The sequence below is a fragment of the Dermacentor andersoni genome, chromosome 2, assembly GCF_023375885.2.
Source record: "Dermacentor andersoni chromosome 2, qqDerAnde1_hic_scaffold, whole genome shotgun sequence".
NCBI classification, from domain to species: Eukaryota; Metazoa; Arthropoda; class Arachnida; order Ixodida; family Ixodidae; genus Dermacentor; species Dermacentor andersoni.
Window position 1 is genome coordinate 92,735,211 of NC_092815.1, and position 144,179 is coordinate 92,879,389.

At 46.8% G+C, this 144,179-nt stretch overlaps 1 protein-coding gene across 1 annotated transcript; it reads right to left on the bottom strand.

Moving 5' to 3' along the window:
- Positions 1-234: 234 nt before the first annotated feature.
- LOC126542042 (protein Wnt-4-like) lies at positions 235-66,341 on the bottom strand. Its single transcript, XM_050189014.3, has 4 exons — positions 65,403-66,341; positions 20,851-21,107; positions 9,020-9,575; positions 235-5,095 (listed from the first exon to the last, which is right to left on the bottom strand). Exons 1-4 carry the CDS (start codon positions 65,483-65,485, stop codon positions 4,894-4,896), a joined length of 1,098 nt encoding a protein of 365 aa, XP_050044971.1. The 5' UTR covers positions 65,486-66,341; the 3' UTR covers positions 235-4,893.
- Positions 66,342-144,179: the final 77,838 nt, after the last annotated feature.

The following is a 144,179-nucleotide window of genomic DNA, read 5'->3' on the forward strand; positions in this document are numbered from 1 at the left end:
TGTGCACTCTAGCATGGCACTACATTCACCTAGGTTCCCTTGAGCATTCTTGCTTTTCTCATCAAAAATAAAAACGAAGTTGTTTGGCAAGGAACTGCCGACTCATCTATGTATTCAAGTTCGTCCTGTTATTGTACTGCTTCGTTCACTTTGCAAGATGCACCAGCCAGTCTAATTAGTAAATACGTTTCCACTGAGAAACGGTTCTTGCAAGGAAAGCACAACACATAGGAATGAATAGTTTATGATCTGCGATTTTATTGGTCTTCCCTCTACAGTCACTAGAAATAAGTGGAGTGATTCGTTTGATTAGGTCGAAAAATGTAAAATGTGCAGTTGGAGGGATGGTGTCGACGCCATTTATGAGAGTTTGCTGTTACCTCGAGTCTCTTAAATTAAAACGATGTCACTGGGAACAATGGGGAGTGGACGTACATAAAGATAAAAAAGATGGCGGGCAAGAAGCCGTCCGGACACTTTTTGGCTCTTTCGTTACGAAATGAAAGATGCACGATTTGTTGACGATGTACTGAAAGCTCCTATCGCATCTACAGTTACAAGGAGAACACTTTCAGCATTAGTAAATATTCTGGGCAGCGAAAGTCGGCCAAAGTTGGTTTCGTCTCGACAGCCCTGCTGGTCGCTGGAAACGCACGGAGCTTTTCTTTCTATAGCGGTTAACGCTTGTTTTGAGTCGTAGCGCGATGACAACAAACGGTGGCTGCAGTGGACATCAATGCAAGTCATATGCTAAAGGACGTCACTGGTGAAATGTACTATTTAGCACGTGTACCTACGTTAACCATTGCTCTGTTTTGAACACATACAGGGTGTTTCAGCGAACACTTTCAAATTTTGTGACAACCTGTGATAGATAGCACAATTCTAGCTCATGAGCTGATCTACTCAAGGAGGCATACATTACTTGCAACAAAAAAAAATTGAAATGCAGAATCGACTAATTAACAAAAAATCACTAATTAAGTTTTTAACTACTTACCTTATGACACATATTGCAATTTAGAAATTCTAGCCGGGGAGTTCGCAAGGCGGATCCACTTGAAAAGAATTGTGTGGATGACGCCATTGACGAGATATGTGCTGCCAAACTGGCGGTAAAGATGCAATGTCGTTTCGCTTACTTTCTTAACAAAACATCACTTTATGCATTGAATCACAAAAGTAATTGGAACGCTAATGCATTTCTCCGCAAAGTTCGGGAATTAATGTATCAAAATTGGTGCCATCCTGAGAATCTGTTCCAAGTGGATCCGCCTTGCGAACACCACGGCTAGAATTTCTAAATTGCAATATGTACCATAAGGTAATTAGTTAAAACTTAATTAGCGAATTTTTGTTAATTCATCGATTATGCATTTCAATTTTTTGTGCAAGAAATGTCCGCCTCTTCGAGTAGACCAGCTCATGGACTAGAGTTGTGCTATCTCCCTCAGACAATTTTTTTTAAAGTTTGAAAGTGTTCGCTGAAACAGCCGATACACTTATGAATCGTCATACGTGGGTTTATCGATTCTCGTTGCCGTCATGTGACGATTTGTACGCAACTTTTTGCTTTTATCATTTTTCCTTGTAGCACACCATTTACACTTGAGTGGTAGAATGCAGTAGCAGAACGCAGTAGAATGAGTCCTGGGCCGCATTATGTAAGAATTCTATTAATTATCCATTATTTTTTAATTTCATCATTGGCTATTATGGCTCCAAGCCTTCGCTATCACTAGTATTGGCCACTTGCTGTTACGGATGTTAAGAGAAGAACATAATCGAAGGAAAAGAACTCACACATAATACAGCCCATGACTTCTTTTTCGACACGTTCTTTGGGAACATTCACAGATCGAGGTCAGTAAATGCTTACTGAACAAGGGCAGTATACATAACGCAAGCGACGCACTAGTGCTAAAAATGCTCCGAACAGATTTTTCTTGCACCAGGCAAAATGGAATAAAAAAAAAAGAAAAAAAAATAAACTCATTGTTCCTGTCCTGCAACACCGAGTATACTGTTTGCCATGGCAGCTGTCAATGGCCGAACGATCTCCAGGTGAAAGTTGCTGGGAGACGGGTTCGTGCAACAAAACAACCGCGCAACAGGCCGCGTCTTGACTAATGCATTATTTATGCGCGCGTCCATGCACGATGCACTGTCACACACGCGAGATGAAAGAGGGAGTGAAGAAATGGCTATGGCGGTGTCCAAGGCGCCCACGGCGACTTCACCGCTTCGGTGTGTATTTGTGTGGAGGGTTCCTTCTTGGCAGCACACTGGGCGAAGCTGCTTTTCTCGCAGGTGACGACTCGCGTACCGCTAGGGTCGATTGGCCAGGAGCTGGGTGGCGTCTTTCCATCTTCTACATCTGTTCACTTCAGCTTCCTCATTGGGAATGGCACGATTGGCGCCACCGTCAATTCTACAAGCCATAGTCCGGATCTCGCAGGAAATTATGTACATAAAGCATGATTTCTCGCTGGGCTTCTGCAAAGAAAACACTTTAAAAAGATAGCCTGGACACGATTACTTGTGCATAAGCGTTTGCAACAACACCTTTCCCGCGCGCGCGCCTTGCCAGAGTTGTCGCGGTGTATCCTGCAGAAAGCAAACTAACCTACCAAAGACAGTGAGCAACAGCCTGACGTAACAGATTTTCGCTTAGACGGTGTGAGCGCCTGAAGCCGCGAGCGAGAGCTTGGAAGGAATTTTACGAGTATTAGGTGGAACATTAAAAGGGGGATAAAGGTAAATTGCTAAATTGTTCCTCTTGAGTACCGAATAGACAACTTTTACAGAGAACAGAGACTTCGCATTTCCGAAAACTATACAAAACAAAATACAGGTGGTAATGCCACCTTGTAATTCTCGCGCCAGCTCCTGTGACGTCATATCTTGTGGCTACGTCTGGCCGAGGATATAGAGTTTGTTTATTTACAGAGCTGACTGAATTCCTTAAGGGATACATTGCACAAAAGATGAAAGGAAACACAACCTTGCAATGTTTGAGGCTGTTTCTGCGCCAAAATTACTCAAATACGCGAAAGTACCGCGATATTTGTGACTTCAGGCTGAAGCCGTATAGGCGATATGGTTTGTTGGCGAAATTCAAAGAAGAGATTGCGTTGCGGTGAGGTACAAACGAGGAGCTGGACACACTGGACTAGATCAACTGTTTGTAGTTCCTTCTTTGTCCTCGTTTTCAGAGCGCTACGTTTGCTGCCGTTACAAGTCACCAACAAGCCCAACTTGCATCAATGAAGGAAGTTTCAGCCTTCGCTTTATCGGCCTATAAGCTGGATTTCTTTACCCGACGAAAGGGTGAACATAGCGTTACGAAAAGGTAACATACCGTTCTGGTCTGCCCTTAAACACTGATAGACTATCATTCCGAGAGTGTCGCTGCATTTTCTGTCAGCTAAATGACGACGTAGTCGATAAGAAACCCGCAACTTAGCACAGTGGATCGTCAGTGAAGGCCGATAAAGGTACGTCGTTCGAATGTCGGCGCAACGCAGACTTTCTTCTGTGGGGAAGATAAATAAAATTGTTCAAACTGCATTTTCTTATATGTTCTAACACAATCATTGAAAGGACGCACAATGCCATCGCGATGTGGTCCGGCATTTTGACAGCGGTGGTGCCGATCTTGCCCGACGTTTACGCAGCTCCCTCGATTATACGAATGCTCTGTTCTCGGTAAAAGATACACCTTGGGCATTATTAGCAACCATATATGACTTCAGATTGATCTAAACGCTGTCTTTCGGTGCTCCTTTAAGTTGCGCTCTTTCATACAGAGTTGACTCGGTTCTAAAGACAACGTTTACAGCTACACCACTCAGCATTTGAAGCGAGCCTCCTCTGCTCCCAGCCACAGAGGGAAGAATGATGTCCTCTGGATAACGCCTCCGTTAACGCTGTACAGGCGCTACGGTAAGCGTGACTGCAGCTATACGCCACTAGGCCGTGTGGTTTGGCTTCTGTTGCAGTGCAATGTAATTCTATCGGAGGGAGAAAAAAAAAAAGCTATTCACCCCACCCTATAGCGCAGGAGGATGACCACAGGGAACCGACAACATCGCCCAATGACAGCCCTGATCTTAAGCGCGGTGCTCTTTACTTTTTGACGAAGACTGTTCCCTGTAATACCGGAGGACATCCAGGAGGCAAAGCCATGGTAGCCTCGTAAGCCGTAATTTTGCCGCTTTGCCGTACTTCGTGCTGGTTCCCTTGCTTTCTGTTACCTACGAATGAACAATTTGCGTGTACATACGTCCACACTAATGTCTGGAGCGGTCAAGCGACGCTAAGTTTGGGATACAGGGATAAAAACTATATAGCTTCCGTGCTGTTGCGACTACCACAGCGCGCAGTGTCCGCCTAAGCCTAGTAATTAAACTAAATCGTCGCTTTCCCTGCTTCAAAACAAACTGATCGGACGCTTCAGACAGGAAGTGTGTACGCCTGTATAGTACATCGCGCATGCTGTGCCAGTGCCTGACAAACTACACAGCGTTAACAACCTAGCCTAACCATCATACGTTCACTCCTGCTGCCCGCCCGTCTGCGGATCACTTGATATCTTCAGCGTCAGGCCAGGCCACATTCCAACGCGTGAAGATAGTCTAGATTGGTCGCTCCAGCAGTCGACTTGGAACCGTTCGCTTCTTTCGCGGATGCGCTTCCGCGTAGTACGCTGGCTTTATCGAGTGCGACGCATGCGACAAGGCGCTCTCCCCCTTCTTCTGTTCCCGCGCGTCCGTGTGGCTGGCTTTTGTTGCCTCGCTCGTCTACGGCGCGGTTGGCGGCGGTGGCGGCGGGTGCGTGCCAGGGACTAGAGCCGCCCCGCAGAGGCTGAGGAGGAAGAGACGCGCGCAGTTTTCACTTGCAGAAGTGTTCCTCTTTGGTGACCCTGCACGTCTGGCACTGCACCTTGCAGCACCAGACGAACTTGCAGTGGCACTTCTCGTCCACCTCGCGCACCACCGTCTGGTAGCCGCGGCCGCAGCACAGCAGCCGGCAGCCGTCCATTCCGTAGCTGGTGTTGTTGCACGAGCGGCCGGTGGTGCCCAGCACGGCTAGCCTGCGACACGCAAGACACATGGTAAGACACGACTCCGGCAGCAACGAGTCATCGCTACTGTAATGGTCGTCGTGACTCGACGTGAGCTCATCCCAGCACTTTCTTTGCTTCTCTAGATGGGCGCCCACTGCATCAGTGGTTCCAGATTTTGCACGCGTCTTGTCTCTGCTGCCCTGCAGCCTTAGATTCGCAAACTTTCTATTACGAAAAGTCAGCGCCAAGCCATAACTAAAAGCCATCGAACTGTTGCATTGGTGCCTTTCAGTTAAGCAACTGTTGCATCCAGAAACCAAAGTCAATCATTCAATGAACGCTTAGAGCATGGCACCTACCACCGGCTGGCGTTCTTGTATTCTTTCGAGCTCACCCATTCATAAAACAGCTTTCAGATTTCTATGAACATAGCGTTAGAGCGTAGTAATTCTCTGGTGCAGGCTGAGAACGACATATTACTGAAATGGTAGAGTGACAGTACGCAAGGTTGCCCACTTGAAAAAGCACACCGTCGAATTGTTACTCTCGCCCGTTTTTTTATATTTTGGGCGCGTCTTGCTCTTACAAGGTGCACGCAATTAAATCACTGCTACCAAAACTAGCAGCCATGACTCGAACTCGGGCGTTATGCCTTGGCAGTAAAGCCACGCCTCTGAGCTTTTGAAACGTTTCTGAGGCCACAGCACGCACGCGCATAGCTATTTTCTTTCCTTTTTTTTGTTTCATCTTTCTTGAAACGGGTTCAATGAAGGACATCAAGGTCTTTCTCCAGTCGTCTGATCTTCTGGCCGCTCCTACCTCCCATTTCAACTTCGCTGGCAACTAAAAAAAAAAAAAAAAAGAACGCCATGCCATAAATATCGGCCTGTCAAAACAAGAGAGGAATTCGACCGCCAACAGCAATGATCGACGAATCTTTTCTGCTTATTGCCCAGGAAGGATTAGTGTCAACGGGCCATTGCGTTGCGTCTGATGAAAACCGATGATAGCTCTGGAATCCTCGTTTGCTTCTCTTTCCTTTTCTTTCGTCGCTGCGGAATGCGCGGTGCCTATTTTTTTTATAATTTTTTGCTGTCGCGCTAAGGTGCTCTCAATAGGCCCCTCTTAAGAAAAACTCGTCTCTTAGTAAGGTATGGGGCCACACGCGCGTCTGTCTGCAGTGTGAGAGCTGCGAGCTCTTTTGGAAGTTTCCTTGTCGCTGTGTGCCATGTCCGTTCATTAGCACCCTAACTGAATACTCAGCTACAAAAGACTATTAAGGTTGTGCGTCATTCATGACTACGCAGTAGCTTTCTGTGCTGATGCTTGCACAATTTATTCAAACTGGGGTATGTAATTGACGTGAGCTCTTAGCATATTACAGTGTTGGACGTATATAGCAGAGACACCCCTCTCCCCTCAACACTTGTCTGGTCGCGTTACCCGGTCGCATCTCGTAAGGTTATATGCAATTAACATTCTTCCTTTAGAAACGCTACAATATATCAGGACAAACCTTTGTCATGGGCTGGAAGAAGTTGCTGTACGTGACTACCGAAACTATTAGGCAACGAGATGAGCAGGTCGAAGTTACACGTAGCAGCAAGACTTGTGCAAAAGGTTTTCTTAATACAACTTCACCAGGTGTCGTCATGATATCTGTGGCTTCGCGACGAGTATCGTCCTGACGGTAACAAAAAAAAAAAGAAGGTTATGCGTGTATTACTTCAAGGCAAAAAAAGTGTCCTCTATTAAAGCGTCTGCGCATCTGTATTACTGGTTGAAGATTGGCTGTGCGTCGGACCCAATACAACGAGGAGCGCGTACACAACCAGTAAAACAGCGGCACACAACAGTTCTTGTTTTATGGAGTTCTATCCTTACGGCAACAACTACAATTCACAGCATTTGAACATCACTTCCGCAGATCCCACACCTCAGTCCATGCAGTGAAGCTTTCCTCTCTCGTAAACCCATGCGAATGCACCGCTCATCCGATACGGCTACGACAACGACAGGCAGCGCGGACAGCGACACCTTGTAGCGAAATGGGCAACCAAAACGCGCTGAAACGTCCTTGAGTTGTGCGACACTTCTGGCGGGGAGAAATCTGCGACATTGCAGGAAATGTTAATCACACCGGCTGAAGAGAAAACATAGTCGCAGAGTATGCCGCAAGACGTCGCCGTAAGAGTTTCTGTGCACGGCTCAGCCTTGGCCATTTGGTGAAGCGGTGGCGCCAATACCAGGTGAAACGTAGCTGACCAGCAAAATCAACTTGCACAGCTGGTTTTATCGTTGATTTCTGATGTCTCTAAATATTGAAAATCGGAACTGCACAATAATACAATTGAACCAATAGAAAATTGTTACCTGGGATACGTGCACGTTGAAGTTAAAACTGTTATTCGCGTGGCTAGATCTCATCGGTGTGTCCCATATATACTGTGGAGATGCGGGACTCTCACGCGTCCGCTGATATGTTGCTTTCTCGCATAGCTCCCGTCTCCTGTAATCCGGCTTCGCCGCGTGGCTTTACTGCGGCGGCGGTATGCTTGCAGCGTAGTACGAGGGATGGCGCGAGTGTTGCTCTGCTAACGCCACCTAACGGCGGGGTTACATGGGCTCAAAAAGGAGAAGGCTCTTCCTCACGGCTAGGGTTCGGCTAGCGACGCGAACGTTCTGCGCGTGCGCCGATCCATGCTTCTGCGAGACCGTCTCGCGAGGCCCACCCCGGAATGGACGAACACTATCGTTCGAACGCGCCACCGTTCGCGTGAGCGTACACGCGAACGACCAGGCGTTGGTCTCCAGCATGGGGCTCGCTCGTTATCCGGTCGCGGTAAGTCGGACTTCCGCGATTTGTCGCGCGCCCATCAGCATGTTTTGTGGATAGCAACTCGGCTAGCAGACATTATTCTAGGAAAGGTGCAATAAATGCTCTTGTGATTGCTTGCACTACTGTATTGTCGTTCCTTTGTCCCAAGAGCACGGGTGAGAACCCCACGATACCAATACTGAGGTCTGGTATAAGGCCACAAACATAACACAAGGCTCACTGTGGGCCACACCCCGATGTTTCGGATCAGGAAGGAGAGCGTCGATAAAGACTGGCAACTTGTGAGGGTGGCCGGGGATCAATGAAATACCAAACTCCAGAAGCAAACAACTCAACGAGCCACATTTTATTCGATGATACCGTCCCATGGAAACGAAGCAAATCTTGTAGCAAGGTCGACAGTTGGGCAGTTTGTTGACATTGCTTTCGAAATAAGACGGACGAAGGTACGCGAGACATTAGAAACCTGCCCAGTGTGCTACCTCGAGCGCTTTCGTGCTTTCTGCGCTTAATTAAATGGGCCCTGCGGTATTTTTATTTGAAGAATGATAACGTAAGGAGTGAGTAGGGTGCCTTTCGCAAAATTTATTCCCGCAGTAATTTTAGACAGGAGCCTACAAATAAGGAAGTTATGAAAAACGCAATGTTCACCTTGTCCATTCCTCCTCAACACAACGTTTTTCTCAGCTCGAGCTGCGCCGCATATAGCAATGCCCTGCCTATAGCTCTCTTCTGACCTTTTTTTTGTGGCGCACTTATGGTAACCCTGAGGTTGGCGTCTGACAAAGCTGCCAGCTGGAGAGTCACAATGTACCGGTGGCAGGGCAGGTGGCACACGTTAGCAACCGCCGCTGCTCCTTTTGACACAAGATTGCAAGGGTGTGCAATAGAAGTGTCGTTGAACGCCTCAGATAAGAGTGAGCGGTCTTTTACGCGAGATTATTGGCTGCTTGCTGCATACAGCGAAATCACTCTTGCCTCGTAAGTCTACGGTAGCTTTGTGCACGTATCGCGAACGTTTTCGCTTATCGCGTTCGAGAAGCGTCGCAGGGCCCCTCTAAAGCTAAATAAAACAAGTTGGGCAAGAAGGCAGCGCCCGTGCGCACACTCACGTCTCGTTGCGCGTGCAGTAGTCGGGCGACTCCTCGAGGTAGACGAGGTCCTTCTTGCCGGGCTTCTTGACGTCCCTGAGCACGGGCCGGAGCCGGGGCCGGCGCTTGCGGCCGCCCGCCCTGGTTCCGGCGCGCGTCATGTGCACGTGCGTGGCGCCGTCGAACTTGACCGACAGCGCGTCGCCCACGGCGCGGAACGGCTTCAGCCGGCGCCAGCACACGCGCACCGAGCACGAGCCGGACACGCCGTGGCACTTGCACACGGTCTCCATGCTGCGGCGCAGCGTGCGCCGGCCGGCCTCGTTGTTGTGCAGGTTCATGAGTCCCGACGCCGTGGCCGGGTCCTCGCCGGCGTCCACGAACTTGCGGCTGAACTGGGCGCCGAAGCCGATGTCGTCCGAGCAGCCGCCCCACTCCCAGGAGCCGCGCGGCTTGCGCTGCCGGATGGCGCTGTCGCAGCCGCACTCGTTCAGCTCGCCCTTGCTGCAGGCCCGCGTGATGCTGTACGCCACGCCGGCAGCCGACACGCCGTACACGTACGCCTTTTCGCGGCTCACTGCGACGGGAGAGAAGGACGGGTGCTCATAGGTGTCATCGCTGTACATATGCGTTCGCTGCTCTGCGATCAGCATTAAGAGATTACGCATAGAGGGTGCCTCAGGGACCGAATTCCCAAGAACCGTCTGGCCCGGTCTAGCGATAGTAAGACATAATCATTAAGGATGTGGCATCATGCAGGCACGAACTACGTCCTCAACCCTGCGAACTCTTTATGGGAGATCGTGCGAGAGTCCAGCTTGACCGGCAGGTTATGAACGCCTTCTTTCTCTTATACTTATTTGTTTCTTTGTTCACTTTATGATCCCCACCACTGAATCTCACTCCTACCTTAGGCCACTGATCCATCCTTGTTTATTCCCTCTTTCGGTCGTAAGAACTATCACTGACTGGACAGCCGGCTTCCATTATACCCAAAGCACCGTCCAAATAGACGCCAGCAACCAGCAGCGCGCGCAGAGCCGAGCCGCGCGTTGGCGATGCGGCTGAACAGCGAGACGCATCTTCACATGCTATACGGGTTGTCCCAACTATCATGCACCAAGATTTAAAAATATGCAAATGCCACGTCGCTGGACAGAACCAAGGTAATGTTGTTTGCCGTCGCTTGGAGATTCTCAGATTATTTTGTGCATTCCGCCTAATTACATATGTACTCTTAATTAATTAATCAACTTCTCAAATATTATATTTACATGAAAAGTATCAGTGAGAAAATTGTAGAGCAACATGAAAAACTCCCGATACAGCTTTCTGTTCCTCAATACGTGCTGCATAAAGGTGTTTTTCCGGGTCTTAGAGAAGACCGCGAATACACGCAGGATTGCCGCGTGACTGGCCGCTCGAGTCACTTTGCGTGTATTCGCGGGCTTCTTTCACGCTCGGAAAAGCTCTTTTATGTAGCCCGTATTGAGCAACAGAAAGCTGTATCGGCAGTTTTTCATGCTGCTGTGCAATCTACATACATACAAATCCGTACGTATGTCTGACATCACGGATTTCAAGGTATCCTCTTGCGTTCTGGTTGGCTCGCCGCAGCAAGAGTTCTCGAAACTTGCTAAGTTCAGTTTTGGGCTCATTTATGTAATGTTATGTAGGCCAAGTGTGCCGATAGGAAGTTAACTACACGCAGCTATATATGACGAGCAGAAGCCGTCAAAATTTATGACGTCACGGTGATCTTGTGCGGGAACTTCAAGGCGGCGTCGCCACCCTTATTTTGTGTTTACATTGTTTTTCTGGCTTCCGAAGCCAGGGGGAATTTTCTAATACTGCTCAACGTACTTTACAGCATGTTTTCTAGTGCTTCGCGCGGATACTTGGCGAAACGCACACAATCGTCATCTATCCGTATCGTCAAAAGCTTTCGTGCTAAGCACTTGAAAGGATGTCTTACCAACAAGACCAGAACTCCGCCCGTAGAATGTTATTTTACAGCGATAGCTGTTATGGGTTCACTCCCCTAGCGTTTTGATCGTCTGCAAAACGGGCATGAAGTGTCATGCTCTGTTGGGAACATCTTGTGCAAGAGCACGGGATGCGCTAGCGACCCCGCTTGCGTGCGTCGCACGATCGTTTGCTGCATTCGGCTGAGTTGCGGATGCGGACGGGGAAGCCTACATCTGCCGCTTCTGTACATTTGCGCGATCAAAAGGCACTCTAGCACACATCCTTGCAGAGTGCACTAAGCTCAAGAACGCCCCCCCTCCACCCCCCCCCCCCCCCCCCCCAGAGCGATGGGAGACCTTGTTGTCCAGCCCCAACCTACCGACCCAGCTCGCGCTGGCGGCTAGGGGCCAGGAACTGCTGGACGCGTATGGGACCTGAGAAGAAGGTTCCACCCCATCTGGTGCCAGCGCGCACCAACCTTTACTAAGGGCTCAGTATAAAAGTTGATTCTCTCTCTCTCTCTCTCCTAGTCGTTTTGATGTCCGCCATGGGTGCCCGTGTCTGTCGCAGGATTCTTAGTGATTTGCAAAAAGTATTTAAATAAACGAATTCAAGAAAATTATCAGTGCGGCAAGTGTACTCCAACTCCGGTCCCACAAAGTGTAGTATTCGGAGGTTTTACATGAAAGTGATCCCATTGAAGCTACAGTACTCAGAGAAAAACACTGCACCAGGAGAGCGTAATCACTCCGCTAGCTGCTATATATATGATCCACTTCACACGCCACGTTCTGCATCTTACCTTTAGGTCAGCACCTTAAGTGAAAGAAGCTAAATGAAGCCAGTGGTAACATGTCAAAGGGTAGACAGAAATGGGGAAGAAGAAATCTAGTCGTGCCTCTACACTTTATGATGATAATTATGATTATGACCTTAAAGGCAGTGGCACCTAACCACGCTGAGAGATTGGCCTCCGGGGAATGTTACCTTCACAATGAAGTTTTCTTATTCTCCACAGGAGAGCGCTCCACGAGCACCTAGGAATTGCACCTATATACTTAGTTTCTGCCAATGCTGCAGCAGAAGAGAATAGTGCCCTTGAAGAGTTATGATTAGCTGACGCCACGTTCTGCAGCGATCTATAAATCCGCACCGAGGTTTAGCTGAAAGAATTTAAAGGATTGGAAAGAGGAAGAAGACGCCATGTCTCTCCCCATGGCGTCTTCCAGGGCAAGCGGCTATTGCGCTCGCCATGGTTGACAGGCGGAGGCCTTTTGTATATAGCGATTCAAAGTCGGCTGTTAGGGCCTTTGAGAAGGGCTCGGTGGCTAAGGTTGATTTTAAAATTAAATGATTTTAAATTATATTAAATGAGATCTCTCAACACTACTTACGTTGGTTCCCTGCTCACCTTGGTATGATCGAGGGAGCCCCTGCGAATCTCAATGAGTCCGCTCATGAGGCAGCGCGAGATCTTACCCTCCGCTCTAACCCGCGCAACGGCGTGGCGGTACTCCCCGAGAACAGAGACTTCCCTTCCACATACAATGAAATCACGAAGTATTACCTTCTTAATCGCAGGGTTTACAGTTTGCCGCATCCTAAACTAAACAGGGCTTAGGCACTTACATTACGCTTACTACAGACTGGTACTTATCCTTGCCCACGGAGACTGAACATGTTTTATCCGGATACGTATACAGAGCCTTATTGCCAAGATTGTAATGCTTTAGCCATGCTCGAACACATGCTCTGGTCTTGCGAAAGAATTGAAGACTCGGCGATCAAAGATGCGTCCAGGCGGGAGGCTGCACTTCGCAGCCCGGACCTGGATGAACAATTTTGGGCTGTCCAGCAGGGTCACGACGTGGCCGTGAGGCTTGGCCTTCCGGTCCCGACGTGGGAGCGGCCCGCTTAGTGGTTAATTATCACTACTTGCAGGACCAAATAAGGTTTTCCTTTCTTCCTTGCTTCCCCATGTCTGTGATATCACCGAAAAGCGCCATGTCCACTAACAAAGAGGATGTGGTCTAGAGTCGACACTCGGTAAGAAGATTTTCTTCTTCTCGAAAGCAGGTTGCTCGCGCACATTTTCGAGTGTTTACTCCAACCGATGCTAGACGAAACAGTGCAAGGCTTACTGCGTACAATATTGCGCCAGCTATCCCTTCACTGCTTCGCGCTAAGGACGAAACTGCAATATTTTGAAATGTCAAATTCAAAGGCGTGCTCATAGATACTTTCTGAAAAACAAACAAAGAAACTGAGCGAACTCGAATTGCGCGACTATATAGCAGCGCCCAGCGCCAATGTAAAAGCCATTACGGCCCACGGAAATGAAATGGCAGGTGACGAAGAGCACGACAGTAAACTGTGGAAAGGATCGCTGCTCGTTTCGGCTGTTCGAAAAAAGAAAAAAAGGAATGAAATCACGTGACTAGAACACAGAGCTTGTTGAGAGACAAGAAAAAAAAAATGAAAACAGCACGAAAGCAATAGGGAGTAAACCGCGTGCCCACCGGGCATCGCTGGCGAAGCCATAAAGTCGAGACCCCGTCCAGACACGCGGAAAGATCCCTGCCGTTAACGACAACCGTATAACACACGGTAATATAGCACCTTTCAGCGCGCCGTGTCGGTGAGCGAAACCAATTTCTCCGGCGACTTGGCGCCCGAGCCGCCACCCCTGCTAAGCCTGCACCGCACGCCCAAGCGCCGAACGGCGTCGACGCCCGTCGAGTCGGGAGGCGCACGGGGATCGAAACCGCGCGCCACCTATACACGTATGTACCGGAGGGACTCATTGCGAAAGACGAAGGGGGCCCCCGTTTTACGAGCTTCATCCCCAAAGAGGAGGCCAACGCCGGTTCCCCGGCGCCGTTTCCACGTTATTCGCGCGGGGATGCATCGGAATACGCCAGCCGCGGTTTGCTTCATCTCTGCCCCAAATAGAGGCGACGGCTCAAAAACAAGAAGGGGGACGAGTAAACGCCCAGGGCGTCAGTCCGAGGCGACGGGACAAGGTTGTTAAACGAGCAGCGGATGCTTCGCAGGCGGCCACGGTCCGCGGCGGCTTTTAATCTGGAGCAGGAGTCGAAACCCGCAAAGGGGCGGTAGTGCTGGCTTTGTAGCGTGGCTCGCCGACCCTACGCTCCCCGCCCATCTGTGGCGTGCAGGGTTTGGACCGCGTTGCCAAGTGCCGTATGACCAGGCAAAGCTCTCGCCTCCGTTAGGGGGATTTGGGAGGTGGGGTAGATCGCGTGAGTAGAGGGGATTCTAAGAGGACGGGAGGGTGAGAGTGACGTTTCCATACGACTTTTCATTTATGGCCGGTGAGCTGTGCCCTGTCGATGACTGTGCGCAGAAGAGATGTACGGGGGTCTTTTGGGGGACGCTCTTGTCGGATTTCACCGAGTGGGAAGATGAAACCTTGATGAGAAAGCTGTATCTCGATGAGAGAAGTCAGGTGTTCTCGCTGGCTAAATTCGCCTTTATATGGCACGCTGAAGTGACGAGTATGGAGCGCGAAAGACTTAGTAAGAGCGGCACTGCCACGACCAGTGACGTCAGCTTGCTCGATGGATCTGCTCACAAAGCTACCAAATGAGGACAGGCGAAAGGAGAGGATGGTTACGCTTCGAGTGCAACAGCATGCCGACGACAACTTCTGCTGTGGTTACCGCCCGTTGTTAGCGTTTATGCTGAGTCAACTTTTTTCCCTTTATTTCGAAGGCCTTGCCATCGGCGACGTCATGCTAAAATGTATGCGGTGATTTCTGCAATACCACCGAATGCAAACGGTACTCGGCTAGGTCAGTCCTTGACGAGACTTTCTTTTTCCCTATATCTAATTTTTACCGAAACGCACACGCAAAAGCAACCCGTCAGATGGACGAACCCCCCTTTCTGTCTCCAAATCAGGCAATGCGCCCAAAGCATCTGCGGCATTGACTCTGCGCTTCCCATTGACGTCGTTCGGCGGCTCGACTGTGGGCAGGGTCTCCGTAGCGAGCGGGGTGGGGGGGGGGGGGGGGCGGCCATAATAAACCGACGGCAGCGAGGAATGAATATCTTTCACAGGCCGTCAGGGCTTCCCACGTGGAGCAACAAATAAACCGCAGATAGGTCGACCTCGGTCGCGCTGCCGCCGTCGCTCGGTTGAAATCTCGCCGACGGCTCGACGTATGCGCAGGCAAGACCGTGCATTTGGCCCGCGACTGTTTCCTCTTTTGGTCATCGTCGGCGCTGCGACGCAACGTTCTCCGATATCTTCTATACCGGCCGCTCTTTTCTTTCGCACTTCACGAGTGCTTTCTTGTGTGCGGGTTTTTTCCCATTTGTATATGTGCGTGTGAACGTCGAGCGTGCTTGCGCTTGCATCCGTTCGTCTGTGCGTTCGTGAGTGCGTGTGGTTGTGGCTGAACGTCAACGAAAACCTTTGACAGAAATGTCAAGCTGTATTATCCTCTATGTTAGTAGTTTTCGTACTCCTGTACCTTCACAGATTAAAAAAAATTGCAGTAAACATCTTAGAGAGATTAAAGCACGCCTTCGTTATAAATTATTTCGCAGTGCTGCGGAAAAAAAAAAAAGTTCACTTTGCCGCCTCTGCTAGTATACAAGTCGGTGGTTGTGTGGCACCGAGCTTTAACACTGAAAGAATAAGAGACCACGATAAGGAAGGACAAATAATCTGCTGTCGTCTTTGGTAATTTCAGTGCGAAAACTCAGCGCAACAGAATCATGAACGCGCACTAACTAGTTCCATTCATCGCTTTGCTAGAGTGCATACAAGTAGTCCTGCCAAAATGCCGGCGATACTAATCAAGCAAAAGAAGTTGGTTCTACGCAAAAGGCAACAACTAAATGTTTATGGATGGTATTTATGCTAGTGACGAGTCTTTTTTTTTATTCTTCATACCATGTAATCATTCATTACAATTTGTTTGGAAACGATTCATTGACCGTTTTATCAGTCGATGTGTCAGTGAAAAAATTGTTGTCGACGTGATAGGCGAACGGCATACAGCAACTTCACCAACAACCTATAGGTTTTCTGTCGTTCATTACCTTCTTAATGCCCCATTCTGTCGCAGCCAATCAACGACAACAATGACGCAACAGTGCACCGTGTCTGGTAATCGTGATTGGTTAAGCGGGTATGCATCTTTGGTGCCAGGTGCCTTCGGAAACGTGCTCGCAGCGCGCTCGATCCTGCTGTGTAGCCAACGAAGGCGCAGCCACTCGGTCAGCCTACTCAAGGCGTGATGCAGGGCACTTCGCCTCCCCACAGCCTCTGGAAAGCTACGTAGCCAAGCACGTACAGGAGAGGGCAGGCTCCGCATTGCGCGGAGAAGACAAAGACCCGGACGAAATCGGGGTCTTTCAGACTAAACACGCGGCAGCGGGCCAATTGCGTCCCGCTGGTCAAACGGGCAACTTGGTTGCACTGGGGTAGATTTATGAGCCTGCGAAGCGTAAACAGGTGCCAACCAGTATCGTTAACTGCGTCAGCTGCTACGCGTGAGCGGAAGGGCGAGAAGTTATGGCATTCGCTCTTTGCTCGCGTGGCCAATGTTTATATTTCGGATGAGAGGTTCTGCTCCGTATTTCGACCCGTTACGTATTATCACGTAATCGCGAGAAAAATCTTGCGGTGCGTGCTTGCAGGGCGCTCTTGAGGAAACAGGTTGAAAATACTGTGCGCAGAATAGCTTCTCATAAAGGGGGATGGCCAGATCAAGAGGAAAGCGGAAAGTGCTCAGTCAAACTTTTGTGGTAGCCGGTCAGGCGGCTCCTTGCCGAGCACCGTGAGAGCTACAGCAATTGAATATCGCACTGTGAATGAAAGTATTCGCAAAAGGGACATTTGAGTGGTACAGCCGCTTCTTCCCTGACATTCCGAACTTTACAGGGAAACCTTGTCTTTTCATAACTGTTTGTATTTTTGACTAACAGCAGGAACTCTGCACGAAGTCAGATCCCAGGAATTCAGCGATTGGCTCATATCGGCCCAATAACGTTGAGTAGGTTATCAGAACGTAATCATTCCGGCTGTTTCTTTTATTCGATTGCGAATTGGAACGTAAGCTTTTTTCTCGTTCTTTTTTTGCTTCGACAGCATGCTATACGCCTTAAGAGTGGCTTTGGGAATACAATGGCAACGTCATCATCGGTCCCTTGGCACTACGTTTCCTTCATTACTATTTTTCTTTTACCTGGCGCGCGTGAAGCCACCACCCTTGGCAAATATTATTCATTCGCTTCTCCAGGAATCATCATCATCATCATCATCATCAGCAGCAGCATCATCATCATATTCTTTTATGTCCACTGTAGGACGAAGGCCTCTCCCTGCGATCTCCAATTACCCCTGTCTTGCGCCAACTGATTCCAACTAGCGCCCGCGAATTTCCAAATTTCATCGCCCCACCTAGTCTTCTGCCGTCCTCGACTGCGCTTCCCTTCTCTTGGCACCCATTCTGTAACCCTAATGGTCCAACGGTTATCTAACCTGCGCATTACATGACCTGCCCAGCTCCATTTTTTTCTCTTAATGTCAATTAGAATATCGGCTATACCCGTCTGCTCTATGATCCAAACCGTCCTCTTTCTGTCTCTTAAAGTTATGCCTAGCATTCTTCGTTCCATCGCTCTTTGCGCGGTCCTTAACTTGTTCTCATGCTTCTTTGTCAGTCTTCAAGTCTTTGCCCCATAATGTCAGCACCGATAAAATACACTCATTGTACACCTTCCTTTTAAATGATAATGGTAAGCTTCCAGTCAGGAGCTGACAATGCCTGCCATATGCGATCCAACCCATTTTTATTCTATGAATTTCCTTCTCGTGATCACGGTTCCCTGTGATTAATTGACCTATAGGTAAACGTACTCCTTCACAGATTCTAGAGGCTGACTGGCGATCCTAAACTCTTGTTCCCATGCCCGACTATTCATCATTACATTTGTCTTTTGCATATTAATCTTCAAACCCACTCTCACATTCTCTCTGTTAAGGTCCTCAATCATTTGTTGTAATTCGTCTGGAGTGTTGCTGAATAGGACAATGCCATCTGCAAACCGAAGGTTGATGAGGTATTCGCCGTCGATCCTTACTCCTAAGCCTTCCCAGTTTAATACCTTGAATACTTCTTCCAAGCACGCAGTGAATAACATTAGAGAGATTGTGTCTCCTTGTCTGACCTCTTTCCTTATAGGTATCTTCCTACTTGTGTAGAATTAAGGTAGCTGTGGAATCTCTGCAGATATTTTCCAAGATAATTACGTAAGCGGTCTGTACTCCTTGATTACGTAATGCCTATATGACTGCTGGTATCTCTAATGAATCAAATGCATTTTCGCAGTCTATGAAAGCCATATAGAGAGGCTGATTGTACTCTGCGGATTTCTCGATTACCTGATTAATGACATGGATGTGATCCATCGTAGAGTATATCTTCGTGAAGCCAGTCTGTACCCTTGGTTGGCTAAACTTCCAGTGTTGCTCTTATTATATTGCAAATTATCTTGGTGAATACTTTATGTAATACTGGGGGTAAGCTAATGGGCCTATAATTTTTCAATTCTTTAACATCTCCCTTTTTGTAGATTAGTATAATGTTTGCATTCTTCCAGTTTTCTGGTGCCTTTGAAGTCAGTAGACACTTCCTATAGAGAGCCGCCAGTTTTTGAAGCATTATTTCTCCTTCCTTTGATTAAATCGACTGTTATTCTATCTTATCCTGCCGCTTTTCCCCGCTTCATGTGTTGCAAGGGCCTTCTGACCTCATCGCTGGTTATAGGTGGAGGTTCTGCAACCTGTTCATTACTGCTTCAAATGGAAGCAGTAATGAACAGGTTCAAGATTGCTGATCATATTACTCTGCTTATCTTTCAGTGCATACATCTTGTTTTGTCCTATGCCAAGTTTCCTTCTCATTGATCTGGCTGCATCCATTCTTTACGGCATGTTGAGTCTTTCTCACGTTATAATTTCGAATATCCCTTATTTTCGCCTTGTTGAACAGTTTTGACCGTTCCGCGAATTCTATCTTATGTCTTGAGTTGGACACTTTGATTCTTTGTCGTCTCTTTGTTAGGCCCTTTGTTATACTTGGGATAGCTTGCCTACTGGTTGCCTTGGCGCCTTGCCTCCAACTTCATTTGGTGCCTCTGAAGCCAGCCTAGTTACGGTTTCATTCATTACCTCCATGTCATCTTCATCTTTCTGTTCTAAGGCTGCATATTTGTTTGCAAGCACCAGCCTGAATTGGTCTGCTTTTACCCTTACTGCCTCTAGGTTGGCCTGTTTCTTCTAGGAGTGTATGCTACTAACTTAACTTCAGAGTGATAACTGCAGATTATTTCACGCTTGCACGGAGCGTCGAACTTGCGCGCTCGTATTCTACGCCCCAAACAAGTTTTGCACCTCGTTTGCCTATAATCATTCATGCTGCATGCAACATGCACACCTCAGTAACGTCAGAAGGCCTTCCCATAGACGCACCAAGATCACGTCTCCGGGGGTTCTTAATTAAAACGTTGAACAAGCGAGGGGAGCCCACTGTGTCGGCGGGATTCACAGCATTCCGAGTCGCCGCGTGCAGTGCAAGCGACGCACGGGTAGTGACAACGTCGAGTGGCTTCCACATCGGTGCAAGCAGCGGCGGCGCCTAGTTTTGTTTCTTCGCGGCGCGGAAGAGACGCGTCCCGCGAGCGCGCGGCATTCCCGGCGGTCGTAAAGCCACCCGCCGCCTGCAAGCGGCGCGTCAGCGCTAGCAGCCGCGCCGTCCGTCGCCAACAGTCCGGCTGGTCGTACTTTTCCCGCCCTCTTCTCCTGCAGTGCGGGCGCGGCCCCGCCGATAATCGGCCGCCGATGGTTGCATCACTGCTGCAGTGGAAGGAGCCGTGGGCGTCGGACAAGCTTCGGCCCCTGGTCGTAAAGATAGCGGACCCTAAAGTGGCCCCGTGTCTCTGCCGCCCAAAAAAACGTGGCGGGCATGCAAAAGAGCGCCCTCTGCGCTGGTATGCCGGTGGCGGCAGCTCGCCGCTGTGGTACCGCGCGAAGGAATGTCCGGGCACGCCGTCGTGGTCTCCTTCGGCGGGGCCGTCAGCTACGGTCGTGCCGCGACGGCGCATACCGTGCCACGCTAAGCGAGATAGGAAGTTCCTGGGACGGCCAGAGGGGACGTGAGGGCTCACTTTTGGCTGGGAGCTCCGGGCCTGCGGGACAGGCGCGTTTCTAGGGTGAGAAAACACGGATAAAGGAGTCCGTACGAACGTAAACGAGGCGCTGGTCGTGGGACCTATACGGAAAGAATGTCGGTTATATATACATTCGCTCAGGTGGTCAAGCAAGGGCGGAATGTAAAGTGAAGCAAGGTGCACTTGACATATAAATTGTCGAATATGTGCACAGAAAGCCCGCATTTACGTCCTTTTCACGCTTTGCAGCGGTCGGCGGAGATTTCGTGGCCATAGTGTCTTATTAAAATACGCGATTTCTTTAACCGCTACGAGTCATTCGGAAAACCACACATAAACTTCCGTCGTGACATTGCGATACGCTCGCAGCGACGCTGGAGGGCGGAGTGGTTTCGCCCTTCAACCAAAGACGGCCCCGCCATTCCTTCCGCTGGGAAAATCTACGTTTTGCGACTGGCATGCCCGCAGGCGTCGCGTACTTCTTTCTTACTCTAAACGAAACAAGTAACTACTGCATCCAAACGGAGTGCCGTACGTAATGCACTGAAAAATGTCACCTCAGGAAAAAAAAACAAAAAAACATACAACTCGAACGAGCCAGTGGTTCAACTGCAAGAACTATGTATTCGTGGCTTCCTTATCGACAATGAGATGTGTTTGTAATGCCAGTATATACTCACTGACGTTGAGCACTCCTCCGAAGACGGATGGTATGTTGTGGAAGGTGGTGCAGTTCCACCGGCTGTCCCTGAACTGGAACTGGCACTCGTCGATGCCCAGCTTGGCGCCGCGGCTCACCGTTTGCAGCGCCCGGTGGCTGAGCACGCACAGGTCCCGGTTCTCCTTCACCTGGTAGCGGAGCTTGTGGCAGTTCTCCGAGTGAGCCGACGCCTTCAGCGTCAGCATATTCTGGTACGTGCTCGGCATGCCCAGCAGCCTGTGAAGAGGGCGCGAGAACCGCATGCTCAACCCACGGACGCTTCTACACACAGCACAAGGGGTGTCATGACCTATCAGCAATGGTCCGTGGCCGTTAGTCGAGGGGCACTAGAATAAATTGCGCACTTTGAAGTACTAAGAGAGAGAGAGAGAGAGAGAGAAAGCAAGAAATCCAGGTAGGTCAACCAGGCGATCGAGTGCCCGCTTTGCTACCCTATTCTGGTGGTAAGGGAAAACGGGAATAGAAAGAGGAAAAAAAGGAAGGGAGTGAGCCCTGAGTGCCCACGGGAGGATGCATAGGAGCACTATGCACAGGGTCCTATGAGAAACGACGTAGTGGAGAGCTTAGGATTAATTTTCACCACCTGGACTTCTTTAACGTGCACCCAATGCACGGCACACAAGCGGTCTTGCGTTGCGCCTCCACCGGAATGCAGCCGCCACGGCCAGGAAGCGAACCCGCGACGTCGTGCTCAGCAGCAAAACCCCATAGCCACCATGCAGTGCCGTGGTTAGCTGCCGAGAGTCATTCCTAAGTGAGTGACTTCGATGTGAAAAGAAACAAAGAAAGAGAACTTCGCGACGGACACAAAGTTCCGCATTCATGCATATGATTTGTTACCTTCTTCTATGTCAGCCTAAGCTTGCTGGAATTTAGGGCCCGTATTCATGAAAAGCTCTTATGGTAGAATTGTTCATAAGGGTAAATTTCAGCCAGTCCTGATGCTGGACATAACATTAGCGAAGATTGTCGGCCCATGGCAGAGAACACTTACGAACAAAAGCTTTGCGTATGAGGCCCCAGATCTCTGTGTTCTGGCGTAGTCAGTCTAGCCTTGCCTTTCAACAACACCTGCCTTGATTCCGAGTCACATGTGAACTAGCTTAAGAGGAAGCTTTAGCTCAGATGCTCCCATCTAAATACACGCAAAAGGAGAATTCGTTTTTCTCGACAACCACTACACTAAATGTGACGAGGGCTATTGCTCTTAACAGGAAAACTTAAAATCTAGTGACTGCTGGTTCCGAAATTTTTGTTTAAGTCGTCAATTTTTCGTTAGAAATTGGCAAAAATTGAAAATTTTCAGAGAACGAAACTATCAAGTTTACAACTCTGTAACTCAGCAAGAAAAAATGATAGCAAAATTCTGTGAATTGCATCTGATAGTACATTTAAAGCGGATAAAATTGATATGTTACACACGAATCTGGAAAATCTCACTAATGTGGAAATACAGCTTTTGCAGAACCCTTGTGCATAACGTAATAAGTTCACGTAAGATACAAACTGACATATCAAATTTGCCCGCTTTGAATGATCTGATGGGTGCCGTTTATAGGACCGCGATGTGTGTTCTTGATGCGGAGTTATTAACTTGTAAACTTCGTGCTTCTATTTTTTTCAGACTTTCGAATGTTTGAAAATCCTTTTAACAAAATTCAGCCTCTAAATCGAAATTCCGCTCCCAACAGTAACTAGAATTTAACTTTCTCTTTAAAATGCTACAAATTTAGTTAAGATCGGTCCAGGGGTTATTTCAGAAAAAGGTTTTTGCGTTTTACATGTATTTGAATGGGTCGCATCGGAGTAGGGCCCGAGATAAAGCTTCCTCTTCAGTGGATAACGAGAAATCTGGCCTGTTTAGCTTAAACCAATTGATGTTTCCAAAGGCAAACCAAACAGTGGCGCGCTACAGATGCGGCGTTTTAGTAAACCATACCGTTCACTCCAACTGTGTTTCCTTAGACAATACCCTGCGACTTTTGGTCTTCAGAACAGGTCATTCATTCAGTTCGCCATATATTCGCCGGTGCTCAGAAACACTAAAACAAGAGCAAGAAACGCTGTCCTGCCGCAGCCGTCTTCGAGCTACGAGACCAAGCTATATAACACGCCGCGACATCGAGGGTCTGGGCTAAAATGCCCTCTACGTCGTTACCCTGTCAGCGCGTTTCAGTGTCCCATGCACCCGAGCGACAAGTTTGCGCAGTATGTATACCACGGCCATTGAAACAGCTGTAGCTCTTTGTCGTCACCAGCTGGCATTATATGGCGCATCTTCGCTTTTCTTTCTCCTTTAACGAGGGGTGCGCTCGTCACACATTCTTCTGACCTCGGAAGAATTTTTTTTCCTATTCTTGCCTTTAGCACGGGCGTAACGTCCCCGCTCGACTTATGGTCTGCTTGGTCCCCAGCCGGAGAATAAATACGCTCGCATTACCGCCCGTTCTCTCTGTGCCGCGCGCGCACTCCTAAAAGGGAAGCGCACCAAGGCACACCAGCCATGTTGGGGGGAGCGGAACGAATTCACAAATCGCCGAACATAAATCTCTGCGTGTTTTTCTCCTCCCGGAGACAAAAAAGCTTGCGCGCGCGCTCCCTTTGTTTTCTGCTGGTCGACGAAGGGAAAAGAAAGAAATTAAAGAAAATATGGGTCCCCGTGGGCTCCTCGCGCGGTCCGCACTTTGATAAGGCCGCGTAGGAAAGTCGAGGTTAAAAATACAACTGGCTCGGGAGTGCTCCTGTGTTCCCGAAGCTTCGCGAAAATATCGCGGCGCGAGCGAGGGCTCGCAGAAAGAAGCACGCGTGTGTCGAACATCCGGTTCCTTGTCTCTGAAGAAGTGGTTTGATGTCTTGACGTATCCTTCTGGACGTTGTTCTATGTCGCTGCCTCAAGTTATGTTTCCTGTCCAAGCAGACATTATTAGGAACAGCGCGATTACGGGGAGTCCACCGACCACACCGAATGCTTCTCTGAAATTTTGTGGCAGTGTGTTTTTCACAGCTCGAAAAGAGCTTCTGAAAGAAGAACCCAAACTTCACGTTAAATGCCGTCAGCTGGCATGACGGCGATAACGACGTGGATAGCGGTAACGACGACGTTGGCACGATGGCGACTACCGCACGATGGCGAGTATTGCACAGCTCCGCAACGACGACTGCGTGACGACGACGCCAAGATGACGGCCACCGAGAGAGGACATAAATTCTGACAAGGCACAATGACAACAGCGACACGACGAGGAGACGATAACACCACAACAGTCCACTCGTCATGCGCCCGAGATCAAATCCTAGGTGGGGAGAAATGGACCTTTCATTTCTGATCACTCCTCCCGCAGAGGTAACGTGACAACAAACATGGTTATGATACCTGCGACAGACGGCCACGAAAGTTAGCTACTGGAGTACTGCCGCTGTAAAATAAAGAAAAAGAAACAGTCACTTAAAAAAGAAGCAAGACACTTAATTTCCGAGAAGCTTCGGCATACAGCGACCGGTATAATTGAGTTTAAAAGTCAAAACGGTCGCACGCTCTGATTCGCTCGGAGAAGACGACGCGGTTCAGGAGACGTCTGCTCGAGGCCATGGAAGCTTCTTTGGTGAAACCGTTACACTACCGACCCCCGAAGCCGATATCTCCTCGCGCGATGCACAAGCTGCCCTTTGTCCTCGTTATGCCCTCTTACGGTGCAAAATTGTCCCCGTCCTCAGCTTTTATGTTCGCTACCTCCCCTTTATCTCCCCACACTTTAAGTTGTTCTTTAACTTTTTTTTGTCATCTGTCCCTCCGCTCCCGTTTACACCATGATGGCCTCCATCCTTTCTCCCATGCGTTAATCCAATTGGCCGTGATCGCATTTCCCGCTCCATGTAGTAACGTGGTTAGAAAAAAAAAAAAAGTCTAGCGAGACGCAGTGACCCCTGGCGTTGCGTTCACTGACGCTGGGGCAGGAAGAACAGAAAATGAAATAAATATAAATATAAACAATATAACAGGAGGTAGGGAGGAGGGGAAATGGGAGCACGGGCAGGAATCACTGAAGATCACATACTCTCAGCCGCTCCAGTCCTCCCCCCCTCCCTCTATTTTCGAACAGCGAGGCGACTCTACATTGGGTGCAATGTGAAAAGTCAAGCGGTTCGCGAGACAAAAAGTTCGTGGTTCTCGCCGCACACCGCGAGCACGGCCAGTATGAGGCTCTCTCATCCGTCCTACGCGCAGCGGTTTGAGTGGCTTGCCGAAGTGGCCTTCGCCGCGCTGCAATGAAGCGTTGCGGCTCAGCGGGCTCTGGAAAATTCGATCAGCAGCGGCTCTCGGTTCGACGTCGACAGGATTTGAGGATTTCTTTGTGACTGCTTAAGTTGTGGCATCGTATCACCTCCATCGCACGCTATTATAAAACACTTCCTTTAACTTCTTGTTTGCAGTTACATTTTTCTTTTCCTGCTATTCCATCATTACGGCGTTAACAAGCGCGTATCTGTAGGGCGCACAATCGCGGTTCCTTCGAGTTTCATGAAAAGAGCCTGTTCGTGAAGAGCATAACGAGAGAATGACGTATCTGTGATGCTAAGTTCCCTGGCAGAGTTTCTTTGTTTTGTTTTATTCAACTATATGGACACCCCAGGCGCATTTTTGCCATCGCCGTCGCCGTGATGTTCCGTATAAAGTACAAGGGCAATAACACCGTCCCCGCGCCCCGCATGCTGTATGCATGAGCGAAAACACGTTATGCACTATCGTGGCCCAATATAGCGCTCGTAAGGGAGGAAAGCGGAGAGGAAACGCGCCGTCATCTGCCGCGCGAAAGGTCCTGGGGGTGGGGAGAGAAGGGGGCGGCGTTCTACTCCGCCAGTAATTGCGTATTTCGCGAACGCGCAAGGGTTACCGACGATTGTGGCTCAATCTAGCGCGCGCGCAAGGGAGGAAAGCGATGAAGCAGCCGGGGAGGGAAAGAGGGAGCTGCGTTCTACTTCACCAGCGACTACGTACATTGCGCCACCGCGAGCGGTCGCGCGCGCCCTATCTTGAAAGCGATCCGCAGGCGGCTCGTACCTTTGTGCGTGTTGTCAGACGCGGAGGCGAAGGTGATTTCGAAAACGCCCGTCAGCTCGCGTTTTCGACAGGCATTAAAAATGCGGTTTATAGGTGACTGTACATGTATGCTCACATTCTGCTGGATCCTTCGAGTGAGCTCGCGTTTGTGAGATTTATGACGTTCTACTCGAACAGCTCCTTTTGCAGACGTCGAGAAGGCTTCGAAAGATTGCTGCGTCTGCCACTCGTTAAATACCTTGTTCTTGCTTTTTTTCTTTTTCAAAGTTATTAGCTACCGCAACTATTGAAAAGCCTACACGCTAACAAAACAATCAAGAGGACTGGATTAAATTCGTTCGTCAAACGTCTGAAGCAAAGATGAAAGTTATTCCTGCGTTAAGTCCGCTGAGTGCGACATGTTAAGCAATATGTCAAAGGATGCATGGCAGCGGATGTATGTATGTAGTAGCCTACAGTATGAACTATAGTGCCTTTATACATTTTACCTCGGTATTTTATTACACGACATGCAACTCTGTTTCGAATTCTATCCAATGCCCTGTCACTGCATTCACGATTTTCACGTTTAGAGAGACGTGGGCCTGGACGCGACTGAAATTTAGCTTTTTTTCTCGCTTACAGCTTACGCCGCTCTTTTATGTCGAGCGCACTCGCGTCATTAGCTATTCGTTCAATGCGTTAAATATTCGCGCCAAGTTAACTATTTGTTAGCTTTTCGCGATATCTTGGATGCAGGAATTCTGCGGTGTTCGTAGGCTCAGCATGAGATGGTGGATTCAATTCCTGCAAGTCGGAATGCAAGAACGCCTATCTGGTTAGTTTTATGTATACGTTAAAGAACCACACAAGAGCCAAAATTAGTACGGCGTCTTTCATAGCCCAGCTGTAGCATATAATTTTATTTATTTCTACACGTACACAAGTTACTCCATTTACATACACTTTTGAAGATGAGCATAATGGAGCTGCACGCTTCAAGTATTCCCGACGACCTCACGGGGGGACCAATTATACCGCTCACCCAGGGGATATCAGAGTAAGAACTCGATTAATAAATTTAATAAATTCTGAGATTTTCTGAGTAAAACCACTATCTGATTATTAGGCACGCCGTATCGAATAACGGTACACGAGCTTTCTTGCATATCGTCCCTATTGCAGAATAAGAAATACTTTAGTCATGTCAGTAGTCAATTAGGAGTTACAAGATATGTGCATATACAGAAGGAGTTCCCGTAGTAAAAACACTGAATTGGGACCCCTTATGCACTGTGAGAATCAAGAATAATTTAACTAAAACAATGGCATCACAGGAACCCGGCAACTCGAAAATTATAATCAATATTATAATACACAAAAGATGAAAAATACAACGTGGGACTGTGAATAAATTGTTGGCCAATAAAAAAATAAACATCAGAGGTACAATGTTATTTCAGTAACAGAAAGAACATCAACACGAATATGCAGGAAAGGAAAGAAAAGTGCTTGGGTAGCTTTTGTCTCATTGATCAATAAATCAGGCCAGTGTCTCGCAAAAAAATTGATCGAAGCCTTCGTTGAATACGACACAGAGGGAGCGTTTTCCCACAATTCAGCTGAACGCTCCGCCGCTCATTCGCGGCTGCATAGCAGTCGACGACGCAATGAGAATTCCCTTCTAAACAGGCGATGAACCTTAATTCAGAGAAACAAGATATCTGTGGAGTTTATGGAGTGATATACTAGAATTCGCTGATTGACCCTTCAAGGATTAAATGCCGTGTTTTAACTCTCCCACTAGAGTTCAAAGCAGCAGCAGCGCACGATAACTTTGCTCGCGCACGAAATAAAAAATAAATAAAAATAACAGCATAACTTTCTCCGACAAAAGAACGATAACAAGAAGAAGAAAGAGGAGGATGAGGATGACGGAGATGTGAAGAGCAATAACCGGAACAGAGCGGCGGTATAGAATTGCCCGAAATTACGCAGTTAGCGGTACACTGGGCAGACCACGTATCGGATAGCTCGATCTCAGACAGAGCTTGGTAAGGAGGAGGAGGGAAAGGTCGACCAACTTCTATGCAGTCGCGCTATGGTGAGCGCGTTCCACAAAACGAGATCGCACGGTGTCCGCCTCGGCTTCGGAAGGTGCTCACGTCTGCTGCCGGACTACAAGAGGAGGAAAAAGATAAAAAGAAAAAGAAACGCGGACGCACAACTCGGAACTCGGCTAAGCAACAGAAGGCTCAATGAAAGAAAAGTCCCAAGTGGAAGGTGGCAGGGACCCTCAAATCGCCGCGGGAAGAAGTATCACAGTACGCATCCCGCCGAGAGTCCGGGAAAGAGGACGCTCGGACTTCTTCGGATGCCGGCCGGTCGGCGTAATCCTTTTTTTGCGCACACGCGAGGACCGGCCGCGGCTGCGGAGTCAGCGCGTATTCCCGCGGACGGAGGAGAGCTCTTAATGACCCGGCAGTGATGCGATCATCGGGAAAAGAGATCTGGGACCGCCATCTCCGTGCTCGCGCGCGCGGCTAAGCCAATCTGGCCCCGCTTCCCACGCGCGACGGCACAAGGACCCAGCCTTGTGGTGCGCGCCGCCGCCGCCACTTCACCGGTCCCCGACCGCCGCTACTGCTGCTGCTGCTGTCACAAACCGTCGCGCGTACTGGTGCGCTGCTGCGGGTCGAGCTTGCGGCGGCGGAACAACCCCCGCCGGTCGCTCCCACCCCGCAACCGCGCCACGCGGGCGCTGGTAAAAATGGCGGTCCGCTTTCGCTTCCACGTGACTGGCTCTTTGCTCGGTGCGCAGAGCGCGGCATTCGGGTGCGTGCGACCCGAACGCGGCGCGGCGGCCCGCGAGTTTGCATTCGGGAAACCCGATAGCTAAACTGTGAGAGCGGGGCGATGTGGACCAAGCTTAGAGGGCCGCTGTTTCTTCGGTTGCGGCCGCTTAAACGAAACGAGGGAAACAAATAGCCTCGTGTTTTCACTTTGACAGTATGCAGGCACGAGGTAATTGGCGAATTTGATTTCGCTCGTCTCGTAGTAGCGCGAAGAAACGTAAGCAGAAAAGAAGGGATGAATGGGCAATATATCGTGATTGTTATCACAATATATTTCTCAGTGCTAGTGAGTTCAGTGACCCGGTATTGCGTGATCATGGTCACTCTCAAATTTCCGCATACCGTGTGTGAGCGTCTATGCCTTTGCTTAATTACGACTATGTCGATGCCGCGTATACTGATCGTCCTCTGCGCCGGGCGCATCTTGTCTGAATGAACCTTCATTTCGAAACGACACTCAGTGAACATTCCGAAACAATAGGTGGGAATGAGAGGGGGTTGGCGTGGGGTTCGCCGCTACTGTTTTCTGACCGCGCTGCCTAACACAGAGCAACGTAATCCGCTTTCTGAATGTGAAGTTCCTTTACTCGCCGTTTTTGCTCTGTTCGCCATAAGGGAAACTTCTGGCTGGCTTCGTATCGAGCCGGCCAGTTTGAGATGTCTGCGATGAGCGTTTGGCCTTTTCGCACTAACGGGGGATTCGGTCCAAGACGCAGCGTAGTCAACTGCCAGTGTGAACGAGCCCCGCTGGTGAAGTTAGTCTAAGGAGAACGAGCATGACTGCAGGCGACGGGCGCCGGTTACCGACACGGCGGGCGTGCCACGGCACACGTACAGTTAAAGCATGGACAGACTGGGCCTTCCGCCCGCGAAACGGCCCGCGAGGAAGACACCTCTCTTCGAAACGACTCGCACGCCAGGCCGACGCGGTTCGCGCGCGGCAGACGGGAGCGGCGGCGGCATTCGCTCCTGTGTGCGCGAGCGGGCGGGGCGCGGTTTCAGTTTCCGGTGCTTCTTCCTGATTTAGGAGAAAAAAAAGGCGAGACGCTGACCCAAGTCGGGCCCAACGTGCCGGTATGCCCGGCGTGGTTCGAGCGCACAGCTGGTCGAGCCTCGGCCGCCGCCGCCGCGGCACGGCGTGCAGGCAGCCGGCCACAATAAGGCCTGGCCGTGCGCGTCTTCTTTTGTCTTATATCTGGCTGACCTGGCTATGAACGCGGGCTTTTATTTCGTTTTTCCGAATGCGCAGTCGCTGGGTTCTCTTTCGTTCTCGTTTCTTTTCTTATTGGAACCGCAGAGTGAATTGTTTGCACCCGCAGACGTATATGAAACCAGCGTCTTTTCTGGTTTTGTTCTAGTTGGATTGAGTTCCAGCTCGAAGGGATGGTCACTTCAAAAAATTTGCCGTGCTGTATACAAACTGCGTTTCGTCGACAATTTCTTGGCAATTAGCCGTTACGTAAATTATGTATTTTGCACGACACTTCGCATTAGAGCTTTCATTAAAGATTGTCATTGTTCCTTTAGCAAAACGTGCGCTACTGTTGATTTGTAGATCCTCTGGTACCCAATTTTTTTTTTAGATTACGGAGCGACATTTATGTTTAAACGAATGCCCCACCAGACTTTATGACATGACGCAGACTTAAAGCACGCTTGCTCGCTCGCTCACTCACTCACTCACTCACTCACTCACTCACTCACTCACTCACTCACTCACTCACTCACTCACTCACTCACTCACTCACTCACTCACTCACTCACTCACTCACTCACTCACTCACTCACTCACTCACTCACTCACTCACTCACTCACTCACTCACTCACTCACTCACTCACTCACTCACTCACTCACTCACTCACTCACTCACTCACTCACTCACTCACTCACTCACTCACTCACTCACTCACTCAAAAGAGCATGGTGTTAAAAATTTCCCACTTAATAAACACACTATCCGAAAGAAAGTTGTTGGGTTTATCATTTTAACAAAATATTTAACATAACGAAACATTCTGGAGGCCTGCTACACTTCTTACGATTGAATATCAATTGCCTTGGAGCTTGTTTTCGCACTTGCACGCGATTTCTGTAGCCTTTCAGTTTAGCGGGGCTGCCCGTACATGCTGCCATTTTCGGCATGTCCCAACGCTGTAGACGCGTGTGCTGCCGCGCACAACGTGAATCGTATACGCATATTTAAAAATAAATGCAGTCATCACACTATAGCACAGGAAAGAACAGGCCGACACACGTGTTCAGAGCGTTTTGAAGAGACGGACGACTTTGTAATGACTTCCCGACCTTGAGCGCCGAGCACCAATTTAGAAACTCGAAATGTCAGCTGCAGAGCGACGGCGCGCCACGATTGAAGGGGCGGGGCTGTGCAGCGACACAAAACGCGCAATATTTAACGTAGTGACGTCCACAGGCGAGAGACATGAAATGCGCATCATTGATGAAAAAAAAAAAAAAAAACAAGACGTAGGAGCGGCATTGCCGGTGGTGTGTACGACGTGAAAAGAGAAGCTGTTTCGAGGAGGCACAGCATAGTGTCTCGGCACAGGGGCCCCGGCGCAGCATGTTGCGATGCGTGACTGAGCGATCAGCGCTTCCTGCTGCTGGCCGATGCGAGTCGGCGGCGGACGGGCTGAACCTGTAATTACGGCTCGGGAAAATTCACACCTCGCGCGCACGGCCATGGGCCGGCTTCGGCGCGGCCCTGCCCGCCGCTTTGTCCAAGGGAGGGGGCGGATTTCCCGAGAACGACCTAAAACACGGCGCATGCCTCGCAGGTGGTCCTCTGCCCCGCCGCGGTGAGATGAACGCTGCTCGTGCAAGACGCTGCCCCCTCCTCTGGGTCTGCGTGCCGCGCGCGTGCAAACCACGAGGGAGGCCCGGAGAAGGCGCCAGGCCCGAAGGGCTCCCCCTGTCTCGACTTGAGAACTTATCTGGAGCGTGAAGATGCGAGTGAAATCACGAGATACGTTTTATTGCGTTCAGGTTGAACGTCCCGGTTAGGAACCTGTCTGGCGAATGGCTGCCGATCGGCCTGCATGACGAGGTGCGCTAGATCGGTGCGTACGCCGATAGCAGTTTCTGGCAGTTTATGGCATAGAATGGATATCTCTTGAGTGGCAGTTATGTGGGAAACACGTGTGCGTGTCAAAACCATCGGATCTGTCGGATGCCTCGTGGGTGACATGACTTCTCCGGCATATTGTGACTTGCTGAAATGTGTCGATAATTTCAGTGCGTTTATTGGTATACCGGCGTTGGATTAGATGGCTTTTAAGTTATCATGTTATGAAATGACCGCTTCATCATGGTTAAGTATGGAGACGACGACGATGACGACGACAACAACAACGACGACGACGACGACAACTTTCCTATGGAAGTTCGGAGGTCTGATAAATCTCTTATAATGTTTACACTGCTCTGAAGATAATTAGCCAACTCCGGTACGATTTCTGTCTCTTAGGTTTCATGAGGACACCATACAACGTATTTCGTGCGTAGTCTTGGAGCGGCGGAGCTGTCGCATATGCTAGGCGTCGCACGATGCCCGCACTGTAATCACTGCTAAATTGAGTTACAAGCGATTGTCGCCTAGAGCGAAGACTACAGTTGGCTTATTTAATCCGGGAAGGCATGACCAGGCATCTCACGATGTCAAATACCGGATGACATGATATTTTTTTTTTTGTCTGTCCCACGACATATGGTCCGTGGTGGCTCAGTGGCTGTGGCGTTATGCTGCTAAGCACGAGGTTGCGGGATCCAATTGCGGCCACTGCGGCCGAGTTTCGATGGCGACGAAATCCAAAAACACCCGTGTACCGCGCATTGGCTGCGCATTAAAGAACCTTAGGTGGTCAAAATTAATCTAGAGTCCTCCCACTACGGCGTGCCTAATATTCATATCGTGGTTCTGGTAGGTAAAACTCCAGAATATAATTAATTTCAATCACCCTACGGTTCGTTCTTGGACGATGTCATATCCATGCAATGCATTCCCACTCTTGTGCGTATCGACTCTGCCCAACGTGCGGGAACGTTGTACTCGGACTCGCTGCAATGCGATAGTGCGCCTCCAACAGTGCAATGTCGATCAGGGAGCTTTCCTTGATGCTTCTTGAGAAAATGCATATCATCCTAAATTGTGCGGCGCATTATGCACCAGCTGATCTCGGAGGACATGGACAGTGTGAATGAGGAGTGTCCAGCGGAGCCTCAAAGAGCCCGCGGAGTGTAAGCATTGAACAGAAGTCAACCGCCGCTGTATAGGTCAGTGGATATATGGCATTCTGCTGCTGAGCATGAAGGTCACAGATTCAATTCCCACTACAATTCGCACTATACCCGTATATATATATAGTGCGGGCGAGCCTAGATTTTGACCACCAGGGGATCTTTAACGTGCCCCCGCTGCACGGGACGTAGGCGTTTTTGCATTTCGCCCGCATCGGAATTCGGCCGCCGCTGCCAGGATTTGATCCTGCGACCTCCGTGCTTATATATGTATATTCTCTGTAGCTAGTCACAATTAAACAAATCAATGCCATCGCGAGTTATATGCAAAAAGCTATACATATTTTCCCTTGAGGCATGTGGCACGTTACCTTTATTCGAAAACGTAATAAGAAATGTCCCGTACATTGAACCAACTTAAAAACAGACATCTTTTTTTTCTCGCATAGAAGAGTGATAGACTGCGCCCCAAGAAACTTCTGACGGCGTGTCCTGACTACTGACACGGCGTTCGCTATACATCGCCATTGCAAGGAAGCCGGTGGAAGTGACGAACGGCAGCAGCACGACTTGTGTGGCAACAGTTCCCGGTAAAGTGGGTGTATTTTTGGCGGCCGATAGGTGCGACCTAGACAAAAAGAAAGAAGAAAAAAAAAAGACGTTTCTGGAGGGTTAGCAAAAACACGAGTGAAATAAACCAAATGTACATGTTTCCCCTCTACGAAGTGTTTCTTTGAAGTTTGCCTCACTTTACAGAGTCCTTGCAAGCGCGTTTCCGCCTCGAATATTTTTTCTTGTGGGAAGGGGGGCGGGGCCGGAAGGGGAAAGTGGGAATTGGTGAACAACGCGAAAGAAAGTTTTCTGCGATATGGCTTTCAAGCTGCAGTGGCGTATGTGTATTTATCGCAGTCACTTTTAATGAAGAAAAAGAAAATGTAGCGCTGATAAATTTGCATTTGATTTTTATTTGACACATAGAAAAAAAGATATCCCGCTTGTTGCGTAAAAGCAGTTAAGTTGTTTTTCCTTCGTATTTCGCTGTACTCGTTTTTCATACCATGTCGGTAGCTTCCCAACGAACGCGACGAAATAGCTTAGGGTATCTAGATTGCTTTGCCCTATTCAGCGGCATGCCAGAAGTTTTGACCGTGTTTGAACGCTGGAAACATTTATAAAATACATCATCACTGTGTTAACTTCTCGTTTAGCAATGTATTTCTTATAGCAAGCAACGGCGTGGGTTCCTTGTGGGTTCCCATACTTTCCATGACAAGCAAGTTATGGTTAATCCTCATTTGAGGGGGACTGTCCATAGCGCGTCAGGAGTGTTATGTTTAGAAAAGCTTCGCCAGAGATGACGCAGATACGTTGCTTAATAGATTTGATAATATTTGAATAGTTGGCATATTTTGCCGCAGGCTCTACCTCAATACCTCAACGTTCGATTGTTGTCGTATTAACTGACAGCAATGACATGCATAGCAACGCATTAATTTTACTTACATAACAGTACCAAGTTCAACGCACACCGCTCAAAGAAAATTTTACCTATACAGCAAACTGGTTGTGCAAGATTGCACTCACCCTTCTAACTCAACAGTTACAGCGTTTACGTTTCAAAAATACTGCGCGAGTTTTGACGAGACATTCATTCAGCAATTGTGACAAACCTAGAATATCTGTAGCGTGACGAAAGGCGTTGTTCGTCGACATATGCCTTCAAACTTATGTTCGTCGATGACGCTCAACAAGAGTTACAAGATATGTTCTTGACCCCGTAATCTTAAATGATGACAGGCTTTTTTTTTTTTTTTTTTTAATTCGACGAAGCGTTTACGTGACACATATGGGCTTGACAAATATTGTCACCAAAGTTTATAACGTTAATTGTAAAGCCTTCGTGCATCAAGGAGCCAAACACGAGCCAATAACGCCTCCGTGGTACTGTAAAACTCGTGAATCGCACACTTTTCCGTGACAGAGAGAGAGAGAGAGAGAAAGAGAGAGAGAGCGAATAGCTAGATAGATTAAAAAAAGTAGGTGGGGTACTCGAGGAAATTCCATCACATTTAAGATCGCACTTGAGATATCTTTCCTAATGAGGAAGAACATGAAGTTTTATGCGAAGCATATTACTAGAGCTCAACCCAGCTCCTCAGGCGCGGCGGTGTCGCCTTCAATACCACGTGACACCGTGACGTCACGACAGAGGAGAAACGGGGCTCCAACTCGCGCCGTCGCTCGCGGCGGTATATAAGCAGCTGCGCTTGTTTCTAGGTGGCTTTGGCTCAACTCTTGCAAGATGGGCTGGGTGGGAATCGAACCAGGGTCTCCGGAGTGTGAGACGGAGACGCTACCACTGAGCCACGAGTACGATGCTTCAAAGCGGTACAAAAGCGCCTCTAGTGAATGCGGTGTTGCTTTAAGTATAAACCCCATGCAAGCGATCTTACACGCGACAGCGACAAGCGACGCGATGGAGATGGCTGTCGCGTTCGCTCGTCGCCTACAAGTTGCACCCCATGCGAGCGATGACTTCGAGCGACGTCTCCCCAGTGTTGCCGGTATGAGGGCAGCAATATAGACGCCGAAACTAGCGTGACGCGTGCTTTATTAACTTAAGTTGATGTATTTTACTGTAAAAAGCAGCATAACTATTCCTGAAAGTCTTGCAGTAGGTTCTTATCCTCGCACGTATAAAAATTCAATCGTTTGCTCGTTCCGTGCGACAATCGGAAGTACTGGAGTTATGTACATCCAGTTCCGGCTTTGCGCTATTGGCTAGTCGCTCATAGCACTTCCGGGCGACGAGCGACGAATTCTAGATTTGCAAAACCGAGCGATCGCGCGACAAGACCGAGCGATCTGTTCAAGCGACGGCCCGATCCGTCGCGCGAACCCGTCGCTCGTCGCTGTCGCGCACAAAATCGCGCTAATGGGGTTTAGCCTTTAGAAACGAGCTGTTTCTAAGGCTCAGGCGTGCGTCGCTTGCTCAGGCGCACATTTCGTTGCCGCGCCGAACGCTGCGTTGCTCGACGCTCACCGCGTCCAATGCGGGGCGCGTAGTCGCTGCGCCGTAGCCCATTGTCTTACACCCCTTGGCGGGTCGACGGGAACGCTGTCGCGTTCCACTCTTGAAGGCGAAGCAGAGTAACGCATGAGTTGTTTCTTCGTCTAGCCGAACCAAATATAGCCAAGCAACAGCAGTTCACCAGGCTAAACAGTGGTTCAACAACTAAAATAAAGGCTAGTATGCTTCGCATCCTGGGCTTAACCTTAGCTAAGCCACAGCCATTTTTTTAACGAAAAGAAAGGAAGATATGTCGACCGGAGGAGATAAGCTCTTTCGGCCGACCAAAAGAACGTATTACGACACGGTGACAACGTTTGGTAAATATTTTACTTTTTGAGAATGAGGCAACGCAACCTACCGCGCACTTTACACGAGTAAGCGAAGTCGTGCAATTCCGCGTTTGCAATTGCAGGCGTTTTGGGCGCGTTTACGAGTGTCCAGGCTGCTTGCCTCAGGCGTTCCGCATGGAATTTAGTAGGCACAAATACTGAGACATTTCTTGACTCAGGAAACCTTCATTACGGTTGCTGCCTCACATCAATTCTGAAAGCTCTGAAATAGTCCTGAAATAGTTTGAAATAGTCTTGAAGCTAACGCTGAAGCTTGCTTTCTCCGCTCCAGGCTCTATACGAACACTTAACCTCACTGCATAGTCCCGAACGAGCGCTTCACCTCTACTTGCCAGTATAATGCTCGTATGCTCGCAACGCTATTAGATTGACCTGTAGCTTGTTGTAACTGTGTAACTGTTGTAAATGTTGTAATCGTGGCCTTCGAGATTACGTGGCGCGCGGTGTCTGCAGCTGCAGCCTGATTTGGAAGGCCATGTCCCAACCGTAGAGTTTCCTGCAAAAAACTACTGCAGGGAAATCCGGCGCCGCGATCGTTTAGCCGCCATAGGAATAATTTCTATTGTACAGATTTGTCGCGTCTTAATGCACGAAGGGTCCGACGTTGCGCTCGTTGTTTAGTCTTATAAGGCGTAGAAACAGCGCTAAATACGTGGATGGAGACAAGAAAGGTACCAGGCGAGCGCTGTGCTGTTTTTCTTGTCTCTGCCCGCGTTTTATTGCGCTGTTCCCACGCCTGCCAATTTCCGTGCTCGCAAGCGCGACTTCGGGCGTGTTCTTGTGGTGCTATTCTTTATTTCAATATTGCCACGATATCATAGTTATTCAAATACGTCCATGCCCAGGCGAATTGTTGCATTTATAATGCAGCATTTTTTTCTGTAAATGATCAATTTACAAAGTCGCAGAACCGCTTGAAGCTAGAAGGATGAAGTCAAGTTAGTCAAGTCATCGGGTTCTTGGTCAATTCCTGTTGTTGGCTACGCGACATAAATGCGCACCACCACCACCACCACCACCGTCGTCGTCGTCGTCGTCGTCGTCGTCGTCGTTATTGCTTGACCGCCATACACTCAGCACATTCAAACATTTTAGGGTCAAAGTATCTCTAGTAAACCTTTATAGGAAACCTTGGGCTTGGAACCATAGAGTTAGGCTCCAACTCCGCCGTGCTGGTGTTACCAAACCACTTCGCGTTTTGAGAGAGAGAGAAAAGAAAGAGAAAAAAAGCAGAATAAAATTATTGTTAAACAGCAAATTCGAAACTTATGTTTTCCAGTTCGACCTCGGGTGTATACTTTCGAAGTATGCTTATTGGTCGTAGTTGGCACGACTCACAAGGGAAGGACAAACTTGAAAGGCCCCACATTGGGCTGCTGTTCTGGACAATGCCAAATTTCGCCATATTGTCAAATTCCGCCATGTTGTCGTTTTAACCTTTAAGACAATCAGAGAGGCCGTGGTAGCCCTATTGGCCAATCGGGGCTCGCAAGATGGCGAATTTTACCACATGGCGGAATTTGACAATGTCCAAATCAGCGCCCTTGGTTTCGAGAGGCAAATGTGATAGATCGCAACGCCCGCCTATCGGATGTTGACGGCGAGTTTCGTGGCCGCGATTTTGCTGCGTTCGGGGCGAGTTACGACCTGTGAGTGAGCGGGCACATCGCACGTGGAGGCGGCCACCGCGGTGACGTCATCTATGGTGACGTGTTCTGTTTGAGAGCGCTATGCTCGGCCGTGTTTGAAGACACGGGGCGCTGCTAAAAGTGGAATCCAATGCAGCGACTCGAGTGGACGCACTCGGGGGGGCGCGATATCGCCAACGCGATAGGGCAATTTACGACAAAGTGGCGTGCGCGGTTCGTGCGTGCGTGCGAAAGTGGTCGCGCCTGTACTTACACGCTGGCTACGCCGAGAGCGCCACTATCTTTGCCCACGCGCGTGTAGGTACATACACACACGGAGACTGTCTGGCCCGCGGCTTGTCGTAATTTATGGCAAATTGGAAAGCCGATAAGCGACGACATGTCCCGCCAACGACACCAACGAGAAAGAGACAACGTCGCTCACTATCAGGAACGGTCTCGCAAGAGTGCGCTGGCGCTGTGGCAACGATTGTCCTGTGGTGACGCCGCTTCTACGTGGGCCGTAATTTCGGCGCAGGCGACACTGTCATCAGCCAGCTCACTTAAAGGAGACGAGCGACATACGTATACAAAATACATCGAAAGGTAGGCAAAGGAATAGAAAATAACGACGAAGGTAACCTTGCATGTGATTAAAAAAAAATCTACTATCTTAAAGCACTGAATTCAATGGTAGGAGAAGCACAATTAACTAACTGAACGCTGACCAAAATAGTGTTGTCGGCTTCCACACGGAAGCCTTGTTCACTGGAAGCCGAAACGTCTAACCCCTTCAACACCGTTTTGGTTGGTGTTCTGTTAATTTAGTTCGTAATACGAATATCTTAAAACACTATTGGTAAATATACGCTTAGCCGTGTTGGAAAAGAATAGCGGAACACGCTATAGAGGTGTTACACTCAAGCCGAGAGACCCAGAGAAAATGTGAATGGTTTTATATTTCAACAGGTAAAGACATCTTTCATTCAAGCTCATTGTTCGCGGTTTGCATACAATACAGCCGTTTCCTCTTATTAAACTCACTTCACTCATTCACTGCGAAAATGTTTTCTTGCTATCACTGTCCTAACCCTATTGTACCTTGCACTCAGGTAAAAAAGCCGGGCGCATGGCCTCGCCGATAATGAACCCAGAAAGCTAGGTGTGCTCCAATGGCTAGCTTAATATCAATTTACCTCAGAAGACCCTTATATAGACTCACTGTGTCTGCCGCTGTGTACGCGAGCTCTCTTTTTGCCTTTGCCTTCTTCCTTTTGATCCCTAATCCCCCGTCCCTCATGCAGGGTTGCCAACCGAACGTCCGTCTGGTTAATCTCTCTGCCTTCCCTTGTTCACCCTCTATACGTGAGGTTCACCTTCATTGAGAGAGAGAGAGAAGTTGTAAGGAAAAGGCAGGCAGGCTAACGAGGCTCAGCCCGATAGGCTACCCTGCACGAGGGACGGTGCAAAGGGGAGGGAGACATTAAGGGAAGAAGTAAAAGTCCAGTGTCGACGACGCCGACATCGCAAAACTTCTCCGCTCTTTGTCAGACGGTTGCTTAGTCCGGTTCTGAGTGCTTCATTCAGCGTACGAGAGAAAGGCGCGGAGTGCCCCCATTGGACTCTCCCTCTCCCTATGGCGTTTTGCTGCTGTACACGAGGTCGCGGGTCGCGGGTTACGATTGTCGACCATGGCGGCCCCACTAAAGAGAGGGGGCCAAATGCAAAGACTGTCGTGCACTTCGGTTTAGGTGCACGTTAAATAACCTAATTTGATTGGTTTATCCCAATAGATGTAATGGGAGGTGAAGGGAAAAGACATTCAAGGATGGCTTGAGGGAGTCCTTCTCACACATACTAGCAAAGACAGCAGCTGAAGCGCAGTAGTTTTGTTTAGATTCTCGTACACTTTGACAAAACCATCAAATTAAACACGACATTGTCATACACTTTAACGAAACCATCAACTTAAGCACGTCACTAGTTACTGCCATACACAGAGTCATGCACTAGCATGCATCACTTCACATCAGCACAACTCTTCGTTACAACGCACGCATTGTAATAGCGGCATTTAAGAATATGATTAAATACAAATCAAAGACCGCTCTAGAGGTCAATGTTAGACTAGAAAGAGCGCGTATAATTCAGGTAGTTTTACTTCACGAATAGGTGGAAGCATCGGCTCCGTTTTTTTTTTCCATGCTCCGCTCGCCACTTTTGAGAGTACAACGAAAAGAAGCATACCACTGGATCCACGAAGCGACGGCGAATCGACTGACACCATGATTCGAGGTGGGGCTCGTATTTTCACAATTTTATGGAACCTTTTCTGCTCCTAGACGCCGACTTGAGCTTAGCGGAGCTAAGCTTAGTGAGGAGTAGGGCCTTTGTTGGGCCTAGTAAGTCCACCTGCCCGCAGGCATGGTGGATACAAGCATGGAAGATGAAGATTTTGCTGGAGATGAAGGAAACAACGCTCAGGACGACTTCGGCTGGCAAGTAGTGGCTGGCCGAAGATCACGAGCTAGCACAAAGGCTGTGGATAAGGAGAGCACATTGCCACGCAATCAGGGAGACCATGGCGTCAAGAAAACTGCCGTCGGTGGAGTGGTTAGGAATCGGATTATCAAAGCTTCGAGGATGCCTCAACTACCTCAGGAGCACAGAAAGATCATTATACGGCCTCGAGGAGGGCTCAATTTGAACAAGGTGAGCACCACCACCATTGGTTCTGCAGTCATCGAGGCGTTCGGCCTAACGGAAGAAGAGGTCCGTGGAAATGTCTGCCCAAACTTCACTCAAAATATCATCGTAGGCAGCACACCTAAGCCCGAACATGCTGCGAAGTACGTTAGAATCAAGTCTTTCAAGATTATGGAAGCGGAATACGAGGTAAATGCACACAAAGCGGCACCACATGCCACATGCAAAGGCGTCATCCGAAGAGTGGACATCAGACTCCCAAGCTATGATAACAAGAAATATCGTGCATGACTTGAACCCGCTTTCGCTGGCTGCTAAGCGCATCAAGACGTCGGGATCGGTCATTGTACTTTTCGATGGACTCAAAGTACCCAATTTTGTCAGGTATGGATCCACACCAGTGAGATGCTGCCTTTACAGGAAGCAATTCGACGTCTGCTTCACCTGCGGAAGGGTCGGGCACCGCTTTGATGTGTGTCCAACACCTGACTTTGTTCAGTGCAGGGGATGTGGAACTTGCAACCCAGGAGGTGAACATGTGTGTGTACCTAGGTGCAAATTTTGTGAAGGTGATCACCCTACCGGCGACAAGTATTGTAAGCAGAGATTTCAAGTCCCTTACGTCGTACGACTCCGTCGAAGAGAGCGCAACAGGTGTCGGTCGTCAACAAGAGTTCAGTCGGAGGCGAAACAGCTGGCGCCCAACCATCGCCCCGAGGACGGCGAGCATTCATGCTCAAGGAGTCGCACCAGATCCAGGTATCGTTCACTATGCAGGGAGAGAAGGCGCTCCAAGTCAAGGGAAGCGCAGGTGCGCTTCGTGCAAAGGGACTCAATACCTGGCGAGAAGACGACGACAGGAACCACCTGGGCTGACAAAGTCAAAGGTATGGCGAGGGTTGCTGGGGGTGCCTCGGCGGCTGTGGGCGATGAAAATGATGCCAGAATAGAGCAATTAATTAAAGAAGTAACTTCTTTAAGAAAAGCTAATGAAGAAATGACCAGGCAGGTAGTAGAGCTTCGTAAAAAAAGAGCAGTCAAGCCCTGCTAGAGGAGATATAGATAGACCTGTAAGCAAAAGCAACGATCCAGGGCAATCCAACTCCCCTGCCCCTAAAAAGAGAGCGGTGAGTTCCGAGGATGATTCAGTCTTCTCAGCCCTCAGTGAAATAAAAGACGCAATTAAAGCGATAAGAGAGACAGTGGAAATGACCAACTTTAAGGTGGACAAATTGTGGAAATGGAGGCTAACGGTGGAGAAAAGACTTAGGAAAATGGAGGCGCGAGGGGATGACGACGATTAGTATCTGCCATCGGAGGCGGACAGTATAAAGTCCATTCCTGGATTGTAGGGGGCCATCACAAAGAGGGAAGTAGAAGGTAAGGTAATAGACAGGCAGCCTCCCCTAATAACAATGGACAGTAATCATGGATTTAACATGTGACAATGGAATTGTCGTGCATTACAACACAAAAAAAAGCAGCACTGAAACAGATGATCAGGTCATCTGAGTGCAGGCCAAAGGTAATTATGTTGCAGGAAACCTTAGCGGACGAAATTAGGCTCACTGGGTACAAAGTTATATGTAGAGACAAAAAAATGGGGAGGGGGTTGGCGACCCTCATTGACAAAAAATTGCCATACATTGAGCATGATATTCGCCTTAGACATTCCAGGTTCGAATTTATTCTAGTTGAGATAATACTTAAAAGGAACAGAGGTAAGACGCAAAGCATTTTCTGCTTGAATATTTACAGCAGTCCTAACGGCATGAGACAGAGGTTTAGAGCACTCTTCAACAAGGTGCTTTCGGTTGCCAAAAACTCCCCGCTCATTATTGGAGGGGACTTTAATGCTCCCTATCACACATGGGGATACACTTGGAACACAAAGAAGGGAGAGGAGCTATGGAGTCTTGCCATGTATCTGGGGTTATGCTTGACTACTAATCCGGCGTATCCCACCCGTTGTGGCACGTCCACAAGCAGGGACTCCACACCAGATCTTACTCTTGTAAACAATTCAAGAGGAGCCAATTGGGAAAATTCAAACTTGGATCTCGGAAGCGATCATTACATCATACACATAACCACACGCATACCAAGACAGGAAACTAGAATCTTCAAATTCACTGATTGGGATCAGTTCAGAAAAATCAGGGCGAACAGAAGGAAAGTGGGGCCTCTAGATGCCGAGCAGGAGCCCCTTCAGACATGGGTCATCCAGCTCAGAGAGGACGTCAAGGAGGCCACTAAAGAAATCAGGACAGAGGAAAATATTGAAGCTATGGACAGCAGGCTGGCGCATCTGATTGAGGCCAAACAGGCTATATTACAGAGATGGAAAACACAGAGACTTAACAGAAGGCTAAGGAAAAAAATAGCGCAATTAAACAGAGAAATTGATGATCATTCGAAGACCCTCGTGAAGCAACAGTGGGATGAGATCTGTAATTCGGCTGATGGTACACTCAAACATGGAGGTAGCTGGAACCTCTTCAAGCACTTGCTCAACGAGAATGAAGCAAGGACAAGCAAGAGAACAGCTACAGCTAAGTTGGTTCATCAGGAAAGCCAAGATAAAACAGGGAGGGATATCATGGATAGTCTCGCAGTCCAATATCTCCCACTTAAACAACCAAACGAAGGAGACGAGAGCCCCGAATATACGGGAGGCATATGTGAAGAACTTGACCGGGACTTCACTGAGAGTGAAGTGAGGGCGGCTCTTCACAGTCTTAATGGTACATCGGCGGCTGGACCTGACGGAATAACTAACAAGATATTAAGAAATCTAGATGACGAATCAATGTCTTATCTCACTGAACACTTCAATGAATGTTGCAGAAAAGGGGTATACTCAGAGGAATGGAGGGTGGCCAATACTATCCTCATACCAAAGCCAGGCAAACAACTCACTCTAGACAACGTCCGTCCTATTTCCTTAACGTCATGTCTAGGCAAAGCTATAGAACATGTCGTCCTAAATCGACTCACGAAATACGTTGAGCAGAACAACATCCTCCCATACAACTTGATCGGCTTTCGTCGCAGGCTGTCAACTCAGGATGCTATGCTGCTAATCAAACATCAACTTATACAGCCCAGCCCAGCGCATACGAAAGCTCTTTTGGGATTGGATGTGGAAAAAGCTTTTTATCGTATAAAGCATAAGGCAATACTTGACGTTCTGTCGGAGATGGGTTTAGGTAAGAGACTTTTTAATATGATTAAGGACTTTCTTAGAAATAGAACTGCACAACTCATGCTGGGTGAGCTTAAACCAGGAGCTAAGAATTTGGGAAATAGGGGCACTCCACAAGGGGCTGTGCTCTCACCCATGCTATTCAATTTAGCAATGTCCAAGGTTGCAAAAAATCTGGAGAAAATTGAGGGTATACATTACGCGATATATGCCGACGACATAACCATATGGAGTACCAAGGGCAATGTAGGACAGACAGAGACCAGATTACAAGAAAGTTTATATGTTGTAGAGAACACACTGAAAGACGTGGGGTTGAAATGCTCAGCAGCCAAATCAGAACTCTTAGTCATTAAACATTGCAGAAAAGGTCGTAAACTAAGAGGTTACATTCCGGAAGATGAGCCAAAAGTGTGCTTATACATTCATGAAGGATCCGCAATCAGGTTAGTTGAAAAAATCAAGGTTCTTGGGTGTCACATAGACGGAAACAATACTAACTATAGAACAATACAACATATCTCGAATAAAACAGATCAAGTCATAGGTTACTAAGGAGAATTACCAATAGACAAAGAGGCTTAGGAGAAGACAGCGCTTTGAGGCTAATACACGCCATTGCTCTTTGTCACTTCACTTGTGTGGCTGGATTATTCAAATGGAAGCAGGCAGAACTTAGCAAACTTAATGTGATGCTCAGGAAGCTCGTTAAAGTAGCCCTAGGGATACCAAGTAACGCTGCAACCGACAAACTCATGAGTCTAGGGGGGCACAACACAATGGAAGAAATCGCGGAGGCCCAACAGCTAGCGCAACACGAAAGATTGACAGTCACGAGCTGGCAGGAACATATTACAGGCAACAGGTGCAGAACTGAATTCATCAAGGAGCCCAATAGAGGCTGAAGTAGAATTAAGGACTGAAGTTAGGAACAAGATCAGAACCAACCCTCTCCCCAGAAAAATGCATCTAGAATATAATGTCGAAAGGAGAATTTCCTGCAAGAGCTAAAGCACTCTTGCAGGAAATAGAGCAGCAGAACCAATTGGCAGCTATAGTTGATGCTGCCTGGGTGAAAGGTAAAGAAGCATATACGGCCATTGTATCAAATTATCAAGGGAAGGTGCAAGACGCTCTCACTATTTTTACCAAGGACCCCATGGTGGCGGAACAAGCGGCAATTGCTCTAGCCATCAGGAGTAATAAGTGGGCCTGCATTCACAGTGATTCGAAATCCGCTGTAAAGTGTTTTGATAAAGGCTACGTAGGTGGAGTTGCAGCTAAGCTTTTTGAAAACATTGGGATTATTAGAACTGAAATCCCATGGTTTCCTGCGCATATATGGAAAGTGGACGAGACTCGGGTAAACCTGAATGAGGTTGCTCATGACTTGGCACGAGGACTTGCTAACCGTGACAGTCACAACCGAGCCGTTCACCATCAAGCCAGGGTATCTAGAGATCATTTAATAACATACAATGACGTTACCAAACATTACCATTTAGGACGTAACTGCCACATTTAGGACGTAATTGCCATATTCAAAACTGAACAGGGATCAGGCAGTCTCACTGCGCTTATTGCAAGCGGGTACATATCCCACACCGTACACCATTAATAAAATATATCCAGAGAGGGAGATTAAGATGGACTGCAACGATTGTAATGGCATCATTGGAATCAGAGATATGTTGGCGGGGTGTCCCGCGACTCTCCCCAACCTCGCTGAAGAATGGACACAGTGGGAAAAAAGGATTCAAAGCCCATTGTTTCAGGACCAACTAAGGGCAGTCCAGAGCGCCCATGATGTCGCTGAAAGGCTTGGCCTGAAAGTGCCAACGTGGGAGCGGCCCGCCTTGGCTTAAGAAGTCGAGCCTCCGGACCTCATTACAATAAAAGTTTTCACACACACACACACACTTCACGAATATTTATTTGTTCTTTTTTTATTACAGTAATTTAGTAAACGCGCGAGTTTGTTGCGAAGCATTTGCTGACCACGACCAGTGCGACAATACGGAACATTCCATATTTCTGTTGTTCTTGTGTTATATGATACTTCTTCCGGATGCCGATTTGCTCACCCCATGAAGAGATAACTATGACGGTCATAATTGAGGCGATATTCAAGCAACAACTTGTATTCTCATGCATCTTGTGCTTTAATTATTCTATATTTTAGAGACCTGGGAAGTGGGATGCAGAATTGTCACGTTCTCAATTATTCTCAAAAATCTTTTTTGCATTACTAATAGTTGCGAGAGATTCGATTTTGTAGCTGTCCTCCAGGCCAAATGACAGTAGTTTAGATACAAAGCAAACAAGGCATTATAGATCAACAATTTTTCTAACTTCGGAATTAAGTAGCGATTTCGATATAGAATTCCCGTTATCGCACCTAACTTTTGTAATATCGCATTTACGTGGTCATCCCACTGTAGTGATTCCGAAAAATCCACACCAAGCACCGTAATAGAGTTAACTATCTCCATCTCTGAGCAGAGAAAAACAAGGTTACCTTTTACAGAAACATGCCTACCTATAGAATGAAAAATCACAGCCTTTGTTTTTTTCGTATTTATCGTTAATTGGTTATTAGCTGCCCACGTACCTAATTCGTCTAAAACAGCATTAGCTTTATGAAAAATATCGGTGTCTGATGAAGACGAAACAAATGTGCTGGTGTCGTCAGCACAAATCATCAGTTTAACTTCTGAAGAAATATGGACTATGCCATTTATGCATAAATTAATGATCAAAGGCCCGAGAATGCTATCCTGTGGTACTCTTGAGTTTATTTGCTTTCTGTCTGATACTATATCATTCATTGATTCGAACTGACGTCTTTCTGAAAGATAACTTTTGAATAGCATCAGGAGAAGCCCACGGATGCCATAGTGACTTAATTTATGAAATAAAATTTTAAGGCTTGCTTAAAATCAACAAAAATTCCAAGAATAAATTGTTTTTCTTCAAACTTCTGCAATGTATATTCTTTCTGGTTGAGAGCAAGTTCTGTTGATCGATTTTTTAGAAAGCCGTACTGACATTTCGTTATCGCGTACTTATTACAGAAAGGATGTAGTCGATGACAGATTATTTTCTCGAAACCTTGCTCGAAAAGAAGGGCTCGAAATCGGTCCGGAGTCGCCCAGTACGGGGCGTCATAAGCAATGCTTTGCTACTTTACGTTAATCACAATGAAGAAAGAAAGAAAGAGAAAGAAAGAAGGAGAAATAAAAAAAAAATTAATGAATGAATGAATGAGACCCCTATTTTACTCGTCCTAACAGTCTTCACAAATATCACCAAATATTAGTTTCACTTGGCCAGGCAACAGCCGCTCCACTTTACTTGCTGGAAACCAACAACGCTTATAAAATAATTTTAGATGCACTAACAGCGGATGAAAATTTCTTTCGTCATTAACAAGGAACGACAAGTGTTGTATATATTTAGATATTTGGAACATAATAAACTCTCGACGATACGGCATTATCTAGGCATCGCCCTTGGTCAATGCTTTAACCTGCTAGCAATGCCACAGATCTGCCTTCATAGAGACTGCACGCCTACCGAAACACGCACACACGCACAGACATAAATAATCAAATAAGAAACAAAAATTGATCGGAATGACTGGAGGTGATAGGAACAAGACACGTCTGAGCACGCGCCCGCTCTCCTTTGGTAATTCCCACTGCTGCCATTCTTATTTGTCTTAATAATTGAGACGATCGTAACATACGATTTGCAGTGAAACCGCTTCCTCCTTAAAAGGAGCGCGAGAGAAAGAGAATGCATTGATCAGAAAACGACAGCGACTAGTTTTGCTTGGTGATCGAAGGGAGACGGATGTTAGGTATAAGTCCCATTTATATACGTTTCTTCGTGAGAAAATATATCAATTAAAAGAGCGTAAGGGCATCAAACACGGTACACCATTTCATCACGCAGGAAACTGCTTTGTATAACCCAGCGCTTCGCGACGCTATCTGGCAAACTTCAATTTAACAGAGCTATAAGGGGAAGAAAAAAGAAGAGGAGAGAAAACAGCAAAACTTACAAAAAAGAAAAGTCGTTCAACGTGCTTTCACAGAATAAGTCGAACCTGTACAGGAATACCTGTATGTTTGGGACGCTTTCGCGGAAGAAGGCGAAGACGAAGAAGAAGGAGAGGAAGAAGTAGAGAAGGAACAACAACAGCAACAACAAAAACGACGACTACGACGACGACAACAACACGATGCATGAAAGAAATGGGTGAGAAATAAGTGCCGAGGGAAGGAAGAAACGGACCCAGCAGCGCGGCATTAAAGCCGGCTCCCAGCGCGCGCAAAAATAGACCTCGAAATACGTCACCCCGCTCCCTCTCCACCCGCCGCGGAGCCGTCTTGTAAACCCATACCGCGCGCTCCGGTCCGAGCAGATGATCTGCTTGTCCGATACGCGCGGCAACATGTGTACGGCACGCATGCACATGCGCCGCACGCTGCCTTTGCGGACCCGCTGCTCGTCGGAGTCGCGCCTTATCGCCCACCGGCGCGGCTTCCCTCGCGTCTCGCGTTCCCTTCTGTGCCTAAACTCATCTAACTGGTTTTCCGCGGGCCCCGTGCGCCACTCGGCACCTTGTCTGTGGTTCGTCCGTGTGTGCGTGTGGGGCGTTTAAAATGCGGAGGCGTGCCTTGCATGCATCCCCTGCGACTGGTGTTCTCTTCCAACGCTGAATTCGAGCTGCGTCTGCTGGAATGCAATCGTAAGCGATTAAAATAAACGAAAGCGCCGAAAGAGAGTGAGAGGGAGAGACGGAGATATATATATATATATATATCTATCCGTCTTTGGAATTTCCTCAAACGCGTAATAAATAAAGGGAAATTTTGTTACGTACACTCCAAGAGAAGGCGTCCACTCATGCGGGTGTGGCTACTTTTTTCAGATGCGTACCGTAATCTTTTTTAGTGCTCTCTCGTACCCCATAGGAGAGCGTTTATTTTTGCGATAGAGAACGTTCGGGCCTCCGTCATGTGACGAAAGCAGAGCGAACGTACTCAATGGCGTAACATACGACAGCTTTCGAGAGTGGAGTTAATGGTTGGACAGGTTGTCATGCTGTTCGTACCGACATGTCCTGCTTGTTCCGTTGCCTGCGCTGCTTGCCAGGTTCAAGTATTTGTTTCCTCGCGAAAATGACCTTTAAGCGTCCCCTTTCTTCTGAGTGAGTATTCATGACAACTAGCTGACAGAAGAGTTAATCCGTCGTACTGTGGCCCATATAGTTAAAAAAAACGCAACTCTTTTTTTCTCTCTCACAAGCATTGAATTGCGGCCTTGTTGGTACATCTCAGTGTTTAGCGCAGAAATTTCAAGAAGCAACGGACAGCAGAGGAGGCGAGACGTACACAAGCGCTTGCATATGTCTCCTATGCTGTCCGCTGTTTCTTTGAAATTTGTGGGCTAATCACTGAAAGTGTAACTTTTTTCATTTTTTAATCCTCTCTCTTCTTTTTTTTTTACTATTCGCCAACTCGTCCACCATCGTATTATGTTAAGGAAGAACAGTTCCTTTGATGAAATGCCATTCCTTGCATCTTGCGTATTTTTGGCAGGAGTCATTTGTGGTGTTATAGCGCTGTGAATGCTCAGGACCTTCTTGTACAAGGAATGTATTAAGAGCGTGCAGAAAGGCCTTGAGAACCGCCTTGATGATTCACCGCTATTGTAATGTACAATACAGACTAGGATGTAACAGGAACGACGTAGATGCTCTTATGGCTGAAAGCTGGGCGAGTTGGTGACTGACATTGTGAAATATGTTAGCAGCGATAAGGAAGACGAATCAGGAAACATGGAGCTCGCAACACAGCCAGCGCACTTTCTGTACTCTTCGTGTCTCGTCTTCTTTAGCGCTGTTAATATGCTCCGTAATGCGACTCAGAGGCTGAATGTGCGAGACAGAATGTCCAACGGGTCACATGACCGGCGAGACGAAATGTCCAACGAGACGAAATAATTTCCAACCGAGATGGGGAATATCCAACCGGGACAGTATGTCTAACCGAGGCGGAATGCCGAACCGAGATGGAATGTCCAACGAGCCTTAATGTACAACGAATCTGAATGTCCACTGATGGAAGTGGCGCAAATAACTTTTTTTACATTTCCGCAACTAGGCGCAGTCGCGGAAACAGTTTCCACGAATGGACGTTCCGCCTCGTTGGACGTTGAGACCGCAAGTGTTTGTAATACTAGATGTTCATTTCTGTAGCTCGACTCTCTCACAATACAGGGCCTCTTCCCAGCAGACCGGCAACGATATCTCAATCGGCGATATTTTTTAGGGCCATCGATAATACGGTGGCGGTGCTGTTGCAACTGGCGGAGTTATCCTGTCGCGCTTGGCTGGCAACTGTTCCACCTGAGCATCTCTTTTGCTATTAGCAAGCGCGTTTCACTAAATGTTCAACTTCGTGTATTGGGCACGCCGTTTACTCGCTTCTACGTGTACCTTAAGTGACCGGCCTCTCTCTCTCTCTCTCTCTCTCTCCATCTGCAAACGCGTCTATTCTCATTGTCGAGCATTAAGAACCAACAAAAACTGTCTCAGCCGCAGACGGGCAACGTGTTTTCTCGCAAAATACGGGAACACGTGACGGGGGCCCGCATTGTCGTACATTCACACGTGGATAATAAGATTTTGTCAAGTGACTAAGAAAGCCTCTCAGGCAGTCGCACCATCGACCGTGCTGTGCTGAATACGTCACTTTTCGTTAGATCACTGGAGTGAACAAGAGTTGGGCCCGCACATTGGATAGAAAGTGGAACACCTTGCAACGCCGAACCTTGGTTACTCCTGTCTTGCTGTGCAATAGTACCAGGTCTCCGCCCACTTTGAGAGAGTCAGTTACAGCGTCCGCGGCACGAGACAGTTCATCCTCTAACTATACTCCCAAAAAGAGTGGTCAGTCTTCAACTGCGCCAGTTGTTCCGTTCGAGAGTGACAGAGACAAAATTGGTAATCGGTTCTCTGCTGTTAAAAGACTGCCACTTTCATTGAATACCTAAACACGTTACTCCAGCGCGTCCTCCTTTCACCGTCATTCCACTCGAGTGGAATGACGCACAGCTTAACGCCATATTAAGCTCTGTACCAACGTTCACAAAAAGATTTTTCTGTGAACTTTGGTATAGAGCATGACATGACGTGGCGAGGTAAGTACTGCACTAACCGTGAAAAAGAGTCGGAACGCCTACCGAGTTATGTTAACACACACTGTAATAGAAGCCACTGTCGTCCGCGTATCACGCTTATGTGCCCGTCTCCCTTCGACGACGGGATCGAGTTTCAGCAACCAGTGTCGGCTCTCGCGTCCGCTTCGCTTTCACGGACCCGGCGGCCGCACGTCGATCACGGCACGTAGTATTTTTGGAAGCCATTGTATCCGCCCTTTCTGTACGCATGGGGCTCCCGTAGGTGACTTTGCGGAGCGTGCGCCAGTTTAACAAACGTCTTCGCGATTTCAGCTCAGTGAATCACCGCGTCGTACTATTTGGTTTACGAATACTTCGAGAGTGTTGTGATTAAATGTCGCACGAAACAAAACACCATGAAATAAAAACCGAAAGCACACACCAGACACAGTGTCAGCGTCTTTAGTCTTTCCACGCTGTCACGCTTTATCGTTCATACTCTGTTGCGTTGTGTAACATTTTGGACGAACGTTCTAAAATGCCGGTTTCAGAGGTCATACGGGTGTAGTTTTTATGTCTGTTTGGCTCGTGATTGTCGTATGTCTTGTAAGCCACTCACTCACTCACTCACTCACTCACTCACTCACTCACTCACTCACTCACTCACTCACTCACTCACTCACTCACTCACTCACTCACTCACTCACTCACTCACTCACTCACTCAATCAATCAATCAATCAATCAATCAATCAATCAATCAATCAATCAATCAATCAATCAATCAATCAATCAATCAATCAATCAATCAATCAATCAATCAATCAATCAATCAATCTCAGTGGCAAATGAGGAACATGTTTGTATTTAAATGTGGAGACCTCTGACATACTCGGAAACCAGATTTCTCGTAGTGCAGTTTCTTACCGATGGCGTCGAGATTAGTACTTCATAGAAAGTTCAGATGGCCCCTTATAATTCAACATGCAGAAAAGTGTCTGGAGGCTTTCAGTCAGCGTGCCATACTGTGTACTACGATATTATTGCACTTATTTATTTCTAAGGAGCGTATTTCGTGCCATACTGTGTACTACGATATCATTGCACTTATTTGTTTCTAAGGAGCGTATTTCGGAATTATAGCGAAAGAGAGATACGCATTATGGAGAAACGGACTTCTGAGTCAGCTTTCTTGATGGGCATGTTTGCTGGTAGCTGTCGTAGGCTTCTGTCGACTTGTAGCTTAAATTGCCGAGCTGCTACATCTCTATAGTGCTCTTGTTTGCGTCTACCTTTCATCTGTTTTTTCCCTCTTCGCTTTCTTTGTGATTTTTCCGTTTTCCTTTTGTGTGCCCTTCTTTGCCATTTGGGGCGCTCAGGCGCTGTGCCAATTTTGGAGGCACTTGCTAACTTGCCTCGATTCTCTTATTTGTTTTTCTCATTTAGAGAAGTAATGCAAGCGAATTCCTCTGCACAAGACTTATACCGAGCTTACGTAGAGTACGAACCCGGAGGAAGCACATGCACACTCACTTGATCTGGGGTAAAACAGAGCTGCACGTGGATTCGCCGTTTTCGACTTTTTCTTACGGGGCCGAATTTACAAAGCTTGATGTTCTTAAAAGTACTTCGCCATTGGCAGGCCGCCTTCATTAATGTTGCGTCCTACATCACGATCGATTAAAATCTTCTTTTAGGAACAATTCTAGCGATTTTTGTGAATACGGGCCCTAAGTTTTAATTTTGTTTACCTTCTGTATCGCTAAGCAAAAAGGAGCAGACGTCACAACTCTTGTGTGATAAAAACCTGTTAGTGTGTTCATTTTCATAATGATGAAAAAGAAAATGTTAACCTCCATGGTCGAAGCGAGGTTACTTAGTTGACGCACCGACACGTTCTATCTCAACGAAAGTTAACACACGCAGAGGTACACGCACAAACGCACGCCCGCCGTGGTGGCACGTGTATACACGGTATATGACGTTCTGTTGCTCAGCACGAGGTCGCGGATTCGGTTACCAGCTGATCAGTGCAGAATACAAAAACGTTCTTGTACTTAGATGTAGTTTCGCAATATGTCCTGCCGAAATTTGCGATGAGATTAATTGGAGTTTGTGTTAATAATACAAGAAAAAAATCTCTATCGCGAAGTTCGGGACAAAAATAAATGTAATACGCTTGTATTTTGTGACTGAGGTTTAGGAAGAATGTCGCGCAAATCTCAAGATTCTTGCTGAATGCACATGTCTTCAGCAATGAAGAGCTTCAACGCTGTCAGGGAACTTCGTCTGCTTACATGCAAATAAGTCACGAGCCTTCTGGAGCTCGAGTGCTGTCAATTGCCGATTGCATAAGCTGGATGCCTTGCTACGGCTACAACTGCCATCCAGCCTTTCTCGCGGCGAAACAACCTTTCTGCGCCGCTTGTGGCTGGGAGTGGAGTTCACGATCGCTTACTCCTATCGTATGGGAATGCCCGACAGCCCAATGTGCGACTATGTAGGTGCGAGGAAACCATCGAGCACCTATTGTGCCTACGACGTGCAACGCCTCTCTCTCAGAGCATCTTTAAACCCACTGGACTCGAGACCGTTCTCCGAGTCGAAGATACTCAGACCGTGACCACACTCTTCACTGACACAAAAAGCGATTCGTGCACTAGTACAATACTTGAAGCGCACCGGTTTAAAAGACCCCTTATAATGTCCCTGCGCATCATCCCACATGCTCTTAGTGCTCACTCTCTCCGTCTTTTCCTCTTTCTATTGCCCGTTTCCTCAACCCCTGTGTAGAGTAGCAAACCGGACGCTCGTCTGCTTGACCTCCCTGCCTTTCCTCTCCTTGCTTTCTCCCTCTCTCCACCCTGTCATTGGAATCTGTGCTTTAAAGTAGACAATTAAATGTCTAATCAGCTACTCGTCATCAAATGGTCCCTTATTTGTTGACTATCAAGCATTTATCGAGGCCCGTCCCCGCTTGTATTCCGACGCCACAAGAAAGACATTATTTCCGTTGGACTGTCTTAAACATTTTCGGATCTCCTCATTTGAAGCATCCGGTGTGATCATATTGTAACATACATGTTTGTGCAATACACAGGATCCTATGTGATCACATAGGCCGTATAGAATGAAACATATTGAATTTTTAAGCAAGACGCAGGTAACAGCACGACTACGGAAAGACGAATAAGCCGGGCCTATCATCGCATTGGTATTGTTCAGGCCTGGAAAGCAAGCCGGGATGCAAATTATATACAGACTAATAAGTCCGCGCGGTGATTCCTTTTTGCCAATTTTGTATTACGACCTGGTCATCGTGTGGCCAATTTATCACCTGCCGTTAACATCTCAACCGTCTATTCGAATGTCGATCGGCGCAAGTACTCGCTTTGAAAGACTTTAAATGATGTTCTTGTATTATACCGGCACTAAGCTCTGTAATTGCCGTTAATTAGCACAGTTTTTTACCTTTCTTTAATTTGTCGAACTAAAAGCTTGAACCTTTACTGCGTTGTGTTCACATTTGTGGCCGTCAGGATAGTGCATCAAAAGGAAACGCACTGACGGAAATAATGATATTGAAAATATGTCGCATACATTTTGAGACACTTCTTATTGGCCTTGTGCTGCAAGTTTGGAAAATATTTCTAAAGTGTTTTAGTAAAACGAGTGGGAAGGTAGACCAGAAAATGGCTGTGTCTTTGCTCTCTGGTTCAGTATGTTCTCATGTAACAGGTTTACTTCTTTATTTTTCGCATTGTTTTACATCAGAGGCATATTTTTCCAGTGAGCAGACAGGTGCTCTGCAAGCATGCTAGACCTGGAATAGTTGATGTTGTCATATATCTCACATTCCCGTAGAAAGTTATCACATGGAGTCCACAATCTATAAAAAATTGCCAAAACTCGCAAAAGAATCGAAAGTTATCAGTCTGTTCTGCAGCTGCATATGCTTTTCGCGAGTTTCAATATAAAACGCCTATTTCAGTAATAAACGAACAGCTGCAGTTCAGTGCTGCGTGTATGTCCTCATTTTTGTTTCTTTTTTAGTGTGTGCATGTTTTTTTCTCAAATGCTCAGCTTAACAATATCATTGAACTACTAGACCGTCAGTACGTGTTAAGCGCTTTTCACGCTTCTGAAGATGCAAAAAATTTGGTCGAGCTAAAATTCTCGCGCGCTTCTCAGGATCTTAAACATTTACAACGAAGCTGTATATGGCTAGCCGATTCGTCCGTCCGTACGTCTGTCGCCTGTACGCCGAAAACTCCGGCGCAACCTCATGCGCATGCGCGAAAAAATAAAAAGAGGAAGGGATGCGCGCAATTGGCTGCGCCAGTAGCGACGTCGTTGCCCTCCGTCGCAGCCGAGCGCACGCGCAGCAGTTTCTCTCCGGCTCCGAAATGGTTAGGCCACGCGTCGTACGTACTCCCCAGGAGTAGGCAGCTTTCGATCGGCAACGCCGCGAGCAGAACCGCGAACGAGCTCGTCTACGCCGTGCCGATGCTGCAGCCCGGCCACAAGAACAGGCTCGAGCAGCTGACCACAAGCAGCAACTGCGTACCGAGGAACCGGCAGCCTACCAAGCCGTCGTTTAATGAACCGTCAGAATGAACCTAGTGATAAACACCGGGGCCGCACGTTTCAGCTTCGCTGGTTGACAACATATATGGAGTGCTTGGGCGGTGATTTTTTTTCTTTATACAACACTAATCCGTTCGAAACTGGAATATGCCGCCTCTGTCTGGGACTCTTTTACATGACAGTCGAATTCATTCACTCGAAATGGTCGAGGATAACCCGACGCGTTTCATCATGTCTAACTATATGCTCGAACTGCAAGTGTCACTGATATAAAATCTAGCCTTCAACTGCCGTCACTCGCCCTCTCGTTCTTGCTTTTTTTCATCTCACATTCTCAGATTTTACCATCATTCACTACGAAAGGAATTGATTTCTGCTCTCCAGTATGTCCCATCCTGCATTGACCACGGATATGACGTGGCGATCGCTTTCTGTAGGACTTCCATTTTACGCAACTGATTCTTTCCAAGGACTTCTGAACTGTATAACCACCTTCCTTGCGTTCATTGCTGATATATCAGGCCAGCAAGTTTTCAAGAACACTTTAACTAAGACTAACTAATAGTTAAAATTTTCCTTTATCCGTTCTTTGTTGTTCCATCTTGTTTTTGTTTTTACCAGGGGTATGCACTTTACCGGATTTACATTATTTGTTTCAGTGTTTGTGTTTTGTTATAATTTAATGTATTTTAGTGTGGTGTCCTTTTTGTTTATATATGTATCTTTTTTTGATGTGTTCCTTGTGACCACTCCCATCTGTAATGCTTCGGCCCTGAGGGTGCAATAAATGAAGTTATCATTATTTGGTTATCGACTTGCCATGCGTACTCGTAGACGCGAAAGATGATGTTACCGAAATTTGTGTAAGCAGTGTTTCTTGATATCAGCGTTTATTGACATCAGATGTTACGAGCGTGTTCTGCCTTGAATTATTAGGTGTGCTATCCTGCTCAATACGAGTTGCAACACGGGACGAGCCCGTGAGCCAAGGAACTCTAAGACGGCACGGCAGCGCCGACATGACGTACAAAAAATCCGTAAATTAAACGCCGTTCCTAACACGCCGCACCCCTACTTATGTAGCAAGTGTGTACATCTTCCATTTTATTTAAGCGTAATAAATAGTGTCCAAAGCGTTTCAACTTGTATTGAGAGCGATAGTAGGAGACGTTTTACTTAACTTTATAGCATCAGAAAGCCCCTGGCGGAACGCTATGCAGTATTCTAGGAATATTCTCGGCGTTGCTTCTCGAAGGTTTCAGTACGCGGTTTCGAGTATCGTTGACACACTCGCTAAATTTGCGATCCTAAACGATTTGGAACACCTTTAGCAATTTTGCCAGCCTGACCACTTTTCATTGTAGAAGTAAACGCGAAGGTATACAGATTTCTATGCTTAGAAATTGTTTATCGAAGGAGCCGTTAGGGAAAAAAAAATATGCACCTCACTGCATGCGAGGGTTGCATGTGTATACGGCTGGGAGAACGCCAATGGTGCACCGTGCTTCTTGAAATAAGTATCGGCAAGTGACTGCCAAAGAAAACCGAAGAAAATAAACTGAAGGAGTGCTTTTGAACAACCAAATGGCAATAGTATAACAAAGAAGGATAACCAGCGAAGCTTTACGGGGATTGCTATATTGACAACTACATTGATATATATGGTTATCGCTAGATTGATTGAATAAAGACACATACACCTAACCTCGTGGTTTTTATCGTCTTTATTTTGTTTCATTTGTTACCACAGTGACCAATAGCTTTGTGGTCGCTGTGGTACACCGCGATCGGTTGTACTGCTACGCTAGACACATTCTTGCCAAAGGCTAAATCTGTAGACGACGGGTGATGCGTGGTCAGCACATTGACGTCCGTGGAACATTCAATTCCAAACCGTTCCAACAGTAAGGATATACAATCCACTTACCGTCGAGGCGCGCTAGGTCAACGTTAAGAGGAAGCTTTAGCTCGGGCCCAACTCCGACGCGGCCTATTCATATACATGTAAAACGCAAAAACGTTTTTCTGAGATAACCCCAGGACCAATTTTAATGAAATTTGTTGCATTTCAGAGAAAAAAGTTAAATTCTAGTGACTGTCTGAAGCGGAATTTCGATGTATGTCCTGAATTTTCTTAAATATATTTTCAAATATTCGACCGTCCGAAAAAAATAGAAGCACGAAGTTTACAAATTCAAAGCTCGCCATCAAGAACAGATACCGTGGCTCTGTAAACGGCATCCATTAGCTCATTCAAAGCGGACAAATTCGATATGTCATTTTACATGTTACGTGAATTTGTTACGTTGGTTACAAAGGTTCTGCTAAAGCTATATTTCCATATCACTATTTTTTTTTTCATTTTCATATGTAATATATCAATTTTGTCCGCTTTAGATGTACTATTAGATGCGATTCCCAGAATGGTATTATTATTTTTGTTTGTTGAGTTACAGAGTTGTAAACTTGATAGTTTCGTTTTTTTGAGAAGTTTCGATTTTAGCCAATTTTTAATAAACAATTGACGACCTAACTCAAAAATTCGATACCAACAGTCACTAGATTTTAAGTTTTTCTTTTAAATGCAACAAACCTCGTCAAATTTGGTGCAGTTGTTGCCGAGAAAGACGAATTCTCCTTTTACATGTATTTAGATAGGAGCACCCGAGCTAAAGCTTCCTCTTAATATCGACGATTGGTGGGTACACTATTGCGTTTTGTTATACTTTTCGACCCTCCAATGGGAGCGAATCAAGGAGAGCCGCCATCCCACATTCTATATATGGCACCACCGCGACTTGTTTTTTCAACATCGCGGACACATTTTTTTCCGTATCCTAGCCATAGACAGCTTCCCTGTTAAAAAAAAAAGAAAAAAAAAGAAGTGAAGGCGGGGGGGGGGGGGGGGGGGGGGCGGTGGAGTGGAGAAAATAATTGCTGGTCGACATATGGTCCCCGGTTATAATCCTCAGAAGCGATCGTCGGATAGGCGTTTCTTTGTGCAGGCTTTGCTCCCAGCCGCTTAACGCGGATTATACATTAGAGACCACAACCACGCACAGAAGGCGAAAAAAGAAACGCAATGATAGAAAAGAACATAGCGCAAGAGAAAGTTATAACTGCAGGCAAATTTGCAAGGACAATTCCAAGGCCCCATTGCCTTACTTGCGCTGCAGGCAAAAGAAAAAAACGACGACGTTCTACTCCCAAGCACACTAAGTGCGCTCCCCTCATAACCTCACATTTACCTATACTGCACAGCATGCACAACTCATACCTGAAAGAAAGAGAGAGAAAGAGAAAAAAAGAAACGCAATGAATGAATATGCTTAGCCGTTGAGTGATGAGAGTCGCCACAGCAGGCCTGTAATCCGCTGAGGCGCGCGTATAATACGTATATACATATGCCGCGACCTGTAAAATGCGCGCCATTCACACACGCATACCGGATGGCTAGTGCGTTGCCTGACACAGCCTACAGCTACCGAGTTGAGCGAAGGACTGAGAAAAAACAAAGAAACGAAGAAAGAAGTATGTGCCCGCAGAATGTCATAGGTCCTTTGCGTGGCTGCTTTCTTCAAACGAGGTTACAGACCGTCTACGAAACACAAAGCCAGCATCGTCGATTGTTTCTGTGCCTGCCCCCGGCTCCCACGTGTGTGCCTGTCGCTGTAAACGATCGACGTCCGTGGCGTGCATCTTGCTTAGTTTTGTTATTAGCCAGGTCCCGGAAGCTCTGCGGCTGGACTACGGCGTGCGCCGCGAATTATTATTATGATTGTTTGTTTTGAAAACATAAGCACATATGGCGGGAAAGGGAAAGCGAGGAGCAGGCTGGCATCTGCCACTGGAAGGGGCACAGCGCCCACCTACTCTTGCGAGAGGAGGAGACAGAGACGTACAAATGGAAGATAGGAAGAAGGAGAGGAAGGAGGAAAGAAAGGAACGATTGTTGGACTGACGCACGTACTTTTGTGTCGAAATCGATTTTTGACCTCTTGTTGCAGCACCACGGCAGTGTGATTCGACGATCGCGTGAAACGAATAAAAAAAGGACTGCAGGCATGTTTAGCGAAATGAACTTTGGGTCATTCTTGAAGTAAGGAAAGAAGTGCCCTAGGCAGAGATAGAAATGGACACTCAGGGCTCAGTGCAAGCGTCTCTGAGCGAAAGCGTCAATAGGAGAAAGATGCAAGGATAAAATGCAGCCCTAAAATATTAGCACTGAGCAGGCTCACTTATTCGCTTTAAGGTGCGTTTTATGGCAACACAATTAGGAGCAGTTCTTTAGAAATAGCGCAACGACAGCGGAGCTGTATAATGTCTTTTTAGTGCTGACATGTGTGTCGACCTGTTGCATAACTCTGTCGCACGTTCCTCAGCGTTTCTCATAGTCGCCTCAAATTATTGATGAAGTCGTACATGAATTGGGCTGAACTCAATACGGACTGAAGCCGAAAATCGAGCTTTGCCACACTTCCTATCTAAGGAGTCTGCATCAAAGCTTCCAATGGAGCTTCCATACTGTGGACTTTGCTGCATATTGCTTTCCTTTCATTACTCCAACCACTATTCTTGTCATGCGTGTACCACCACTCTCCTCTTCTTCTTTCTTGTTTTATTTCTCTAATTTCATTCGTAATGCTTCCACAACCATTTCCTTATACAATACACGTTTTTCGATTCAATTCAATTCAATTTAATTCATTCCGTAGCGACAGAAGGGCGTCGTGCGAGAAGTACAAGGTTCATTAATCATAGCCTGCACTTCATGGTTTCAGTTAAACAAGCAAACAAAAATGTATACCCTTTGCATTGTCTAAGCATCTATGACATTGTGCTACTATACAAGGTCGCTGTTCGATTCCAGGGCCCGCAGTTGGCGCTACAGTGAATGTTACAGCGAACGAGATAGGGACTGCTGTATTATTACAGGAAGCAGTAGCTAGCAGCAGTCAGTAGGTGCTTAATTAAACTGCAGCACTTGCAGTATTGTATTTGTATGTCTTTGTTTGTTTGTTTCTTTCTTTCTTTCTTTCTTTCTTTCTTTCTTTCTGTCTTTCTTTCTTTCTTTCTTTCTTTCTTTCTTTCTTTCTTTCTTTCTTTCTTTCTTTCTTTCTTTCTTTCGTTCGTTCTTTCTTTCTTTCATATATGACGGAAACGGAACAAACAGAAAGGGAATAGGACATGCACATTCGCCCGTTCAAGCTGCCTCGAATGTGTACCAACTGGCCAAGTTTTCTACACTACGGCAGTCATGGGAGTCAACTGTCCCTGTAAGAATGTGTTGCCTATGCTCATCGAGCTAACAGAGGGCGGAGTAGGCCGATATTTTTTTACTCTGACAGGGCGCGCACATCTAGGTATATGCATAGAACGCAGCCGACGACAGCGGGGAGCTTTCTCGAAATGCCGTCATTGGCGCCGCGTGATTCACTGCCGTCGTTACGGGGATGTACCCGCAGGTGAGCAATGCCGCCGCGTCTCTCTGAGCGCGCCGCAAAGCGGGCGAGCACGTTGTCGGGCAACGCTCGGAAATCAATCCGGTACACGTGCGGCTCGGTGGACGTGAGCGCGGGTATCGGTGTTGCGGAAGTCACGGATCATCGAGTTTTACAGATGCTACGGCTGCTCTTCAGGAACGCAGTGAAATCGTAACATGACGAACCCTGATGAAGCGAATTGTCCTCTGTATCGAACACGCCTAACTTCCTGCACGATAATGGCTTAAAATAATTTCCTGATGACGAATTGAACGTAGGATGTATCAAATTTGGGGCGTCCGCTGCCAGCGCCATAAAGCCAGTTGCACGCCGCGAACGCAGCGTTCAGGTGAGGCATTTGTTTTATTGTTTTTTCGTAATTTAAAAAACCCACGTGACCACCTTGTTATGGCATACTTAACCCAGAGAAAATTGGTGCCGCGTCATGAAAAGTGCCGCTTGTAATAAGGGGGTACTGCGCTATTAAACACGAGGACAACAGAAGTAGCACTTCCACCAATTAGTCCAATTTGCCGCTCTAATGAAAATTGCCGCTGTCGAAAACAGGTTTGACAAAAATTACTGTCTGTTATGCGTAGTTTTGTTATTTTCCTTTCCTCTTTCCTCCCATCCTTCCTATCTTCCATTTCTGTGTTGCTGTCACCTCCCTTCTGAAGAGTAGGCAGGCGTTGTGCCCCTTCCGCTGGCAGTTGCGAGCGTGCTCCTCACTTTCCCTTTTCTGTTAATTGTACATATGTGTTCAAAACAAATAATAGTAATAATTTTCAATGAAAGGCTTGCTTTCTTTTTTCTTCTCTCCACTACAGAGAACGAATCCGTATTGAATGAACTCATCGCAAAACTTTGTCTAAGTTTGTTACAGGTGAGTTTGAGTATATCGAATTACCTTATACAGGATCTCTCAGCTAACGTTAGCCAAGCTCTTCAACGAAAAAAAAAAGTATATATCAGAAGAACACAGTGCAATATAAGATTTTAATGCCTACAGTGTTTGGTCTTCAGGCCTCTGACAACCCAACACTGTAAATTTTGTATTTGTACCTATAGCACCGTGTTTTTTAAATCTCTTTTTTTTTCCGTTGCAAAGCTTGGCTAACATTAGCTGGGACACATAAAATATCTAACTCTATTTAGCACATAAGATTCTTCGTTTTAACCGGCTCTCACTAGTGGTACTACGTCTGCCGCTTTGTTACGTTTAATAATAATTTGTAATATATACCTGCGTAACCATGCGTAACTTCGCATTTTCTCAATACACACTTCTGCAAATTTGTGTTCAAGAAAGGTACCATAGGTACATTTACCCCTATAACCTCATGGTTCTGAGGTCCCACATTCATATACTTGGTTGTAATTTATTTCCCGCATTAAGAGATTGATTGATTGATTGATTGATTGATTGGTTGATTGATAAATTGATTTATTTATTGACTTATTCATTTATTAATATATAGAAAAGTGAAAAGATAGGCTTCGTTAAAGCAGGCTATCCCAAAATTACATATTTGTCACTCAGGCAAGAATAAGAAACGGAAAATCGAAAAAGAACATCAACGATCACTACAGTAGAAACACGAACACGTTACAAGCCCGGGGGCACTGCCTCTATGGACACCAGCATCAAAAGCACAGTCCAGTACCTGGGATGGTCCCCCATCACACAAGGGTGAAATATAGTCCACATGAGTCACGCTCACATTTAGTCACGCATTCGTAAGTGACAACCACATGTATTGGGGTTTATAATTGTTTGTCAGCTGAGATAAAGTGCCAAATATGACCTTTAATAAGCGGCCTTATGTTCCAAAATCACAGTCGAACAATCTGCGTTGTTTAACAAGGAGGAAAAAGTAGGAAGAACAATAACACTAACGCGCTCCAGACTGATTGTCTGTAAGGTCAGCAATATTGTTTAACTGCCAGTAAAAGAGTTAAAACAAAGTTGTCCTTACAGAATACCTCAGCCCTAATGCCCATTTGGCTTTGTTGTTTGTTTGCTGCTATTTTATCACTCTTGTCTAAGTTTGTTTCTTGTCATTTAATAATCATTGTTGTGAGACTTTGTAATTCTGCTATCTTCGCGCGATACGCACATCCTCAAAAAATTTATCATTACTGCGACAAACTTAATCCCTTATATTTTTGGTTCATTCGGAAATTCGATTTAACTAAATCACAACTTTTCTCTGTATTGTCTTGTTGAAATAATTTAGTTGTGAGAGAGAGATACGAACGCCTTGGCCCACTTTCCAACTTCCTTTTTGTTTGTTTTAAAAAGATGAATTGATATTATTGGGTGTCTGTATAATGAACTGAAAAGGCTAACTTAAAGACATTATTCAGTGAGACGTAATTTTGGCGTACATACCCCGTAAAATTGCGGAGGGAACTTGTAGGAAACAGGTGAAATCAAACTGCAGCAACTCGTCACACGTTTAGAAACAAGCATTTGTGCTCGGGATGCCCGCATCTCTCCACTGAAAGGATACCATGAGAAGCCAACACAGACAACAAGGACAACATAGGGCCAACACTCCCAACGTTAGTTCTAGTAATAACACATAAATACCTAAGAACTTGTATGGGGAAACGGCGCCGCAGTAGCTCAATTGATTAGAGCACTGCACGCGTAATACGAAGACGTGGGATCGTTCCCCACCTGCGGCAAGTTGTTCTTCCATCCACCTTCATTGCCATTAATTTATCATTTCTTTAATTCAATTAGTAAGTACAAGTAATTTCCCCTATGCTTTCCTTGGTGTCTTTGTTTGTGATTAATGTATGATTAATAAAAATCGGGCCCCTCGGTTAACCCCCTTTCATCTCGTCCTACTGAAAGGAGTGATTCAAGCACTCTGTGTGAATATTAGTGCCAGGAAACAAGATTATATATGTGCCGAATTTAACGAGAAGCGGTAGACATACTGTATTACAAACCATACATTTATGTTAGGGGGTCTCATCCTAAGGAGACTATAATGATTTTATGCATTTACCTGTATCACGCGCGGGGTTACTGGCAGGGCTGCCATTAAACTGCGGTAATGCTTGGCAAGAAGCAACATATTATGAACAGATACAAGTTCTCGCGTTCTGCCATATTGAATGACAAATACTTGTGTCACGGTACGCAGATCTATGCATTTCTATGCAGTAGCGGTAAACGGATGCAAAAAAAGAAAAAAAAATATATGCGAAGAACAAAGCTCTGGGTATTTGTAGCATCTGAAATAGCCTAATTACGTCTAGTTAAATGAACCGAGAAAATTGTTTAACCTGAACATCATGTATATAAATAATAGTGAGGTTTAATAGCCTTATCATGGAAAATTATTAAGTTAACTTCACATACCGCATGTATTGGACAAAGAGAATTGGAGATTAAACAAAAAATATCGGCGATGTAAACAGGAGCCATCAAGACGCAATAACGGAACCAGAAGGGAAAGTACATATAATCAGAATTGTCTGCAAATAAAACGTTATCGATGTTATGACATCGACATACTTGCATTTACACACTGAAATCGAATTTCTCGTTCTGAACAGCTGTTTCGCAGGAGTATAGGCGTTTAAAGCGTTCCATGCGCTGCGCCACCACACAGAAATGTACTTATATAGGGTAAAGTAAGACTGTCAAAAACTATACGTTTGTAGATTAATGAATCACTGATAGTATAAATGACCGCTTCAGCTAATACCAGAGAGTAGATTATAGCTATTGTTGTTGAATATGCACGCGTAGGAATGTGCGTGTATCTGCCCTTCCTTGTGATCAGCCGTGGTTGAACAAGGTGTCTCTCATGCTCCAGCCGAGTTTTGACGACTTCGTGCTGTTTGGAATGCTCACCGATATGTGACGCTTGCTTTTTTTTTCTGTGCGACACGAACGAGAGCAACGTATAACACATTCATTGTACATAAATTACCGACGACAAATTGACTTCTGTACTTCTCCGATGCGTGTATCGGTAGGTGCGATGCGCCAGCAACGACACGAATCTAAAAAAAAAAAAAAGATTTCACTTTTCGTGCGTCACATATACGGTCAGGATCCACAAAAGAACGCCGGCGGATTGCATGCAGGATCTAGCGTGGGAGCGGCAGTTCGCTTACCACCAACTGCAGTGCGCGGGCCGGTACGAGAAGCAGACGAGCCCAAACCAGACCGCAAGCAGAGGGCCCGGTCTCACGCCCATGCCGTTGTGTCCGTCCCGGGGTCACACACCTCACACCGTCGTCCTCTCGCGGGCGTTTGCGTCAAGTTTCCGCTGCTGCCGGGTTTGCGACGCGGACCCCGAATTCACCAGACACATCCATAGCCGAAAGTAATTGCGGAACGGTGCCCGGACCGCACGTCGATGGCGCACCCGAAAACCGCGTCGTCGTCTGCGAGCCGCCGTAGCAGACGCGCGCGCGCGCTGTTCGTCTGCTTCAGCCCGCCCACCAATGGAGGTTGGGGCGAGAGGGCGCTGCCGCTCCCCCCTTTCACCAATCGCGTCACGAGGCGGCCGATTTGTGTTTTCCCCCCACACCACCTCCACGACATTGTTTTCTTTTTTCATGTTTTGTTCTTGTTGCACGGCTTAAACAGAGTTTAGGGGTGAGAGTGTGCCCATACACGAGGGCTGCCGCTGGCTGCCCACAATTCGTACTTTTTTTCTTCTTTCAAGCATTACTCCAACGAAAGCAAAAGTATACGTACCCGCACTGGATGGGGAGAGATGCAGGGAACCAGCACGGGCAGCTTTCGAAGTTTCTCGTGTTACATAACGCGGAATCCGGGCTTACGCAACCGTCTAAAAGCGAAGGGTTTCTTGCGAGTCATATCAATTAACGTGGTGTGGATCTCTTGCAAAGTGCTGGAAGCTTATAAAGTTGCCGCTATCACTTATTACTTTTCTTTTGCGAGTTTGGTGTCCCTCGGAAGTGAACACCGTTATTTTCTTTTCACGTTGTGGCTGGTACCATGTGCACAAAATTATGACGTCTTATCTTTCCACATACGATGCGAATGGTTTCCTGTATTGCGCAAGTTTCATTAAAGCATTAGGACAAAGTGTGACTCAGCACATTCTTGTTTCGTGGGACTATCAAACAACAACGCCCGCCAGCAAGCTGCTCGCATTGCACAGGATTCGCTAGCACGAAAATATTCTGAGTTATCTTCGCATTTACCTTGATGCCAACTGTGAATTTCATTTGAGCAGCTCCTTAGGACACCTATGACTTAGAATGGTTTGGGCGCGAGCTTGTTGGCACAAATAATGCATTTTTAAGCAGTGCCAAAAAACGCGCGGACAACGAAGTGCACAGGACCAGCGCTGGCCCTGTGCTCTTTCTTGACCATGTGTTTTTTGACGCTGCTTAAAAATATACACCTATGATGGGGCATCGATTGTAGGCAGGACGAGATAATGCGGGGAAAGCACGCCCCAACTGTGCAGCGAATTTTTATTTCTTTTGTGCCTAATGCCCTAGCTCAAATTATATTTACGACATCGTAAGCTAAAATTTTTGTGCGCAAAATAAATAAAGAAACTGAAAAAGAAAATCGACTGTTCTTCATCTACGTATTTGCACTTGCCATCCCATATTGCTGGAACGTTAAAACAGAAGTGTTACTCAGTGCTCTCCAGGTATTACGCTGTAAAGGAAAACGTGAACGATGGCCTTCACAAGGGCTTCAGTAATGTTGATCGGCAAAGTCATATAAAGGGTTTGAGATTTATTTTCGTAGTATATGTTTTATAGGGTGTGAAATAGATCCTGTGTGTTTCACAGGGATTTACGTAGGCGTGGTTTCATAGAATATGTCGGGTGTAGAAATATATATCACAGTCCATTGATGAAGAGAGGTGGTCTGTGGGTGTCTGCCAAATGTGGTTAAAGAGTGTTTTCGGAGGTTGGACGTTGTTCGAGATGCTTTTAGAGCACTGTACTATGATTGTAGCTACGATTGTAGATATTGTAGCAGATTGTTGCTACGACTACAGCTATCACCGGCAGGCCTCGATACTTGCGAATGATTGTACTGACAGCGCTGGGCGGGGATTCTGACTTTGTTGGGCATGTTTGGAAACGACGCTACCGATTGATCTATGATGTATACATAATCCCAGAGCTTGTGCTTTACTAGCTAGTGCGGCCGAACGAAGAAAAAATCCTGTCGAAGTCGGGGAACTATGAGGCGGTGAATAACAGGCGGATGAAATTGGCTGCTATTCCGGACACCGTATTGCTTACATGCAAAATTACTACACGCGTGCTGCGCGGAATGACGTCGAGTAGTCCGAATACTCAGGAAATGACGATAATATAGTTGATTTTTTCCTTGCTCGACTATTACGTGGCGCATCATTACTTTCATCAAAACATCTAATCAGAAACCTGGGTCCAAAGGGCAAGGCACTGCTGACTAATGCCATAGAGCAAGTGATAAAAATGAACAAAATTCCAGTTGGATGGCGAGAATGCAAAATGAACCTCGCCTACGAAGCCAAAGGTGATGAGGATAGGACGAGCTCGTACAGGCCATATACAGTAACATTAGTGATACACTAATGTTACTGATAGCAACGAAGCGACAAATTTAGGCCTTACAGTTTAGCACATCTACATCAGAGATTATGATCTCTAATGAAAGGCGAGTAATTGCGGGGTGTCATTTCAACAGCAAGTCATACCCATAGTCAAGCAATATAAATACCTCGGCGTATTCTAAACGAAGGAAAGACTTACTCTAGCACACACCAATATAATCGAAAAGGGACGCGTAATGCAGCAATAATGAAACATAGAACAATTCGGGGCCACAATAAGCATGAGGTGGCACGTGGAATCTGGACAGGAGCAATGGTGCCAGCGCTAACGCTCGCAAATGCCATTCTGTGCAATTCTGGAAGTTAACCAAAAATTGGTAGACCGGTTGGCTTTGGGAGCCCACGGTAAAACCACAAATGGGGTAGTGTAGGGTGACATATGTTGAGCCTCCTTTGAAGTCAAAAAAGCGCAGAGCAAAATTAGTTTTGAAGAAAGGCTAAGGAACATGGGTGCAAATAAGTAGGTGGCTAAGGTGCGCAAGTATCTGTACCTGAATTGCGTGAACACAGAATGGAGGATGAGTTCATGAAAGCTGGCAACGAAGCACAGGCTAATAAACAGTGCATATGGACAATTTAAATTCTTCAAAAAGAAAGCGAGAGAAACAGAGACTGCACATTTGGTTTGAAGGATTGGAACGAAGAAGTCCATGGAAATTTACAACAACCAATAAATCAGTAGAGATAATCTGTGCGATAACACAGAGGGCAGTGGCTTGCGCGAGCTGGCAGCATGAGGATAAAAAAATATCGCAGCTTTTCCCGAAAGGTGAAGCATCGATTGCGATAAAAAATTAGCCATACGAAGTAAGGATAGTACTTTTATCGGCCGTATCAACTTGTAAACACTCGCTTGCTAACTAAATTAACAAACATGGTGTCAGCACGCACCAAAAATATGAACACATCACACTCGATGACCGCGGACACTCGCTATCAAAACGCTGGCGTGAGGAAACGCGGCAGCAGCAGCGAGCGAAGTGATCTTCCTGCTGTCTATCGCTTCAATACCATGTTAGCGCCAAGAGCACAAAGCACGCCCAAAGTACGAGCGGCCGACGCCCCTAGACTCTGCTCCCAACGCAGATCACTCTCAAGGTACGACTGCGTGACAGCGCGCAGCTGTCACATGCGCAGTTGCAGCCGGAGTACAACGCCTCCCCTCCTCCCCCCCCTCCCCCCCCCCCCCCCCCCGCTGTGGCTCGCAACGTTGATTGCCTCCACGGAAGACGGCGCGCTTCCTCTATTCTTCCATCCCTTTCGCGTGGTCGAGATTGAGCCGCAATCGTGGTCTGCCTTCGCAGGCTTTCACTCGTACAAACAGCGTATGGCGCGCGGCGACAGTCTCATCGCCCTTGTACTTTATAAGGAACCTCACGGCGACGGCGACGGCAGAAATCCGTTTGGAGTGTCCACTTAAGAGGGAGGAAGCTTTAGCTCGGGCCCAACTCCGACGAGACCTATTCAAATACACGTAAAACACGAAAACGCTTTTCTGAGATAAGCGTTTTTTTTTCTGAGAGCGTTGTCAGAGCACTCCAATGGTTGCTTAAAACGACGACGTTAGGCCTCATGTTAACCGTGTTAGGCCTCATGCGCTCTTGCGCAAGTGACGCTCCTCACTGAGTCGCTAATTTACCGTGTGGCCACTTTTTATATATATATATATATATATATATATATATATATCAACAAACACTGACACCAAGGACCACATAGGGGAACTTACTTGTGCTTAATAAATGAAGTTCAAGAAACGATAAATTAATGGAAATATAAAGTGGATGAAAAAACAACTTGCCGCGGGTGGAAACCGTCATGTGTACTAGGACACATAAGTACCTAGAAAGTGGATGGGAAAACGGCGCCGCGGTAACTCAATTGGTAGAGCATCGCACGCGAAATGCGAAGGTTGTGGGTTCGGTTCCCACCTGCGGCAAGTTGTTTTTTCATCCACTTCAACTTCCATTAATTTATCGTATCTTTATTTCATTCATTAAGTACAAGTAATTTCCCCTATGTTGTCCTTGGTGTTAGTGTTTGTTGGCTTCTTATGATATGACTAATAAAAATCGGGCCCCTCGGTTAACCGAGGGGCCCGGGTTCTTATTGATTATATATATATATAGTTGCCACACGGTAAATTAGCGACTCAGTGCGGAGCGTCCCTTGCGCAAGAGCGCACGAGGCCTAACACGGTTCACTGCTGGGCTCATTGGTAATGCATTGTGAACACTGCGCTGAGCGGCAAAATTTTTCTTGCAGGGCAAGACAGGCAAGGCGTCTTCGAAACATGCAAAGAATGTCGTGACCGCGCGCTAGTTGCGTGGGCGAGACTTAATCGCTCTGCGGCGTGCCGAGCGAGGAAACTGACATTTGTCAACGGGGCCGGATATTCGCGGCAGCAGAGTGTATACAGAAAGATACAGACTCTAAGAAGTGCCACAAAATTGGAGAACTGCTCTTTTTAAGGCGCCTCGCCCATGGCAATGCTACTTGTACATCTCTTTGTTACTTTCATTGTACCTGTAGACATTGTACCATTGTACACTGGCCTGAGCTTCTGCAGTCACCTATAGTTCTGTTCAGAAATCAAACAGCCCTAATTTTTTTCACAGTTTGATTTGTTCAGAATATACATTTCGCGCTAAAAGAAATGCGCTGCCACCGAAATGCTTTGTCGCCCTGTTTTGTATACTTCAAGTATCGATGAAATATCCTCACCAAAAGCCCACCGATTCCCAGTGGGACAAGTACGGTAGTCTTGGAGAGTATGCAATGTGGTGGATGAGTGGTTTAATTGAAGGATAACACTCCGGTAACTCTGCAACGAAGTTTCCTGCGGTGTCCTACTCACCATAGGTGAAGAGCTGACACTACCGTAGGGCGGCCCTAGGGCCTGTCTCACTGTTAATCAGCGTGCCGCTTACCTCTGTTGGAGTTTCGGTTTCGATAGCAAATCTTCAGCTTCAGGGTTCACTTCGGACGTTGGAATATCCGATTGTATTTCACCTCCATCCCTTATTGGTTATATTCAGCATGCTGTATTCACAACTGTATTACACTTTCCTACCTATTTCCCATTTATGTGTGCATAGTCTCTATGAGGCTACGATGTAATTGATCAAACAAAATAACATATATATGAGCAGCTTTTGATGACATGTATATTTGTTGTAATGAGGACATTTATGTATAATTAGTTTGATCACTGAGTAATATTGTAGAAAACAAGGCCACCAGCCTACACACCTATAAGGGCAACAAAGGTGGTGTAGCTTTCGCTTGAAGACGCTGGATGACGCCCTTTGGTATGTCTTGAAAACCTGCCAGGGCCTGCTGCATCCAGGCGCGAAGGTGCTGAAACAAACGAAATCATTTCTGAATCTGTTTTTACATATATTCATTCTAAGAAGTGTTGCGCTGCTCTTGACATATTTTGAAACTTACATGTTGTTACAGCGAGATTAGAAACTCTTTGCTGTATTGACTTAATATCTGTGCTCTGCAAGGCATCCTAAAGCATTGCTTTTCTTTGTATAGTTACGAGTAGCACAATGAGAAGATGCACCCTTACACATGCTACGAGCCATTTTCATGAAATTATAAATTTCAAGCTTGGAATATCTTTATGATCGATTGGTCAGTGCACATTGCGCCACAAACATCTTCTGCATCCTGTGATGTTATCCGCAGGCGCCAGTTAGCTTTAACATTCGGGGGAAAGAAACGCACTTGTTCCACTGTCATCTAATTCTCAGAGAAAACTAAGCACCGAAGAAGTGAGAAAGTTGGTGCGGATCCATTACTCACCTGCCGTGGTTGCTTAGCGGCTGTGGTGTTGGGCTGCTAAGCACGAGGTTGCGGGATCGAATCCTGGCCGCTGCCGCCGCATTTCGATGGGGGGCGAAATAAAAAAAACACCCGTATACTTATATTTAGGTGCACGTTAAAGAAAGCGAGGTGGTCCTACTTATCCCGGGGTCCACCACTACGGCGTGCCTCATAATCAGATCGGGGTTTCGGCATGTAAAACCCTATAATTTTTGCGGTTCATTATTTGTAGCAGTGTTTCTAAGAGCCGCGATAGGGAAACAGCTGCACTGTGGCTTGTCTACGCATTATATCTTATTCGCTGTCTGTCGCAATTTTCCGAGCGCAACAAAAATCTTTGAGCGAACATGCAGCGAGTCATGTCGAAATGGCTCTCCCGCAGGCGGCAAGCGCGCATACTCCTTCTAGGCTGGGGTAGGCACGTTTTCGTAAAAGGATGCCGAATGCGCATTGCTCTTTAGAAACTGCGCTTCATAAAGTGCGTATGTGATACTGCCAGCAGATGAGCAACAGGTTACAGTATCTGTACTTTGAACCGTAGCTATCATGGACGAGTGTCATGAGGTTAAGCTTCGAAAGTAATGTACACGCGTTTCCGAAAATGACGGAAGCGTAAACAGAGTGAGTGACCACTGACCGAGGCAGAAAGCGCCACGGTGTCCGTGCTATATAGACGTCCACAAGACACTCACCCGTAGTTGTATATCGCAGTGGCTATGGCGTTGCGCTGCTGAGCTCGAGGTCGTGGCTTCGATCGCGGCCGCGGCGGGCCGCATTTCGACTCCGTACTCCGAACGCTCATGTACTTAGATTTAGGGGCGCGTTAAAGAACGCCAGGTAGTCGAAATTAATCCGGAGTCCCCCGCTACGGCGTATACCTCATAAGTTTCTTGTCCTTTGTTACGATTTATTCGTTTTTTTTAAATACCTATGTGAAAAGGAGTAGCCGGTGCCAATTAAAGGCGACATCATCTCCTAAATACCATATAATAAAAAAAAATATCGCGGCTTTGGCACGTAACACCCCAGAATTTAATAGTAACAGGACGCTCGCCATGTTTTTCTTGCAGCTCGACTTCTCGTTAGTTTTGCGAATCAGGCATGACATAACACAATAACAATGTTAACCAAAAGCGTTTCTGCCGAGAAGCAATGGAAATAACTAATCTAAAAGTGAGTTGCCTATCAGGGCTAGTTTTTTTCTTTCTTCAAATTGTGAATAATGATTACGCAGCTGAGGCGAACTCTCAGCGCATAAAATGAGGACGAGACCCTTTGTTAGAGGCAAAGTAGTGGGAAAATTATATTTAAAACCAAAAGGCGAAGCGATGCGAGGCACACAATCATAAAAAAAAAGTGGCACACACACACACACACACACACACACACACACACACACACGCACACGCACACGCACACGCATACGCACGCGCACACACACACACACACACACACACACACACACACACACACACACACACACACACACACACACACACACACACACACACACACACACACACACACACACACACACACACACACACACACACACACACACACACACACACACACACATACACACACACACACACACGCGCGCGCGCACACGCACACACGCGCACACACGCGCACACGCGCACACGCACGCACACACGCACACGCACACACACAGAGAGAGAGAGAAACATAATAGAGAGGAAAGTCAGGGAGGTTAACCAGGCGCACGTCCGGTTTGCTACCCTGCACTGGGGGAAGGGGTATGGGGACGAAGAGAGAGAGCACAGTTTCGCGCACATTTGAAGGCTCGCACCAAGTCTACACACGGTTGTCAAGACCTGTCGACTTGAGGTATTTCAACAGCGCTTTCGTGGTTTTCAGTGCCATTGACGCGTATGGCCATGGTCCAAGGATCTTCATTACCGAAAATGATCTAGAGTCCAGCTGGTTCAATGCTGTCCGTAGTGCTTCACGCTCGACGTCGTATTGGGGACATATACATAGGACGTGCTAAATTGTTTCTATGGTTCCACAAGACTCACTCATGGGCGTATCCCTCATTTCAATGCGGAACGAGTAGGCCTTCGTAAATGCCACAAAACTGTCTCCTCAGAGTGGGAAACTTTTGATGGCACTTGTAGCTTTAAGGATGGATCAAGCCTATGAAGATGACACTTCAGGAGGTAGGGAGAAGACCAGTATTTATGCGTCATAGCTTTAGCCACGATATGAAGCTTTCTTGCAGCGTCGGTTCTGCATAAGGAGATTGGAACTGGTCGGGCTTCCAGATGGGCAGACCGGGAAGCTTTGTCGGCGAGTATGTCCAGTATGCCCAGTCAATGCCGGTATGTCCAGGTAGGCATTGTAATATAATTTCATGCCCTTTAGCGATAGCTTCGTTGTGGGCTTCTCTTATTTCGTATGTCAGCTGCTCACGAATCATATGATAAAGGGCAGAATGCAGACCTCGAAGGGCTGCCCTAGAGTCGCAAAACATGACCCATTTCTGAAGTGTCTCTTGCAGGAGATATTTGACAGCAGCACCCAGGGCAGTAAGCTCTGCCGCCGTTGATGTTGTCATGTGGGACAGTTTGAATTCGATTGTGGTTTTCGTAGCCGGAATGACAACGGCATCTGAAGAACTGGTAGGTGAGACAAAACCATCGGTATAGATGTGTATTCGGCCCCCCACGTCTAATTGGTTAATAGCAGTGTCATCTGTTTCAGAGCTATTTTTGGGTGATTAGTCTTCTTCTTTACACCTGGAATACTTAGGCGCGCCTGAGGCTGTTGGAGACACCACAAGGGCAATGAAGAGAGTATGAGAGAGAATATTTAATGGCAGAAAGGTGGAGAGGTTGGCCTGAGTGAAATGCCTCTAGCCTGCTACTCCACGCTGAGGAAGGCCTTTGGGGAATAACAGAGATAGGATGTGAAGAGGAAGGAAGGTGGTGGTATGGTGGATATGATGAGGGCTGCACAGCACAACGTTTCTGTGTAATGCGTACGTGTACACAGGGCAATGAAGCCCTTGCAGCTGGTATGTATCCTAATGGAAGACAATCTGTATGGGTAATTATAACTTCAGAAAACGTTGCACGAGGTCTCTGCGATGGCAAGAGCGCCAAGTGATGATCATGGACGCGGGAGAGATGACGGATATGCATTCTGAGACAATCCACAGCAACGTATGTTTGGATGGAATGATCTTTGGCGAGCACGATTGTTGCAGCTGTTGACGCACAGCGAGGAAGTCCTAACACGTGAGCAATGCTTGGCCCTGTAAGCTCTCCAGTGAGCGAATATTTGACTTGCGCCTACTGGACAACTCTGGAAGGCTGTAGCGAAGACACCCTAGGAATAGAGCTCTGTACAACTGAAGCATGGAGCGTGCAGATGCGCCCCATGTTTTCCCGCGCATGAATCTCAGCACATGGGCAATCGATGAGAGTTTTTTCTTCAGGTACGTGCAATGAGGGCTGCAGGAAAGATTTCGGTCGATTATTACACCCAAGAATCGATGCGTCTTTCCATAGGTGATAGTGTGTCCATTAATGGAGACTGGGTATGGTGTCATAGGTTTACGCGTGAACGCAATCAATGCACATTTCTCGGTCGATACAGTCAAGCCTTGTGTTTGAAGGTATGCTGATGTCAAAGTTGCTGCCCGCTGCAATCGCGCGCGAACCTGAAGGCAAGTTACCGCAGACTTCCAAAGGCAGATGTCATCTGCGTATATCGAGAGGTAGAATTGTTTTGGGTAAAACTTCAGCCAGTCCAAAGAGTGTCCCATTTAACAACATGGGACTCAATACTTTTCCTCCAGGCACGCCGCAGTAGCTGTAATGTTCAGCTGGGGGGCCATCTTTTGTTTGTACAAAAAACTACCGGCGCAATATATAGTCGGATAACCACCGAATCATACTGCCGTCGATCCCAATAGCCTCCAGAGAGTTGAGTATGACGTCATGGGCAACGTTGTCATACGCGCCTTTCACGTCGATAAAGAGTGCAACAACTTTTTGGCAACAGGAGAAAAATGGCACAGCTTACATAAACAAACCAATGAACTGCACGTAATGGCCCAAGAAAAAAGAAAGAAGTAATTGTCCGCTCAAAAATCAAACCTGTGCAGTTGATTGCATGCACTCTGTTTGTACTTGAATTTTGTTAACCCTTTAGTGAATTGACGTTGAAGTTTTCTCAACTTATCGCAATGGCGCTACTCGACACTGTTTGATTTCTGCCATATTAACGGCGCTTCATTTGTGTATGCTCAATTACAGCTGACTCTGTTTCTTTCTGGCACCAAGACAGCACCTGGGTTGCTAGCTAAAACATGAACCAATCATCACAGCGCCTAAATGCGGTGGGCGTTGACGTCACTGGCGCAGCAAAATCAAACCGCATGGGGCCGCCAGCGAGAGAAATATATGCTTTGTTTGTGGGAGACTTCGGCGCGATATTGAGAACACGAAAGGTTGTTTTTAAAGTTTTTTTTGAGATGTAGAAGCATGGGAAGGTAGGCTACATCAGAGCCGGCTATCTCAAAATCTCACATGCGTTATGCAAGAAACACTGGAAAGGACACAAGAAAATAAAAAAAGAAGACACATTTTCATGAAATTATATGTGCGAATATCCATTGTTAGTGAGCCGACATATCCTAGAGATTTTTGTAGGAGGTGCTGGCCTATAGTTTAGAGATTCCGTATATACTTGTGTAAAGCCCCCCCCCCCCCCCTCCCCCCTCTCTCGTTCGGAGTGCGGAAATTTTGAAAAATTAGGTTTCACTATGCATCACGCGTGCACCTGCGTGCTGATTAATTTTGCGCAAACCCTCTATTAACTGCGACTAGTTGTGCTGCCGATGATGACATCATCATCGTAACGCGCACGTGGCAACAAACCGCTACTCCGACGGTCGCCGACTCTCACGAAGCGGCGCTGCTTAGGTGGAGGTGACGGGCACGGCGGGTGGCAAGCCGTTGCTGGAAGTTCACTTTTAAAATTTTGAGTACCAGTTGACCGGATCAGCGATTGGGCGCGAAATCACGCGCGCGGGTTGCACCGACAGTCACGTGCACAAAGCAGAGCTTGGGTCTGCGGGCGACCAGCCGGCAACCATACCTAGAACGCCTACGAAGTTCGTGGGGGCGCTTACTGAACGAGAAGGCGCAAGTTCGGACGGGGGCAGAAAGGCAATGAGGCTTCGTACAGAATTTCCGTAGCACAGCCTAAACTGACAGTGTCGTGGAGTCAAGGCGACGTGCACGGTATCCACACGACGACCCGCGCGCGGCGCACGTCGACAAACACTGAACGCCAAATGAACCCGTGGACTCGAATACAACAAAATGTCAAATTAATTTCATTTTAATGCAGCCTACACTGAGCAAAATTCTGTACCATAAAATTGCGGTGCGCTGGCGTTGTAAAAATAAAACGACATTGATTTTACCTGCACAATGAGTTTCTCTTTTTTCGGACTGCCAGATTATTCGGATTATTCACGGGTATCTTCTTTGTACTTGCTGTCATTCCACGAATACAGTCGTCTAACCCCCTCTTGTAACGATTACTTCACACGAAGTCTGCTCAAGTTCAAGGAAAAACATCATCGTTGATTTACTTTAAGCTTTCTGCAACGAATCTTGCGTCTAAAAAATCGAGATGCTGACCGCAGTACAACTGCCGTCGTTCGCACTTGATTCCAGGACGCTTTCTTTGCATGAAATAAAACAGATTCCCTCATTATTGGTCACTTCCCTTAGTATTTGTATGTTGCGAAGACTTCCATCAGCGTTGATAACAGCCGCAATAATATGTGCCAAACACATTATGCCAGCCCTTTCTCATGCGTGGCGGAGCTTCAGCGAATGCGTCGCAGTTTGGAGCCTTCTATTGGTCGCGACAGGCGAACTCCGAAGGCCAATGAAAGCGAAGAACACGTCGTCGCCTTCCTCCACCCTTTTCTCCGACAGCTTCAAAACGCGCCAGTATAATTCCATCCTAAGAGCTCAATTTTACCGCAGATAAGATCAGCGCCGGCCGGCCTGACGGGCATCAGGCCAAGTGCGTTGACACCGTGCGCGATGACACCTTAACGTCTTCAGCGCGACCCCCTTCCAGAAGCATGCGTCTCCTCTCAGTCCAAGAGGCGAGCTATCACCACTGTCGCGTGCTTGCTTAACACCCTCCCAGCACTTTCTGCGTTCTTTCTCTATATACAGCGCGTTCGTGCAAGCAGGTATCAGCAATGGAAAGAAGTCGAGAGAGTAGGCCGGTCGCCGTTGCATCGCTACGAAGAGGTTCGTTCGTTCGTCCTTGGCGAACGGGGGAAGAAGCGGGCGGCAGCCACGTAGACATGTGTAGCGCGACGCAGAATGCACTTGTTCCCCGATTAAGCCTTGTACGTGACACCCGTCTGCCGTGGATGTGATCCTGTCTGCAGCCGTTCCCTTTCTCCTCGTCAGCTTCTTCTCCGGTCTGATCCCGCGGTCTCGCCCTTCATCACAACTCACCGCGGAGAGCCCACCACCGCCGGTTATCAACAGACGTCATCTCGCGACATTGCTGCTCGCCTGTAAGTGGAGAGCGATACCCCTCCGCTTTGCTCTCCCCTTCTTGGCTCGCGGTTGCCCGCTTTATTGTATACCTGGCCTCCTCGGCTCCCCCCTCCCCATCGTCTCCACGACGCTCTCAAAATGCTCGGCGCAGGTTATCTGAGCGAGCTGTCTTTCTTTTCACCTTCGTCGTGGAGACTTAGGCCAGCTCCTGAGGAGGCTCTTTTAGGCCGTACCTGCACCCTGGTGTCCTGCTATGGCGTGTGGACATTTATTCGCCCGCGTATTCTGGCTTCCCCCTGCTCCTTCGCTGCGAGGCCCTCCGTCCCACTTCGGTCGGTTTCTGCGCGCGTTCCCCGGGGGTTTATTGCCGAAAGCCCTCACGTCCTCAAAAGTTGTCACTGATAAGGTCTCGCAGTTGTCGACCGTGCCCTCTACTCCGAGTGGCCCCTCTGGTCGAACAGCCTCGATCGAGCGCAGCATCAGCTGGGCATCGCGTCGCCGGGAGACGCTGCGGAACGACTCGAAACAAGAGGAGGGAGAGCCTGCACAACAACCGAGGGTATCGGGGAGCGACAGCCTGCAGGACGAGGAGGTGGAGCTGGGGGGCAGGCAGCGTGTGTCGAGCCCGGGCGTGCCTGGCAGAGCAACGAGGCACACGTGGGCGCCGCCAGGGCAGTACCGGCCGATATTGCCGCTCATTTGGGTGCGTAATGCGCGGCGCCGTGCCCGGCACGGACCCGACACCTCACGCAGAGGACGAACGTGTGTGCCGTGTTCACATTTAAAAACCGACCCTTTGAACCCACATGCTGGAACTGCACTATCGGGCCAGAACTAAATGCGAACGGATGGAAGGAAGAAAAGTGACGGGTTTATTGAGTTTTTTAACCGGTCGTTGAACGCGCATTATACGTGACCCTCACAGACGAGAGAGAGAGAGAGAGAGATGCAAATGAGAGAAACGCAGGGAGGTTAACTAGAGTTCACGCCTCCGGTTCGCTACCCTGCACTAGGGGAAGGGAAAAGGGAAGTAAAGACGGAAAGAAGAGCAGGGACAAAAAAGAAAGGTGTGAAAAAAGAAAGAAAGGAAGGACGGGATCATTATAGTCTTTCTAAGAGGCCCCTGCCACGTAAAAAGGTCAACAAAGCCTTGAGCGACTTTCGGTGCGACGAGAGTTCATGTTGACATCCCAAGACTGCAGTTCTGAAAGTGGCCTGTCGTCAAGGCGTGCCAACACGGCCGCTAGCGACAGCCGCTGCGCGCTGTATCGAGAACAGGGGCAAAGTGGCCAATCGTTTAAATACAGAAGTGCTAAAGTGTACTCATGAATTTGCGTAGGGCGTTTCTGCTTTGTGCTGGCTTTATAACGCGACTGCGGTGTACAGCAACAACGAAGGAAGAACTACCATGCGGACAATTTACTCCTATGATACGGCTGACGTAGTTCCTGACTAAATGCGACACCGAAAGAAAGATCAGATAAAGCAAGCGAAGTTATAATTTTATAAAAATGCTGTTCAAAGGCCTCGCGTTACCCTGAAATATTCAGCGAAGTCGAACATAACTTCTTTAGAAAGACGATCGTCCGCTTGATGTAATATATTAACGTATTGAACAGCGTGAACTTATGTGAAAGTGATTTCTCTGAAACTTCGATGTCCGATATTTGGTATTCAAAATTTTATACTGAAGTACGCTCGCGCAGCCTCGTGCTCATTTCGTATTCTACCTACGTCAGGCATGGTAAGTGCATGCACGCTCAGTCCTGTTCCACTGTATAGAGTGCTATCCTCAAGAGAGCGGCGGGCGGGGATTGATGATGCAGGACTTAATCTTTACGGACGACGACAAAAGCAAACATACGACGACTCGGGCATCGGCTGTATCAGTAACGCGCCGTCAGCGCTGAAAGGATTAACGAGTTGCTTAACTTTACTAGCCGACCATTAGCTCTCAAGATGCGATACAGCCGGTGAGCCCACGCGACTAGTTCCCCGTGCGCAGGGCACGAATTCCTAAAATTGACGGCCAGAGATGCGCCACCGCACCCCGCCCAGTCTGCGTCCACAGAAGCCCGCAACTCCTTCCGGTTCGTGGATTCCATCGAGGACAGGTATTTGCCCCTCGAGACACGACAAATCAAACCTCCTCACCGTTCTATCACTTCTTTTCCCCCTGTTCGGTTTCGTACCCACAAAATCCGACATGTTCAGTAAAACAAAGAAACGCAAAATTAGACACCAGCAACAGAAAGGGGGGGGGGAGAGAGAGAGAGAGAGAGGGCAGACTACAGGCAAGAATGCGCAGCGTGCGCGAGTGGAAGCGGGGTGCGCACGAGACGGTCCGAAGGCATCCTGTCGTGCTACTCAGATGCGATGTTCAGTCGCGATAAGAAACAAGGCGAACGGCGCGCCGAATTCGAGACGGTCTTAAAGCCGGTACGTAACTCGCTCCGTCAGTAAATCCACCCGAGCGAGCCGAGAGCGCGAGGTCCCGTCTTTATCGTGCAGGCCGGCGATACCTTGAGCCAGAATGTAGCGAACGCCAGGCTGTTCGCGTCGCTGACAAGCCATGTCCGCTTGACCTGCGCAGGCTTCTTTCTTACTGTCGTCACGCGAAACGGCAACAGGAAACCAAACTCAGCCATTGTGAGTTACATTTCACGTGCCTACAAATGCACCCTGCTTGCAGTTTCTCATTGTTTCAACGTGAACCCTAACCACACCCACACCGGGGAGAAAAGTCAAGCAGCGTAGGCTTAGCTATATCTTTCAAGCAAAGATGGGGTGAGGTAAGCAGTCTAACTCAAGCCTTCCGAACAACAATCTCGTTTTCTTTGCGTTGTATCTACTAAGTTGAGTCCAACGACAGTGCCCACGCTGCGTCGAAGAGGTCACGCGGAAACTTATGGCTTATACACAGCCAGGCACGCACGTCGCCATTACGGTCACGTAGCTCGGACAACGATAACGCTGAGAGCCTCAATGGATGCGTGTCTCCTGTGTCGTATACTTTCTGTAGGCGATGTTGTACACGTCACGTACGAGTATGTACCTGTATACGCGTCCCACTCACCGAGACCATTCAAAGGTATTCGCTCGGAAATTTTTACGTTCTTCATGCTTACCATTCGATGCGGGAACATCGCGCTCTCTTCCGGTATCGAGAAAGATTTCATCTGTGATGTCGAACTGGACAAACGTGTGCGTTTCGGCACGCAGACGGCAAGCAAAGCAGGTCACCTTCCCTAGCGTCGTCCTCTGCGGCTCTCTTCATCCGGTCTTCTTTAGTTTCGATCCCTAGGCTCACGCATGATGAATGTGACAGCACTGCAGGCGGAGTAAGACGAACGTGGCGCACCGTTCAACCATTGTTGACGGACTTATAGAACGCCACCCTTCGCCGAAGATGGGTTGAATTCGTAGCCTATATAGGAATATCGAATTGTATACTGTAGGCATCTTTGCGGGTGGTGGTGTTGAGGCTTCTTCAAAGAGAAAACAGTGGCCCAAACTCTGTAACAGTGCGACAACGGTTATCACAACAAACGAGAGAGAGAGAGAGAGAGAGAGAGAGAGAGGGAAATGAAAGGCCGGGAGACAGTTATAACGGGCCTTAGCAAGATCAATGCAGCGGATCTCTTCGTTCGAAATCACTAAGAATCTGTCTTAAATAAAGTAAAAATTGGGACCTGGTGTTATGGCAGCTAGTGAAACCCCATCTATGTCAGAGGCGTGCGCAGAACCCCCTCCGGAGCTTCTGTATGTGCGCACTTGCGGCAAAGACGGATGCCGAATGCCGTGCAGGGACTGGATTCCCAGTCAGCCGTGATTGCCCGCACGTCCAGCAGCTTTGACAAGGAAACACTATATGAGAATTTGAATTAGCGGCATGTTAGAACTAGATGCAATTCTGACCAGAATGATGGCTCGCGCGCTGCCAGCGTCCTGTAAGAATCTCATAGTGCCCAAGAAAATACTTGCCCTTTCTATTTTTTTTTATTTATAGTACCCTCAGGGCTTACAATGAAGCATTACAGAGGGAAGGGGCTAACAAATACAGATACATATGCAAGAAAGGAGAAAGGAAAACACGAATACTAATCAGATGACGATGCATGGTGCAATGTAAAAATAACGCGAGAGCGACACAAAAAAAAGCATATTACGGTAAAAAATAATTATACAAAGAAAAACGGAAAACTTCGGTAATACAGATTAAATATACATACATGGTATATGGGACAAGTTAGAGTGAGACAATAAGCACAGAATGATAGAAAATAAAGCATAATACAATATGCACCGTTTGTAGATTACCACTGTCACACCACTGTCACACACCACTGTCATAGCAGCAGCTCCTGAATGCGAAGGAGTTAGCTGAGGTTGGTTAGGTTATTAGCCATATTATAAGAAAGGAAAGGCGGATCATGAGTAGGGTGCGGTAGTTCCTTGAACTATCAATCGTAAGGAGTACTACGGGACTGTAGCCTCTTATGGCGTCGTAGCAGAGAACACCAAGCACTTTGCAGAAACCAATGCGTGTGGCTTCGACCTCATTTTGTTGCATATAAAAACGTTGCCTGTCGTTGTCCTCTTTTTTCTGCTCAAAGTTTTTGTGTTTGTGCGTACAACATGACAGATACATTTCAGCAGCTCATTTAGTGCGAGCACAAGGGAGCGTGTATTTTATCTCCATCTTCAAATTCCATTTCCTCCAATACATCTGTGCGCAACTAAGAGCGCGTTGCTGCTGGTCCAAGCGACTACCGAAAGTAGTTCACGCCAAAATGAGATGAAGATTACTTCTTCAAAAAAAAAAAAAAAAACAAATCACGAAGGAAGGCCAGCCGCGCTTGATACAAGGTGCTGACATGAAATATTGATGCGAAAAAAAAAAAGAAAGGAAAAGATAAGAAAGATCCGTATGTACATAAGTCGATTTACGCACGTAGGTGTGCTTCATTAATCACATGCATCGATGTATATCTTTGAAGTATACGGAGCGTAGCGAATTGGTCAGCACGAATGGGAGCATTATAACTCGAATCGCATGTTAGTGGCTTCTTTTCCTTTGAATGTGTTGGTTAAACGAGCGTGTCACCGCGCCAGCAGGCCAAAAGTTCTCTCAATTCAATATGCCACTATCGCGTGCAAGCTTTACGGTTTTTCTTGCGCTTATGCAGTATTCTCTGCTTCGTTAAACGATACCGAAGAAACCTTTGCTGTAATTACAGGCAGATGACCTCAGGGTGGAGAACTCATTGACACCACCACCCCCGTTGCGCTCTGAGTTTCTTTTACTTCTTCAAGCGTAAGGACACGCCAAATTGATCTCGGCACATGCGTCGGTGCACCTCACGAATGTCGATTTGTGTGCCGCAAGTTACCACTCCATTTCGCTCGCGCGGTGACACCACCACCAGCACGAGAGAAGTGAGAAGGAAATTGTCCGCCGGAGGACTGTTATTCGTTTTTCTTCTCAATTTGGCAAACACCCGGCTGATGTAAATCGGCGCTGGAGCATTACAGGCGCCGCAGTGACTCTCTACGTAGCGTGCACGTGCCTGAGGATAGGAATTGCACATGCGTCACGGCAACTGAAATGGAAGGCAGGCTTCGACTCTCGCTGCTTTCCGTCGGTTCGAGGAGGTACTAGCTTCACGGGGAGGCAGCCGTGCTTTTTGAACAAAGTATATATCGAAGAGAGGAATTAATTCCCAGGACGCGACTCAACGACTGCGGAAGAGCAGCCACTGCAGCCTCCGATTCCTCCATACGTTTACTGACATGCACGTTATCTTGAGAACCCTGCGTCATCGTAGTCTTGGAAGATGTTATACTCGACGAAGTGTTGTACCCGTGCCAGCGCCATCGTCATGCCACCGTCTTCGACGTAATCGTCTTCGTGTCGTCGTTATCGTTATCGCTCTGTGGAGAGCTTGAACCAGAGCGTGAGCGCTAATTTACGAACGAACACCATCAGCACGTTTTCCTACTCATAACTGCTGCCAAAATACTCGCAGCAGCTGGCAAAATAACGTTTCGCTTTCGATCTTTCTTTTTTTTTTCACCCCGAATCGCTTCGCTCCTTAGAAGGCGCTGTTGAAAGGGAGTGCAGCTTAAGTGTTTCGCACACTTTTAACGTGAGAGATAGTTTAAAAACTCGCTATATAGTTGCCTGACACCGCAATTTCTGCATCGGCACCGACTGCTCTATTGAAAGCACTGCCGTAATACCGGGTGTTTCAGCGAACACTTTCAACATTTTTTGAAGCTTGCCTGTGGCAGATAGCACAATTATAGTCCATGAGCTGCTCTGCTCGAGGAGGCGGACATTACTTGCACACACACACAAAAAAAAAACGAAATGCATAATCAACTAATTAACAAGAAATGCGCTAATTAAGTTATTAACTAGTTACCTGATGCCACGTATTACAATTTACAAATTCTAGCCAGGGAGTTCGCAAGGCGGTTCCACTTGGAACGAACTCTCAGAATGACACCAGTTTCAAGATATGACACCAGTTTCAACGACGGGGTTGGGGCGAACGAGACTGATGGCGTCGAGGTGAGGGCGAGCGGCTGTACCGAAGGTTCGGAGCAGGAGCATCAGCGGCAGTGGATTCATGGCGGCTGGTATAGGGAACGGAAGGTCCAACGGTGCGGGAATAAGCGGCGGTGTATGTCCGAGGAGTTGGTGGCCATCGGTCGCGGCAGTGACGAGCGACGTGGCCGATGCGACAGCAGTGGAAGCAGATCGGCCGGTCATCAGGGGTACGCCAATCAGACGGGTTGCGGCGAGATATGGCGGAAAAAGACTGCCGAGGACGAAGAGGGCCGCTAGAGAACCGGGAAACGTTGGGTTGAGACGTGGAACACACAGAGTTCAGACCCATGTTCTGAAATTCCTGTCGGACGACGGCCTGGATCATCGCAATGGTGGTTGCTGGCGGATCGGGAGGCGTCGTGGAGAAAGCTGGCGAACAGGTGGCCTCGAGTTCGCGGCGAACAATACTGGTGACGTCGTCAGAGGTGGTGGTCTGACGTGGTCGACCCTCACATGTCGACGTAGCAGCAGTGTTGGGTAGCCGTGTGATGTGGTGTGTAATACGGCGGCTCTTAGCTTGCTCAAGGCGACGGCATTCTTTGATGATGGCGTCGATAGTCGAGACGTTGCCGAAAACAAGCAAATTGAAAGAGTCGTCGGCGATGCCCTTTAGGATATGTGACACTTTATCGGCTTCGGACATACCATCGTCAGCTTTGCGGCATAGAGCTAAGACGTCGAGGATGTAGGAAACGTACGGCTCCGTAGATGACTGTACACGAGACGCAAGAGCCTTTCTCGCGGCAGCCTTGCGCCCAATGGGGTCGCCGAACAGTTCCCGTAGCTTCTCTTTGAAATTTTCCCAACTGGTTATCTCGTCGTCATGCGTTTGGTGCCACACGCGTGGGGTGCCGCCGAGATAAAAGATGACATTGGCGAGCATAATCGTTGGGTCCCACCTGTTATTAGCACTGGCGTGTTCATAGAGTTTGATCCAGTCGTCAACATCCTGGCCCTCCAGGCCAGAGAACACACCTGGGTCGCGATGTGGGGCGACCGTGACGATTGGAGCAGTGGGACATGCCGAAGCCGTTGCAGAGGTGGGCGCGTCACCGGGAGGCATGGTGACGAGCTCGGTGTGCCGACCACTTCTGAGTTCCGTGGTGAGGACGGGGATCGCTGACCTCCACCAGAATGTTGCGTGTGGAAAGACACAGACAGAAGAGGCTATTTACAGGCTATTTACACTGGAGCCAGGCAGCCAGGCTGACACTCGCTCGCGCCAAGCGCACCGACCAACTTCGTCGTCGTTCTCGCGGCGGCTCATTTCTTGAGCATCGCTTGAGCATATCGTAATAATATTAATTCCCAAACTTTGCGGAGAAATTCATTGACGTTCTAGTTGATTTTGTGCTTCCATCCACAAAACGACGTTTTGTTAAGAAAGTAAGTGGAACGACAGCGCATTTTTATCGCAAGTTTGACGGCGCATATCTCGTGAATGGTGTTGTCCAAACAATTCATTTCAAGTGAATATGCCTTGCGGTGTCACCAGCTAGAACTTGTAAATTGCAATATGCGCCACAAGGTAATTAGATAAAAGCTTAATTCATGAATTTTTGATAATTAGTCGATTATGCATTTCACTTTCTTGTGCAAGCAATGTCCGCATCTTCGAACAGACAAGCGCATGGCTAGAATTGCGCTATCTGTCACACGCACTTTCTAAAAATTTTTGAAAGTGTTCGCTGAAACACCCTTATAATGGACGTCCACCAACTTGGCCCAGTTTTTCGTTCTTACGCTGCCACGCGTCTGACGTGAAAAATGTCCCATGCAAGAAAATAACAGCTCGAGCGAAAAACGATGGATAAGGAAAACGGCATAACTAACTCTGTCTTCCAACTACTAAATAGTTTTATTACGGAGCGACGTTATATACTGTCATAGAGGGAAGCAAGAAAACACCGGGTGCAAGAATCACAGTTACTCATATCAAAGCACAATAAACAAAGAAATACAGAAACAATCAAATCAACAAAAACAAACAGCGAATTTGCCTAAGTGGTACGACCTTCATGTGTAACAATTAAAAATGGTTAATTTTGAATTTACAAGCTTTTATTGCTACGCGCTGTAATTCAATTGTTACCGCGAGCTGCCAACGTGCCCAAACACGCACTTTGCTCGATGTCTCACCTTGAACGGCAAATTTGGGCTACCTGGTGAGGGTATGCGCGCTATAGTCTAGGCTGCGGAGCCTAGCTGTTGCGAGAAATCGGTTCCGGTTATGGCGGCCGCATTCGCTTTGGGGCGCATTGCAGAAACGTTCGCGTGACGTGCATTGGGTGCCCACTGAAACGCCTCAGGTGGTCAAAACTGATCCGGAGTCCACCACTATACACGGCGTGTCTCGTGACTTAGATTGCGACATTGGTACGTTAAATTTCATATTTTAATTACTTTGCGAGAATTAAGCGAAGCATAAGACATGCGTACAGTGCGTTTGACTGCCCAAGTGGCTTCCACGATTGCCTCACAGACTTCCTCCGGGACTCAGCTGCTGCCCCTGATAGCCGTCCGGCTTGAAGACTTCGAATCAATTCCAAGCTCAGAGTTGCTACCCGCGTTTACCGCAGTGCCACCAACGAATTAAGTCTACGGTGGAAGAACTTCAGCTTCCATACCCGGACTCTGCGGCCTACCCGCCGTGGTTGCTCAGTGGCTATGGTGTTGGGCTGCTGAGCACGAGGTTGCGGGATCGAATCCCGGCCACGGCGGCCGCATTTCGATGGGGGCGAAATGCGAAAACACCCGTGTGCTTAGATTTAGGTGCACGTTAAAGAACCCCAGGTGGTCAAAATTTCCGGAGTCCTCCACTACGGCGTGCCTCATAATCAGAAAGTTGTTTTGGCACGTAAAACCCCAAATATTATTATTAGTATTACTCTGCGGCCATCGCAGCAGCATATAGACGCGTGAAAGAAGCAATAAAGCATGATCCGAATCGATCAGTCATCGAGGCTTCTTGAACAGGCTTCTCAGGTACGCATATTCTGCAGTCAGGCTACTTCGAAGGTGAAATAAAGCAGGCAAACTATTTTAGAAATGAATTAGCCGAATAAGAAGAGATCTTGCATCTCGCGGTGACTTAGTATACTTTTTGCGCGTATACTTACTGTCTTAAAATAAGTTTGCTTCACGCGAAGAACAGTGTGGCACAGCCAACGCTAGCTGTTAAAACAAGCCATTTCTTTCTTGCGTTATACTCCTGCCACGGTGCCTCTCAGCCCCGTTGCAGCTCTGGGGTGGGTGTAAAGCACTCATTCATTATCAACATGTTTTACTACCAGAGTTCTTAGATAACTGTGTCTGGACTTCGGCAGTCACACGTCCTCAGATACGTGCGCGACTTCAAAGAGCGGCCACTTTGACAGCGAACTACTTGTGTAAACAGGGTCTCAGCATATCACCAGAAAAATGCGCACTAGTAGCATTTACTCGCTAACCGATGACGCCTTATATCATCTCAATCAATGGGCGGACCATTTCCTATGTCCGAACCCACAGATTCCTTTGCGTAATTATTGACCGAGACCTCTGTTGGAGCCCGCACGTGGCCTACATGAAACGGCGCCTGACAGCAACTTCCCAGGTGTTTAAATACTTGACAGGAAATACGTGGGGGATGTCAGTAGACGCAATGCTTAAACTCTACAGAGCTCTCTTTCTCGGTTTTCTAAGATATAGTCTACCTGTACTGACCAACACCTGCAAGACAAATATTCGTGTTCTGCAGGCAGCACAAGCTCAAGCACTCAGAGTCTGCCTTGGTTTGCCCAGATGCACGTCAACAGAGGCAACTCTTGCGATTGCTCGGGACCACCCAATGCGGACTCACATTACGGTGGAAGCCCTGAGAACGCACATCAGACATTTTGCACGTGCCACCTATCACCACCTTGCAGCACTACCTTCAGACAGGCACCAATCATCATTCTCTAAAACTATCATCAAATACAACGATAAACTTCCATCGGGCTTCACCGCTGCATCTAAACCATCGATACCCCCTTGGTGTCTTATCAGCCCCACAGTCCATCTCAGTGTACCAGGAATCGGGAAAAAGTCTGAACTGTCGTCGCCTGTGCTGAAACAACTGTCTCTGCTTCTTCTGCACGAGAGGTACGCGGACAGTGAACACATTTATACTGATGGTTCCACAAACATGCAGTGTTCGTCCGGTGCTGTGGTTGTCCCAGCAAAAGCTATTACCATCAGCTTTAGGACTGACCACCCAACATCATCGACATCTGCTGAACTAGCTGCTCTTCGCGCTGCACTTCGTTTCGTCAATCGGGAGCCACCTCGACAATGGTCAATCTTCAGCGACTCAAGGGCAGCCCTACAATCTGTACTATCAGCTCTGCGTCATGGGCCATTCGAACAGCTCGTATTCGATATTAGATGCCTACTCCATACATCACAGGAGAAAGGACACCACGTGACGTTTCAGTGGCTGCCAAGTCACTGCGGCGTCACTGGAAACGAAGATGCCGATAATGCCGCTCGGGCAGCTCTTGAAGACGCACAAGAAGAGGCCATACCGCTTTCACGATCCGACGCAGCTAGCAGACTTCGAGTGCTTGCACAGGAGATCACGCTATCTCTATGGTGCACATCAAACAGCCAGAGCAACCGTCAATGCCATCTGCCCTCGTTGATGCATCTCTATATGCCAACTGGACTCCGCCGAAGAGAGGCGACTCTGCTTTATCGCTTATGGCTAGGGGTGGCTTTCACGAAATCTTACTCCTTCCGCATTGGAATGGCCGACAACGCTCGCTGTAATGCCTGTCTTTGCGAGGAGACGCTGGAACATATTCTGTGCGACTGTCCTGAATATAATGTTCAGCGACAGTCCCTGGCATCTGTTCTAGCGCACCTTGACAGTAGGCCATTGTCCCTCGACACGATTTTCACATGCCGCCAACAGAAGACATCGCAGGTGAAGGCGACAAAGGGACTACTTCGGTTTTTGAAAGAGACTGGATTGGACAAGCGGCTGTGAGAGTGATGTCACGTACCATGCCAGATTGATGGACTCCAACGGACGATGTGTGTGTGCTGTGCTACGTGCTCTCTCTCCCTCTCCCCCTTCCCCTTCTTTATCTCCCCCATCCCTCTCCCATGTGTAGGGTAGCAAACCGGTTAAGCTAAGCTGGTTAACCTCCCTACCTTTCCTTCTCCACTTTTTCCTTCCTTCCTTGGTACGCCGTTCCGCCTTTCATCGTCGGTCTGCTAAAAACAACAAAGAAACAAAGAAAAAAAAAACCAATCGAACGCAAACATTCACGTTGTAAGAACTGTTGGAGTCACACTCTGGACGTCGTGCTGCTTGCCTTTCCCGCGAGTCTCACGTGCGGACGGCCAGTCCGTGACCAGCGTGAGCTCCCGTGCGTCCCACGGTCGCGCCGGCCACCGTAGCCGCGGCCACACCCATACAAACGCGATCAGGACCTGTAATTTGTTCGCGCCGCCGCTCTGACGCCTTCGCAGGCGGTCGACATTAAGGCCCGTGTCTGCCCTCTCCGGCGTACACGCGGCGGGGATCGCACGAGTGGAATGCGCCGTAGCCGTCGCCTACAGACACCCCCCCCCCCCCCCCCCCTCCTAACCCCCCTCGTGCCAGGGCACCCCACCACTGTCCCCGAGCGCACGCACTTTCGTGTGTGTCTCGCACCATATAAAGTGCGTGATCCGCGTACGAAACCGGGCGTCGAGTCAGCTTACACACTTATGTGCGCGCAACTTTGGCGGCGCCTTGTGTGTTTTCTGGTTCTTTGTCCCCTGGTTCGCGCTGTTTGGCTCTCGAGTAAAAATTGCGCATTCGCTGGCAATATGTAAAATGTAGGCATAATGCAGGCTGTTTTGTCTCCTGTAGATTTATCCCTTCTTCGTAAACCATTTTTGTAGGTGTGCTGTAGGAAAAGAAATTAATAAGGAGTATAGCTAATGAGCCATATATATATATATATATATATATATATATATATATATATATATATATATATATATATACAGAGTCTGCGGCTTCAAGCAGGAACTATGCATATATGGGGTGTATTATAAATACTTTTCCGGGAAGCAACTGTGCAGCGGAAACGGTGGTCTCAAAATTGGAAGTTTTACTGACGGCATGGCAGGGATCTCTACAGGAGGCGCTGAAAATGTCCACCACTGGCTTGAGAACATGTCTGCACACACGACGCTGCACACTGTTAAGCACTCGGTCGAGTGTTGCTGGAGTTATCTGTGCATTGCACTGTGTAATGGCTGTCTGTAGCTTCTGCAGTGCGTGGTGAGTGTTCTCGTATACAGCCGTCCTTTGAGTTCACCCAACAGACGTTATCACACAAACCACAGGCCTCGCATTATCGTATCGCACGTGAAACTGAAAAAATCTAAACAAGACAAAAGTGGAAAGGAAGACGGAACCTTGAAACAATGCGGAGTAGTTGAGCAAATAATTTCGACTTAAGGCAACGTTTCGACAAGGCCCTTCCTAAATGCAAAGACCAATCCTCATCGTTTAGAGAAATTGCGAAGTCATTCCCAATTATCATCACATTTGTTGATTTTCTCACTGCACAGAAACTTTTCGGATACCCAACATTTGCCACGTGTTTTTGGCGTGGTGTCGCCCGGCGTCGCTGCACTCATTTTACGCTGCACCGTGACCGTTCTGTAATCTTTGCCGAAATGCAACTGCGGCTGTTGCCAGGGCTTCCGCGTAATGAGGAAACAATGCTGTGCCGCTTACGCTTGGCCGTCGCATTCACCAATGCATGTACGTTTTTGATTGGAATGGCTGATAGCGCCGAGTGCAACGCCTGCGGTGTCGAGGAAACTATAGAACATCTACTGTGCTACTGCCCATCTTTTGAAAATGAAAGACATGACCGCTGCGCAGCTCTCAATCAGTTAGATAGAAAGCCGTTCACCTTGAACAAGATCTTGGGACCATGGCCGCGCATATCGCAGCTACAGAAGGCCATAAAAGCGCTGCTGCGATATTTGAAAACTACCGGATTGAGTCAGCATCTGTAATACGGACTGAATGACCGAATGATATCCCCAGTGGACTTTCTCTTCTTTTAATCTTTCCGTCCCTCTTTCCCTTTCCCCAGTGTAGGGTAACCAACCGGGCTCAATCTTGGTTCACCTCCCTACCTTTCATTTATCATTTGCTCTCTCTCTCTCTCTTGCCGAAATGTGTTTCGGGCAGTTACACAACAGACAAAAACAGACACGTCTTAACTTTGTGCGGACTGAGAGAGAGAGAGAGAGAGAAAGAGAGAGAGAGGAAAAGGGAAAGGCAGGGAGGTTAACCAGAGGGGAGATCCGGTATGCTATCCTACGCTGGGGAGAGAAGGGAGGGGGAGGTAAAGTGATAACAAAGTAGAGATAAAGAAATAAAGGAGCATAGTCATACAATCACAGTCGGTAACTGTCGCCGCATACTGTCACCGCACAGCACAGTAGCACTTGCAGCACTATAAACATCTGTTCAGGCCACAGCCGCTTGTCCAATTGTGTCGCCCTCCAAAACCGCAACAGTGCCCTCGTCGCCCTCTGCTGCGATGGCTTGTGATGGTGGCATTTTAAAATAACTTTCTCTGTTAGAGGTCTTCGGTCAAAGCGCGCTATCGCGATTGCGAGCGATCGTCTCTGTAAATTATAGCGAGGACAGTCACAGAGAAGATGCTCATCCGATTCGGAAAGCAAACGACTTGGTGAAGGCCACCCCAAGCCATATTCGACAAAGCAGAGTAGCTTCGCGACGGCACAGTCGAGCTGGAATGCAAAGACACTGAGCATGTGCTGGTGGGCTAGTTGGTTAAGCATGATTACAAAGACGGCGCCGAATAAAACAACACACGAAGAAAGGAGACACGAGACAAGCACGTAGGCGCACTAACAACTGAGTGTTTTATTTCTTGACATAGTAATATCTAGCTGCTGTCAAGGATCAAAACAGCAAGAATAAAAATGGCAGTCATCTGCATCGCACAGGGAAGCCAAGATAAAGAATAACTTCTAAGTGTCGCTCTCAAGATGCGCCAGTTCCTTTGTCGAAAGAGAAACTGAGGCTTCACTGATACAATCAACACCACGCTTCTTGATCTCATGCGCTTCCAATATCTCCCTTGTCAGTTGATCATCAGCTCTGTTCAAAACACAGGTTCTATCAAAATCTGGGATGCACTTGTGAGCCTTACAATACGCACTTATATGACCGGAGAGCTGGTTTTCCATCTTATATCGATGCTCATGCAATCTGTCATTCAGACATCTGCCCGTTTGGCCTACATATGATGAACCACACGACAAGGGAACCGAATAAACTACTTTCTTTACACATCCGACATGTTTCTGCCCATGTTTTTTTGCGCACACCTAATTGTTTTCCCAATTTCCTGTGTTCACTTTGGCACACATTAAACCGAGACGTTTCGGAGCGGAAAATATAACCCGAACACCAGCTCGTTCACCTACTTTTTTGAGATTGTTAGATGTGCCGTGAACATATGGAATGATGGCACACCTGGTTTCAGAAGGGCCTGCTCGACCCTGGTTTACAACGCTATGTTGCTTGAGCTGTTTGGGCATTTCTTCCGCAACAGATACGATCACATGGTGAGGATAACTTGCCCCATTGAGGCGGCTGACCTGACAATGAAAACTGCTTTGCAGCCGATGCACGCATGACTTGTTAAGTGCGTTGGTTAAACATGATTGAATGATGCCTCGTTTTATTACTTTTGAATGAGCTTAATGGTAGGAGAGGATGGGTTTGCTAGCCCTTGGCTTGAACTGTCAGCACACAAAACACGATGATAAAATGAACTCTAAATCTAAAAATCTTAAACAGTTATCAGCCGGAAGCTCGTGCGTCAGGGTTAGAGTATGCAAGGCTGTTTTAAACTCTGACAAACGAAACGTCTTGGTTTGATGTGTGCCAAAGTGAACGCAGGAAATCGGCAAAACAATTAGGTGTGCGCAAAAAAACATGGGCAGAAACATGTCGGATGTGTAAAGAAAGTAGTTTATTCGGTTCCCTTGTCGTGTGGTTCATCATATGTAGGCCAAACGGGCAGATGTCTGAATGACAGATTGCATGAGCATCGATATAAGATGGAAAACCAGCTCTCTGGTCATATAAGTGCGTATTGTAAGGCTCACAAGTGCATCCCAGATTTTGATAGAACCTGTGTTTTGAACAGAGCTGATGATCAACTGACAAGGGAGATATTGGAAGCGCTTGAGATTAAGAAGCGTGGTGTTGATTGTATCAGTGAAGCCTCAGTTTCTCTTGCGACAAAGAACTGGCGTATCTTGAGAGCGACACTTAGAAGTTATTCTGTATCTCGGCTTCCTTGTGCGATGCAGATGACTGCCCTGTTTATTCTTGTTGTTTTGATCCTTGACAGCAGCTATATATTACTATGTCAAGAAATAAAACACTCAGTTGTTAGTGCGCCTACGTGCTTGTCTCGTGTCTCCTTTCTTCTTGTGTTGTTTTATTCAGCGCCGTCTTTGTAATCATAGAATGCAAAGGCGTAGAGTGGAGTCTAGGTTGGGCAGCCGGTTGTTTTTAAATCTTCCTGCGTTCCACAAGGAGAACGTGATCTCACAGCTGAGCATTCGAAGTTTTCTAGCGGCATCTCTCCTTGATAATGGTATCTGCTCCTCTTCGTCCCCTTGAAGAGCCTACCGAGCAGCGTTATCGGCGTGTTCGTTCCCTATGACGCCGCAGTGACTTGGAAGCCACTCAAATATCACGTGGTGTCCTTTCTCAGTCAAGGTATGGATTATTTCTCTAATCTCGAATACCAGTTGTTCGTGTGGTCCGCGCCGCAGAGCTGATAGCAAAGATTGCAGTGCTGCCTTCGAGTCACCGAATATTGACCATCTTCGAGGTTGTTCTTGGCTGACGAGACGAAGTGCAGCGCGAATAGATGGAAGTTCCGCAGCCATCGGTGTCGTTGGGTGACATGCCTTGAAATTGATAGTGGTGGCTTTCTCTGGGAAGACCACGGCTCCAGAGGAACCCTGGAGAGTTGCCGATCCATCAGTATAAATATGTACGTGGTCCGCGTACCTCTAGTGCAAAGGAGCAGAGTTAGTTGTTTAAGAGCAGGTGATGACAGCTCCGATTTTTCCCTGATTCCTGGTACGGTGAGGTGCACTGCGGGTCGAACCAAACACCATGGAGGAATCGATGGCTTAGTTGCGGGGGTGAAGCCTGATGGAGGGCAGGTGTAATAATCCGAAATCGTAGTACAAAATGATGCCTGCGGCATTTCTGACGGTAGTGGTGCCAGATGGTGGGAACGGGCACGGGCAACGTGCCTAATGTGCACTCTCAACACTTCCACCGCAATGTGTGTTTGTATGGGTTGGTCCCGGGCGATTGCAATAGTCGCTTCTGTCGATGTGAATTTTGGCAAACAAGACAAACCCTGAGAGCCCGAGCTTGAATAGCCTGTAGAGCTCGAAGGTTTGTCTGGCAAGTGTTCGTCAGCACGGGCAAACTGTATCTCAGGAAGCCCAGAAACAGAGCCCTGTACAATTCCAACATTGCATGCACTGACATTCCCCAAGTCTTTCCGCCCAGAAACTTGAAAAGCTGGGAGATTGCTGTCAAACGCTGTTTCAAGTAGGCCACGTGCGGGCTCCATGGGAGATCTCTATCAATGATTATGCCAAGAAATTTGTGAATCTGCTCAAGAAATTATCTGGCCATTTATTGATATGGCGTAGGGTATTATAGGTTTGCGAGTGAATGCCATCAGTGCACATTTGTCTGACGAGATTTCCAGACCTTGGTTGCGGCGGTATATAGCTGTTAGAGTAGCCGCTTTTTGAAGTCTTGCACGTATCTGAGGGCGCGTCACACCTGAAGTCCATATATATATATATATATATATATATATATATATATATATATGTCGTCTCCGTACATTGATATCTTGATCGCTGCTGGCAGATGATCAACGAGACCAATGAGTGTGAGGTTGAATAGGGTAGAGTTTAGTACACCGCTTTGAAAAACACCTCGGTAGGTGTAGTGTCATGCGTTTTTACCATCGCCGGTACACACAAAGAACGATCTCATAAAGAGGTAATGAGAAATACATTGGAAAACTCGACCACGTAAGCCAACCATCTCAAGAGCATCGAGGATAGCCTCGTGAGATACGTTATCGTATGCCCCCTTGACATCGAAGAACAAGGCTGCCGATAATCTTTTGCGTGACTTTTGATGCTGGACATACGTAGCGAGATCAACAACACTGTGTACTGATGAGCGATCTCGACGAAAACCAGCCATGCAATTTGGTAACATGTTGTAGTGTTCCAGGTACCACTCCAAGCGGGCAAGGATCATCTTTTCCATTATCTTTACCACACAGCCGGCCAGTGCTATTGGGCGGTATGAGGTGAGTTCAAGTGGGGACTTGCCTTGCTCCCGGAGACGGACCAAGCGGCTTGTCTTCCATTCTTCGGAAACCATGTCCTCTTGCTAAGATAAGTTGTATAGATGCAACAGTTCTCTCCGTGCGCCATCACTCGTATTCTTCAAGGCGCGGTAGCATATTTCATCTGGTCCCGCGGATGAAGAACGCCTGCATAGAGCAAGAGCCGCTTCTAGTTCCTCCATTATGAACGGAAGATCCATGCGGCAGTCACGTGAAACATGGATGTGACTGGGGGCTGGAAAGCCTGGACCGGTTGCTTGGCCAACGATCCTTGCACAAAAGTCTTCTGCAACGTCAGCATCCAGTCGCCCCTGGAAGAGCGCTGCGCTTTGAATGGGAAGCGTTGTTCAGGGAGGGAACGTAGACCACGTATGGTTCTCCAGTTGTAGGAAAGTGGCTTTCAGGGGTCTAGTGACTGGCAAAACGTTGTCCAACGTCGAGGTGCCAACCTATCCATGCGACGTTGAATTTTCTTTTGTAGTCGTCTGGCTGTCCTAAGGTCTTCGATGGATATTGTACGCCGGTAACGCCGCTCCGCACGACGACGGAGTACATGAAGTCGCTCCAACTCTATATACAATTCCGTGTGCTTCGACGAAACCGTGACCGTGCGCGTGGCGTCTCGCAGTGCAGACTTAATTGTTTCCTCTAATCAAGAGGACAAGCCCTCTCGACAAGCATCTTCCATGGTGGAAGTAAAATTAGTCCAGTCAATTAATCGAATGGTGTTCCGTGGGAAGGACCTGGAAATTCCTTTGATGACAAGGTACGTGTAAATGTGATCACTCCCGTGTGTCTCGATATCTAGGTCAAGCTAGGTCACGAAAGCTAGGTCAAGACAGCTGCCATAATTCACGCCTCGTATAAACGTTGGGCTGCCGTCATTCAGGGGTGAAAGGCCATGGTTGCAGGCGACGTTTGCAAGTCTTTGCCCTTATTGCATTTGTCCTTGTGCTTCCCCATGCCATATGAAGCGCATTAAAATCTCCAATGATGACATATGGAATAGGGCAGACCAACAAGATGTTTGTTAATCTTTTGGGATCAAAAATACTTGAAGGCGATATACAAACGCCTAAAAGTGTAAAGATGAGTTTGCCCTTTTTAATTGTTAGGCAAACATATTGATTGTTATCATGAGGCGGAATCGGCTGGCGAACATAGGTCAGTTCTCGATGAATAAAAACGATGGCTTTGCTTAACTTGTTGCGGATATAATAGCTTCGTATCCCGATAATCTGACTGGTTTTGACACGTTGGCTCACATATGACAATGATTGAAAAAAAAATATATATATATATATATATATATATACTGACGGAAGTCTGAAAGGCGTGATTTTGGTCCTCTTGCGTTCCACGGATGATTGACGCTGCCTTGACTTCTCGAAAGGATGGGCGTTGGTTGGCCATGGTCTTTATTCTAGAGACTCAAGCACTGGGCTTAAGGCGTCCAGTACTTTCAGTGCACTTCGAGTAGACGTAGTTCCAAGGTTCAACAGAATCACTCCAATGGAATCTATGAGGTTACGCAGCATTGAGATGACTTGACGATCTGCTTTGGGCGTGTCATCAGCCGCTGGAGTAGGCTCCCGAGCGGGCTTGACAATCTGTGGTTCTGTGGGAAGTTGCTGGCTCGGAAGCGCAGGCCATTCTTCCTGAAAAAGATTCCTTTTAGCTGACTTTATTGTGCTGTTCAGCACCCCCCCTTTTTTTTTTGCCTGATCGGAGAATGTGGGTGCTACAATGGAAGGGCCCCTCTCCTTTCTCGTCTCTGCCTTTTTTGAGGAGGTTAGGTGACGCCGACGCCGACGCCATATCGTTTCAGCAGCCTCCCTGTGTGTCGAATTGTCCCGAACCATTTGCTTGAGAACAGCGACCTCTTTCTTGATTTATGCGGCAGTCCTTAGACAAGGCAGCATGGCAACCATTACAGTTTCCGCACTTTAGGACAGTAGCCCGGCACGTGTCCTCCGCGTGAGGTTCAGCCCACCGGGGGCACAGTAACGAGTTTGGACAGACCCCCTTGACATGTCCAAGCCTTAAGCACTGATGGCATTGAAGAGACTGGTAGAGATGGTCGCATAGATAGGAAGGGGTCTTTGTTCTCATTTGCCTTGTCATTTGTGTGTCATCACATACATTTATGCAAAACGTGCGTGTGGTATCAGAGTGATATTACCTTACGACTGAATTATCTTACACAGTGGGCCCGTCGTTATCAGATTGTGTACACCACGCGTTCTGTGAAAAAAAGAAAAGAAAGAAGAACCGGCAGCACCCTCTAAAAACACGATAAAGCCTTAATTACCGGGTGTCAATTGTTCGCCAGCTCACCTGGATTAAAAGCCGATGACAGTGCATTCGGTACTGTCGCGGATTCGATGCCATGTTGTGCTTTTGCTTCTGTGGGCACAAGTTCACTCAATAACAAGGGCTCCTATTAATAAGACAATTATTTACGCTACATTCGTTCGCTATATATAACAAGGGCTGGCCACTAGTAACGCTGGACACGATATTGATGAAGTCGCCCGGCCAATGGCAAAGAGCTCTCAAGCACGTAAATATTTGCGAACTTAACCCTATAGTATCCGGCTTTAGCTCTCTTCTGCCATCTCCCTGTCTGCATACGCGACGGCTTCACGAACGGGCTCTAACGTGAGAACAGCTCCACGAGTTCAGCCGCTGATTAGGAATGAGACGAGCTTTAAACTTCACAGTACTGCACGGTTTTATTGTTCTTGAATACAAGCGAGGCAAGAGCGCCGTGCGGTAACTGGTGGAATGTAGACAAGAAACTATGATCATTTTAATGTCCCTCGTTGTTCCTTTCGATAAAGGAGCTGTCGTCACTTCCACGGAAAACGGTGACCAAGTTTTCTTCTTCTTGAGATTACTTTCCAGTACGCCGTCTCCTCCCTGCGTTCGAGACCTTGCTAATGAACAGTTTACACGACGGAAGCATCTCAAAGGGGTACCGCGCGAACCTACTTCTTTAGGGGCTATTTTCGAGTGCCCCTTGTTTCTATTCGTTGCAGCCAGGCGACGTGTGACGTCATCGCAACTGTCACGTGCCTAGGCCTATTGCGAGAGCCGCGTACCGCGTAGGTCGCTGTTTCCGGTGTGCTTTTGCAAAAACAAACACTCTCGACCGCACCACGCAAACCGTGCAGTGTGTGCGAGGTTGAGTGGGCCATTGTGCAGCGACGGCGATTAGCGCAAGCGTTGGCAGCGAGCCCCAGAATGCCACGAGGAAACTCGATAAATTTACTCATGGAAGGGAGAGGTTGTTTGACTTTTCAACGCGGAAATCGTTTGTTCTCCTATGGCTCACTGCCTCGTGCAGGTATACGCAGAAACGCTTTGTTGTCGCTTCTTGTCCTGTTTACTTAGTCCCCTAGAGGGACCAGAAGTCGGCATATGTCTTTCAGCATGTCTTCCTTTGTTATCGAACGAGCTTCACCAGGCTCAGATTTTGCGACATTGACTTGCGTTCAGACGATTTAACTTGTTTGAAAGCGACGCGGTGTGCGAGGTTACAGTAGAAAGCCGCATCATGAAGCAAGGTATTAATGAAAGGTATCATTAATCGGTGAAGTGGCTTCAGATGTCGTTGGTCGGTGTACCTAAGTATCTTATTCAGTCGGTTATTTGTAATCTATAGACTCAAAAATTTCGAATTTATCCGTTACTTACGCATGCAATATTCATGACAATCGGTGCAGAAAGTGCGCATTGATGCGAAGCAGCAGCCACCTGAAACGGATAGTGAGGCCAAGGATTTTTGGCCTAATATTGTTTTATGTGTGTGTGTGTGTGTGTATGTGTGTGCGTGTGTGTGTGTGTGTGCGTGCGTGCGTGCGTGCGTGTGTGTGTGTGTGTGTGTGTGTGTGTGTGTGTGTGTGTGTGTGTGTGTGTGTGTGTGTGTGTGTGTGTGTGTGTGTGTGTGTGTGTGTGTGTGAATTTTTATTGAAGAAGAGTTAAAATAACGCAAAGGAATAAGCCGCCTAACGCGGGCTGTTCGCTGGGCCTATTTTTGAAGAGCTTTTTACCCCTCCAGATCGCTGTCCGCGAGTCGCGTCTTCCATAACAGCGATAACTTTGAGGTCAGTTACCCAAATGTCGAGCACATTTTTGTCTGTTGCAATGGTGTGAAAGCAGACAAAAAATCTCTAGAAAGAAGAAAGAGGTATTAAAATGATCTCGCTGCAAAATGCGGTTCCTTGTTGTCTTCTGGTTGCGGAATAATTGTTGATTTCATGCTATGGCCGCTGCTCATATCGGCCTCGAAACCGTGCGTATCATATGCCTTAACACTCAGAGGCTGGAGTGTTCAGTTTCCTCCGTCTTTGTATCGGCATATCCGTTTAACGTTTCAACTAAAGAATCAAGAAGTCGAAATGTTGAGCCCCCCAATTAACAAGTTTGTAAGGAACGCGAGATCATGTGTGGTATCGCAGGTAGCAATATTAATATTTGTGCGTGGAACCGTACCAATCAAGAACTGAATACATCATCCTGCGTACGCATGCGCTAGCCGCCTCGGCCCCATAATTCCTCCTTCTTAACAACGTCTGAGCTATAGAACTGATCCACATCCCATGGGCGCCAGGAATGGTGTAATGTAACTGTGATTTGCAGAGGATGCACGGATTAAGGTTACTATTAATAACGTTGAAAGCAGGAGTTGGGAGTCGGGCAGGGTTGAAGGAATGAGAGGTCGGTTACTTTTTTTTTGTTTGCAACCTATTTGAGCGAAGAGTGTAAAGTCACAAATGACTCCACCTCGCAGCCCCGCCCCTCTCTTTTTCTCTTGCCTCCCGCTCACCACACGCTTCCGACGCAGTTGTGCGAAATTCTCTGTACGGCTAAAAACAATCGGTGGGCCACAAAACTTCGCTTTCCACAACAGCCAACTACAGCGCGGCCGTCTTCCGGCTGCCCGAAGTGCACACCCATTCATAAGCTTACGGAACACGTATAGCCGCGAAAAAATGTTTGAAAAGAAATCACGAATGGTTGCCCAGCTCCTAAGCTTAGAAGTGAGAAGTGAATATTGCGTTGATATTACATGCATATTCCATGCATCCCACCCCTGATGCGAATTATGAAGAGGAATGTTTCAAGTTGATTTGAAAGTGCCACAGTGACTAAAGACATACCACCTGCAAAAAAGTTATCAGTGAGGTTAATAGGTAAACCTCAAAGAAAAATGTTGCAAGTCAACACGTCTAATTATGTACTTATATTTAGGGGCGCTTTAAAGAACCCCGGGTTGTCAAAATTAATCCGGTACCCTTCCACTATGGCGCCCCTCATAAACCACGGTGTACTTTCGGGAAGATTCACTCCAAAATTTAATGGAGTATAATCTACGTGTCACGAGTAGTCTTTGCTTAAAACTGAATTCTGTGTATAGCATTTCATCTTGCTCACAACAGTACCCACTGAAGCTCTCATTTCTATGGCACAAAGAAAGACAACAGGCGTATTCAGCCCTATACGGCCGGCTACAGTTTCATGGCAGGACTCATGCACTGAGTGCGAGGAAACAAACTTTTCAAGGCTACATTCATCTGCAAACTTAGATAAAGAATATCTGGAGAGTCCCGTGCTATAACCACGATCTAATTCTGAGGCACACCGTTGTGGGGTGACTCCTGGATAAGTTTGCTCAGCTGCAGTTCTTTAACGTACACACAAGGCACAGTACACGTGCATTGCATTCAGTCCCCATTGGAATGCGGCTGACACCGCCACCGCAATCGATCCCGCGACCTCTTGTGCAGCAGAGCAATGCCATAGCCACTGGGCTACCACGGAGGGTCGAGCTGCAAACACTTTCAGCCGGTGACAACAAACATACATTCATAAGCCCGCTCTCTGAGTGGCTCAGTTACTCAAGAGAAAAGACGGGGAATCCGGGAGATGGCAATTCAAGGCGATGAGCAAAACGTGAACAAGGTGAATGCAGGAGCCAACGTTTCGACAAGTGGACTTGTCTTCTTCAAGGCGACATATGCTTTCCTCGCCACAGTATATATAGGTGGGGTTCTTCTAAAGGGGAGGGGGTGTGAGGCGGGAGGGCGCGGAAACGAGGGAAAGTGTGTTAGCGTGTCGAATTAGTAAAGGAACCCTGTGTACAAGGTCAAAGCCAGGACCCCCCCTCCCCTCACCCTAGTCTGTCAACCCACGCGCGTTAGCCGCCGTGTCAAGGGCGTCTGACACGCCAGCTGACAAAATAAAAAAAAAAGAAAGAAAGAAAAAGAAAAAGAAGGGAAGAAAAAGGAAAAGGGGGGGGGGGATACGCCAAGAAATCAAACTAAGTGTTGTTGCCTATAGCTTGAGGTTTAGCATAGCGAATAGATTCTAAAGCTCCCTTTGAAACGTTTATGCCTATTGGTTGCAATGTCTTGAACTTATGGATAAGGTATGATTCTCTGTATTTTCTTTCTCGTTCAGAACGGAAATTTGACTGTAAGATGTAGAGTTTAAGTTCATCAAAGTTATGACCTGGTTGGTTGAAATGCTCGGCGACGGCTTTGGGAAGCTTTTTAGCTGTGTCCGCGCGATGTCCGTTTAATCTGACGTTCATTGATTGTCCTGTTTCACCGATATATTGTTTCTTACAGAAGGAACATTCAAGCATATAAATCACATCCGAACTTGTGCAAGTGAAGCTGGATTTGACTTCATGTGTATAATTATTTGCGGTGCTTTTAATTTTAATGTCACTTTGAAGGTGCCTGCAGGTTTTGCATCTAGGGCGACAACATGCTTTTATTACGGGGGAATGCTGCTGGCTGACTTTTGCGTGCACTAACATGTCTTTAAAGTTCTTGTTTCGGCGATAGGTAACCCTGGGTACATCCGGGAACGCTTTTCGCAGACGCTCGTTACTTGATAATATTGGGTGGTATTTTCTTAGGATGTTGTTTATGTTTGGGAGTGCATTAGAATATTTTGTTATAAAGGCCGGCGGTCTGTCAGATTCTAATGTGGGCTGTCTCTTCGCCAATTCCGACTGTCTCTCCAATCTTGACGCGGTATCATAAGCTCTATCGAGAGCAACTTGGGGATAGTTCCTTTCTGCTAGCGTTGATCTAAGGTCATTTAGGTGGTGGATATAATCGTGGTCTTCACTGCAGATTCTTCTTATACGTTTCGCTTGTCCGACAAAAATTCCTTGCTTGCAATGTCGTGGGTGATGACTGTTGTAGTCTAAATATTGCTGGCTATCTGTAGGCTTCCGGTAAAGTGTCGTTCTCAGTTTTCCGTTTTCTATGTAGACCGTCGTGTCCAGGAAGTTGACCTGACTAGGAGAGTGGTGAGCAGTAAATTTAATACTCGGGTGAAAGCGATTGAAATGGCTAATTAAGTCGGTTAAGGCGCTTGTGCCGTGTTCCCATATTATGAATATGTCGTCAATGTAACGAAGATAGGTGTGGGGTTTTAAAGGGTAGGATTTCAGCAGGTCTGCTTCAAGCTGTCCCATGAAAATGTTCGCATACGTGGGAGCGAATGGCGTACCCATGCTAGTGCCGAAAATTTGCAGGTAGTGTGTAGAATCGAATTCGAAGTAGTTGAGCGTGAGAACTAACCTAAGGAGCGATAAGTAAACTTCAGGAGCGTGCGCTTGGGGATTGATTGCGAGGGATCTAGAAACGGCTTCAATTCCTTCACTCATGGGAATGTTGGTGTAGAGGGCAGAAACATCCAAAGTGACTAGAATAGCGCGGTCGGAAAGGATTTGGTTGGCGTTGATGCCGTCGATAATTCGAAGGAAGTGCGGCGTGTCTTGAACGAAAGATGGGAGGGTAGTGGGTATGCTTGACAGGTGGTGATTTAAGAATTTAGATAGTGACTCAGTAGGTGTGTTGTTATTAGACACAATAGGCCGACCTGGGATTTCTGCTGTAAATATTTCTTCGACCGGAATTTTATGTATTTTAGGAAGAAGATAAAAACGGCCTGCTGTTTTGTTTTTGGGCATCATGAAGCGATATTCGGATTGCGTGATTAGTTCCCTGGACCGGAGCTCCGCTATTGTGCTTAACACAATATTGCTGTAATCTGAGGTTGGGTTAGAGTCAAGTTTTCTGTAATGGGTGTGGTTGTTCAGTTGTTTAGAGGCCTCATTCTTGTACTTTTCTATAGGCCAGATTACGATACTGCCGCCTTTGTCTGCTGGTTTTATTACAATATCATTCCTTTTCGCAAGTTCTTTAAGGATTTGGTGTTGAGCGCCCTTTGCTTTCCTTTTCACACGTAGCACTAATTGGAGACAGTCACTACAAGTACATACACGAACACTTCCCACCAAGCCAACACTCACCATACATTAGCTTTAAGAGCGGCGCCACAACACACACCATCCGAGACCTCATTGCTGCAGCACCACAGCACATCACACATTTCTTCATTCACTGCGGGACTAATGACCTTAACCACGACACCGGTGACAACACAGTTGAGGCCATGAAAACGCTCATAAACGATTTGCACACCAACAGACCAAACGCAGAAATAACCTTGACAACAGTACTTCCCAGGATCGCAAACAAACACAGGCCACTTATTCAACAATCAGCGACACTCCTAGCTCACGCACTAGGGACACGTAAGCTCAATGATTTTCTTCTTGACGTTGGAAACCAACACGAAAACGTCGATGTCATCCACCACGCTGAAATACACCAGGACCCCGACATTCTGCTCGCCCGGGACGGACTTCACCCCAATTTTTTTGGCGTCAAGGTAATGGCTAACAACATCAAGTACAGGCTCAGGAACTCTTTTAAATCGACGCAACCTACAACACCAATAGATCCCGCGTCCCAGTTAGCTTCAACACAGGAACACGCGCCTGAAATTTTCAACACCAGCTCGCACGCACGTTCCACCGAAGCTAGAACCCAAGAAGCATCTACACAAACGGTGGACGCGGAACCAACACCACCCTTACAACATCCGCGCATACGGAAGCCCACAACCACCCGCGAAGCCTTCACGCAAACAGCTACATACACTAACAAGCAAACCGATACGCAGACAGACATCGGTGCAGGCCTCGACAAGAAAATTAAGCGTAAAAAGACACCACCTGAAGATTTTTCGCCCCGGAGGTCTGCCCGAACCAAACAGAAATGACTACCACGCACTAGGGATAGCACACGCAACAACAAATCTCGCCCTTTCCTCCAATCCCGCAAACTCGTCGCCAAACAAACAAATTACAGATTTCACCTAAAAACTTACGCTAGCTGCATTAAACAGAGGAAAATACCAAAAGGTCTCAGAATTAAGGTTAGATGCGCCCTTGGTTCTTTACCCTCCAGGTTATTATTAAAGTGGAATGCTGTCCTAGAAAATGCATCGCTCTCCCTTATCGACATTCTCGAAGAACACTGCAAAGAACAACTTAGGATAATCTCTGATCAACTCGACAGCATAAAGTTAACTGAAACGGAAAGAAGAGAACTTAATCAATTCGTCCAAACTAAGGGGGAAAAATTAATAGATAAATACCAGCGAAAAGATATTAGAGCTGCAGATCCACCCAAAGAAACTAATGTAACCCCTGCAGCACGTAGCTCCACCGACAGTCCTACAGGCGAGCATCCAGAGCACTGCAGCAATGTAGTAGACATATCCCAGAGTCTAAGCCCCGAAGAAGTTGATCTCCTGAAACGTGGTCTAACGTTTTGTCCGACGAACAACGCAGTAAACGAATACGAACTCCACAAAGATATAACAGAGTTTTCACGACGCATGCGCATCAAGGAATTCTTTTTCGGTAGACCAGATGTAGGAAAAGAAGATAGAGACTCTCTTAGACCACCTAGCACGTGGACACCGGAAAACGAACAGTGCCCAGACCTCGATTTATACTTAAAACTGATATCAAAGGAAATTCTAGAGTCAACGCGGCATTGCAGGAAACGCAAAAATTTGACCCCCGCTCAACACCAAATCCTTAAAGAACTTGCGAAAAGGAATGATATTGTAATAAAACCAGCAGACAAAGGCGGCAGTATCGTAATCTGGCCTATAGAAAAGTACAAGAATGAGGCCTCTAAACAACTGAACAACCACACCCATTACAGAAAACTTGACTCTAACCCAACCTCAGATTACAGCAATATTGTGTTAAGCACAATAGCGGAGCTCCGGTCCAGGGAACTAATCACGCAATCCGAATATCGCTTCATGATGCCCAAAAACAAAACAGCAGGCCGTTTTTATCTTCTTCCTAAAATACATAAAATTCCGGTCGAAGAAATATTTACAGCAGAAATCCCAGGTCGGCCTATTGTGTCTAATAACAACACACCTACTGAGTCACTATCTAAATTCTTAAATCACCACCTGTCAAGCATACCCACTACCCTCCCATCTTTCGTTCAAGACACGCCGCACTTCCTTCGAATTATCGACGGCATCAACGCCAACCAAATCCTTTCCGACCGCGCTATTCTAGTCACTTTGGATGTTTCTGCCCTCTACACCAACATTCCCATGAGTGAAGGAATTGAAGCCGTTTCTAGATCCCTCGCAATCAATCCCCAAGCGCACGCTCCTGAAGTTTACTTATCGCTCCTTAGGTTAGTTCTCACGCTCAACTACTTCGAATTCGATTCTACACACTACCTGCAAATTTTCGGCACTAGCATGGGTACGCCATTCGCTCCCACGTATGCGAACATTTTCATGGGACAGCTTGAAGCAGACCTGCTGAAATCCTACCCTTTAAAACCCCACACCTATCTTCGTTACATTGACGACATATTCATAATATGGGAACACGGCACAAGCGCCTTAACCGACTTAATTAGCCATTTCAATCGCTTTCACCCGAGTATTAAATTTACTGCTCACCACTCTCCTAGTCAGGTCAACTTCCTGGACACGACGGTCTACATAGAAAACGGAAAACTGAGAACGACACTTTACCGGAAGCCTACAGATAGCCAGCAATATTTAGACTACAACAGTCATCACCCACGACATTGCAAGCAAGGAATTTTTGTCGGACAAGCGAAACGTATAAGAAGAATCTGCAGTGAAGACCACGATTATATCCACCACCTAAATGACCTTAGATCAACGCTAGCAGAAAGGAACTATCCCCAAGTTGCTCTCGATAGAGCTTATGATACCGCGTCAAGATTGGAGAGACAGTCGGAATTGGCGAAGAGACAGCCCACATTAGAATCTGACAGACCGCCGGCCTTTATAACAAAATATTCTAATGCACTCCCAAACATAAACAACATCCTAAGAAAATACCACCCAATATTATCAAGTAACGAGCGTCTGCGAAAAGCGTTCCCGGATGTACCCAGGGTTACCTATCGCCGAAACAAGAACTTTAAAGACATGTTAGTGCACGCAAAAGTCAGCCAGCAGCATTCCCCCGTAATAAAAGCATGTTGTCGCCCTAGATGCAAAACCTGCAGGCACCTTCAAAGTGACATTAAAATTAAAAGCACCGCAAATAATTATACACATGAAGTCAAATCCAGCTTCACTTGCACAAGTTCGGATGTGATTTATATGCTTGAATGTTCCTTCTGTAAGAAACAATATATCGGTGAAACAGGACAATCAATGAACGTCAGATTAAACGGACATCGCGCGGACACAGCTAAAAAGCTTCCCAAAGCCGTCGCCGAGCATTTCAACCAACCAGGTCATAACTTTGATGAACTTAAACTCTACATCTTACAGTCAAATTTCCGTTCTGAACGAGAAAGAAAATACAGAGAATCATACCTTATCCATAAGTTCAAGACATTGCAACCAATAGGCATAAACGTTTCAAAGGGAGCTTTAGAATCTATTCGCTATGCTAAACCTCAAGCTATAGGCAACAACACTTAGTTTGATTTCTTGGCGTATCCCCCCCCCCCTTTTCCTTTTTCTTCCCTTCTTTTTCTTTTTCTTTCTTTCTTTTTTTTTTATTTTGTCAGCTGGCGTGTCAGACGCCCTTGACACGGCGGCTAACGCGCGTGGGTTGACAGACTAGGGTGAGGGGAGGGGGGGTCCTGGCTTTGACCTTGTACACAGGGTTCCTTTACTAATTCGACACGCTAACACACTTTCCCTCGTTTCCGCGCCCTCCCGCCTCACACCCCCTCCCCTTTAGAAGAACCCCACCTATATATACTGTGGCGAGGAAAGCATATGTCGCCTTGAAGAAGACAAGTCCACTTGTCGAAACGTTGGCTCCTGCATTCACCTTGTTCACGTTTTGCTCATCAGTTACTCAAAGCCATTCTTTCCGCGCCCGTTCTATAGCTCGCAGCACAGCAGAAGTTATCACTGCTGACAAATTTTGTGAACTTGGCGTATCAATCACATGTAATAAATTCAGTAGTTCTGTAGCCGTCGCAAATAAGAAAGTTTGCGCATGTTTCTTTTTGTCAGAACATCTTCAACTTGGCTGCATGTTTACCTTAGACGAGTTGAAATACGCAATTTCATCTTGCCGTACCAAGACAGCTGCCGGACCAGATGGCATTACGTACACCCGGCCACAAAATATTACGGACCATGAAATCTGAGAAAAAGCTGAATATATCTGCAGCCTCGCAACGCAGCCTGGCATTTGCATTTCGGGCCTCGACTAGAATATGGTAACAACAATGTCGTGACTACTGCAACAGGCTGCTCTGGAATCGAACGTTTTCTGAGATCCTGTGGTCCGTAAATTTTTGTGGCCGGGTGTACATAATGGTAAAGAACCTCGGGCCAGCAGGTAGAATAGCACTCTTTGAATTATTTAACGAGCTCCGGATAAAATGAGACTCTTCCTGATTCGTGAAAAGTCGCACATGTAATATCCATTCTTTAACCTGGTAAGATCCTACTTTGTAGGCCTGTTAGCCTCACAAGCTGTCTTTTTAAGGTAATGGAGAAGATAGTGGACTGTCCACTTCAGTGGTGGTGGGAAAACATAAAGGTGCTATCTCATTATATGACAGGGTTTCGAAAACGCCGTTGCGATATGGATGCAGTACTGGATCTTGTTACAAGCATCGAACATGAAAATAAATGTGAAAATATGATAATCTGCCTTTTTCATTTTCCTGTGCTGCCGTCTGCCGCACGTCTCTAGAAACGTTTTTGGAAGGGTGCCGGGGCTTTCGCCGATTGATGTGTGTGCGATTGATGTGTTATTAATGGCTTCTCTGGGGCAGAATGTCGTTTCTGGAAGCCATGAAGCACTCAATGACTACTGGGTGAGCAGGCCTGAGTGCGCTGTTGTGCAAACAGTGCGGCCGATCAAGGCACGCTGAGTTCCCTTTGCCGACACGGCTGCCTTGGAATATTTTGTCGCTGATTTTTGCACTTGGAGCACGCTTTTTGTATTCTTTCTAAATATTATTTAGACATTTTGCATATTCAAGAAGTCTTCGAGCGCAGCCTTCGGCGCAGGATTTATCAAAGCGGTGCACTTGTTTACATCGACATTTACAGACACAGCTCGTTATTAGCGTCAAATATAGTGGAAAAAGCGCATCGCTGATATGAAATAATGTCAAAACGCAGCAAGACATACATATCTGCTGATATGTGTTCCACGAGTCAACATGAGCGGCCGGACAGAGGGCAGAGCTGAACTATAAAAGCAGTTTCCTTCATCCTAACTGCTCACATTTCAGTTCAAGTCCGCCGTTAGCGGGTGCACGAACGCGACGACGCCAGGCTTAACCTTCGCTGAACAGGATTAACATTGGCTCAAACTTCATGTGCACGGCTTGAGAGAGGTAAAGCTTGTGCATTTCAACTTCGTAGGCATGTTCTGACTTCCTTTGAGCGCCATTAATTAAACGTACAAGCGAAGGCTCTGTCGCTATCGCGTTGTCAGTTCGATGGCCGATCGCGCAGGGTTCGGTCGAACGATGGCCGGCACGCTGATATTGTCGGTGCCGTCGACAAGAAAGCCCGTCGCAGCGCGACCACTCGCGCTCGTCGGTTGCGTCCTTGTCGGCCTGGTATGATAAAATGCTTTCAGGGACGCACTGTACTGAATAGTCGGTCATTCGTTGATGTGAGCGTCTTGCCGGCCTCGCATCGACCTAATGTTACCGCGTCATAATACGTGAAGTCAGGCGCGCGCTGCCGCCACCAGGACCGACGCTGCAAGAAGACTTCATCAGCAACGTGATGTTTTTAAGTGTCGCCCGAGTGTAAGGCACGGGTCTTTCGTTAAATTTGCTAGCCATCAATGAAAGGCGGCAACTACCTGGCTACCGGTGCAGTCCGAACCACTCGGGCGAAGCCCTGGCCGCTTTCTGTTTTAAAGTGGAGTTGCAGTCTTACGCCACGCACGTTTTCGGCACCGCAACGACGTCGAGCTACCAGGGGAGTTTCAATGCTGTACATGGCACGAGTGTTTGCAGCGGCGCGCGTCCGAGCGCTTAATTACTTTTTTTTGGGGGGGGGGACTTTCCGGAGCTCGGCGATGCGTGCGACCCTTCCAAAACGTTTCGCGACTAATTCGCTGGGGCAGGGCGCATGCGCCACCGTGCCATGAAGAAGGCGGATTGCGGTCCTTGTAGACATTAAGAGAGCACTTGACACTGTAAGTCATATGCATGTGCTTGTTAGTATGTTAGAAGTTGGTCATTGTGGAGGATTTCTGCGATGGATTTCGCAGTAAGGTGCCTTGGGGATGGATCTCTGTAAGGTGCCTTGGGGATGTCTCGTGCCGAAGATGCCCTCTCGGTGAGCGCATATTTCACCCCTCATCTTTTAAGAGGTTCAATACATACAAGCATTTGCCTAGCAAACCAGATTTTTTTTTTCAAGGGAATTTTCCACGTCTCAGTAATTTCTCTCGTCGTATTCGAGTGCTGATTGCCGTGTTATAGTTTGTTAACGAAGCTTTCCCTCAAGTCTAAATATTTTAAGGCAGTTTTCCTAGCCTCTAAAGCCACTCGAGTTGGCTCTTCTCCTTGAGCGGCCATTTTTCCTAGAAAGTATGCCTTTCAACTACTCCGCCCTTAAACTGGCTCTCTCAACTACTACACGCAGAGACAAAGCAACAGCGCGCGCATTAGATCCCATAGATGAGATAAATATTTACAATTAGTATTAGGGTTATAATTATATTCGAGTGCTGATTGCCGTGCTATCGTTTGCTAACGAAGCTTTCCCTCAAGTCTAAATATATTAAGGCAGTTTGTCGTGTGCGTATCATGGCTACGCACGCTTATATCGCATTCCGTTTCTCTACCACGGGTGCGCTTTAAAACCACGGCGCTGCAGTTTTTGCTTTTCTCTTCTTTCTTCTTCTCCGCCCTTAAACTGGCTCTCTCAACTACTACACGCAGAGACAAAGCAACAGCGCGCGCATTAGATCCCATAGATGAGATGAATATTTACAATTAGTATTAGGGTTATAATTATATTCGAGTGCTGATTGCCGTGCTATCGTTTGCTAACGAAGCTCTCCCTCAAGTCTAAATATATTAAGGCAGTTTGTCGTGTGCGTATCATGGCTACGCACGCTTATATCGCATTCCGTTTCTCTACCACGGGTGCGCTTTAAAACCACGGCGCTGCAGTTTTTGCTTTTCTCTTCTTTCTTCTTCTCCGCCCTTAAACTGGCTCTCTCAACTACTACACGCAGAGACAAAGCAACAGCGCGCGCATTAGATCCCATAGATGAGATGAATATTTACAATTAGTATTAGGGTTATAATTATATTCGAGTGCTGATTGCCGTGCTATCGTTTGCTAACGAAGCTTTCCCTCAAGTCTAAATATATTAAGGCAGTTTGTCGTGTGCGTATCATGGCTACGCACGCTTATATCGCATTCCGTTTCTCTACCACGGGTGCGCTTTAAAACCACGGCGCTGCAGTTTTTGCTTTTCTCTTCTTTCTTCTCCGCCCTTAAACTGGCTCTCTCAACTACTACACGCAGAGACAAAGCAACAGCGCGCGCATTAGATCCCATAGATGAGATGAATATTTACAATTAGTATTAGGGTTATAATTATATTCGAGTGCTGATTGCCGTGCTTTCGTTTGCTAACGAAGCTTTCCCTCAAGTCTAAATATTTTAAGGCAGTTTGTCGTGTGCGTATCATGGCTACGCACGCTTATATCGCATTCCGTTTCTCTACCACGGGTGCGCTTTAAAACCACGGCGCTGCAGTTTTTGCTTTTCTCTTTCTTCTTCTCCGCCCTTAAACTGGCTCTCTTCACTGTACTACACGCAGAGACAAAGAAACAGCGCGCATGCGATCCCATAGATGAGATGAATATATATATATATATATATATAGAGAGAGAGAAAACTATCAGTCATAGCTCTCGTAGTATAGCCCTCTGGGCCGTTTCCTTTTTTTTCGAAAGTAGTCCTATTAGGGTTATTATAATTACACGAAGGTATTTCGCCCTCATCAGCAGCAGTCCTTGGTATAGTTATTCTGGCGGCTAGCTTCCCACGCTATGCGTGCCGCCATCGCACCTGGTTAAGCTTTTCCTAGACGCTAGAGTTAGGCTTTGTCCGCGCAACCTTGAGCGATCGGAAAGCGCGTTTCCCCCTCTTGGCCGGCGGAGAAGGGAAGCTTCGTTCCGGCCGCGAAGCTCTCCACATCTCTGTAAGGTGCCTTGGGGATGTCTCGTGCCGAAGATGCCCTCTCGGTGAGCGCATATTTCACCCCTCATCTTTTAAGAGGTTCAATACATACAAGCATTTGCCTAGCAAACCAGATTTTTTTTTTCAAGGGAATTTTCCACGTCTCAGTAATTTCTCTCGTCGTATTCGAGTGCTGATTGCCGTGTTATAGTTTGTTAACGAAGCTTTCCCTCAAGTCTAAATATTTTAAGGCAGTTTTCCTAGCCTCTAAAGCCACTCGAGTTGGCTCTTCTCCTTGAGCGGCCATTTTTCCTAGAAAGTATGCCTTTCAACTACTCCGCCCTTAAACTGGCTCTCTCAACTACTACACGCAGAGACAAAGCAACAGCGCGCGCATTAGATCCCATAGATGAGATAAATATTTACAATTAGTATTAGGGTTATAATTATATTCGAGTGCTGATTGCCGTGCTATCGTTTGCTAACGAAGCTTTCCCTCAAGTCTAAATATATTAAGGCAGTTTGTCGTGTGCGTATCATGGCTACGCACGCTTATATCGCATTCCGTTTCTCTACCACGGGTGCGCTTTAAAACCACGGCGCTGCAGTTTTTGCTTTTCTCTTCTTTCTTCTTCTCCGCCCTTAAACTGGCTCTCTCAACTACTACACGCAGAGACAAAGCAACAGCGCGCGCATTAGATCCCATAGATGAGATGAATATTTACAATTAGTATTAGGGTTATAATTATATTCGAGTGCTGATTGCCGTGCTATCGTTTGCTAACGAAGCTCTCCCTCAAGTCTAAATATATTAAGGCAGTTTGTCGTGTGCGTATCATGGCTACGCACGCTTATATCGCATTCCGTTTCTCTACCACGGGTGCGCTTTAAAACCACGGCGCTGCAGTTTTTGCTTTTCTCTTCTTTCTTCTTCTCCGCCCTTAAACTGGCTCTCTCAACTACTACACGCAGAGACAAAGCAACAGCGCGCGCATTAGATCCCATAGATGAGATGAATATTTACAATTAGTATTAGGGTTATAATTATATTCGAGTGCTGATTGCCGTGCTATCGTTTGCTAACGAAGCTTTCCCTCAAGTCTAAATATATTAAGGCAGTTTGTCGTGTGCGTATCATGGCTACGCACGCTTATATCGCATTCCGTTTCTCTACCACGGGTGCGCTTTAAAACCACGGCGCTGCAGTTTTTGCTTTTCTCTTCTTTCTTCTTCTCCGCCCTTAAACTGGCTCTCTCAACTACTACACGCAGAGACAAAGCAACAGCGCGCGCATTAGATCCCATAGATGAGATGAATATTTACAATTAGTATTAGGGTTATAATTATATTCGAGTGCTGATTGCCGTGCTATCGTTTGCTAACGAAGCTTTCCCTCAAGTCTAAATATTTTAAGGCAGTTTGTCGTGTGCGTATCATGGCTACGCACGCTTATATCGCATTCCGTTTCTCTACCACGGGTGCGCTTTAAAACCACGGCGCTGCAGTTTTTGCTTTTCTCTTTCTTCTTCTCCGCCCTTAAACTGGCTCTCTTCACTGTACTACACGCAGAGACAAAGAAACAGCGCGCATGCGATCCCATAGATGAGATGAATATATATATATATATATATATAGAGAGAGAAAACTATCAGTCATAGCTCTCGTAGTATAGCCCTCTGGGCCGTTTCCTTTTTTTTCGAAAGTAGTCCTATTAGGGTTATTATAATTACACGAAGGTATTTCGCCCTCATCAGCAGCAGTCCTTGGTATAGTTATTCTGGCGGCTAGCTTCCCACGCTATGCGTGCCGCCATCGCACCTGGTTAAGCTTTTCCTAGACGCTAGAGTTAGGCTTTGTCCGCGCAACCTTGAGCGATCGGAAAGCGCGTTTCCCCCTCTTGGCCGGCGGAGAAGGGAAGCTTCGTTCCGGCCGCGAAGCTCTCCACATCTCTGTAAGGTGCCTTGGGGATGTCTCGTGCCGAAGATGCCCTCTCGGTGAGCGCATATTTCACCCCTCATCTTTTAAGAGGTTCAATACATACAAGCATTTGCCTAGCAAACCAGATTTTTTTTTTCAAGGGAATTTTCCACGTCTCAGTAATTTCTCTCGTCGTATTCGAGTGCTGATTGCCGTGTTATAGTTTGTTAACGAAGCTTTCCCTCAAGTCTAAATATTTTAAGGCAGTTTTCCTAGCCTCTAAAGCCACTCGAGTTGGCTCTTCTCCTTGAGCGGCCATTTTTCCTAGAAAGTATGCCTTTCAACTACTCCGCCCTTAAACTGGCTCTCTCAACTACTACACGCAGAGACAAAGCAACAGCGCGCGCATTAGATCCCATAGATGAGATAAATATTTACAATTAGTATTAGGGTTATAATTATATTCGAGTGCTGATTGCCGTGCTATCGTTTGCTAACGAAGCTTTCCCTCAAGTCTAAATATATTAAGGCAGTTTGTCGTGTGCGTATCATGGCTACGCACGCTTATATCGCATTCCGTTTCTCTACCACGGGTGCGCTTTAAAACCACGGCGCTGCAGTTTTTGCTTTTCTCTTCTTTCTTCTTCTCCGCCCTTAAACTGGCTCTCTCAACTACTACACGCAGAGACAAAGCAACAGCGCGCGCATTAGATCCCATAGATGAGATGAATATTTACAATTAGTATTAGGGTTATAATTATATTCGAGTGCTGATTGCCGTGCTATCGTTTGCTAACGAAGCTCTCCCTCAAGTCTAAATATATTAAGGCAGTTTGTCGTGTGCGTATCATGGCTACGCACGCTTATATCGCATTCCGTTTCTCTACCACGGGTGCGCTTTAAAACCACGGCGCTGCAGTTTTTGCTTTTCTCTTCTTTCTTCTTCTCCGCCCTTAAACTGGCTCTCTCAACTACTACACGCAGAGACAAAGCAACAGCGCGCGCATTAGATCCCATAGATGAGATGAATATTTACAATTAGTATTAGGGTTATAATTATATTCGAGTGCTGATTGCCGTGCTATCGTTTGCTAACGAAGCTTTCCCTCAAGTCTAAATATATTAAGGCAGTTTGTCGTGTGCGTATCATGGCTACGCACGCTTATATCGCATTCCGTTTCTCTACCACGGGTGCGCTTTAAAACCACGGCGCTGCAGTTTTTGCTTTTCTCTTCTTTCTTCTTCTCCGCCCTTAAACTGGCTCTCTCAACTACTACACGCAGAGACAAAGCAACAGCGCGCGCATTAGATCCCATAGATGAGATGAATATTTACAATTAGTATTAGGGTTATAATTATATTCGAGTGCTGATTGCCGTGCTATCGTTTGCTAACGAAGCTTTCCCTCAAGTCTAAATATTTTAAGGCAGTTTGTCGTGTGCGTATCATGGCTACGCACGCTTATATCGCATTCCGTTTCTCTACCACGGGTGCGCTTTAAAACCACGGCGCTGCAGTTTTTGCTTTTCTCTTTCTTCTTCTCCGCCCTTAAACTGGCTCTCTTCACTGTACTACACGCAGAGACAAAGAAACAGCGCGCATGCGATCCCATAGATGAGATGAATATATATATATATATAGAGAGAGAGAGAGAGAAAACTATCAGTCATAGCTCTCGTAGTATAGCCCTCTGGGCCGTTTCCTTTTTTTTCGAAAGTAGTCCTATTAGGGTTATTATAATTACACGAAGGTATTTCGCCCTCATCAGCAGCAGTCCTTGGTATAGTTATTCTGGCGGCTAGCTTCCCACGCTATGCGTGCCGCCATCGCACCTGGTTAAGCTTTTCCTAGACGCTAGAGTTAGGCTTTGTCCGCGCAACCTTGAGCGATCGGAAAGCGCGTTTCCCCCTCTTGGCCGGCGGAGAAGGGAAGCTTCGTTCCGGCCGCGAAGCTCTCCACATCTCTGTAAGGTGCCTTGGGGATGTCTCGTGCCGAAGATGCCCTCTCGGTGAGCGCATATTTCACCCCTCATCTTTTAAGAGGTTCAATACATACAAGCATTTGCCTAGCAAACCAGATTTTTTTTTTCAAGGGAATTTTCCACGTCTCAGTAATTTCTCTCGTCGTATTCGAGTGCTGATTGCCGTGTTATAGTTTGTTAACGAAGCTTTCCCTCAAGTCTAAATATTTTAAGGCAGTTTTCCTAGCCTCTAAAGCCACTCGAGTTGGCTCTTCTCCTTGAGCGGCCATTTTTCCTAGAAAGTATGCCTTTCAACTACTCCGCCCTTAAACTGGCTCTCTCAACTACTACACGCAGAGACAAAGCAACAGCGCGCGCATTAGATCCCATAGATGAGATAAATATTTACAATTAGTATTAGGGTTATAATTATATTCGAGTGCTGATTGCCGTGCTATCGTTTGCTAACGAAGCTTTCCCTCAAGTCTAAATATATTAAGGCAGTTTGTCGTGTGCGTATCATGGCTACGCACGCTTATATCGCATTCCGTTTCTCTACCACGGGTGCGCTTTAAAACCACGGCGCTGCAGTTTTTGCTTTTCTCTTCTTTCTTCTTCTCCGCCCTTAAACTGGCTCTCTCAACTACTACACGCAGAGACAAAGCAACAGCGCGCGCATTAGATCCCATAGATGAGATGAATATTTACAATTAGTATTAGGGTTATAATTATATTCGAGTGCTGATTGCCGTGCTATCGTTTGCTAACGAAGCTCTCCCTCAAGTCTAAATATATTAAGGCAGTTTGTCGTGTGCGTATCATGGCTACGCACGCTTATATCGCATTCCGTTTCTCTACCACGGGTGCGCTTTAAAACCACGGCGCTGCAGTTTTTGCTTTTCTCTTCTTTCTTCTTCTCCGCCCTTAAACTGGCTCTCTCAACTACTACACGCAGAGACAAAGCAACAGCGCGCGCATTAGATCCCATAGATGAGATGAATATTTACAATTAGTATTAGGGTTATAATTATATTCGAGTGCTGATTGCCGTGCTATCGTTTGCTAACGAAGCTTTCCCTCAAGTCTAAATATATTAAGGCAGTTTGTCGTGTGCGTATCATGGCTACGCACGCTTATATCGCATTCCGTTTCTCTACCACGGGTGCGCTTTAAAACCACGGCGCTGCAGTTTTTGCTTTTCTCTTCTTTCTTCTTCTCCGCCCTTAAACTGGCTCTCTCAACTACTACACGCAGAGACAAAGCAACAGCGCGCGCATTAGATCCCATAGATGAGATGAATATTTACAATTAGTATTAGGGTTATAATTATATTCGAGTGCTGATTGCCGTGCTATCGTTTGCTAACGAAGCTTTCCCTCAAGTCTAAATATTTTAAGGCAGTTTGTCGTGTGCGTATCATGGCTACGCACGCTTATATCGCATTCCGTTTCTCTACCACGGGTGCGCTTTAAAACCACGGCGCTGCAGTTTTTGCTTTTCTCTTTCTTCTTCTCCGCCCTTAAACTGGCTCTCTTCACTGTACTACACGCAGAGACAAAGAAACAGCGCGCATGCGATCCCATAGATGAGATGAATATATATATATATATATATATAGAGAGAGAAAACTATCAGTCATAGCTCTCGTAGTATAGCCCTCTGGGCCGTTTCCTTTTTTTTCGAAAGTAGTCCTATTAGGGTTATTATAATTACACGAAGGTATTTCGCCCTCATCAGCAGCAGTCCTTGGTATAGTTATTCTGGCGGCTAGCTTCCCACGCTATGCGTGCCGCCATCGCACCTGGTTAAGCTTTTCCTAGACGCTAGAGTTAGGCTTTGTCCGCGCAACCTTGAGCGATCGGAAAGCGCGTTTCCCCCTCTTGGCCGGCGGAGAAGGGAAGCTTCGTTCCGGCCGCGAAGCTCTCCACATCTCTGTAAGGTGCCTTGGGGATGTCTCGTGCCGAAGATGCCCTCTCGGTGAGCGCATATTTCACCCCTCATCTTTTAAGAGGTTCAATACATACAAGCATTTGCCTAGCAAACCAGATTTTTTTTTTCAAGGGAATTTTCCACGTCTCAGTAATTTCTCTCGTCGTATTCGAGTGCTGATTGCCGTGTTATAGTTTGTTAACGAAGCTTTCCCTCAAGTCTAAATATTTTAAGGCAGTTTTCCTAGCCTCTAAAGCCACTCGAGTTGGCTCTTCTCCTTGAGCGGCCATTTTTCCTAGAAAGTATGCCTTTCAACTACTCCGCCCTTAAACTGGCTCTCTCAACTACTACACGCAGAGACAAAGCAACAGCGCGCGCATTAGATCCCATAGATGAGATAAATATTTACAATTAGTATTAGGGTTATAATTATATTCGAGTGCTGATTGCCGTGCTATCGTTTGCTAACGAAGCTTTCCCTCAAGTCTAAATATATTAAGGCAGTTTGTCGTGTGCGTATCATGGCTACGCACGCTTATATCGCATTCCGTTTCTCTACCACGGGTGCGCTTTAAAACCACGGCGCTGCAGTTTTTGCTTTTCTCTTCTTTCTTCTTCTCCGCCCTTAAACTGGCTCTCTCAACTACTACACGCAGAGACAAAGCAACAGCGCGCGCATTAGATCCCATAGATGAGATGAATATTTACAATTAGTATTAGGGTTATAATTATATTCGAGTGCTGATTGCCGTGCTATCGTTTGCTAACGAAGCTCTCCCTCAAGTCTAAATATATTAAGGCAGTTTGTCGTGTGCGTATCATGGCTACGCACGCTTATATCGCATTCCGTTTCTCTACCACGGGTGCGCTTTAAAACCACGGCGCTGCAGTTTTTGCTTTTCTCTTCTTTCTTCTTCTCCGCCCTTAAACTGGCTCTCTCAACTACTACACGCAGAGACAAAGCAACAGCGCGCGCATTAGATCCCATAGATGAGATGAATATTTACAATTAGTATTAGGGTTATAATTATATTCGAGTGCTGATTGCCGTGCTATCGTTTGCTAACGAAGCTTTCCCTCAAGTCTAAATATTTTAAGGCAGTTTGTCGTGTGCGTATCATGGCTACGCACGCTTATATCGCATTCCGTTTCTCTACCACGGGTGCGCTTTAAAACCACGGCGCTGCAGTTTTTGCTTTTCTCTTTCTTCTTCTCCGCCCTTAAACTGGCTCTCTTCACTGTACTACACGCAGAGACAAAGAAACAGCGCGCATGCGATCCCATAGATGAGATGAATATATATATATATATAGAGAGAGAGAGAGAGAAAACTATCAGTCATAGCTCTCGTAGTATAGCCCTCTGGGCCGTTTCCTTTTTTTTCGAAAGTAGTCCTATTAGGGTTATTATAATTACACGAAGGTATTTCGCCCTCATCAGCAGCAGTCCTTGGTATAGTTATTCTGGCGGCTAGCTTCCCACGCTATGCGTGCCGCCATCGCACCTGGTTAAGCTTTTCCTAGACGCTAGAGTTAGGCTTTGTCCGCGCAACCTTGAGCGATCGGAAAGCGCGTTTCCCCCTCTTGGCCGGCGGAGAAGGGAAGCTTCGTTCCGGCCGCGAAGCTCTCCACATCTCTGTAAGGTGCCTTGGGGATGTCTCGTGCCGAAGATGCCCTCTCGGTGAGCGCATATTTCACCCCTCATCTTTTAAGAGGTTCAATACATACAAGCATTTGCCTAGCAAACCAGATTTTTTTTTTCAAGGGAATTTTCCACGTCTCAGTAATTTCTCTCGTCGTATTCGAGTGCTGATTGCCGTGTTATAGTTTGTTAACGAAGCTTTCCCTCAAGTCTAAATATTTTAAGGCAGTTTTCCTAGCCTCTAAAGCCACTCGAGTTGGCTCTTCTCCTTGAGCGGCCATTTTTCCTAGAAAGTATGCCTTTCAACTACTCCGCCCTTAAACTGGCTCTCTCAACTACTACACGCAGAGACAAAGCAACAGCGCGCGCATTAGATCCCATAGATGAGATAAATATTTACAATTAGTATTAGGGTTATAATTATATTCGAGTGCTGATTGCCGTGCTATCGTTTGCTAACGAAGCTTTCCCTCAAGTCTAAATATATTAAGGCAGTTTGTCGTGTGCGTATCATGGCTACGCACGCTTATATCGCATTCCGTTTCTCTACCACGGGTGCGCTTTAAAACCACGGCGCTGCAGTTTTTGCTTTTCTCTTCTTTCTTCTTCTCCGCCCTTAAACTGGCTCTCTCAACTACTACACGCAGAGACAAAGCAACAGCGCGCGCATTAGATCCCATAGATGAGATGAATATTTACAATTAGTATTAGGGTTATAATTATATTCGAGTGCTGATTGCCGTGCTATCGTTTGCTAACGAAGCTCTCCCTCAAGTCTAAATATATTAAGGCAGTTTGTCGTGTGCGTATCATGGCTACGCACGCTTATATCGCATTCCGTTTCTCTACCACGGGTGCGCTTTAAAACCACGGCGCTGCAGTTTTTGCTTTTCTCTTCTTTCTTCTTCTCCGCCCTTAAACTGGCTCTCTCAACTACTACACGCAGAGACAAAGCAACAGCGCGCGCATTAGATCCCATAGATGAGATGAATATTTACAATTAGTATTAGGGTTATAATTATATTCGAGTGCTGATTGCCGTGCTATCGTTTGCTAACGAAGCTTTCCCTCAAGTCTAAATATATTAAGGCAGTTTGTCGTGTGCGTATCATGGCTACGCACGCTTATATCGCATTCCGTTTCTCTACCACGGGTGCGCTTTAAAACCACGGCGCTGCAGTTTTTGCTTTTCTCTTCTTTCTTCTTCTCCGCCCTTAAACTGGCTCTCTCAACTACTACACGCAGAGACAAAGCAACAGCGCGCGCATTAGATCCCATAGATGAGATGAATATTTACAATTAGTATTAGGGTTATAATTATATTCGAGTGCTGATTGCCGTGCTATCGTTTGCTAACGAAGCTTTCCCTCAAGTCTAAATATTTTAAGGCAGTTTGTCGTGTGCGTATCATGGCTACGCACGCTTATATCGCATTCCGTTTCTCTACCACGGGTGCGCTTTAAAACCACGGCGCTGCAGTTTTTGCTTTTCTCTTCTTTCTTCTTCTCCGCCCTTAAACTGGCTCTCTCAACTACTACACGCAGAGACAAAGCAACAGCGCGCGCATTAGATCCCATAGATGAGATGAATATTTACAATTAGTATTAGGGTTATAATTATATTCGAGTGCTGATTGCCGTGCTATCGTTTGCTAACGAAGCTCTCCCTCAAGTCTAAATATATTAAGGCAGTTTGTCGTGTGCGTATCATGGCTACGCACGCTTATATCGCATTCCGTTTCTCTACCACGGGTGCGCTTTAAAACCACGGCGCTGCAGTTTTTGCTTTTCTCTTCTTTCTTCTTCTCCGCCCTTAAACTGGCTCTCTCAACTACTACACGCAGAGACAAAGCAACAGCGCGCGCATTAGATCCCATAGATGAGATGAATATTTACAATTAGTATTAGGGTTATAATTATATTCGAGTGCTGATTGCCGTGCTATCGTTTGCTAACGAAGCTCTCCCTCAAGTCTAAATATATTAAGGCAGTTTGTCGTGTGCGTATCATGGCTACGCACGCTTATATCGCATTCCGTTTCTCTACCACGGGTGCGCTTTAAAACCACGGCGCTGCAGTTTTTGCTTTTCTCTTCTTTCTTCTTCTCCGCCCTTAAACTGGCTCTCTCAACTACTACACGCAGAGACAAAGCAACAGCGCGCGCATTAGATCCCATAGATGAGATGAATATTTACAATTAGTATTAGGGTTATAATTATATTCGAGTGCTGATTGCCGTGCTATCGTTTGCTAACGAAGCTTTCCCTCAAGTCTAAATATATTAAGGCAGTTTGTCGTGTGCGTATCATGGCTACGCACGCTTATATCGCATTCCGTTTCTCTACCACGGGTGCGCTTTAAAACCACGGCGCTGCAGTTTTTGCTTTTCTCTTCTTTCTTCTTCTCCGCCCTTAAACTGGCTCTCTCAACTACTACACGCAGAGACAAAGCAACAGCGCGCGCATTAGATCCCATAGATGAGATGAATATTTACAATTAGTATTAGGGTTATAATTATATTCGAGTGCTGATTGCCGTGCTATCGTTTGCTAACGAAGCTTTCCCTCAAGTCTAAATATTTTAAGGCAGTTTGTCGTGTGCGTATCATGGCTACGCACGCTTATATCGCATTCCGTTTCTCTACCACGGGTGCGCTTTAAAACCACGGCGCTGCAGTTTTTGCTTTTCTCTTCTTTCTTCTTCTCCGCCCTTAAACTGGCTCTCTCAACTACTACACGCAGAGACAAAGCAACAGCGCGCGCATTAGATCCCATAGATGAGATGAATATATATATATATATATATAGAGAGAGAGAAAACTATCAGTCATAGCTCTCGTAGTATAGCCCTCTGGGCCGTTTCCTTTTTTTCGAAAGTAGTCCTATTAGGGTTATTATAATTACACGAAGGTATTTCGCCCTCATCAGCAGCAGTCCTTGGTATAGTTATTCTGGCGGCTAGCTTCCCACGCTATGCGTGCCGCCATCGCACCTGGTTAAGCTTTTCCTAGACGCTAGAGTTAGGCTTTGTCCGCGCAACCTTGAGCGATCGGAAAGCGCGTTTCCCCCTCTTGGCCGGCGGAGAAGGGAAGCTTCGTTCCGGCCGCGAAGCTCTCCACATCTCTGTAAGGTGCCTTGGGGATGTCTCGTGCCGAAGATGCCCTCTCGGTGAGCGCATATTTCACCCCTCATCTTTTAAGAGGTTCAATACATACAAGCATTTGCCTAGCAAACCAGATTTTTTTTTTTTTTTCAAGGGAATTTTCCACGTCTCAGTAATTTCTCTCGTCGTATTCGAGTGCTGATTGCCGTGTTATAGTTTGTTAACGAAGCTTTCCCTCAAGTCTAAATATTTTAAGGCAGTTTTCCTAGCCTCTAAAGCCACTCGAGTTGGCTCTTCTCCTTGAGCGGCCATTTTTCCTAGAAAGTATGCCTTTCAACTACTCCGCCCTTAAACTGGCTCTCTCAACTACTACACGCAGAGACAAAGCAACAGCGCGCGCATTAGATCCCATAGATGAGATAAATATTTACAATTAGTATTAGGGTTATAATTATATTCGAGTGCTGATTGCCGTGCTATCGTTTGCTAACGAAGCTTTCCCTCAAGTCTAAATATATTAAGGCAGTTTGTCGTGTGCGTATCATGGCTACGCACGCTTATATCGCATTCCGTTTCTCTACCACGGGTGCGCTTTAAAACCACGGCGCTGCAGTTTTTGCTTTTCTCTTCTTTCTTCTTCTCCGCCCTTAAACTGGCTCTCTCAACTACTACACGCAGAGACAAAGCAACAGCGCGCGCATTAGATCCCATAGATGAGATGAATATTTACAATTAGTATTAGGGTTATAATTATATTCGAGTGCTGATTGCCGTGCTATCGTTTGCTAACGAAGCTCTCCCTCAAGTCTAAATATATTAAGGCAGTTTGTCGTGTGCGTATCATGGCTACGCACGCTTATATCGCATTCCGTTTCTCTACCACGGGTGCGCTTTAAAACCACGGCGCTGCAGTTTTTGCTTTTCTCTTCTTTCTTCTTCTCCGCCCTTAAACTGGCTCTCTCAACTACTACACGCAGAGACAAAGCAACAGCGCGCGCATTAGATCCCATAGATGAGATGAATATTTACAATTAGTATTAGGGTTATAATTATATTCGAGTGCTGATTGCCGTGCTATCGTTTGCTAACGAAGCTTTCCCTCAAGTCTAAATATATTAAGGCAGTTTGTCGTGTGCGTATCATGGCTACGCACGCTTATATCGCATTCCGTTTCTCTACCACGGGTGCGCTTTAAAACCACGGCGCTGCAGTTTTTGCTTTTCTCTTCTTTCTTCTTCTCCGCCCTTAAACTGGCTCTCTCAACTACTACACGCAGAGACAAAGCAACAGCGCGCGCATTAGATCCCATAGATGAGATGAATATTTACAATTAGTATTAGGGTTATAATTATATTCGAGTGCTGATTGCCGTGCTATCGTTTGCTAACGAAGCTTTCCCTCAAGTCTAAATATTTTAAGGCAGTTTGTCGTGTGCGTATCATGGCTACGCACGCTTATATCGCATTCCGTTTCTCTACCACGGGTGCGCTTTAAAACCACGGCGCTGCAGTTTTTGCTTTTCTCTTTCTTCTTCTCCGCCCTTAAACTGGCTCTCTTCACTGTACTACACGCAGAGACAAAGAAACAGCGCGCATGCGATCCCATAGATGAGATGAATATATATATATATATAGAGAGAGAGAGAGAAAACTATCAGTCATAGCTCTCGTAGTATAGCCCTCTGGGCCGTTTCCTTTTTTTTCGAAAGTAGTCCTATTAGGGTTATTATAATTACACGAAGGTATTTCGCCCTCATCAGCAGCAGTCCTTGGTATAGTTATTCTGGCGGCTAGCTTCCCACGCTATGCGTGCCGCCATCGCACCTGGTTAAGCTTTTCCTAGACGCTAGAGTTAGGCTTTGTCCGCGCAACCTTGAGCGATCGGAAAGCGCGTTTCCCCCTCTTGGCCGGCGGAGAAGGGAAGCTTCGTTCCGGCCGCGAAGCTCTCCACATCTCTGTAAGGTGCCTTGGGGATGTCTCGTGCCGAAGATGCCCTCTCGGTGAGCGCATATTTCACCCCTCATCTTTTAAGAGGTTCAATACATACAAGCATTTGCCTAGCAAACCAGATTTTTTTTTTCAAGGGAATTTTCCACGTCTCAGTAATTTCTCTCGTCGTATTCGAGTGCTGATTGCCGTGTTATAGTTTGTTAACGAAGCTTTCCCTCAAGTCTAAATATTTTAAGGCAGTTTTCCTAGCCTCTAAAGCCACTCGAGTTGGCTCTTCTCCTTGAGCGGCCATTTTTCCTAGAAAGTATGCCTTTCAACTACTCCGCCCTTAAACTGGCTCTCTCAACTACTACACGCAGAGACAAAGCAACAGCGCGCGCATTAGATCCCATAGATGAGATAAATATTTACAATTAGTATTAGGGTTATAATTATATTCGAGTGCTGATTGCCGTGCTATCGTTTGCTAACGAAGCTTTCCCTCAAGTCTAAATATATTAAGGCAGTTTGTCGTGTGCGTATCATGGCTACGCACGCTTATATCGCATTCCGTTTCTCTACCTCGGGTGCGCTTTAAAACCACGGCGCTGCAGTTTTTGCTTTTCTCTTCTTTCTTCTTCTCCGCCCTTAAACTGGCTCTCTCAACTACTACACGCAGAGACAAAGCAACAGCGCGCGCATTAGATCCCATAGATGAGATGAATATTTACAATTAGTATTAGGGTTATAATTATATTCGAGTGCTGATTGCCGTGCTATCGTTTGCTAACGAAGCTCTCCCTCAAGTCTAAATATATTAAGGCAGTTTGTCGTGTGCGTATCATGGCTACGCACGCTTATATCGCATTCCGTTTCTCTACCACGGGTGCGCTTTAAAACCACGGCGCTGCAGTTTTTGCTTTTCTCTTCTTTCTTCTTCTCCGCCCTTAAACTGGCTCTCTCAACTACTACACGCAGAGACAAAGCAACAGCGCGCGCATTAGATCCCATAGATGAGATGAATATTTACAATTAGTATTAGGGTTATAATTATATTCGAGTGCTGATTGCCGTGCTATCGTTTGCTAACGAAGCTTTCCCTCAAGTCTAAATATATTAAGGCAGTTTGTCGTGTGCGTATCATGGCTACGCACGCTTATATCGCATTCCGTTTCTCTACCACGGGTGCGCTTTAAAACCACGGCGCTGCAGTTTTTGCTTTTCTCTTCTTTCTTCTTCTCCGCCCTTAAACTGGCTCTCTCAACTACTACACGCAGAGACAAAGCAACAGCGCGCGCATTAGATCCCATAGATGAGATGAATATTTACAATTAGTATTAGGGTTATAATTATATTCGAGTGCTGATTGCCGTGCTATCGTTTGCTAACGAAGCTTTCCCTCAAGTCTAAATATTTTAAGGCAGTTTGTCGTGTGCGTATCATGGCTACGCACGCTTATATCGCATTCCGTTTCTCTACCACGGGTGCGCTTTAAAACCACGGCGCTGCAGTTTTTGCTTTTCTCTTTCTTCTTCTCCGCCCTTAAACTGGCTCTCTTCACTGTACTACACGCAGAGACAAAGAAACAGCGCGCATGCGATCCCATAGATGAGATGAATATATATATATATATATATATAGAGAGAGAAAACTATCAGTCATAGCTCTCGTAGTATAGCCCTCTGGGCCGTTTCCTTTTTTTTCGAAAGTAGTCCTATTAGGGTTATTATAATTACACGAAGGTATTTCGCCCTCATCAGCAGCAGTCCTTGGTATAGTTATTCTGGCGGCTAGCTTCCCACGCTATGCGTGCCGCCATCGCACCTGGTTAAGCTTTTCCTAGACGCTAGAGTTAGGCTTTGTCCGCGCAACCTTGAGCGATCGGAAAGCGCGTTTCCCCCTCTTGGCCGGCGGAGAAGGGAAGCTTCGTTCCGGCCGCGAAGCTCTCCACATCTCTGTAAGGTGCCTTGGGGATGTCTCGTGCCGAAGATGCCCTCTCGGTGAGCGCATATTTCACCCCTCATCTTTTAAGAGGTTCAATACATACAAGCATTTGCCTAGCAAACCAGATTTTTTTTTTCAAGGGAATTTTCCACGTCTCAGTAATTTCTCTCGTCGTATTCGAGTGCTGATTGCCGTGTTATAGTTTGTTAACGAAGCTTTCCCTCAAGTCTAAATATTTTAAGGCAGTTTTCCTAGCCTCTAAAGCCACTCGAGTTGGCTCTTCTCCTTGAGCGGCCATTTTTCCTAGAAAGTATGCCTTTCAACTACTCCGCCCTTAAACTGGCTCTCTCAACTACTACACGCAGAGACAAAGCAACAGCGCGCGCATTAGATCCCATAGATGAGATAAATATTTACAATTAGTATTAGGGTTATAATTATATTCGAGTGCTGATTGCCGTGCTATCGTTTGCTAACGAAGCTTTCCCTCAAGTCTAAATATATTAAGGCAGTTTGTCGTGTGCGTATCATGGCTACGCACGCTTATATCGCATTCCGTTTCTCTACCACGGGTGCGCTTTAAAACCACGGCGCTGCAGTTTTTGCTTTTCTCTTCTTTCTTCTTCTCCGCCCTTAAACTGGCTCTCTCAACTACTACACGCAGAGACAAAGCAACAGCGCGCGCATTAGATCCCATAGATGAGATGAATATTTACAATTAGTATTAGGGTTATAATTATATTCGAGTGCTGATTGCCGTGCTATCGTTTGCTAACGAAGCTCTCCCTCAAGTCTAAATATATTAAGGCAGTTTGTCGTGTGCGTATCATGGCTACGCACGCTTATATCGCATTCCGTTTCTCTACCACGGGTGCGCTTTAAAACCACGGCGCTGCAGTTTTTGCTTTTCTCTTCTTTCTTCTTCTCCGCCCTTAAACTGGCTCTCTCAACTACTACACGCAGAGACAAAGCAACAGCGCGCGCATTAGATCCCATAGATGAGATGAATATTTACAATTAGTATTAGGGTTATAATTATATTCGAGTGCTGATTGCCGTGCTATCGTTTGCTAACGAAGCTCTCCCTCAAGTCTAAATATATTAAGGCAGTTTGTCGTGTGCGTATCATGGCTACGCACGCTTATATCGCATTCCGTTTCTCTACCACGGGTGCGCTTTAAAACCACGGCGCTGCAGTTTTTGCTTTTCTCTTCTTTCTTCTTCTCCGCCCTTAAACTGGCTCTCTCAACTACTACACGCAGAGACAAAGCAACAGCGCGCGCATTAGATCCCATAGATGAGATGAATATTTACAATTAGTATTAGGGTTATAATTATATTCGAGTGCTGATTGCCGTGCTATCGTTTGCTAACGAAGCTTTCCCTCAAGTCTAAATATATTAAGGCAGTTTGTCGTGTGCGTATCATGGCTACGCACGCTTATATCGCATTCCGTTTCTCTACCACGGGTGCGCTTTAAAACCACGGCGCTGCAGTTTTTGCTTTTCTCTTCTTTCTTCTTCTCCGCCCTTAAACTGGCTCTCTCAACTACTACACGCAGAGACAAAGCAACAGCGCGCGCATTAGATCCCATAGATGAGATGAATATTTACAATTAGTATTAGGGTTATAATTATATTCGAGTGCTGATTGCCGTGCTATCGTTTGCTAACGAAGCTTTCCCTCAAGTCTAAATATTTTAAGGCAGTTTGTCGTGTGCGTATCATGGCTACGCACGCTTATATCGCATTCCGTTTCTCTACCACGGGTGCGCTTTAAAACCACGGCGCTGCAGTTTTTGCTTTTCTCTTCTTTCTTCTTCTCCGCCCTTAAACTGGCTCTCTCAACTACTACACGCAGAGACAAAGCAACAGCGCGCGCATTAGATCCCATAGATGAGATGAATATATATATATATATATATAGAGAGAGAGAAAACTATCAGTCATAGCTCTCGTAGTATAGCCCTCTGGGCCGTTTCCTTTTTTTCGAAAGTAGTCCTATTAGGGTTATTATAATTACACGAAGGTATTTCGCCCTCATCAGCAGCAGTCCTTGGTATAGTTATTCTGGCGGCTAGCTTCCCACGCTATGCGTGCCGCCATCGCACCTGGTTAAGCTTTTCCTAGACGCTAGAGTTAGGCTTTGTCCGCGCAACCTTGAGCGATCGGAAAGCGCGTTTCCCCCTCTTGGCCGGCGGAGAAGGGAAGCTTCGTTCCGGCCGCGAAGCTCTCCACATCTCTGTAAGGTGCCTTGGGGATGTCTCGTGCCGAAGATGCCCTCTCGGTGAGCGCATATTTCACCCCTCATCTTTTAAGAGGTTCAATACATACAAGCATTTGCCTAGCAAACCAGATTTTTTTTTTTTTTTCAAGGGAATTTTCCACGTCTCAGTAATTTCTCTCGTCGTATTCGAGTGCTGATTGCCGTGTTATAGTTTGTTAACGAAGCTTTCCCTCAAGTCTAAATATTTTAAGGCAGTTTTCCTAGCCTCTAAAGCCACTCGAGTTGGCTCTTCTCCTTGAGCGGCCATTTTTCCTAGAAAGTATGCCTTTCAACTACTCCGCCCTTAAACTGGCTCTCTCAACTACTACACGCAGAGACAAAGCAACAGCGCGCGCATTAGATCCCATAGATGAGATAAATATTTACAATTAGTATTAGGGTTATAATTATATTCGAGTGCTGATTGCCGTGCTATCGTTTGCTAACGAAGCTTTCCCTCAAGTCTAAATATATTAAGGCAGTTTGTCGTGTGCGTATCATGGCTACGCACGCTTATATCGCATTCCGTTTCTCTACCACGGGTGCGCTTTAAAACCACGGCGCTGCAGTTTTTGCTTTTCTCTTCTTTCTTCTTCTCCGCCCTTAAACTGGCTCTCTCAACTACTACACGCAGAGACAAAGCAACAGCGCGCGCATTAGATCCCATAGATGAGATGAATATTTACAATTAGTATTAGGGTTATAATTATATTCGAGTGCTGATTGCCGTGCTATCGTTTGCTAACGAAGCTCTCCCTCAAGTCTAAATATATTAAGGCAGTTTGTCGTGTGCGTATCATGGCTACGCACGCTTATATCGCATTCCGTTTCTCTACCACGGGTGCGCTTTAAAACCACGGCGCTGCAGTTTTTGCTTTTCTCTTCTTTCTTCTTCTCCGCCCTTAAACTGGCTCTCTCAACTACTACACGCAGAGACAAAGCAACAGCGCGCGCATTAGATCCCATAGATGAGATGAATATTTACAATTAGTATTAGGGTTATAATTATATTCGAGTGCTGATTGCCGTGCTATCGTTTGCTAACGAAGCTCTCCCTCAAGTCTAAATATATTAAGGCAGTTTGTCGTGTGCGTATCATGGCTACGCACGCTTATATCGCATTCCGTTTCTCTACCACGGGTGCGCTTTAAAACCACGGCGCTGCAGTTTTTGCTTTTCTCTTCTTTCTTCTTCTCCGCCCTTAAACTGGCTCTCTCAACTACTACACGCAGAGACAAAGCAACAGCGCGCGCATTAGATCCCATAGATGAGATGAATATTTACAATTAGTATTAGGGTTATAATTATATTCGAGTGCTGATTGCCGTGCTATCGTTTGCTAACGAAGCTCTCCCTCAAGTCTAAATATATTAAGGCAGTTTGTCGTGTGCGTATCATGGCTACGCACGCTTATATCGCATTCCGTTTCTCTACCACGGGTGCGCTTTAAAACCACGGCGCTGCAGTTTTTGCTTTTCTCTTCTTTCTTCTTCTCCGCCCTTAAACTGGCTCTCTCAACTACTACACGCAGAGACAAAGCAACAGCGCGCGCATTAGATCCCATAGATGAGATGAATATTTACAATTAGTATTAGGGTTATAATTATATTCGAGTGCTGATTGCCGTGCTATCGTTTGCTAACGAAGCTCTCCCTCAAGTCTAAATATATTAAGGCAGTTTGTCGTGTGCGTATCATGGCTACGCACGCTTATATCGCATTCCGTTTCTCTACCACGGGTGCGCTTTAAAACCACGGCGCTGCAGTTTTTGCTTTTCTCTTCTTTCTTCTTCTCCGCCCTTAAACTGGCTCTCTCAACTACTACACGCAGAGACAAAGCAACAGCGCGCGCATTAGATCCCATAGATGAGATGAATATTTACAATTAGTATTAGGGTTATAATTATATTCGAGTGCTGATTGCCGTGCTATCGTTTGCTAACGAAGCTTTCCCTCAAGTCTAAATATATTAAGGCAGTTTGTCGTGTGCGTATCATGGCTACGCACGCTTATATCGCATTCCGTTTCTCTACCACGGGTGCGCTTTAAAACCACGGCGCTGCAGTTTTTGCTTTTCTCTTCTTTCTTCTTCTCCGCCCTTAAACTGGCTCTCTCAACTACTACACGCAGAGACAAAGCAACAGCGCGCGCATTAGATCCCATAGATGAGATGAATATTTACAATTAGTATTAGGGTTATAATTATATTCGAGTGCTGATTGCCGTGCTATCGTTTGCTAACGAAGCTTTCCCTCAAGTCTAAATATTTTAAGGCAGTTTGTCGTGTGCGTATCATGGCTACGCACGCTTATATCGCATTCCGTTTCTCTACCACGGGTGCGCTTTAAAACCACGGCGCTGCAGTTTTTGCTTTTCTCTTCTTTCTTCTTCTCCGCCCTTAAACTGGCTCTCTCAACTACTACACGCAGAGACAAAGCAACAGCGCGCGCATTAGATCCCATAGATGAGATGAATATATATATATATATATATAGAGAGAGAGAAAACTATCAGTCATAGCTCTCGTAGTATAGCCCTCTGGGCCGTTTCCTTTTTTTCGAAAGTAGTCCTATTAGGGTTATTATAATTACACGAAGGTATTTCGCCCTCATCAGCAGCAGTCCTTGGTATAGTTATTCTGGCGGCTAGCTTCCCACGCTATGCGTGCCGCCATCGCACCTGGTTAAGCTTTTCCTAGACGCTAGAGTTAGGCTTTGTCCGCGCAACCTTGAGCGATCGGAAAGCGCGTTTCCCCCTCTTGGCCGGCGGAGAAGGGAAGCTTCGTTCCGGCCGCGAAGCTCTCCACATCTCTGTAAGGTGCCTTGGGGATGTCTCGTGCCGAAGATGCCCTCTCGGTGAGCGCATATTTCACCCCTCATCTTTTAAGAGGTTCAATACATACAAGCATTTGCCTAGCAAACCAGATTTTTTTTTTTTTTTCAAGGGAATTTTCCACGTCTCAGTAATTTCTCTCGTCGTATTCGAGTGCTGATTGCCGTGTTATAGTTTGTTAACGAAGCTTTCCCTCAAGTCTAAATATTTTAAGGCAGTTCTCCTAGCCTCTAAAGCCACTCGAGTTGGCTCTTCTCCTTGAGCGGCCATTTTTCCTAGAAAGTATGCCTTTCAACTACTCGGAATCAGCATAAACCGACTATCGCGGACAACATGAGTCTCTTTCCACGTAAGTGTGAGGCTCAGAGCAGGAGCTGTGGCGCTTGAAAGTAGCCTGGGGCCTGACGAACCAACCGACTGAGCTATCTTTCTGGGCAACATCGAAGGGTCACGAGTTCAAATCACCTGTTATGTTCCTTTTTTTTTTCTGCCCCTTTTTCTTTCTTTTTTTTTCTTTTTTTTCTTTCTTTTAATGTCTTTTCCTTTATTTTATCACTGTACGGGAACCCTCCTAAAAAAAAATATGTATATATTTATATAGATCTTCAAATATTTATGGCCTCACACTCACATGTGCAGGTCATAAATACCAGGTTCTCTAGCCGAGTGCCATCCATGCGGTATAACCGAGCTCAGATTGGTCCACCTTGACTGACCAAGTAGGGCACCACTGTAGGTTAAATGAGGCGTACAACTCCTGCGGGACCCGCCGTGGTTGCTCAGTGGTTATGGTGTTAGACTGCTGAGCACGAGGTCGCGGGATCGGACCCCGACCACGGCGGCCGCATTTCGATGGGGGCGAAATGCGAAAACACCCGTGTACTTAGAATTAGGTGCACGTTAAAGAACCCCAGGTGGTCGAAATTTTCGGAGTCCTCCACTACGGCGTGCATAATCAGAAAGTGGTTTTGTCACGTAAAACCCCATAAATTAATTTTTAATTTAACTCCTACGGGGACGGTAGAGTATCCGTCTCCAGTGCAAGAGGACCGTGATTCAAATCCCGGTGCCGCGCTATTCTCCACCGGAAAATACAAAAAAAAAAAAAAAAAAACGTGTGTTGAGAAAATTGCACAAACAGGCCTGGAGTGCGGCCTGATCCCGGTGACCAGAACCGGTAACGCACTCTCTCACCAGAGCAGGATTGGCCACCCTGGTGCAGTACTTGGCCACAACCTCCTATATGAATACAACAATCAAACCCCGGCCCTCAGTCCCCAGCAGCCGCGAAGCAACTGACCACGGCGGCGGTCAGATCTGTGACGCTGCAGAGGGTGCTAAGAATACCTGGCTCCGGACAGGCCGCCATTGGAATCTGAACCTGGCAACGTTTAACGTTAGAACGCTATCTAGTGAGGCGAGTCTAGCAGTGTTATTGGAGGAATTAGAGGGTAGTAAATGGGATATAATAGGGCTCAGTGAGGTTAGGAGGACAAAAGAAGCATATACAGTGCTAAAAAGCGGGCATGTACTGTGCTACCGGGGCTTAGCGGAGAGACGAGAACTAGGAGTCGGATTCCTGATTAATAAGGAAATAGCTGGTAACATACAGGAATTCTATAGCATTAACGAGAGGGTGGCATGTCTTGTTGTGAAACTTAATAAGAGGTACAAAATGAAGGTTGTTCAGGTCTACGCTCCTACATCTAGTCATGATGACCAGGAAGTCGAAAGCTTTTATGAAGACGTAGAATCGGCGATGGGTAAAGTCAAAACAAAATACACTATACTGATGGGCGACTTCAATGCCAGGGTAGGCAAGAAGCAGGCTGGAGACAAGTCAGTGGGGGAATATGGCATAGGCTCTAGGAATAGCAGAGGAGAATTATTAGTAGAGTTTGCAGAACAGAATAATATGCGTATAATGAATACCTTTTTCCGCAAGCGGGTTAGCCGAAAGTGGACGTGGAGGAGCCCGAATGGTGAGACTAGAAATGAAATCGACTTCATACTCTGCGCGAACCCTGGCATCATTCAAGATGTAGACGTGCTCGGCAAGGTACGCTGCAGTGACCACAGGATGGTAAGAACTCGAATTAGCCTAGACTTGAGGAGGGAACGAAAGAAACTGGTACACAAGAAGCCAATCAATGAGTTAGCGGTAAGAGGGAAACTAGAGGAATTCCGGATCAAACTACAGAACAGGTATTCGGCTTTAACTCAGGAAGAGGACCTTAGTGTTGAAGCAATGAACGACAATCTCATGGGCATCATTAAGGAGTGCGCAATAGAAGTCGGTGGTAACGCCGTTAGACAGGAAACCAGTAAGCTATCGCAGGAGACGAAAGATCTGATCAAGAAACGCCAATGTATGAAAGCCTCTAATCCTACAGCTAGAATAGAACTGGCAGAACTTTCTAAGTTAATCAACAAGCGTAAGACAGCGGACATCAGGAACTATAATATGGATAGAATTGAACAGGCTCTCAGGAACGGAGGAAGCCTAAAAACAGTGAAGAAGAAACTAGGAATAGGCAAGAATCAGATGTGTGCGTTAAGAGACAAAGCCGGCAATATCGTTACTAATATGGACGAGATAGTTCAAGTGGCTGAGGAGTTCTATAGAGATTTATACAGTACCAGTGGCACCCACGACGATAGTGGAAGAGAGAATAGCCTAGAGGAATTCGAAATCCCACAGGTAACGCCAGAAGAAGTAAAGAAAGCCTTAGGAGCTATGCAAAAGGGGAAGGCAGCTGGGGAGGATCAGGTAACAGCAGATTTGTTGAAGGATGGTGGTCAGATTGTTCTAGAGAAACTGGCCACCCTGTATACGCAATGCCTCATAACCTCGAGCGTACCGGAATCTTGGAAGAACGCTAACATAATCCTAATCCATAAGAAAGGGGACGCCAAAGACTTGAAAAATTATAGACCGATCAGCTTACTGTCCGTTGCCTACAAAGTATTTACTAAGGTAATCGCAAATAGAATCAGGAACACCTTAGACTTCTGTCAGCCAAAGGACCAGGCAGGATTCCGTAAAGGCTACTCAACAATAGACCATATTCACACTATCAATCAAGTGATAGAGAAATGTGCAGAATATAACCAACCCTTATATATAGCTTTCATTGATTACGAGAAAGCGTTTGATTCAGTCGAAACCTCAGCAGTCATGGAGGCATTACGGAATCAGGGTGTAGATGAGCCATATGTAAAAATACTGGAAGATATCTATAGCGGCTCCACAGCCACCGTAGTCCTCCACAAAGAAAGCAACAAAATCCCTATAAAGAAAGGCGTCAGACAGGGAGATACGATATCTCCAATGCTATTCACAGCATGTTTACAGGAGGTATTCAGAGGCCTGGAGTGGGAAGAATTGGGGATAAAAGTCGATGGAGAATACCTTAGCAACTTGCGATTCGCTGATGATATTGCCTTGCTTAGTAACTCAGGAGACCAATTGCAATGCATGCTCACTGACCTGGAGAGGCAAAGCAGAAGGGTGGGTCTGAAAATTAATCTGCAGAAAACTAAAGTACTGTTTAACAGTCTCGGAAGAGAACAGCAGTTTACGATAGGTAGCGAAACACTGGAAGTGGTAAGGGAATACATCTACTTAGGGCAGGTAGTGACCACGGATCCGGATCATGAGACTGAAATAACCAGAAGAATAAGAATGGGTTGGGGTGCGTTTGGCAGGCATTCTCAAATCATGAACAGTAGGTTGCCACTATCCCTCAAAAGGAAAGTGTACAACAGCTGTGTGTTACCAGTACTCACATATGGGGCAGAAACCTGGAGGCTTACGAAAAGGGTTCTGCTGAAATTGAGAACGACGCAACGAGCTATGGAAAGAAGAATGATGGGTGTAACGTTAAGGGATAAGAAAAGAGCAGATTGGGTGAGGCAACAAACGCGGGTAAACGACATCTTAGTTGAAATCAAGAAAAAGAAATGGGCATGGGCCGGACATGTAATGAGGAGGGAAGATAACCGATGGTCACTAAGAGCTACGGACTGGATTCCAAGAGAAGGGAAGCGTAGCAGGGGGCGGCAGAGAGTTAGGTGGGCAGATGACATTAAGACGTTTGCAGGGACAACATGGCCACAATTAGTACATGACCGGGGTAGTTGGAGAAGTATGGGAGAGGCCTTTGCCCTGCAGTGGGCGTAACTAGGCTGATGATGATGATGTTGATGATGATGTCACAGGAAAACGTTTATTCAAACCAACAAAGGGTCGAGTAAATATCAGAGCGTAACACAGGGCGTTCCGCAGGGCAGCGTACTTAGCCCATTTCTTTTCAATTGTGTAATGACAGCTTTACCACAAGAGCTTCCGGCTGGTCTGAATCATTCATTGTACGCAGATGACGTCTGCATATGGGCTTCTGGTTCATGTGTAGGTCAGCTACAGTCGACGTTACGGGAAGGCCTCCATGTATTTCACGATATTTGAAAAGAAATGGTCATGGGACTTTCTTACGATGAGACAGCTGTGCTGTCTTTTACGAGATGGCAGTTGAAGATTTTTGAACTTAGTCTAGAAGGAGAAAACTTTGATGACTGTAAAGCAGCACAATTTCACTGGAATTACTTTCGATCGCTAGTTGTCATGGGTCTCGCCCGTCGGTACAATTGAAAAGCAACTAAATTCTATTATAAACGTACCTTGCCAACTAGCGGGAACAACACGAGGAAGATCAGCTTCATCACTACTGCAAGTTCACGATGCAGTGATAAAGTAAAGAATAGCTTATTCGGTGCCCATTCTCCGTGGTCAATTGTGAACTTCGGAGGGCAAACTGCAATGTCTATTGGCAAGAGGGCTTAGAGCGTGTCTAGGCATTCCTCAAGCAACCTCGAGTCCTGTTATCGCTGAGGCTCGTCATTCACCTTTTCCAGTTATGCGAACAATTGAAACTTGTAGACACGCATACCGCATGCTAACGCAACATGAAGGGAATCCACTGAAGAAACAAACAAAAGTCAAATTCATAAGGTTTTCAGGACCATGAAACGTTATTACCGAGTTTTTAATATGCAGAATGGATTTCGGTTATCCCTCTTGGATGATGTCGATGCCCAAGATAGGATTATCAGCCGAGGGTACCATACGCAAGAGAGATACGTTCACAGCTGCACAACAAGTAGCATTATTTGAAATACATCCACAGCCACAGTATATTCACGTGTATATGGACGGATCGTGCTAAAGTAACTTGTAATTGCATTCATCATACCAGGCCTGAAGTTCGAACAAAAATTTAGATTATGTAGAGTGACATCCTCTACACTGGCCGAACTATTTGCAATACTTTCTGCCTTGCGCTTCATAGCGTCAGGAGGGATAACAAGAGATATCGCACAAAAATGGCTTATTTCTAGCGATTCCCAAACCTCCCTCACGTCAGTATATAGCACAGACACGTTAAATGCACCTTTGGTATATTAAAACATCAGGGAACACGCAAAAACGAGCGCAAGAAATCACCTTATGGCGTATCAGTGGTTTCCAGGTCACTGCAATATTCTCGGAAACACTGCAGCGGACGCTGCTGCAGAACAGGTGCACGAAAGTGAAAATACCATAAATCTCCATCTTACCCATAGTGAAATCCGCCTCTTGCTGGGACAAATTTCCTGTCGATTCAGCACAATCACCTGTTTTCTTTTTTCTTCAGAAATCAAGTTTTCCAAGTTATTCTTTATAGAATCTAACATTAAGTTGGCCATCCCGCTTGGCGGGATGGAAAACTTTTCAGCTTGGCGGGATGGACAGTAGAAGCTTCGTAAAGTTATTGCACCATCGGCGGTTTGGGACAGCGTGCACGCGTCACCTTTTAGACAGAATTCAACGCGTTGCTAGTCTCCAGTGCCATCGTGGCCACGTTGACGAAGACGTGCAACAGCTTCTTCTCTGGTGCCCGCGACGCGATACGGCGAGGTGAAGACTATAGGCCTACTTAATGTTGTTAGACCACAGATCTTTCACTATAAAAAAAAAAAAAAGAATAGGAAAGGAAAAAGGACTTAGATCATGGCCAACAGTAGAGCTACAGAAAAAAGCACTTGTGGCTATTAAAGACATTTGAAAAACAACAACAAATACATGTGGTTCTTCCATATATATATATATATATATATATATATATATATATATATATATGGTTGCGAGCTTGCGCAGGTCTTTGTGTGCGTGTGTTTCATTTTCTTTCCTTTATTATGTGACAAATCGCAATGTCATCATGATCTTAATCGTATTCGTTAGCTTATATATATATATATATATATATATATATATATATATATATATATATATATATATATATATATATATATATATATATATATATATATATCGTGGTTGACCGCACTATTACATTTTTCTTTAAATACCAGAGGTTGCATAATATCTTGTACGTTTGTAGCTCACGTGTGGCGGCGTTGTTATATGTTTTCATGCGTCTTGTTGTGCGCTTTCGCTCGTTCACGGAACTGTGCATTCCTTTGGCGTCCTTTCTGCTTTCTTCTGTATGTAGAACATTGCAAACGGGGGCACTATTCGGCTGTCGCCAATGCGTGTCACTTTCTTGCGCTTTTGTTTTGCTTGCCATGCGAGAAAGGTGAGGCCGGCGCCGATAATAGTACAAATTCTCTTTCCAGTACGTAGTAATAAAAATCAACGGAAAGCTGGAATAATGCGCTCATTATTGCGCTCTGAACGGCACTGTTAGAAAAATGGGTGTCAGCGTGTCACGTGTTCATGCTAACCTTTCGTCATAACAAGACAGAAATGCCTGGATGCAGAATTTTTTTTTTGAAGGATTCAATTCGGGGTATGCTACATCTTATTTCGTCCCGCTTTGCTTAGGCACAGGACATATTCCGAGCAAGTACAATCCTGACTAATTATTCCCGACATTTTCGGATATACAGAAAACGGTTACAGCCTATTCTTTAGGAAGTATGTTACGTGAGACGCTTGCCGTTTATCGTAACAGAAATTATAGTGAGTTTAAACGAAACGGCACGTACAAATTCTTGTGTTGCAACTGCTGTTATTGGACGCTAAGTAGACAGATCATGCCAAGTTTGTCCTTCTGCCATCTTTGTGCGATACATGACCGTTGTTGATACAAAACACTGTGCTAGAACCACTGTCGCTAAACTATAGTATACCCAAGCTTTGTTTGGCTTTTCCGCGTGCCTTAATCAAACGCTTTCGTTTTATCCCGACACTTTCGGATATGCAAAAACGGGTTAAAGCCTATTCTTTAGGAAGTCTGCTACGTGAGACGTTTGCCGTTTATAGTAAGAGAAAGTACAGTGAGTTTAAACAAAACGACACATCCAAATTCTTGCGTTGCAACTGGCGTTATTGGACGCTATAGTAAGTAGACAGATCATGCCAAGTTTGTCCTTCTGCCATCTTTGTGCGATACACGACCGTTGATGATTCAAAACAGTGTGCTAGAACCACTGTCGCTAAACTACGCAAGCTTTGTTTGGCTCTTCCGCGTGCATTAATGAAGCGCTTTCGTTTTTCATAGTGGGCATTACGTGTAGTCTGCATTGTTTTTTTCACCGTCACCGTTTTTTTCACCGCGGGTCACGACTGGTGCAGTGTTTCCAGATATCGACCTTGGCCCCCGTGTTCCTTAAGTTACCTCGGCTGTCGTGGCGAGCAAGGAGCTTTCGGGCTGCGTCGGGGACCCCGATAGAACGGTGCTGCCGGCTTCACCACCACTCGTGCCTCCCATGGAAACCGGCGGAAAATAGAAGTCACGCCACGGCTTTGAGATTTACGGCACCCAAGCACACCGCGCCGTGTCCGATATTTGTAGGAACGCGTCCGGAGCAAAGTGTCTTCACAGAGGCCACGGGATGTCGCCTGCGCCGTCGCTTGCCTGCTGCAGTTAGTACGGATGCAGTTAGCGTTACTACGGCGTCGGCAGGGTGCCGTACTTAGCATGACGCGATAATTTGCTGTGTGTAGAATAATTTAATGTATAGCGTCCCGTGATCAGGGCTGTGCCAAATGCTCAAGGGGCGACGAAGCCGAAGGTAACCTTGGGAGTGGCGACCACTATGGGACGCAAAGATCTCGCAGGCACTTCAATGTCATGAATGTTCATTTAGTTCCTCCCTGATATTGTGAAACAGCCCACTGCACCTGAAGCAACCGGACTGGGCTCAGTTATGCGCACATGATGTACAGGCGTACTAAACAATTGGAGGTAAAATGCATCCATTGAATTTGCGCAACTTGGGATCTATTCCTCGGATGCTAAACCGCGACTCATTACCTTTTCTCAACAGCAACGTCTCTTTCATCTGGGAGAGATCTTGACCCTAAAAGCAATGCATAAATGAGTTCATCACTCCGCGACCTCTATCACGACACACTAACCGCATTGTACGGGTAGCACAAACGCCATCTTTAGATATACATCGACACTCATTCTATGTTGGAAATTGCCTTGAAAGACCAGCTGGGCACACATAGAACGCTTTGCTAATCGGATATGCCTATAGACCTTTCCCATAATTCGACGAGCGAAGGCACATCAGAAATCAACCCAGAGGACTGTCGGTGCCATGAAAGGGCAGCGCTTGCTTTCTTTACATTTTCGGGTCGTTTATTCACTCTGAGAATGATGCCTTCTGGGCCGCCTAGTGGGGAGGGCTCTCTAGTTCTGTGAGATTGCAACAGAAGACATTACTCGAGTAATCATCATACGGTGCGCACTCCTGGCATCGTTCCTATTATATTCATTCGCATTGCACGGATGTACTGGCGTTACAGGATTTGCCGGAACGAGAAAAACCGGGACCTCTCCCGCATGTTGTACCATCTATTTATCCCTAAGAGGTTTGTTCGCTCCAAAGGCATTTGCGCAGTGTTTGAAAAGACGATCCTCCGGCAGTGATTCTGCTCCTTTGTAACCTCCAGGGAGTACACTGTCTTTAAAGTGCTTCAGATCACCTCCCGGAGTATATGATTGTGGGTGAGGAGGGAGGGCTAAGGAAGGTGGTCTGGGGGCTCAAAAGCGTCCCCCCAACACCGATTTTACGTCTGGCAGGCAACACCAACAAAGTGCCGGCTGGTAGAACCATAAAACGCCGGCTCGAGCCCCTCCGACAAGGGAACGCATACCACTCCTTTGGCGACACGGCGAGACAAAGAAGTTAGAAAGACGACTGAAAAGGAAAAAAAAAGACTTTGGCAATAAACCAGCAACCAAATAAAAGGTATAGCTCAGATCATACAAACAAGGAGTAACTTAGCCTCGGCACGAAGACAGAAGGTGCCGCTTAGCTTGTACAGGAGAAAGGGGGAAGCGAAAGAGGACAGTCGTAAAGCCGGTATTGTTTGGCCGGCTGGTCTTTATGGATCCCAGCCGGACTGGCTGGGAAGAACGGGATAGATCCAATAAAGAAAGGGCGTTTTCATGGTGGGGACACGCTTAAGTTTCCCGTATCCCTATAATGTGCGCCGGGGCGCTGCGTCTTGCTTATGGCTACAGGGGAGCAGACTGGGCGAACCATGTGTGTGTGCGTGTGTGTGTGTGCCACCTTTGTAAGAAGAGCAGCAGTTCCACAGCCGTCGACGTCGAGCCATCGCATCCAGGCATCGCGCGTCCGCCTCTTTACTCAGTTTACCTTTTCTGCCCTGTTCCTCGTTCTTTCTTTAGCATCCGCGCCTCACCGTTTCGCACTGATGAAACCCCGTTTTCGGCGTGTTTTATGCCCCGTCTTCTGGACACAATGGACATTAATCCCACCTCCTCTCTCCCTCTCTCGCTTTCTGCCCGTTCACTCGTCTTCCTCGTCGCGATCGTAAACGGACATAGGTGGCCGCCAGGCCCAGCACGCGTGCTGCCGATTCTGTGGGACTACGGCTTTCGGCAGACATAAATCTGACAAAACTTTAGCCGCTGTCCTCCAGCCTAGACCCTCCTCAGTTTCTGTTCGTGCTGGCCATGCTACACTAACGGAAGGAGGGGGCACGGATGAGGATAACAAAGGCGGATGCGCTCAATAAAGCCATCTCTTCGTCGCTAATGTCCGGTCATCGCCACGAAGCACGCCATTCAGGCGACCGTCTGCATTTTACGTGTTCCACGCTGTCATCTCGCGCAAAAAAATGAGCATGCCTTGAGGCGGGGCTGGGTGCACAGCGAATACGGCTAGAAAAGGTCTTTTTCGTGTGCTGTTACTCCCGATAGCAGCGCCTTTTATTAAACGCTAAAGCTTTTCATTGCGGTACGTGCCTGCCCGTCGAGCTGGCAGCAATAAGGTTTAGCCAATAGCTGGTCTATCGCTCACTCTGTCCTACGCGTTCTGTGCAAAGGACAGCCATGTGCTCATTCATTAAATTTGTTTTACGCATGAGCTTGGTTAAAACACGTTGGCGGGCTAGTTGATTAGAATCCATGGTAGAGTGTATAAGCGCGACTGTACGAGGACGTAGAAAGAAACAGATACACAGACAGCGCTGTGTCTCTGTATCTGTTTCTTTCTACGTCCTCGTACGGTCGCGCTTATACACTCTACCATGTTTTATGCCGTTTAAATATATTAACTGTTAATGCGTAATCTTGAGTTTTAGTGACCCTGATAAGTTAGTGACCTTGATGTCATATCAGTCTAGTACGCCTTCTTCAATCTCTTACTCACAGATATGATCCTCGATATCGTTATGACATTCCCTAGGCAGCCTTCACAGCCTTGACGCCCTTGTAGCTCTCATATATTCTCATTAAGTGGTCAAACCATCTCAATATTTTCTATGGAAACTTTGCTGTACTGCCTGTGACATCTACCGTATCGCAGCGGTAGTCCCTGAGAACTATATTTTGTTGTCGCTTCACGTGTACATCTCGGCATACTTAATTCGGCCACTCGAATCATCTGGACGTTAAGCCTTTTTTCACATGAACAGTTTCTCTTCCATGAGCAGCATGCACTGCTGAACATACCGCTGTTTTGCAAACTTTTGCATTCGACCTCACTGGTACCTTGTCATACATGCTCATTCTGGCAAATCTTTTCAATTATTCTACAGTGCTTGGAATCTACTAGTATTTTGACGAACTAGAGTGCTTAAAGTGAATTATCTGCTCAGCAGCTTGCCAATCTTCCGAGGTCATCAAATAGCAACTAGTCGTTGCGCAGTCTACAAACTCTATTTCGAGTGTACTTATCCTCATACTAATTTGCTCTAAAGAGCTTGATCATCTATCTTGACATATAATGGGTTTACGATTTTATCTAAGGACTTTTCTCTTGAGTTTTTTTTTCGCGTCGGACAGGAGACACTGCCATTTACACAGAGAATTATCCATGGTGCTTCTCTTTTATTCTTCAGTCGACATACTTATTAGTACATTTATCATCGTGTTAAGCGCGAGGAGGAATGGTGCCAAACCTTTGTGGAGGCCTACTGTACGTCCTTTCCAAGCTTGCGGTGCAGCCTGCCATCATCAGCATCAGCCTATTTTAACGTCTACTGCCGCGACGAAGGCCTCTACCTGCGATCTCCAATTACCCCTGCCTTGCGCTAGCTGATTCCAACATGCACCTGCAAGTTTCCTAATTTCATCACCGCACGTATTTTTCTGCCGCTCTCGACTGCGCTTCTCTTCCACTGGTACTC

What these genes read in the sequence shown, in the direction of transcription:
- LOC126542042 (XM_050189014.3), bottom strand. Translation starts at nt 65,485, where the DNA reads ATGGGCGTGAGACCGGGCCCTCTGCTTGCGGTCTGGTTTGGGCTCGTC. An exon ending in CCCGCGCACTGCAGTTGGTG is followed by an intron (nt 21,108 to 65,402) that starts GTAAGCGAACTG and finishes CCCTCTTCACAG; the next exon opens with GCTGCTGGGCATGCCGAGCA. An exon ending in CGGAGGAGTGCTCAACGTCA is followed by an intron (nt 9,576 to 20,850) that starts GTGAGTATATAC and finishes CTCCCGTCGCAG; the next exon opens with TGAGCCGCGAAAAGGCGTAC.